Below are 118,854 nucleotides of genomic sequence, written 5' to 3'. Positions count from 1 at the left end.
GAAATTTTCCTCCTCAAAAGGGCAATTGATTATTGTTTATTATGTTGTTTTACTGATGGCGATAACCTCCCAGTGTTATAAAAGTTCAGCCACCAGCTACATCAGTAGCTCCATCGGACACAACTACAGTGTGTTAAATTAGTTTAGGAACTGGCACGGACAGGAAATGGAGTGAGACAGATGTCAGACTTTTGCAAAGTCCATTAAAAGTGCTATTAAATTTGCATATGACCCAGGACGGAAGGTTGTTCAAGCTTCGCAGACCATTTGAACACTGGATAAAGTTGCAGCGCCGTGTTTCCGTTCAAGGCTAAACTCCGCCATCAGCATTCAGACAGGATGAGTTATGGCCTGGTCTCGCCTGAGCCTTGAGTGTTAACTGAATTAAAATTCTGCTCAGAGAGGACGAGAGAAACTTTTCCTGCAAGGTAGAAAGGAAGGAAAGCTTAAAAACAACCACACACACACACAAAAAAAAAAAAAAAGTGGGTGAAGTGTGAGAGGAAAACAATGAAAAGCCCCTGCAGCAGGTTCTGGATGATTTTTCGGTGACACCAGTGGGTGGGAGATGGCATCAGAGATCAGGTGTGAGGCTTTGGGAGAGGAAGGCGGCAGAAAGTTGGTTGAAGTGAGGACAGGGCTGCCGAGGCTCCTACAGAGATCCTCATTACTTTGGTGTTATCACTCTCCCAAAATGTGTTCCGGTGCCGACCGTCCGGATCGTCTCTCCTCCAGTCGCGCTGATACGCGAGTGACGGCGAGAGCAGATAGCCTCCTGTGCTCTCCATCTGGCTACCGTCGCACACTTTATGTTTACCAATGAGCTCTTCGGGGAGACGGCGTCGTTCGGGGCGACAGGTGAGGCCGATGCGCGCCGCGAGCCTGCCAGTCCGAGTCTGTTCCTCCAGCTTCACCTCGATGAGTCGGGAGGAGATTTTTTTTTTTTTTTTTTTTTTGGGGGGGGGGGGGGGGGGGGGGGTGTGTGTTTATGAACGATGACTGTTCCCGTTGCACCTGACCTGTCGTGTTAGTCTGACTTCAAAGTGGCCTTGGCATCAGTGCAGTTAAAAGGGGGGCGAGTTCTGCTAATTTCTGTTCCGATACCGTTTGCATCTGCAATGCGAGTAGTTTACGATGAGCATTCAATTTCATATTTACACAAATTATTGTATTTTTTTTTTTTTATCGTACTTACATAAGCTGAATGTTTCTTATTTGCTGCTACTTTTAAAAAATCCACAAGTTTTGCTGCTACTACCAGGGTTACGCCGACTTTCACTCCTTCGTCAGTTAAACATTTATTATTATTTTAATATTGATTAGAAAGGGGTTTCTTGTAGCGATGACCCCAAGCAGACTAATCACCCAACTCCACAGTTACCCTTAGCTCTCCGAAGCTTTTTTGTTATTTTATCGCCTTTTAGCTCATTGTTTTGGTTTTCTGGCCCGCCAGCGTCTTGCTTTCGTAGACTCTCACCGGCGTCGTTTTCAGCAGTCGCAGGCAGCTGCGTAAAGTTGACAAATTTAGCAAATCAAAGCAAAGCGGCTAGCAGCTTCACGGCCTCGACACACGTGAAGCGTGTTTTTTTTTTTTCCCCGTGCAATTATTGGCACGTCAATCTATTTTTTCGAACGGCTATTTTTGTTATGAAGCACATTGTATTTCTTTGGAAGGAGGTCGATTTTTTTTTTTAACTTTCGCAAAAGGAAAAAAATGCCATCAACCAATCGCTTTACGCATTTCTTGTGGCATCACTAGTTAGACGCTGTGGAGAGTTTCCATTCAGATGCTGCACTTGAAGCACACATGCAGATGGACTTCTGGGGCCGCGCTCAGATTTCCAAAGAATGTCCCGGATCTATTTGAACTTTGCAAATCTTTACATCGCTGCCGCTCCGAATAGTTTTGATCCTAAATACTTGCCTCGTCAGGATTTTGCGGAGAGCAACACAGAATCACACACATGGTGAATATTGGACTTACAGTCATGCTGATGTTGTTCTGCAGGGTGTGTGAACAGGCAGCTGTTTGCAAGCGATTTTGCCATAGAAAATGAAAATAAGAGGATACTGTGTCAGTGTGGTGTTTGCAGCTTGTTTTTACTGCCTGCAAGAGTCCAAATAATCAGTTTATGAAGATGAAAGATTTGGAGGAATTATAATAACAGTTTCCAGCTTTTTTTTTTTCTCGGTGAAGCTGTTAATTGATTTTTGGGTAAAAGAAGAACTTTTAATCAGGCTAAAAAAGAAACAGCAACATTATTATCATTCCAATGGATGAATTCATCAGAGAAATGCAAGTCCACCAGCCGCTCCGCTCTGTTTACTTTTCATCAGCTGCTGAGGAAAATGTTTTAAGCTGCTGGATGTTTGGCGTCCTTCACCAGATTTATATTTGCTAACCTGTGCTGTTTGGAGCTGGGCTGCCAGAATGGACAGCTATTGACGGATTAGGACGGAGGCACTGTAATGTCCAAGTTTTATGGGTAAATAAATTGAACCTTGAGTTTACTGGAGTTTTTTTTTTTTTGCTGGAAGTAATAACCTGCTGCTGGTGGAAATAACAGGATGTGACTGAGTGGTACAGTAAATGTTGACTGTTAGCACCAGAACAATAAGTTTAAAAGAGGCCATAAAGCGTCGAAGAGCTCGGAGTTGGTGATTCTCCGAGTGGCCCGTTTTCACAGAGTCATGAGACTTAAAACTGAAAACAAAAATCAGGCAGCAGCTTAAAGTGACTCCATAATACTGTTAGAAAGCATAAATTGAAATGTTTCATTGCATGCAAGTTATCCTTAAAACAGTAAATTCATCCTGATGTTTGAAGCAGCAGAGCAACAAGAATTTCATTTTATATTCAGGCTCTGTTCACCTGAACTGGACTTACAGCCAGGTGCTCACATCCTCGGCTCCTCTGGGTGCCACACTACTGATTAAGCTCCGATCCAGCTCATAACCGCCCGGCCTAATTCCAGGAGCTCCGATATGACACCTTAGGGGGGGTCTTTGTGTCTTATCTGAAAGCGAGGTCCAACCATTTAGGGACACAGAACAGAATTGTTCTGTCGAATAAAGAAAAGAAGAATTACGGGCTAAATGGCGGCGATCCAGTGAACGACGGCGGTTCTTATCAGAGGGAGGCAGGTCACTGGAGGTTTTACCTCAGCCGAGGCTCAAATGCAGTTGGGAAGGGAACAAACGCAGATGGCGAGCCGTCTGTTTGAACCAAAAGTCTTTTCAAAGGATGAAGCCGACACAAATTGAAATTGTTTTCATTGATCCCGCTATGGTTTATATATAATAAATATGTAAAAGGCTTTCATTTTCTTATGTTGTGTATTTATATCTGTTTCATAGAGACATAATACTCCCTCTCTGTTCATCTCTCTCCTCCCTCTTTGTGTCCATAAAAGAATACAGATCGTACTGCAGTCTCGGTTATGAGTGAAATATCCCCTCCTAATACCATGCTGACAGATTGCTTTTCCGCACCAGCAGCGGTGCTTCCTCAAAGCTCCATCACTAATTCTATCAGACATCACACACTTGTGGAAACACTACCCTCCGCCCCCCCGTCCCCTCCCTCAGCCACCTCCAAAATGACATGAAAAGCCTCATAGACTGACAGATGAACTGAAACTGATGCCTGTCAGCAAGATAGGCAGCAAAAGCCAAACAGCGAAATGCACAGAAACACACACACACACACACACACACACACACACACACGCACACACACACACGCACGCACACAGGGTCATTGCCCAGTGAGAGCCACGAGTGATGCACACACTCCTCATCATCACCAAGAAGCCACAGATCATCACAAGTCACAGATCAGACAGCAGACTTTCCACTGAAGTCGGATGACTCGGACCGAGCGTAACAAACTGAGACTTAATGCAATTAAGCGCGTGACTTCGTATGAGGCCATAATAAATATAAATGGAGAAAAAAATAAAATAAATATGTGACACGAAAACAGCCGAGGCTCCGCCGTCACCTTAATGTCACTTCTACCTTCTTTTTTTTTTTGATTGCAATGATGTCGACGGAAAATCTGAACACGTTTAAACTTTAAGACCTCGAGTAATCAGCAGAAGTTTTAAATTAGAGAAAGAAAGATGACGCATGAGTGAGGCACAAGGTAAATGATCCATAGACTGTATGTTACAATGTAGATTGCATTGTATTTAAAAAAAAAAAAAAAGGTGGACAGCAAAAGTATGACAAGAAATGAGAAGACGGCAATATTAAGAACGTGATAATGACCTATAATGAAGGAAATCTGGATATATGGTCCAAGACTAAAGCAACCTATTGTTACCGTAATGAAAATATCAAATAAGGTACATGGGTTTATAGCATCCTTCCATCCATTTTCTGCACACAATGTGAGGTTAACATATGCTTTTATAAAACATCAAGCCATTTTGCAGCAGAAATGTCAGAGGTATATTTGGCCTTCAGAATACGACGATGCTTTATTTCTTCTGAAATTACAAGTATTAAATCACATTAGCTGTCGAAAACGTTGCGGGTTCATTTTTAACAAAGAATCCAGAACAAAATGCAAAAATAAAGGTTAAAAATAACTTCTGCAGTTGTATTATAACGTGAAAGTGCACACTCAGGACTAATTATAGAGCAACACAGAAGTACAGAAAAGTAATTTTGTGCCAAGTTCTCCCCCATGGCACTCAAAGCAGGAAACAGATGAGAGGGATTTTGAATGGATTATGAGCATTAGCACCCCACAACCCTCCACCCTGGTGGGCCTTATTAGTTGGCTGAATAGATCATTATGAAAACGTCTGTGTCTGACTTTCTGTGTGCAACGCCGAATTGCATGTTCAATGAAATAGGAGCTCGAATAATGGCAATTTGGATCTGCAGAGAATAAGATAGATGGATGCAGACAACCGAAAAGAAGATGCAACAAGTCACCATCTTGGAGACGGACACTTTCATGAACATACATGCGAGCGACTACGTCCTCTTACGACGGCCTTATTTTTTATTATACAAGTTATTATAGAAGTGTGTTATTTTAAGTGACCTTGAAAATGCATGAATGACATCTTGTGTGAAGCGGAGACATGGAACACAGGTAGTGAAATCCAATTTTCCTCTCTTATCTCTCGGGGTGTATACAGTATATTGACTCGTGCTGGATCTTTTTGATTTTATTTTTACTTTGTTCCAGATATTTTCCACTACAGGTGGTCATTTTTTTTCCCTTACAACTTTTCCCAGAAGATAGACTCTCGCTTCTAAAAATAGGTTTCAATGATGTGGTTTTGCTGGTCCTGTTGTCGACAGAAGAAACTGATACAACACACAAACACAGAAAGAAGCGCAAACTTGGATAGATGACGACTAGCTCTTGTTTCTCAGTGTGCTGGAGTTCAATTCGTATCAACAGTGCTATTGCAGCGGAGCAGCTCGTTGAGCAAACATGATGAATAATTGAATTGGGTCTGGACAAACATGGTTCATGATTAAAAACAGACTGTGACAACAGTAGGAGCTCGACAAACACAAATCAGCAGTCATGGAAGAAAACGCAGGGCACAGACAGGAAATGGCGGGGTCCAACGATCGCACCCTGGGGCACAACTTTCTGGCCCGACCTGGTGATGATTTAAAATGGAATAAAAAAAAAAAAAATAAATAAAAATGAATGAAAGGAATTGTGGCTGCAGTTGATTGAGGTGAGCTCCGTTGCTGTTTTGTTGGGAGTGTGAAGGGACACAGTCTGGCTCTCCAGGGGGAATAAGCTTTTACTTTTTCTTCAGACTGCAGATCAGGAATACCAATGAGAAATTCATAACCAGGACCGCAGCCAAAATAAGCTCTCAAAGCCTCCGTTCTAGATGAGCTCGGATGTCCCTGCTTAGCGCGGTAATAAGAAGCTGAAATTAAGCGCTGAAGCCGAGAGACGCGTCTGCAGTGCAGGAATGCCTCTTTACATTTCTCACTCTGTACTGTAGATACGGAGGTTAAGTGGGTATAATACTGTAGGCTCAGATCAAAAAGATGATTATGATGTGCTGTGAAGTTGCACTTGAGTCTAAATGCGCTTCTTGGCAATGTGTCATTATTATAAAACAGGCGTTCCAGCTGCACAGGGCGAGGTCTGATCGGGATGTTTTAAGCCCTCCAATTATTGACGGCTAAATCGCAGCGTTGCTTCACTTTCTTTTCTCATCATAATCAAGAGTATTTATTTGCATGACAAGCGTGGATGTTGTGCCGAAGAATAACATAGCATAACATAAAAAAGCTATCGCATGCATTTTTTTTAATCATATTCTAACCGACTCTATTTAAAGAATTCCTCAACTTCCTGTTTGATATATTCTTCATGTCAACTGCACGTTCTTAATATTTTACAGCCAACAAATCCCAAGATGCGCTGAATTTCCTGTCCACAGATTTGTTCAGTTTCGGGTTAAATTAGGTTCCTTTGAGACAGAGCGCATTTATGTTTCTCTTTGCATATTCGATTGCTCGCATTTTTGTCATGAATCAATGGGTGAGTTTACTTGAAAAGCCTCGGGATGGGAGCAAAGTTTGTCCGAGTGTTTTCAACATTCCCCGAAGTTATCACGTTCAATATTTAAAAAAAAACCCAATGGAAAACATTTCTGTTTACATTTACGGGGAGATTTAAGGACCCGAGGAAGTTGAAAATCAAACTGTAGTGTATATATACCTCCCTCCAGAGGGCAAGGGGCCTGACACGTTATAAAGACGTGATGATGACGTCAACCCTGCTCCACTGGACTTGTCCCTGACTGCAGGCACAACTGTTTTTCCCTCCTCGTCATGCACATTATTTGTCTCGCCTGTCACTAATGCCGGTTCTGGAAGCAGTGAAGTGCACTTTGCCGCTCTCTAGTCAAGCATCAGGAACGAGGTGTTTTCCAGGCGAACGCCGCCCTCGCTGTTTTTGTGTCGCCGCAAAGACCCACAGAAAGAGAACGGCGAGTGTGTGTGCGAAAATACATTCATTATCGAGGAAATGTTGAAGGACTTTGTTTGTCCTTTCACCTGCTTCTCACTTGAATGGAGCCACATCGCCTCCCACAGAACATTCACCGCTCCCACTTCGTTTTACGCCTCGCTCGACCCCTCGTGCACTTTCTCCGTCTCCCTCCTACAGAGCTTTTTTTTTTTTTTTTTTTCACCTCTTCACCTTTATACTTTATACTCGTCTCTCCTCGTGGCTATGTGCTTATCAGTGTGGCAAGATAAGACTGTAACAGCAGCAGAGCTTCTGGATCGTCTGAAGTGGTGCAGTACCTGAGGTGATTTGGACTTTCCAACTCCTACGTGCCTGTGAAGCTTCTCGGTCATCTGGGTCACGGTCTATCTGACTGTTCTCCGACTGCTCGGAAATCGTAACCAGTTAATCACTTTTTGGAGGAGCGGCTGTGGATCTCCTTGGGCAACAACACTAACCCCCGCAGCCGCTCCCCACGGGCAGGCCGGGGCCTCGCTCTGCTGCCTTTGGTGCACACAAGATGCAAATATTGTAAAGTGAGGAGCTATGCAAGGGCAAACTTTTAAAAAATCGGACCCAACGTTCCTCGTAATCACCTTCCATTTCTCACAAAGAAATACGTTTTTCTAGGCCGAGGTAATGAAGATTAAGGTGCTTTTTTTTAAAGTTACGCAGCTGCTTTTTAATTTTTAATTCTGTTGCTCATTTGTGTTGTTTTCTCATTAATTTCAATAAATTACAATGATAGCACAGTACTTTGCAAGCTGAGGTGTGCGAGCAAAGCAAAATTACCAAAAAGGAAGTCCAATCAGGCAAGAAACATGGACGGGAGGAAAGTTTTCACAATCCCCCAGGTTAGATGAACTTAATTGGGCGAACTGTAAAAGCATTAATAAAACTTTGAGTTTACCAAGCGGTAACCTACAGGGGCGTCACTCGTTACTTTGTGAACTGCGGTTTAAAAGCTCCGACTCCGGCATTTTGTCTGTCGACGGGTGGATCTGACAGAGAGCCCGAGGACACTAAGCCCCGCCCACCCGTTCTGTCAACCTAACTGAGCCCCGGGCATGTCACTCAAACCAGGCACGCCCCCCAAACACACCTCTGTTTGAGGCGTGATATCTAATTCATTATCCAATTCGAGGTTGTAACGTTCCCACTTCCCAGTTGCTCATCATTACTACTATACCTTAACCTTATATAACTGTGGTGAGATCAGTGTCATCACAGGATACTCAAGTTTAATAAACCAGAAACAATCTAGTTCGGCTGACAATGATTCAACGTTATCACAGAAGCGCTCGGTAGAGTAAACTCAAGACGAGGCGGCGGTGTTCGAAATCTTCAAGCAAAAGAGTGTGTGTTTTCCACAGTGTCAAGTATTCCTTTCGCCTGCCGACGGCGTGATGTATTCACAAGCGCGTACCCATCTGTGCCCCTTACTTTCCACAGTGTCTGGATTCCCAATAGCTCCTGTGCGTAGCCACAGTTGATCCTCTGCTACAAAAGGCCTGGAAACAAATTCACCAGTGGGAAATAGCGAGGATCCCGTAAGCCCCGTCACCAGCCTGCAAAAGGTCAACCAGGCCGCTGATCGTAAGAGGACGCGTCACATGACACCAGGCTCGCAGCCCGGCTGCAATTTGTGCGCCCGATCCTCTGGCTCTTCGTCGAGTGCCGTCTTCGCTCTCCTCCAGAGCAGAGAGAGAGTCGGCGAACGCAGCAGCACGGGCGTGCGTAAAAGACGAATCACGAAATAATGTGAAAGTGCCGATGAATGAGTGCATGTCTGTGAGTCTGCGCGTTTGTTGCAAAGACGGGACGGAGTGATTCTTTTTTTTCTGCTCTTTTTGTCATTCTTACTCCTTTTTTTTTTTTTTTCCTCCTTTCTCCATTTCAAGGCGATAAAAGAACAAAACAAAAGGCGATACATCGAACTGCTTCCTGTCTCGATCTGGCAGTTTTCAAAAGGCGGAGCGGATCTGCGGGGGCTCCAATAAAGACCAACGATTTGTTTGTAAGACACGGCGAGTGAAAGGGCAGCGGTTCACTGCAGCTTTTCTGGAGTTTGTTCTTCAGAGGGAGCTCGAGGTGAAAGTACAGACAAGGTGAAGAACAGATGAGATATGGCCACCGCAGAAGAACAGCAGAAAGACTGTGCATGTACACACACACACACACACACACACACACACACACACACACACACACACACACAGGACTGTCCTCTGTAAGTGTGTGTGTGTGTGTGTGTGTGTGTGTGTGTGTGTGTGTGTGTGTGTGTGTGTGTGCAGAGGATTGTGCATCTCCCTGAACCACAGAGGAGAGGATGACAGATTTCTCTCCCCTTGACTGTCAGTGCTTCCGGTCTCTGTGTGGGCTGATAACACAGGAGCTCGCTAATTAATAACCTATTGATGCATTTATCGTCCAGCGTGAGCATTCATAAGAGTCAAACAGCCGTGGCCTTCAGGGTGTGTGTGTGTGGGGGGGGGGGGGGGGGGGTCTGACACCCTGGAGACGCTACGTACCGTAGAAAAGATAAAGTCTGCTTTGTCCTGCAACACTGGCCATGCACTAAAATAGCTACAACTCCCTATAAACCCATTAATAATACATGATTTATAGCTTCTGAAGTGCTCAACAAAAAGACATTAAGGTGCTACATGTAACATTTCAACATCAATGACTTACTTTTTAAAGCTGGACTTATCAACATGTTTATATGAACTGCTGATGTTAAATATTAAAGGAATTGTTGAACCCACAAACAATCATCAGACAGTTCTTCTCAGCTCCACTAAATGTGGTCTTTTCTTTGGTTTTGCTTGAGTCACTCTAACTGTTCTTGTCATTATTTGTCAAAAGGAAAGACAAAATGGGGCCTGCTGGACACGAAGAGGACGTCTCCCGAGGCCAAACATCGGAGGAAATCACACACTTACACATTTTAGAGGCAAGTTTGTAAAAACAGCCTTATTTAAGAATGAGTGACATACGCTGCCAAATGGAAAAATTCTAAAATGACCTATTTTGTATTCGTGGGACAAAAATGTTTGAAATTTGATTGCCAGGTGTTGTTGTTGAAAAAAATTCCAAAACACATGAAAAGGATTTTTCTGCACTCAAACGTGCTTTTCATAATAATGCCAGTGCACCAGTCGGCCTTAACCACGTTCTTTCAAGGTACTCCGATGTTTTTGAAAAATTTCTGACAAAATGAAACATGACCCCAAATAATTCAATTTGCTGAAGAGGTAACATTGACAGCACCCAAAACATTAAAATAGCAGAAGTTTGTCAAAGCAGTAGAGGCACGTGTATTTACTAATATTAGCAATGACCTTCTTGGCTCGGAGGCATTGCTTACTGAGACGCCTCATTAGTCTGCTTAACCTGCCATGACGCGTTAAGTAGCTCTGAAAAGGTAGGCCTGTCACCGTTATGACAATTAATCATCAACTAAAATATCATGACGGAGACAGACCCAAAAAAAAAAATCTGTCTGCTGGAAAAGCAAAACCAGAGCTGAGGCTCCATGTTCGCTGTTATCTTAGAAGGAAGAGAAATGCTGTGCATAACGAGGGCGAACTGTAATTAAAGCAAATAAAATAAACACAATATGAAAGGCTTTGGAATTTTAGACACTAATGAAGACAAAGATCAAAGCTAAAAGCTGAAATGAGTATTTGGAAGAAAATCGTGTCATAAAAAGTTACTTATAGTGTCTGGTGTCTCCGTGTGAGTTTCCATCTCCGCAGCTCTTCTGCCTCCACATTATAATTAATGTGACAAAACTAGACCATTACAGAGAGGACCGGCAGCCTCGGTGGGCCGCTGCATTACATTTCTACTTGCGTAGCAACGTGGTTGGCTTTCATGGGAAATGTGCTGATACGCCTTATCTATCTCTAACAGTTTCAGCTTCATTGTTTTTGCAGATGGAAACAGGAAGAAGAAAAAAAAACCTCAGGAAATATGGATTTAATTTAGAGATACACAAACAGCCTCTTTTAGAGTCACAGTCCAACAACCCTGATGTTTAAAACAGTCAGACAGCTTTGGCTTGTGTTCATGTGAAACTCCACCTGAACCTTCAGTAATATCTATATAATTTGAACTCTAACTTATCGCTGCACCTGGTTGGCACAGTAAAAGACAATAACACCAAGCAGTTCAAATGCTAAACTACCGAATTCTGGATATACGAGAACATCTTCGAAAGCTGTGAGGGGAGGGGAGTTTAAAGATGAAATAAAAGCATCAATAACCTTCGTTAAACCTGAGGAAGACGATGTTTTGAAGTTCGAAATGCTGTTCAAAGTGGATTATTGCGTCTATCTCCTGAAGTCACCTCAGCATCTCAATCCACTCTTTAAATTTCCAGGCTTCTGGTTTGAAGCTGAAGGACAGACCTCCAAGATCACCTCAAATTAAATTTCTATCATCATCATACAGTTTGTCATGAACGGCTTTAAAAGAGAATTATTGCCGTTTTCTCCCAGTCTTGTGACACTGTTTGATGTTTCATGGTGATTGGGTTTGCACCCCCCCACCCCTTCCCACACACACACACACACACACACACACACCCTCCCAACCCACCTACTGCGCATCTCTTTGCTAAATCTGCCACGTTTTCACTAGTAGTGACGTTGACGTGGTTTCTTTCGTTCCTGCCAGACGCTCTGAGCACAATTTTCATTCTTGCATTAACCTCAATGAATATTCCTGCCAATGCAATCAAATTTTGAATTCCTTTTTATTTTTATTTTTTACTGATTTGGAATTTACCAGGTAGGCGAGGGGAAAATTAAAACGTGGCTTGTTCTTGAAGGAGAACACGGATGAATTGAATGTGTTTTACACTGACAAGCAACCAGCCAACTGACAGCAGACAAATTGGGTGAGTATCTGTGTCAGAGCAGCAGTCATCTGTCAGTTTGTGTCTGTCGGGGTTAATCACGCATGAAATTATTGTTTGTTTTTTTAACATTATCTCCTAAAAAAAATATTACGTTGCGCTAAACTGTTTTGTTTCTTTTCCACATATTTGTGTTTTAACAGAGCGTTTTAGCCATTAAAGGTTTTGTGTGAAACGGCAGGACAGTTTCCCATTATGTTGATAGAAACGTAATCCAGGCAGAATTATGTTTTCTTCTAAATGTGCTTCACATCATTTCTTGGAGACAGGTGGCCTGCTATTACCAGACCCAAATTCATCGTGGAAATATGTCTGGTCACGCTCCATTGAGGATTGTTTCCAGTTGTGTTTCATCCTAATGAGCGTACACCTCGAGTTGACTTCTGGAGCAGCGTTCAACCGATCCAAATTCACAATCACGTGAAGTATGTTGGGCCCTGAAATTGAAGCTCCAAACAGCAGATACCCTCCCTCAATATGAGTAGTGTGCAACGCCATGTTGGTAAATGACTTGCAGATGTAGGCATTGTTCTTGCATGAATTTGTCCAGATTTGTGAGCTTCGCGACAAGTTTTCGTAGCACTTCTTCGAGCTTCTGCCACCGAAGCCTTTGTAAAAAAAAAAAAAAAACTGCATTTAGAAACACACGCTTGACTTTAAAGAACGTCGTCCCTCTTCATCACCCCCACTGGTTGATGATTGGTCCGCCCTTCAGACAAACTGAGCTGACCCCCATGCCAACGGGGTTTTTCAGACTATAATCACAGCAAAGACTGAAGCTGTGAGCAACAGGCGGACAGAGCCGGGTTACGAAACAGGGCTGGAAAGACGCTCGCGATGAATCAATCAAAGTCTGTAAACAGGGTAGAAACAAACACAAAAACAAAGAGAACAACAATTCAAACAGTTTTACAGCCACTACGTGGACTTGTCTGGATGATTTAACATCATCCTTCAAATTACTGTGACGGTACAAGTTTCTGTTTGAGAAGAGGTGAAACAGCCCTGGTGGAAATCAGGGAAATATAATAAATTGCCTTCAGTCTAGTCATCAGCTTCAAATCCAACCAACATTTTTACATCAAAAATGGATTTACAAATGAATTACTATGTGAGGTGTGAAGGAGAGATTAATTATTGAGAAGAACCCGCCGAAAATCATCACTCAAATCTGCAGTTCCCCTCAGCTGTACCGAGCGCATACCGAGTTTCAACTACTCAACAAGCTCTTTCCAGCCTAATGATGGACATTTCAAGTAAAAATGCTATTCAACATTCGCTGCGAACTATTTGAGTGTTATTATTCCATCTTCTGGAGGTAGTAACGAATTCCGACGAAGTCATGACACGGGGTCGCATGAACTATTCAATGTCTTTTTTTTCTTTCTTTTTTTAATGACTATTCAAAAATCATGAGCCATTCCTCGCCCAGCTCTGATAAAAAAAAAAAAACAAAAAAAAAACACTGTGTGTTAGCAGCTAAGCAGCCGACAGACACGGTGAATGATTCATAGAGGAAGACAGTGGAGCGTTAAACAAGCCGGAGACGCGTGTATTCTTATCATGAGCAGGAGGAGATCAAAGCAAAGTTAAAAAAGGACAACTTATATTGGACAAAAAAAAAAATGACTCTAAACTAATGCTTGTGTTGTATTTGTGCTGCAACAACTTGTAAAAGGTGATAATATTATAATGGTCAGCCGCTTTTGTTGCCCGAAAAACTGAATGCGGCTTTAAACAAAACCAAAACTATTGAAAATCTGTAGCATAAACGTTAATTATAATAAAAAAAAAAGACACACGTGTTCAACTGATGTGAAGAGAATGACACTGGGACAAGAGGAAATGCACAATGTTTATAAGATCCCAGGAGCCTGTGTGTAAGAACACACACACACACACACACACACACACACAGACACACACACACACACACACACACACAGACACACACACACACACCAGACGCAGACTATTAGACCCACAGTCCCCTTTTCTTGGTTCTGCAGCAGAAGCAGACAGCTCATGTTAGCGAGTCATGACGCAATAATCCACAGAGATTACGGAGAATCATATAAGGAATCAGTATCAGAGGCGAGGCTCGGTCCGACTCCGGAGCGGTCCCGACCAGTCGGGGATGGATAAATGATCCTCATCTCAGGCGCTCTAACAGGTCAAAGTTAGCACACTGATGCCCATATATTCATTCTCTTCTATCTTCCACCTCATTCACCTACTTTTTTCTTTTTTTTTTTTTTAAACTCTTTGTCCCTGTGTGAAATCCATTACAGATCGTTATCGTGATCACCCGTCAGTCTCGCTGCCGGTGACTGCAGCTCACACTGAGCTTATTCTTCCACTGGAAGATTAGATGAGCCGTTATTTTCATAGCAAGGTGCAGGAGGAAAGAGACTTCAGGTTTAGCAGAGGCATATTTTACTTACACTTAGATGATGTTGTACATGCATATTGTATGACATTTTTCTTTAAATATATTCGCACTGTGGCGATCTACAGCAGGGAGACCGGGTTCAAAGCTTGACACTGTGTACCCACCCTCAGGCATAACTGAGGCCAAATGAATTCGTTAAATTTACTCCATCTGATCGGAGTTCCGTTGGTTCTTCTGAAAATGATTCCATAACTAATCAGACATTAGGCCTCAAAGAGGGGTTTGTTTGGAGGCGTGCCTGGTTGGATTGACATGCCTGCGGTGCAGTCAGGTTTCCGATATGGGCTTAGTGTCCTCTGGTTTCCAGTCAGATCCACCCCTCCGTCTTCCCCACTTGGTCCAAATATGGTCACTTCTGGCTCCAAAAAAACAAGATGGCGACGGCCAAGACGCCAGTCACGGTGGGTTGCCACTTGGCTACAACTTCCGCCACTAAAGCACCATTCAAAATGTCGAATTAGCCATGAGCAGTTTGGGTTTGCAACACGACAACTTTCACTGGATTACTTTGGTACCGAAGGAAACTTTAATCTGACCATTTTCAGGAAAGTTCTGAAGTTAGAAGGAGCGACTTCTTAATGACTTCACCCGTGGGTGTTCGCTCACATTGACGTCAGAGACAATGATCTCATGTGGAAGTGTGAGCCCAGCCGAACCTAACAATGCGTGTATCATGTCCGTGTGTTCCGATTTTACAGAGTGATGACAAAACTCGTGACGCGTGCCGGCACTAAGGGTTCAAAATTGCTTCCAATAGTCTGAATTGAGCCGTGTCACAGCCACCGCTGCCGCCGGAGTTTCTAACCGCGCTGACGAATGATCCAAATTAACGGGCCAAGTTTCAACATCGAACAAAGTTGGAGCTGTTTCCACAACAGCAGCGCGCACCTGTCTCGATCGACTCTCACGCGGCCTCCCGGCAACGCGTGCCTCACAGTTTGACGAACCTTTTTCTCGAAGGTTCCAGCGGGCCACTTATCAGGAGCCGTTTTGAGGTTGCGATCTTCTACCTGTGCGAGGACGGTTATTCATTCCTGAACATTCACTCCTGGCATTCAAAGTGGCAGCCACCGCATTAGTTGGCACAGGTGGGGCAGTGGAGGCACTGCAGTGTATAAATTGCTGAATTGCTGAAGGGCAATTCATATTGTTTGCACAAGTTACTCCTGCTCATCAAAGAGTCATGACGGCCTGGGGCGGGTTACAACATCGAGCCGTGCCCCCGAACAACGACCACGTGTGAAGAGCAACACACTGGTCTCGCGGTGCAACGCTGTGAGTTTGAAATGGCAATGACTGCTGATGCTGCTGCTGTTTTGTGTGTGTGTGTGTGTGTGTGTGTGTGTGTGTGTGTGTGTGTGTGTGTGTGTGTGGGAGATAGTGAGTTCCTCCAATGAGAAGAATGCGTGTTCTTCTCACGCTCCGCTAAAGCGTGAAAAACTGTCGACAAGCAGGCCGGCAGCCAAATCAACACACACACTGCCGGTCAGACAAAGACTTTAACCTTTTTCTTTCCTAAGACGTGACCTCGGAGGACTGCAGAAAACTCAGAGGAAATCAATTCACTAATCCTCCGTAGCTTTTTTTTTGTTTCACGAAAAGATTCCTGTTGAGACATTAGGGGTTTGCCGATATGTTATTACCGCAACATGAATAAATGAGAATATTTTCCAACTCCTGATTTTTTTGGCTCCCTTCAATATAAGATGGTAATGATGGTAAACACATTTTTTGATGTACCTTTACTGTATACACAACAACAATCAACAACCTGATGAACAGTTTCTCCAATTCAAAACAAGTTCAAAAGCTCAAATGTAGATAACGGAAATGTTTTATTATTAAGAATACGGTAACTCAAGAACACACTATTATTAATTTGTTCTTTGGGCAAAAAGTGACACAATTTGGAAAATGACTGTCATCATCACAGCTTTTAACTCGTGTAAAAACAAAGACAACAAGCTGTAAGACTAACAGAGATGACCAATCAGGAGAGGTGTGGTAAGATGCAAAATATGTTCATCTAATAAAAACTCATCTAATAAAACAATCATGCTCATTACATAAAAACTTTAGTGGTTGTTTACTTTATTTGTTTGAACCTGTGCACCAGCATCTCTATTTGAAACTCACTCATGTCCTTAAACTCCCCTTCAAAGCTCAAAATGAACGATTCAATAACCAATAAGAGGACATTTGAGGTGACTGAGTCCAGTGTTGTTTATACAGCAGGAAAAAAAAAAAAAAAAAAAAAAAGAAGAATCCCACTGGGAGCTCCGGTGGAGTGAAGCTGCCATGCTGCCATCTGCTGGTGACAAAAAGAACAGCAAGAAACTGGATATGCTTTTGTAATCTGTTGCATTGGGAGGTTCATTTAGGGAGAAGCAATAAGCCAGAGTTGAGTGGGTAAAAATCACAACGCGTGCGCACACACACACGAACTCAACTTCGAGTACACGTGGTTGTGGCCTCGGTCGTGATGAGCTCCTGCAGGACTAAATCCACTCTTATTATCTGGGTAGGTGGGCCGTAACGGAGTAACTCCACCGTATCCCGGAGCTTTGTGGGGCCTGTGAGTCATCCAGTGGAAAGAGGACTCTTTGTGTTATGAGTCAACTTCTGCTCCACCAACAAAAAGTTTCCAAGCGCACAGAAAACACACTGCGGTGCGCGCCGAGCTTTTGTCCGTCGGCCCGGCGGACGGCCCGGAGCCGCGGCCGGGCGACCGTCGCATCGATTCGGCGGCGATTCAACCCTTAGTTAAGTTTCTGCAATTGATCTCGGTCGTCTCGCAGCGGCAGCGGTGATCGACCCATCAGCCCGATGATTGAAGATGCATTTCACAGCCGTATCACCCCGGGCTGCCAACAGCTTAATCCACTTGTGCTTCCCTAATTACTGGAGTGTGTCAGAAAAATGGAACACGGCATAATTTAATTTGCATGTTCTCCGATGTGCCGGGCCCGTTGAAACGACTAATAGTATGGGCTCCACACCACCAGCCCGGGCTATCGCCCGTGGGGCATCGCCTCCCCTGCGATGAGACTTCCAATGAGTTCCTCTGTCTCGTCAGAGCCAAAGACGATCGTCCTGCCAGTTTGGAAAGATGTGCAACCGCGGGCTCGATCCCCTCTGTGGGCAAACGATGGGGTGTTGCTTCTGAGGCACGATCGCATCAGCAGGGGAGGGAGTGGGTGCAGCGACACAAACACACCCCACGGCACACAAATCGATGGCTCGTGCCGCGGCTTCTCTGACACACACACACACACACACACACGCAGGCGGCAAGAAGTCGCCGGCAAACTCTTATTTGACACTCACTTATGTCGGTCTTTCAGGCTCACTATCTGGCGCATAAATTCATTCCCCTTCTTGTGGGAATGGAGACGCGCTTTTCTGCACGCTGCGATGAAAGCAGCAGATGACATATTGATTGCTGAACAGTGACTTTCTGATTTAGGTAAATGGGACAGCACCGCTTTTCATTAGGCCGTAGGCCAGCAGCAAAACGGCTGATTTTAGACACGGGGAACCCTCCATTAAACTTTATCCAAACCATCTTCTCACTGGAGGGAGGATCGAAAGGGGAAGGGGGAGGGTGGAGAGGGGCATCCGGCAAACAAGAACTAAACGGTCGAAGATCAAAAACAATGCTGCACTTCAAGGGGACATCTGTTGTTTTTCTCTGCTTCCCGTCTCCGCTGAAAAAAACCTCAACAACAACAACAACAACAACAAAAATAAACCCGACCGACCGGGGCCTGGTTCTTTCCTGTGATGAAATGATGCTTGTGAAGCAGGTGCGGGGTGGGCTCGACACAGAGACGCGTCGTCTGAAGGATGCCAACCACGCGTGTCCTCGGTTGATGAGCCGTTTCCACGGCAACACGGGGTCTTCGTCGTCATCACGCGGAGAGCTGGGTTACGAGCTGCTGATTAGCAGAGAAAATTTGCTAATTGGAAGAAAAAAAAAAATAACAGGTCAAATTCATTCGGCGGAGGACGTGAACGTCTGCGTGAAATCTTTTGTGAATCTTCTGGAGTCCCCTGCAGAAGGAGTCGTTAAAAACCTTGAATATCTGCACAAAGTTTCACGACAATCCACCCGGGAGATGGTGAGATTTTGGCGGACATCCATCCAAAGAGTCGTGCAGTCAGCACGGCTAAGACACGTGAACGCACACGTGTGTTAAAAATAAAAACTGTGCTTTTTTTTTTTAATGAGAAAATGGAGACCGAGTGGACATTAGTTTACCTGAAGTACTCGTTGAATGTGATGCGAGTTTAATGATCCCTTCATGATTGGCGAACTGTAGCCATTTAATCTTGGTGATTTACTGCAGGTCTGTTTTCTACATAGCTTTTACTCTGAATCCTTAAATTTGTATGCAGGGTTTGGTTGAGTCACCTCCCGGTGTGTGTGTGTGTGTGTGTGTGTGTGTGTGTGTGTGTGTGTGTGTGTGTGTGTGTGTGTGTGTGTCCTCCCTCCTTCACCAGACAAAGCAACACCACAGGTTAATCGTAGGTTACGGTGCCCACAAGGAGATCTCAGAGCTGCCGGATCGTGTTTTGCATGGCAGAGGGCTCATTTGTGCTCAAACAGACTTGCCTAAAGTATATTTAAGGTGATAACAATGTTTTACGAATAAATTAGTTCCTCTTCAAATGCAACAAAACAGCAAATTATTCAAAGCACGGTGGCACAACAGCTCCAGCGGTCAAATAACAAAACGCACACTCGGACTATTTATCCGCCACAATCAGAAGTTTGATTGGATGATCTTCAAATCGCTTTTTCTGGATTCTGACCTGTAACATTTGACACTTAATAGTTATTGTTTTAATAGTTTTTAGGGCCCGAGCACCGATGGTGCGGAAGCCCTTTTGTTATTCAAATGATTATTATTATTCTCCGTAAACAACTGCATTTTTGGAGGCTTTATCATATTCAAAAACTCATGAAAGTTGGTACAGCCGTCTCTCCCGGTGAAAAAGTTTGTATTTTAGCGGAGTCGCGAGTGGGCGTGGCCAAATGGCTCGCTAGCGCCCCCTAAAGAGATGCCCCGGCGGCCACATTTACCTACATGCACAAAATTCGGTCGACACGTGTATCACGCCGAGACGTTTGCCGGTTTCGGGTTTGTGTTGTAAATGCAGTCCTACTAATACCAAACCAAAGGTCAACAACAATACAAAACAAAACCTCGAACAAAATTAAAAATCAACAACAAAAAATAAAGGGCGTGTCTTCTTGGATGTCTGTCCGAACTACCACAAAATCCCATTAATACATTTCAATGCTATAGTATGACTTTTTTTTTTTCATAATTTGGACGACACAGTATGACTTTTCTTTTTATATTTGACATGCTGTAGTAAGACTGCGAAGGCCCGCATATCACTGCTTGCAGTTTTAATTTCTCTTCTGTTTTGACTCCGCTTCGTGTTTGATTACCGAAAATTTTAAATCTGATTTATAGCTTTCACAAATCTAAAACCCGTGTCAGTGAGCTGCTGCGGGTGACAGCTCAGTTTTGGAGGAACTTTTTCAAGGTAAAATGACCAACTCACATCCACACCAAGTACACACTGCTTCAGTTTAAGAGGTCACGATGGGAGAACTGCGGAGAACGCTCAAAAAGACAAAACCAGGGAAACGGACTGGATGGTTAATAAAAAAGGAACTAATTAACGCAAAAAAAAACCAACAACAATTCTCTTTCTCGCAAATACACAAAAACAATGTCCATAAACAATCAAAAAATTAAAATCAAGTGTAATAAAATTATTATATTTTGGTTGTTCAAAACTTGCAGTATTACATAATAGAGCTCTGAAACTGCAAAAAGGCAGCGAGGGGTTTTCAAACAGTAAAAAACAAATAACTGAATGCATCAATAAATAATTCTGGGAGTTGAATAATTCAAATGGAGCCAAACAAGGTGATTTAATAAATATAAATGTCTACATTTTATTGGATGCGTCTTTAATTTCTCCCTTTTATTTTCCAGCCCTCGAGTCGTCGTTTTCGGAGGTCGCACGGCAAATATTTGATTATTTATCATGATTTGTTTTGTGTTTGTTGTAAAAAAAAAAAAAAAAAAGTACTTTTGTGTCCAAAATATTCTTCATCCCACATCTTTAAATATATTACTTTAAATCCAGTTCATATGTTCCATGTTTAAATTTCAGAATCAGACGAAAATGTTATCTATTATAATATTACTCATAGAAATTGTATTTTAAGACTCAAAAATGAATTTCTTTTGAATGCATCCTCATCTGAACATTTAAATTAACATCTATAGAAGCATATATGATTTTTCTATCACACACACACGCACACATACACACACACACACACACACACACACACACACACACACACACACACACACACAGCGCTCAGTCACAGATGATGCGATCAGCATGTAGAGGCTGACTCATGCGGAAAACATCAGTCAGAGCTGATGTCAACATCAGGGTGTTGTGACATCAGCTGCATCTTCACGACCGATGGTGTAGGAAGTGACGACGCTCTAATCCGATCGGAGCATCGCGCCTCCGTGATGCGGCCGCAGTTATGACATTACAGGTCAGGAAATGTGCTCTAAGTGGGACCCACGGTGCGAGGTATCACTTCACCACACACAGACGCAGTGCTGCCGAATGATCTCTAGAGGGAGCTACGAGAAAGGAAGCCGGGGAGGCCGGTGCAGGAAATGTAATACTTGGTTCAATATGAAGCTATTTTGACACATTTTAGCATAAAATAATGGGACAAAACAATAAAAATAAATAAACAAATTAAAGAATTACGTTTTTCTTTCCATGTGCTCTTAAAAATGTCCCAAATTTAATTAAAAAAAAAAAAAAAGTGTAATGATTTCCTCTTGACGAGTGTAAAAAGTGAGAGGATTGCATTTCTCTTTGGTGCTGTCTCGTCGAAACGCTGTACAGTGAAATAAATCGTGTTTAGTAACAAAAGAAATACATGTTTCCCAAAGTAGGTTGTGGAAAAAAACGGTATTTTACTTTGGAAATGGGTTAAATCACCAAGGCAAAAAAAAAAAAAAAAAAAAAAAAACAGAGTTCGATGAAATGACATTAAATTAAATTGGATGATGTTGCAGTGCAGCAGCCCGCTAATGTGACACCACATAAAGCCATTAAGTGGATGCCGATCGTGGTGAATCTACTCTGACACTGTTTACTGCTGACAGTCAACTCCTCCTCCTCCTCCTCCGGTGGCTCAACCACACTGACGGAAATTTCCGGATACAAACACGAGGCAGTCATTTTTATAAATGTGCGTGTGTGTGTGTGTGTGTGTGTGTGTGTGTATATGTAAGTGTGTTCGTGGACATGCGGGTGATAAATAATTAAAGCCGGTTTCATAGCAATAAAAACATGTGGGGAACAGAAATGATTTAAAAAACACAGATGCAGAGGGGCTGGTAATTAGGGCTCCTATTGATTATAGTGCTTTGTCTCTCTGAGAGTTTTTCCTCTTTGTAATTAGGCATCGGATTCCACTGGAAGTGCCTCTAAATGACCATTAACGGGATTAAAGATAGATGAGTGCCGGTCTGAACCCAGAGAACCCCTCTCCCTCTTCCATTAACAGCTATATCTCTTTATGCGTCGCGTCATCAGCTGATGAATACAGATGAAAAACTTGCATCCAGCGGAAAGCAGGCCATTTACTATGCGCGGACACATTTGAAGCTTTCGTGAGGAGGAAGCTGAAAAAGCTCTTCCTGGGACTGAAGAGGCAGCTACGTCAGGAGAAGATTGCTCCTACACTGGGATGACACAATAAAATGCAAGTGTGTTTGTCTAAATTGCATAAAAGTGGGACAAAACATTAATTGCGTGCCAGGACGGTACGAATAAGGAGTGATTCATTCACAGCGAGAGCAGCAGAAGGCTGCTGCCCACGTACATGCTGACTGGGGGGGGGGGTGTCAGTGAGTAGAACCACACAAGAGTCTACCAACTTTCTTATATCTTTTATCTGATTTCTTTTTGATTACACTCAAATTTTGCACGGCATCCTCGCATTAAACTCCTGATTCTGTGAATTCATATTATTCCTGATCATCACCCAGTTCGACTAAAATAACTCAGTATGCGTGACCATATCAGCGGCGGCGGTGTTTGCACTTCTTCAAACACAATCGGCCTCTGTTCACTGTGACTTGACGATTGAAACTGCTGCGTCATTCACGTCCAGTCGGATTTATCCTTCAGCATGACAGCGGCGACGAGTTACTTTTCAGACCGTTTGGAAAGTTGTTGGCTGGTGGCGTCCACGGTTGAAGTTAAAACAAAAAAATTCAAATTAAAAAGCGCTCATGTGACTGCCGCTGGAACTTCACTGTTCCTCAGCAGTGGGCGCGCAGGAATGTTAAGAGGGTGGAAATGCACTGTTTAATCCCAAACATCCTCATCAAAGCCTACCGGGCTGCTCTCACTGGACCATTGTTCCGACTGGAGGGAGGGAGCGAGTGCGAGGGCGGGCGAGCCGACACCCAGCGCGCCCTTCACTCCTTAATAAACCACGGATTATCTGGAAACAGGCTTCACTGTAAATAAATACACATGTAAAGCCGGACTTACAGCATGAACCCAGACGTGCGGACCAGCGGTTCTGAACCGTCTTGACCTCCTTGAAAAGACGCCCAATCCTCTCGTGTTGCCTTTGTGTTGAGATTTTGTTCTTCATAGATCGTGTCACCTGAACTACTTCGAGATAATATGACTAAATTTGGATTGACATCATGTTCATGACTGCAATGTTCTTCAGAGGGGGTGCCGGGGTTTTGCCCTGACCATTCGGTTGTGACTTGACATATCCATACTGTCTTTGTCATTTTCAGTCTACACAGAAGATGCTCTGCTGGTTAAAGAAGCAAGACTTTCTAACTTTTGAATGAAGCAAAAAAAAAAACCAAAAAAAAACGTCGTTCTGACAAATAATTACTAGGCAATAAAACTATATATATATAATGATACATATATATCACTTTAACATTTGCTATGTCGATATAAACATGTTAATTTAAGAGTTGCTATTTTTACATGTTGACTTTAAGGCTGGAGTTTCCCTCTCTGGACTGCATACAAATTGTTATTTTCTTTGGGAGGCGGGTGTGTCAGTTCAGGATGTGTATCTGAAGCACAACAACAACAACAACCCGTTACGTTGATTGATGTCATCCAAAGTAAAAAAGAAAGGCATCCCCATTCATAAGGCTGTCGACAGAGCTCTGATTGGTGCAACTGATTTTGCAACCAGGGAAACAGCAGTCGCTGAGGACGTCAGAGCTATTTGAGTCACTGAAGATTTCGAAGATGTGCCAAGAAACCATCCAGTAATTCATTTAGAAAATAAAAAATAAAAAAAAGGCAAAAATGCAAGAAAAATCGGAGAAAAATAAACTGACCCTCCTCTTTTTTTTCTTTTCTTTTTTTTTTTATCTTGTTACTCAGACACATATCAGACCGCCCGTGCTGAAAACCAACGATACAGACGATAAGACACACATTCACACATCAAAAGTGCAGAAATGCTTTCAGAGACTCCACACCGGGATGAGGCAGAACAAATCAGAGCGCTGGAGGGAATTAAAACTAATCACATGGATACAGAAAGGGAAATGATTGAGGACACGGCGAGCATAAGATTATTATTTTATTAAATAAAAGGCGCGAATGAGGATATCCGTGACAGCCGGGGGCCATTTTTATCCCATTCAACCCTGCTGGCTCCGCCCACCGCAGTGATAAAGCCCTGAAATAACATCCCTATTTCTGAGAAAAAAAAAAAAAAGAGAAAAGTTGGTCCTAAAAGGCCACAGACAGCTCGCGTCACTCCGGGTGGCTCGGAAATTGCCACTTGACAACGACACCATGTTCCCGTCGAAACACCTCAGCCTTGTCGCGAAACCACCGGTCACCTCCTCCCCCTCTCCTCCCCCTCTCCTCCCCCCCCCCCCCATCCACACCTAACCTCGTCGTCGGACACCCAGAGACATCGGGAGTTATTTATAACATCTTCATCCCCTTCATAGGAGAGAATATTTCTCCCGTTTTCCCCATCTCTCTCTCTCTCTCTCTCCCCCACTCTCGCTTCCTCGCTCGCTGTTGCCATGGAGCTCAGAATCAATGACATCACGGGGAAGAATGTGTGTACGCTTGCGTCTACGTGTGTGTGTGTGTGTGTGTGTGTGTGTGTGTGTGTGTGTGTGTGTGTGTGCGTACATGAAAGCTGGAATCTGCGGACTGAATGAACATGGCCGGCAAATATCAGTTGACGGGCAGAAGACAGCAGGCATCCAGCTGGAGCGCACAAAAACACACACACACACACACACACACACACACACACACACACATCCCATAAACACATCAAGCTCATACAGCCATCCACCCGCCCACTCACCAACCCACACACAACCAATTTGTCACGCACGATGTGACACAGCCACATAATTGTGTGAAAAAACCCAGAAAAGCTAATTAGGTTAATGATGATGACTGTACATGTTCTCCACCCCCCCCTCCACCCCTCAAATGGCTCCTCAGTTGTGTCATGACACAAACATCCGTACACAATTTCAAACAGAATTCTGATTGGTAATTACACAGAGCTGCGTTTGTTCCTTTTTAAATGTCTCAGGTCATTAGTTTTTGGCTCAGCTGTGGTATTTTTTTTAAATTTTTTATTGCACCACTTCTTTGACAAAAGAGGAAATTACGCAGATGTGTCTTAAAGGCTCGAGTCACCTATATCGCAAACGATTCACTATTATTTGTATCGCAACTATAACTTGAAATGATTCGTTACACAATGATTCATAATTTACTGCAAAACAGAACGACAGAGGGAAAGCAGAAATTCTTCATCTCTGAAAAGGCGAGGAAAAAAAAAAAGCGTGACGTAACGTTCAAGAATGTCCAGTCAGTCGGCGAACTGCTCGTCAAAGTATCATCTTACAGACGACTTGTTTTCGTACCGCTGCATCAACCCCAGCGGTGTCTTCACTGAGCGTAAAGATCCGACTGCGTGTGCAGATTATCTGAGATTTGTGTTTCTGGAAACGACGTCCCATTTCGCTGTTGACAGTTTGAACCGGATCTACTTTCTACCAAAGAAACAGTCCCGAGAAAAACATCTGACAGTGAAATCTGTGGGTAATGTTGAGGGATACCATCCTCAAAAAATAAAAAAATAAAACACCTACATTTTTTTTGGAGTAGCGGCAGATGTCAGCAGAAGTTTCTCACCTGTAACGACACGATTCGACTCGTGCGACTTTCTGTTCCCCCAAAAACAGACACAAAATTTCACGTGCGCTCTCTGCTCGAGTTTGCGCACATATTTGAGAGGGCGATTGTAAGAGGCCTCTCAAGTCTGCCGGCGGGGAAGGCCGCTTCGCGGCGCGTAACTAAAGCGGCAGAAAATAGAAACCTGCTCGGGAGATAGAAGAGTTACGCAATGAAAGCAGTCGACCATAAATAATCGACATACAATGTTCGGGACGTCTGGTGTACCGTGAAGGATCCAGGGAGTGGAAGAATGTACGCAAACCGGGACCGAGTGCGTATCTAGTTTGGCGTGACGGTGCGTCCTGTCCAACAAGGCTGCAGAGCTGATAAGCCCGTCTTATCTCGGATGCCAACTGCTGCTGCCCCGGGAGAAAGTGAGTGAGGGGAGAGCAGACAGCAGACAAGGCAATGGAACAACACTGAAATAATGCCCCTATTGTTCCATCTATTTACACCCTCCTTTTCCTCTCCCTCTCCCTCTCCCTCACACACACACACACACACACACACACACACACACACACACACACACACCTTTGTTTATTGCCTAGAGAAACCTCAACAGTGTCACTTTTGCTCGGCTACATCACCACCGCCCGCCCTTGTTCGCTCCGTCTTTTCCCCCCTCTCTCGTCTTTAAAGGTGCTATAAATACAGCATATGCACCACCACCACACACACACACACACACACACACACACACACACACACACTTTCAGCTCCTCCAACTGGCAGCACCCATGGGAGCCACCCAGCCACAAACACAAAGCCTCACCTAACACTATTTTCTCTCATTTATCTCTCCCAGACTTGTTCCACCTTTCTGTCAACTCGTAACAGAAACTCAGGAATGCCACACATACACAACAGACAGACACACACACACACACACACACACACACACACACACACACACACACACACAGACAAACAGACACACACATGCAAATCGGCAGTGTTAATACTTGCGCAAAGAAACCTGCACATGCAAAGTATTTGTGGCGCTCAAGTCGCTTCAAGTCCATTTTAATAAGATAGATAGATGATAGATAGATAGTTTATTAATCCCGCAAGGGGAAGTTTTTTTTTTCCCGCTACGGCAGTATTTATAGATACAGGGCAAAGCAATAAAAAATAATAAAAAAAAAGAGGTAGTACAAAATATTAAATGTAAAAATGCACAATATATACAATAAAAATAGAATAATATTAAATGAAACTAAACTAAAAACAGTGCAACGGTGTTGTTGATGTGTGATTGATTTGGCCAAAGGTGAGTTATTGTCTGATTCCAGTGGGCGGGAATGATCTCCTGGATTGTGACAGCGGAGAGCTGCACGAGTCTGGTGGAAAAAGGCAGAGCGCAGCACCACATCGAGGCCAAAAGTCCACGTTTACAATCGTACCGGCGCCAATTCTCCCACACGAGTGCTCCTTGATGATCGCTCGCTCCATCAGGTTTGAGGAAGTACATGAGGAGTACTAGTTTCCAGGTAAAGTCATCAGATTTTTAGAATGGCCTATGTTTTATCACTTTTGAACTTTACTACCATCTAGTGGATTTTGATTTTAATATATATATATATATTTTAGTAGGCCAAACACCACATTGCACAATGTTAATAAAAAAAACTAAAATAATTGAATGACCTGCTACAACATTTAAATGGGTTGTTTACTGACCCATGCTACACCTTTCATGAAAATCAGGCAATCCCTTATTTTTTGTAATCTTGCTGACAAACAAACAAACAAACAAACAAACAAACAAAACACCAAAACCTCCTTCTTAGAGGAAATGACCCACCCGATTGTTCCGTTCAATATACAGATTGGCTCTACTGCTACAGCCTTATGAATAAATATTGTTGAGTCTCTTAATTTTTATTACTTTAATTTTAATTTGTATTAAAGAAGCACAGAAACGCGCCACCATAAACTAACTACACATTCAACACAGCAGGAGGGAACAATTGAACCAGCTCACCTGTGACGACGGCAGGTTTCAGGCTGGCCGGTTGATTCCGAGGTCTTCCGGTTGATTTGGTGTTTATTAGACATTCATTAGACAGTTTCCTAATAATCCGACTGAGTCGGTGTGCACGAGACCAGGACTCTTTGAACTACCTCACGTGAACGGAAGTCGTTTTTTGTTGTTGTTGTTGTTGTTGTTGTTATTTTTTGTTAATCAGCTACACCCGCGCTTTTCACGCAAGACCAAATGTTTTGCTGGTTATCGGCCTAGTGCAGCTTTGGGAACGACTTTTTAATGACATAGCTCAAAGCCACGTGACAAACTTAAACCGTGTTTAAATCGTTTCCGTGTTGACGTTCTTCTTCTTCTTCTACATTTTCCTGTTTTTTTTTTTTTGGGGGGGGGGAGGGTTGGCAGACTAACTTCAAGGCGCATTACCGCCACCTGCTGGACTGGAGTGTGGAACAGAAGATTGGCAAAAAAAAGAGGCTAAAGTCTATTAATTCCACCGGTTTCATTTACAAAATGGATTACATGCTGATATACTTTCCACAACTCTTCTCCCAGCATGTTTTCATATCTCTTTCATACATTGATGTTGTGTTGTGCTGCACCCAGAGGCCAAATTTTTTTTTTTTTTTTTACTTGTCATAGAATACATTAAGAAACATTACGTAAAAGAAGTCTCCTATTTCCTCGTCAGCAGCGGTATTCTTAGGAAGGAGAAGCCATCACTACTGACATCACAGATCATATCACAGCACATTTACAATGCAAAAGACAGTGAGGAAGCTGCTTTATGGCTGTTTTACATCACAGTCAATCTATGTATAGAGCGCACACGCACGTCAACCTGTTTTCGATGTGGGCTCCATGTTCAGGCATCAACAGTTTTCATCCAAACAAGCCTTTGCATTGAACACTACTGCAGTAATGCAGACTTCTCGGGCCGCGGCGGAATACAAATGCGATGGAGTCCGAGGGTAGTACTGACAACATATCCTCTAATTGCCTCTGTGGGAATCCGTGTTTGGAGATAACAAGGTATCTCGGTTTATAAGGAATGCATTGAGGATGTAGAACAGCACCAAGTCACTCATGAGAACGTGGACTGGCTCCAAGTCAAGACTACAGAAAGACTGTGTGAACGAGCCAACGTTGATATAAAAAAAAAAAGAAAAGTATGTACTTCATTAGAAGAATGAAGTACATTTTGCATTTGACATACAAGAAAACTCCTATTTGATCATATTTAAGAGGTATCTTATCTTTTAGGGGAGGATGTGACAGCAGCATGACACAGAGGAAACGATCCAAGAGATTGAAAAAGGGGAGCACAATTAAATGTATTTATCCTGCTTCGTGCTTTGGCGGCGAACTCAAGTAACAGCATCATGCATAATAATACAGCTACTCCACATGGTTTGTAAATGTGTTTTATTAGCAAAATAAGGGAGATGAGTCTACAAAGATTCTCCTTCCATGGAGAACATACACATACATTGACAGTTGTGGCAGTTTTTTAATTTTTTTTTATATATATGAACAAATCCAGGACCATATTAATCATCACTCCTCTTGGCAAAGTAGTGCTGATCTAGAATCGCAGACCAGGCTCCCTCGACCCTTTAAGTTTCCATCGCCCCAAGAAAAAAGGCTTCACGGATCCTCAAGCTGTGCCTCTACTCTCGAATATATCTCAAAACAGGATCCAAGAACGACGTCTGAACCTTAAAACATTTCAGACCTCGTCCTCAACCTCTCCGGCAATCTGCTCTGTGTTTCAGTTTCTCCTCTCTTTAACACCAAGAACTCCATAACCTCTCCTCCAAATACATTAAAATATACAGTAAAATGTGCCCCACTCTGGTCTGTGTAGTTAAAACACGAGCGTATTACGAGCTCTGTGCCTCACTAACCATCTTGTGAATGGTTGGGATGAATGTATATTTCATACACTGTTTAAAAACCAGGACCCCAGATTTGTGGGTGAATATAACAATATACATCTCAGTATTGTACTGTGTGATCGGCCAGCGAGGCCTCCCATTGTCATGGCGGGTGGGGGCAGGGGACTGTGGAGGCTACATGTTGGTCACCACGGAGACCCATGTACCTTTAGACCAGAGGGAAATCCCCCTCCTGATAGCTCAGTGGTGTGCACATAGAAGATAGCGGAGACACTAACATATGAAAACAGTTTACCTCTTTATGTCTAGAACAATTCAGCAGGCAACAGAACAAGCATTGGGACTACGACCGCAGTAAAAGGCATGCGAAGGCACAAGTACCAACAAACTGGACTCAAAGTTGTACCTCTTTTCTTCCCTTTTGGTTGTCGGGAAGGAAGAAAAGAAGCATTTCCACCAACGGCAAAGTTTCCTTTTCCAGAGACAGCGGCAGAAGGAACAGCAAAAAAAACCGAAAAAAAACAACAAAAAAACGTGACCTCCTCCTTCTCCACGAGAATTCAAAACAAAACAAAACAAAAAACCCTTCAAAAGGTTAAAAGAAAAAGAAATGTGCGAAAATCTGACGGTTTTACAATGATACAAACATCCTACACAAATGTTGTAACGCTAGTTCAAAATGTTCCAAGACAAAAAAAAAACATAAATAAAGCTGTTAAAAGTGGCATATAGTACAGCACTGGTCCGTGATTGATCCTCCCGACTCTTCTCGTCCTCCCCACCAAAGATGCACAATAATCTGGCTCCACTGCCTGAGGACAGAAGAGGAGAAATAACGAAACATGAAAGAAGGACATATAGACGAGGGATGGGATTTACAGAGCTCTACTTTAAACATTATCAGCCCACGTACATCAAAAGGGGGAAAAAAAAAAAGAAAAAAAAAAGCCTTTGATAAAAGATGGATTTCAGTGATTAAATCATGATGGATTATCCTGCATCTTTAGGGTCAACGGCAGCTATGATCTCCCATAAATCTGAATAGTTCATCTCTAAAAAAATAAATAAAATAATGTAAGGCCAACTCCCAAAGCTTCACTGCTTTCATAAATTTAAAACCAGGTTCCCTTTGTTTCCTCAGCAACTCCCACTCCACCCTGAGACACAGATTCAGCTCTAACGCCGACATGTGCCTTCATCCATGATGCAGAGACGCACACATGTCCACCACGTGAGCCACGCAACGGGGCGGGAACCCATCGAGGTCCGGCTGTGTGGAGGAACGACGGTGAGGAGTTCCTTACCAAGAAAGAAAAGGTTTGTCGTCTTCCCCGTCGTCATCTTCAGAAGAGACCACAGTCTTTCAGGTTGTTCTTGATGATGACGTCGGTGACGGCGTCAAACACAAACTGCACGTTCTTGGTATCTGTGGCGCAGGTGAAGTGGGTGTAAATCTCCTTGGTGTCCTTCCTCTTGTTCAGGTCCTCGAACTGACACTGGATGTAGGCGGCTGCCTCCTCGTACGTGTTGGAGCCTGGAAAAGACGAGGAGGAAGAGGTAGACAGGAAGTCACCGCATAGGAAGAGACACTGAAAACATATTTGTATGGTCGGAGGTAATGAATAACATGGCTGGGCTTCATCCTGCTCAGCACGCATTACCTAAATGATCTATATGTTGCTTTAAAAGTGATTCTCAACTGGTGGGTCGTGATCCAAAAACTGGGTCGCATGGCCTTTTGGAGTGTGTATGTATGCAAAGAAATAAAAAGTAAAAAAAAAAAAATATATATATATATATATATATATATATATATATATATATATTTTGAAGGGACAATCGTTTCCCATGATGCAGCATGTGTGCAGTAAGCCTTTGCTGCCAGGGTTCGCAGTTAAGACCAAAATCGACGTCATCACATCAGTTGATAGCTTTGATTTGAGGATTTGTAAACAGTTTTAGGATTAGATAAATCTGAATGTTTATTTAATTTGAGATAACTTTGCCTTCATATTTATACTTTATTTTCCTACAGATTAATTTAGATTCTTAAAACTTGAGGAGAATCAGCAGTTTAAACTTGTTTGAAGAGCATATGCACCTGTATATATAGAAAAATGTCCCATTTTATTTATTTATTTTTAACCTAAGTTGCTCAAAACATGACAAAGTATGGCTCACAATTTAAGGTCGAATGTTTTTTCCTGAGGTGAGAGCATTCGTTGTCACATTTGCCATTTTCAATAAAAAGTAACTGAGCACTTCACCTCGTTTCAAATACTAAGATAACAATTACAAGTCGGGTCTCACCAGCGTATTCTGGGTAGCAGATAGTCAGAGGACTCCTCCTGATTTTCTCCTCAAACAGGTCCTTCTTGTTGAGGAAGAGGATGATGGAGGTGTCTGTGAACCACTTGTTGTTGCAGATGCTGTCGAACAGCTTCATACTCTCATGCATTCGGTTCTGACGGGAGGAGGGGGGAGAGAGGGGAGAAAAAACAAAAAAAACATGAAAACTGACGTCTGCCATTGTGCTTTGCTCAGTGATCCACAAACGCGGAGGAATCTTGAGCGGAAGCTGTCCTTTATGTCTACTCCTCTGACCCGCCGCCATTCGAGCGTAGAGCGCCCGCTGTTACGTTATTCTCCCCGAGTCACACGGCTGAACTGCTCACCATCTCCTCGTCCTCAGCCAGCACCAGGTCGTAATCGCTGAGGGCCACGCAGAAGATGATGGCGGTGACGCCCTCGAAGCAATGGATCCACTTCTTCCTCTCGGACCGCTGACCTCCGACGTCAAACATTCTGGAGATGGAAGCACGAACACGTGAAATACAAAGCGTGTATGAAACCTAGAGGCAAAATTTAAAAAAAAAAAAAGTCTGTCCGGATGCTGTCACTGCTCCGGTCTGGCTGCAGCGTTTACTGATGACGCTTGTCAATAAAAGGGAAAGAAAACAGAAACGCTCAAGTACGGCCATCATGTGAGTCAAAGTTCACCAGACGGGCATGACCTGTAATGTTTCTCACGTTCAGGACAATTAGATTTTTTTAATAAGCACATCTAACTACAAAGTACACATTCAAATCAGATTTGAAAGGCACACCTTTGTTTTTTTGCCAGCAAAACAATCATGCAACTGTGGTGCAATGGGAAATGTCAAAATAACAAACAATGGATTCATTTAGTTTTTGTAATTCTCCTGCTGGACTGCACAAGGTTCTTCTGGAAACACTTTGGGTTTTAAGGCGACGACTGGAGGAGGGAAAAGCACAGAAGAATTGACAGAATTGGGACCACAGACTGTATATAAAAGTGGGACATAACTTCCGGCTCTGTAAAATGAGGACGATGCGGAAGTGCCTTAAGCTGCAATTTCACAGAGGGCCACTAGAGGTTGGATCCAAAAAGCCTCCGGCTTCTACTAGTCTCATAAAATTCTAAAATATTTTTACCATGAGTTTTTTTCAGTGTTGTTCGCTAAAGTCAGTCCTTCTTATTAGTTTTCTGGCCGTCCGTCTGAAAATAATCCTGTGATAAATTAGAAAATAAACTTCAATAAGCCGTGGTTTTTGGCGTGTCTGTTTGATTGATAGGCCTGTGGTGCAGTCAGGTTACAGCTATCGGTGGGCGGGACGTAGTATCGTCCAATCGGATCGAGTCAGATCCACCGCTCACTGACCCTCCCAGCTCGTCCAAATATGGTCACTTCCTGCTCCAAACCGCTCCGAACTGTCGGCCAAAATCCAAACTGGAGGCTTCATGACGGCCGTTCACGGACCGGTGGGTGACGTCACTGTTGGTTGCTGCTTGTGTAAAACTCATTCAACTTGCGAACGACAGACTTCCGGCTCAGCAGGTCAGCCCCTTTTCATTCCGTTTACATTCACAGCGACTGTACACTAAAGAAACGCCTTCAGATCGCTGCTCAGCCACTGATGTGTCATTCTTATATTACATAAAGCACCTTCGGCTTAGTAATGTGTGTCCGTTTGTTTCCGTGGAGATAGTTATAAGGAACTTCTGCTCTCATTTCAAAGATGCTGGAATTGACTACAAAAACCTCTGGCACCGTGACATCATCAAGCCAACCGCCTCCACTTCCTGTCTGCGTTTGTTATCGCAAGGCCACAGCTGAGTCACGGCTGATGTGCGCAACACCTTCACAAGCTGTGCCACAACTTACAGCTGCACAAGTACAAAGGGAATTTCTTTGGGAGTGAATGAGTCAGAGACCGGAAGGAAAGCTAATTAAGCCGTTGTGTAAAAACACTTTGAGTCGGAGCCAGTTGTGACAAAGTGAAGGAATTCTCACTTGAAGTGCAGGTCTTTGAACGTGAAGTGCGTCTCCACGATGCCTGTGGTTTTGACTCGGGTCCTCAGGACATCCTGCTGAGTTGGGATGTAGGTGGCCTGGGATATCCTGTCCAAATCGTTCAAGTAGCTGAGGAGGACACAAAGAAAAGAACATAAAGAGGGGAAAAGAAAAGCAGAGAGAGCAAAAGCAAAGAGAGAGCGAGAGAGACGGAGAAAAAGACCGTAGGAGGCGGAAAGTGTATCAAGGTCAAGGGTGTATCAGTTAAACAAATACCTCCCAATACATTCACAGTGATACGTTCTATATTCCCGACTGAAAACAAGTCATATTTGCCGAGTTCAGTGTCGACAGGGTCATTATACGGGTTGTGAAGTTTGAGTTGCAATCAAATCAACCATAATTAGCCAAAAATAAAACCCTGCGCAAGCAGTTAGGCGACAGCACACAAAATTTGCCTTTGTTATATTTAGACACAAAGGCACAGTGGCTTAGCAGTTCGAGCCGCTGCGCCGCAGCAAACAGAGCCGAGGTTTTGGTCTAAGCCCTGGTCTTTTCAGTGGGCAGTGGACATTGTTCTCTCTGTGGTTGGTGGGTTCCCTCTCGGGTGCTGCGCTCCCTCCCGCACCGCAACAATATGATGCAGCTGAACTGGAAACTCCCTACGTGTGAGCGCGCTTGTCTCCGTGTGTGCGTGTCATAGGCCTGTAATGGATGAGCCATCTGTCGAGGGCGCTGTCCCACATTTTAACCAAATGAAGATCCTGCTGGGTTCGACTCTCTCGTGATCCCGTGTGGGAACAGGCAGCTATTTATATTCATTCTGATTCAGTTTTCTTCTTTTATTCCTTTCAGCAAACCTTTGGCACATCAGCCAAACTAAACAATCTCCTGATTGTACTCCCACAGCAACCACGTAAAGATTAAAACTTTTGCCAATAGAATAGAGCTTCTTTTTTTTTTTTTTTTAAGTCCCAAAGATTTCCAACAATTTCACAATACATTGATTCAATTTGTTCAAACTGATGCTGAAACTTTTGAATTATTTCTCAACTTATTTGGATTTTGGTTATTATTGACAGCTGTAACTACACGAGTGCATCTGCAGTGCCCGTACGGAGCATCACCAATTAACCTACTCACTCGGGACATTATTATGACTCCGCTTAATAGCTCAAGGTTGCTGCTGAAACATTACAAGGGAGACAGATTAGTAAGGTCTCGTTGCGAGCAGACAAACACAAGTAATCTCCCCTTCACGCAAAACGAGCCTTTTGTTTGTCTTCCAAGATATTAAAAAAACATACACACGGTTTAGCGATGTTCTTTTTCCTATTCATGAAAAGCCCCTGGACGGCAGGATTAGAGGAACCAATTAGAAACGGTCAACCGCTGCAGCTCCAACAAAACAAGGCGAGTGGCTCCTCCCCAAAAAACAACAACCACAACAACAACAACAACAACAACATCACAGGAGCTGCCTTGTGATGATATAATTTATTTTAGTGCCAAGGGCTCTTGCGCAATACACGCCAGGCTCCAACTGGTAAAGAGAAATAAGCCAGCTCACAGAGAGAGTTTCCTTGTGTGACTTTGGTGAGGTTGCAAATGTTCCTGCGCTAAACTGCGAGGTCAAAGATTAAATAGTCGTTCCGGCCGCCGCTCTCCGAGCTGGTGAGAGCAAGGCAAATATTGACAGTCTAAAAGTCCAGACAGATGCATCAGTTTGTGTGCCCCACATATCTGGAACACACTCCCAGAAACCTGCAGGTCTGCTGAGACCCCTCAGCTCCTTTAAATCAAGATGGAAGACTTTCCTGTTTGCTGCTGCGTGTCATTAAACCAGATTCAAGGATGTTGATTCATTTCTTCCATTTCTGTAGTCTTACTACTGTATTTTATTTCTTAAACTGCACCATAACTTTTATCCTTTTTTTTCCAGCTTGCTTAATAATTGCTGAATAACCGTTTTTAAAGTTTTAATCAGTGTTCTCAATTGTTTTTAAAATGTCCTTTTCTTTTGCCTGATGTTTTTATGCTTTTAATGGTTTTATGTGAAGCACTTTGAGTTGCCTTGTTGTTGAAATGTGCTCGACAAATAAAACTTGCCTTGCAGCTTTCTGAGTGTTTGCAGTGAAATTTCAGTAATTTTGTGCGACCGGTCATCTGATGTGAGCGACGTTGTCATTAGAAGCTGTTGACACAAATTGGTGTGCGCAGGATCGTTCGAGTTCTTCTCTGTGGATGACTCACAACTTTGGCCAACCTAGCAATTGTCGACTCGACCGTTTGTGTGTTTGTTTGTGTGACTCACTATGCCGCCGAGTCGTTGAGCTGATATTCGCGGGAGCGGCTGAAGCAGGCTTGAACGCCTCCGTCTTTCCAGAGACGTTTAATGACACCGGCCAGCTCGGCGGTCATGAAGCCTTCCTCTGCCGAGCCCGCCAGCACAAACAGCTGCCGTGCATCATCCTGGGAGAGGAGACGCGGAGGTGTCAATATCATAACGCAGCCGTTAAAGTTATTACATCACCGTCGTGATAGACATTAACCTGCTAACAAGCTGAAATGCTACTCGCAAGGTTATAAGAGTGATTTCACGATGAAAGACTGCTTCGTTAGTGTCAAATACAAAATGTCCCGTCACCTAATTTCACTTTAAAATCAGTAAAATACGTTTTCGGTTACGTGTAAACAACCTGAAACGGCCTCTGAAATCACGACCACATCCAAACCTGACATTACTTTCCCCGAGAGCGACAATTACAGAATGCATTTTCGAGCGTTTAAGGCTACAACCCGCTTGTTTTCCAACGCCACCAAATGTACCTCAGGTTTGTACTCTAACCCGACCCGATGACACCCCTCTCTTATACTCACGGCTCTTGCGGCGTCACCAAAGTCGATCTTGAGGCGGCCCATGGCTCTGATGATGGCGATGATGGACTGGATGGTGTTGCTGTAGACCACAGCCTTGTACTGCTTACATTCTTCTTCTGAGTAGCCGGCCTCGTGGATGATCCTGCAGAAAGAAAGGGAGGGGAGGAGGGAGGAGGACAACAACGACAACAACTGGTGAGCAGTCGAGCTGTTTACCTTCACAGGCGCAAAAACTCATTTACACTTGACAAACTCTTCCTAAAAAAAAAAAAAAAAAAAAGACAAGGCTTCTTTTTCTCTTCAGCACAGCTCGTAACACTCCCTGCTTCCCTGCTCGTTGTGATGTCCGCACAAACACCGCGCGGCCACGATGGCCCTGATCTCTTTCGCTGCTCATTTCTGGCTGCTGGAATTACCGTCATCCGGGGAAAAGAAGCTTTTTCCGCAGTTGCACTCGGTGTTCGCCGGTCTGGATAGGAGCGGCAGCTGAATGCACACAATGTCCAATTATCATCTTGGGAGTTCAGGCAGTTTACTTTACCGTAACAATTTTGAGCTGAGGCATGATTATGGTGCACACAAAGGGCTGGCGTCACTCTAAACTTCTGTCAGTGTCAACAAATCCAATGAAAGGCACAAAAAAACCCTACATTGTGTTTGTCTTTCAGTCCATTCCAGCTTCCTCTCTGGCTTTCAGGCCCCCCCGAGCTAACGCTAATGTATCGATCAACCCCACCAATGTGAGCAGAGTGCCGCGCCGCGTCCACAACAAACAGGATACAAGGGGGATTGTTCTTTCTCCGGCTTTAATTCCTTGATACTTGCCGGCATTGCGACATCCGTTTGTATCGCTTCATCCAATTCTACCTCGTCGCCTTTGTGGGGACATTTGACTTAAGAAAACCCCTCGACTTCCATGTCCTGTCACCTAGCCACGCCCACTTGTTGCTGATTGGTTGGCCCTTTATGCGAACAGGATTTCCAGACTACTATCACAGAAAGCAATGAAGCTGTAAGCGCCAGGCAGGCAGAGCCAGGCTAGTGCTTCTGAGTGGGCTTACAAATAACAGGTCGATTAATCTGCCCAATATTTTATCCATTTATCAACTCGTTGTTTGGTCTTAAAAAAATGGCACAAAACAATCTAAAAAGCAAGTCATGATTCGCCAAAGCTCATTATCAAACTGCTTGTTTTGCTCGACAGATTAAAGCCTCTCAAACCTTAAATTTACGACCGCAACAGACAAAAGAAATGCAGCAAATCCTCCCAACCGAGAAGCAGGAAGCAGCCATTTGGCCATTTTGCTCGAAAAACGACTTAAAACGAATGTTTGAATAGTTTCAGCTCTGTTGTACATTTTTTTTTCCTGGGATTTGATGAGAACACACAGAATCTCAGCAGTCTTCCAATATTTAGAAAGACAGCGAGTGCATAATGCAAATTAAAAACCAGCTTTCAGCTTTTACTTCCTACCTGTCAGATGTATTGTGCTAACAATTAGCACTTTTCTTCCAATCACACATATCTCCCAGCACCACTTTCCCCACGGGGAGGAAATTAAATCTACAGGAAGGGTGTTCTGCACATCTCATGCAGATCAAGAACCGATAGATAAAACAACATTACAGCACACCAGCTGCTCAAAAGTACCATGCTTCTGACGCGCGAGCGTCTACGGGCTGATGAAGGTTTATGAAAAATGTAATTCACATGCAGGACACACGCGCAGCTTTGCGGATGATGCATAGTCACAGTCTATATTGATGTATTCTTCTGGGTTGTCTTCATGATCCATTATGCACAGTACCTGTTTGTACTGCGTTTCACAGAGCGTAACATTACCCCATAGAGACGCCATAAAAGCATGATTGGTGTTTGACACTGTTTGTGTTGTGGAAAATGAATACTCCTGTGCTGTGTAATCTAGAGCGGCGCCACTACGCATATCCGATCAGGGAAGTCGAAGAAGAAAAAAAGCTGATTTTGATTGTGCAGTGTGCAGGTTAGATGTAAACAGTGGTGAAAGGAACTCACTTCATCTGCTTGACAATTGTACTTTTTCCTGATTCACCAGCACCTGAAAAAGAGAAGAAACGGGGGGTTATTTTTTCGGTTCATACACGAGGCCCAGAGGACATCTGAATCTCAATCTGTCTTTTTCCTCACCAATTCTTAACCCTCATGTCAACCGGCCCACTTTCTTTATCTGGATATTTCAAACAAAATCTCACAAGGTTTTCATGCAAGAATCCGATGTGACCAATTGGGCATGAGAATGAAACCTGAACATAACCTCAACCAAAGAAGAAGTGAGAAACACAAACGTGTGTGTGTGTGTGTGTGTGTGTGTGTGTGTGTGTGTGACTTGAAATCTGTGTATGAACGAGTGTTTAGGTTAAAAGGAGTCTTTTGACTTGGGGTTTGGCCTCAGCTCACGGCAGTTCGAGCCGAATACACTATTTATTCGATGCTCGATCAGATGACTGTTTTGTGATCTATGTTTGTGAGACTGAAGACTCAGCTGAGGCTTCACATCAAGAAGGCTCTTGGCGCCGCGGCCAACAGTAAAGTAGATCATTATTGACAGTTGCTGTGACTTCCTGTGATCTAAAGCGTTACTTCAAGGCGGCGAGTGCACTCGGCGCCGTCCGCTGATCCGATCGAGGGCGGTTTACGCAACTACGGTGAAAAGATTGGGGGGTGGGGGAGGGCGGGGGCTTTTAAACGTCGCAGCGTCACGGCAACTGTTCTCTTAACATCCAACCAAATGTGCCGCGTGTGGCCATAGTCACCTTCGTGGCTGTTGACCATTACGCACCATACACATGCCCCCCCCCCCCCCCCCCCCCCCCTCGACTGTGTTTGATGCTCCATCACCAGCTGCTTGGAAGTGCCCTATTATTGAGATTTCTCCTTCACCAATCAAAGCCATCCTGATAAACCACATTCTGTCCACTCATGCTCTAATGTATTACCATAAACGACATTAGATCTACTAATGTGCAATCGATGTCCTCGCATTACAGCAGCAGAGTCTCTGGTTGGAGCCGGTTGGAGCGGACATCACGCTCCTCTGCCACTAGGGAGGAATTTCCAAACCACTTGAGCGCGTCCATTCCCCGAGTAAACACCCACAACTTCTCTCTCGGCTCGAGAAACGGGGAAAGAAAAAAAAAAAAAGGGGAAGTGGAATCGTGTCACAAAATCTACCGCTATCTGCCACCTCGTGATAATGTCAGCAGAGACGAGATGGTGTGCTCTTGCAAAATAAATCATCCAACTCATCTAGTTCCACTTTCCTTGTGGTTGCAACAGAAACAGAAAAAGAAAAAAAAACCAAAAAAACCCAGACACAATGCATCTCTTACACGTGCCTCTCGTGAAGCCTGCTTCACGCTGTAGCAACAGCTCCTCCAGAGAATTATTTATCATAAGATTTAAAACCCAAAAATCAATTAAAAAAAAAATATATATATTTACGCAGTGTAGAAAGTGTCTTCACTTCCTACAAACTTTCCCCTCGCGGTAACAACAGTGTGCTGACAGCACAGCTCCGGCACAGTATATTCAGTGGATGAGATTCACCTGAGGACACATTATTTTAATTACGTGTCACCACACAGGCGCCCCAGAGAGGGGGGGGGGGGGGGGGGGGGGGGGGGGGTGTAGTACAGTGGCAGCTCCCTGTGCTCGGAGGCCAAACACTCGGCTGTGTGAATCCCTCTGGGACTCGCACACAGACGCTGCATGCGCCGCTCGACTGGGCTCGGCCCGGCTGGTGAGCTGGCACAGTCGCAGTCCTCGGCGTGCCCGAGAGCCATTTTCACAATGCCAGAGACACTTCACATACCGACACAGAGTGTGGGGCGCGTGAAAATCCACTTATGGGCAGGCTACGAGTTCACACCGGAGTTCAAAGTGGCCTCCTTACAAAGGACAGTTAACTGCTAGGGATGTGACATCCGAAGAAAGTGTACTTTTTTTTCGGGCCCGAGCATCGGTGCGAAAGCCCTATTGTATTTCCTTAAAAAAAAAATTATTGTTCTTGGTCGTTCTTCTCCTTACGTAAAGTGATTTGCCTTTTTGGAGGCTTTATCATGTTCAAAAACTCATGAAAGTGGATACGCGTATGTCTCCCGGTGAAAAATTTCATATTCCAGTGGAGTCGCGAGTGGGCGCGGCCAAACGGCTCGAGAGCGCCCCCTAAAGAGATGCCCCGGCGGCCACATTTACCTAAATTCACGAAATCCGGTGGACACGTGTATCACACCTAGACGCACAAAAAAGTTACATTGCACCGTTACGTCAACTGGACGGGAAGTCCACCATTTTGAATTTAGTCGCCATTTTGGGCGATTCTGACACGTTGTACTTTGTCGAACTAGTCCTAGGGATTTTGTCGGACCGACTTAAATTTAGGTTCTATGGATAGAAAACATGTTTGGGATTAAAAGTTATCAAAATAATTTGTTTTCATCGATGTGTGTGCCCGTGTGAGGCGGCCATTTTGAGCGTCTCGCCATGAAACTACGAGTTGCTTTAAATCTTATGTACATGGACCGACCTTCTCCAAACATCACAGGTACGATAACAGCCCCGCCCTGAATACCCCTGTGGGGTAATATTCGCTCATAGTCATAGCGCCCCCTGTTGGCCACTGGAAATTACACTTTTCATACTTTCACATTCTACGTCGAGCTGGTTGAGCCCATGAACGTAAAGTCGGGTCACAATAACCTAAACATGTAGTTGATGATATATTGAGACATTTGTTCGACTTTGTCAATGGGCGTGATGATGCTGCAAAGTTTGATGCTTGAAACCTCACGAAACGTGGCACATACATCCGGCGTGGTGAGATGATACATCTGATGCGTTTTGCAAGTTGATGTGGACATACGGCTCGTCATTGCCCCCTGCTGGAGACAGGAAACGAGACAAAAATAGCAACTTTAAGCGGGTATACGCGGCCCCTCGTGCGCTGCACGTCGGGGAGACGGCTTCGGCGGGACGGCTTCGGGGAGGCGGCTTTGGCGGGACGGCTTCGGCGGGACGGCTTCGGGGAGGCAGCGGTGCCGGAGTGCGAGGGCCCGTACATCACTGCTTGCAGTTTTTATTTGTTTTTGTTTTTTTTGACAGGGTGCTCCGAGCACAAAATACAGACACCTCCCATTCAGAGCTGCAACTCTATTGATGATTTAGGACTGAGTCCCTCTCTTTAAATATAAAACACTTAATAACCGAGCTCCATCATATCTTAAAGAACTCATCGCAACATATTATCCTAACAGAAGACTTGCTCTCAGAGTAAAGGCTTACTAGTGAGTCCCAGAGTTTCCAAAAGTAGAATAGGAAGTAGAGCTTTTAGCTTTTCAGGCTCCTCTCAGAATCAGAATCAGAATCAGCTTTATTGGCCTGGTTTGTGAACACATACAAAGAATTTGTCACTTTTCTCTCAACGTGCAAAAGACAAAAACAGACAGACACAAATAAACGTATAAAACATAAATAGACATATATACTGCTACGGTTAGGTTAGGTTTCTACTGGGGTTGTTTATTATTTTGTTTGCTTGCTGTGTCCCTTTGTCAATAGTGTTTTGGGACCATCTTGCATTTTACACACTAAAATAAATAAAATGAATCCAAACCGCTTCAGGTTTTTGTCCTCACTTAAAAAAAAACATTTGTTCTAACTCTGATGACATTTAAGAGAAATGCTGCTTTAATTCTGTGGAAATGATAATGGGACCTCCCGGGTTGCGAAAAACGTGTTATCACTTTGCATCATGCAACCAAAGTAGACGATTACATCGTCATGGGAATCTACCCTAAATGCCAGGTCAGTTTCCACAGAAATTTAAACCAGGCGTACAACTTCTACGGTAGCAAGTACGTGTACTAATTAAAGGACTCCGACGGTTAGAATTGGACAAATCCTATAAATTTTGTGTCTACGTCTTCATTTTAATTAAATGAGACGTGAGCCATGTGTTCATACGAGTGACTTGGAGCTAAGCAGTGATATCATCAGGGTGTGGCTGCAGTCGAAGCCTCAACACAAACCAAAGTCGTACTGATTTTGACACACGCACACACACACACGCACGCACACGCGCACACACGCACACACACAAGTCTTTAAGGGTTGCATGGAACCAGGAGCGTGACCCTTCGTTCTTTGTGCAGAGTCATGTTACACGCCCACAGCTTTGATACGCCCACCCCTAAACAGCTTCAGACTCGCAACCACTGGAGCAGCTGGTTTCTGCTTCCAGTGGTTCAAAACTATTTTGGGAAAATTCAGGCTTGCAGTAAAAATGGTGGGTCGTCCCTTCCACCCTCCCCCTCCCTCCCTCCCCGCTCTCGCTTCTTCTCCCACAGAGAACAGAGACGTTCCTATCTACCGACCGCAAACACATCGTTCCACTTGGAACTCCCCCCCACCCCCCCCCGGTTGATCTTCCCCTATGTAAGAAGTCGGCGAGGACGAGGGCTGTTTCATAACAATGGCGTGCGTGCCTGGGCCTTCTCCATTTATAGATAAACCATACCGTGGCTGATAAATGCCTCGGAGAATTACTAATCCGGCCAGAATTAAAGCTAGTAAAAGCTATTTTCATTCATGCTGCTTTTGGGTTCGGATCACTGGCATGAAGTTAAATTTGTGTGGCTCAGGAGGTTTACAGCGGCCAGACTGCCAGTTCAACACGTCCACTTTTAGGTGAGTACTCCAAAAAGCCCAAGAGGGGTCTAATGAAGGTTGGCACAATGTGCTAAACACATTAGTAATGCCACATTAGGAGCCTGAGCCCAAACGCCATCGACCTCCTCTCTCTCTCTTGGTTTTCCACTCCTCTTCAGCAGCACACATCCCTCTTCCTCTTTTACACTCTCCCCGTCTCCTACAGTCATTTTCCCGTTATGATTTATTGTTCCTCTCGCTCACTATCCAATTCCTCTTTTTTTTCTTCTTTTTTTTTCTTGCTGCACCCCTGAGGAGGAAGAGGAGGGGGGAGATTTAAGTATGAGTCACTCATGAAGGATTCCAGGAGCCTCCGAGCAGTGCTACTGCCCACCGTGGTGGTGGTGGTGGTGGTGGTGGTGGTGGGGGGGGGTGACCGCGCTAAATCACACGGATCGATCCGGCAAAAATGCAAATCGACAGCTGACAGATTGCTTCCTGCGCAGGCTGCCACACGCTGAACTCTTCACTGTGTTGTCTAATGAGGCTTAAAGCAATAAGGGAACACGAAACAATTGAACTACTTTGTCGTTTACTGTGAAGGGGTCCTCTGTCTCGAGGAGGAGTCGCACAGCCATGTTGCACTACATATCTGCCGATGCCGGTTACATAATTTCAAAAATATAGGAAAACATTAAAAGAAATTTTTTAAAAAAGAGACCAAAGACAGAAAGTCAGAAGAAGCCTAAGGATTATTAATTAAAATCTTCCCACTGTTGCATGACGGCTCTAGAAAGAGTAATTAGGCTGGGGAGATTTTAATCTATTTTAGCATGCAGATATGAATAGTAGGATAATTGGGTCCTGGAGATAATGGAAATAAAATGGAGAGCCAAATAAAGACTCGCAGTTTAATGAGAAATATGTTCGTTTTTTTTAACGGGGAGGATCACATTTCCTCTCTCGGTAACGGAAACCTGAGCCTGCCAGCTGGTTTGGACCCGACGGTGTGCGCATCGTCTCACAAAAGACTCATCATTTTTTTTCATGCAAATGTCGTTTTTTTTTTTTTTTTTTTTTTTTTAACGTCAGTGAGTTGATATCATGCCAGCGACAGCGGGAGAGAGAGAGAAAGAGAGAACATTAGCCTGTGATGAACATTTAGGACAGCGCCGGATAACCAGGTGGTCCACATTACCAATCTGCTGCGGTGACACACACACAAACATCTACACACATTTGGTCGGGGTCACCAGCGCAAGACGCACAAAAGATGTTATGTTCTCCGAGGGCATTAAAAAACATCAACGGAGCCTTGCCAGCTATTTACTCTCAAACCACACTGTCGACAGGGTGCGTTTAGAGAAAAGTATACTCCTGAATTGCTTGCGACTCGACAACCTCAAAAAGAAAGTATCATTTCAGCAGGCTGTTTATCCGCGAGGTAAACAACTCCAAAGCCGAACTCGGGCTCCCCTTTGCTTCACCGCAGCGGAGCTTTTTCATTTTTAATGCTCCCGTCTAGTCATTCGCCGTGTTCTCATCTTACAGCCCCTCTTTTCCTTTCTCCTCGCATCCCAGCCTGCCCTGCGTGTCCCTTCAGGCAGTAACCCGAAGAAGAAGCCGCGTGGGTTACCTGGGCTACCACGGCGAACGGATCAAAAGGAGATAAGGGGGTGGGTGTGTGTGTGTGGGGGGGGATTTGCCGTCACGGCAAAAAAAACCGGTCACTATCGGACGTGGAAAAGGTTAAGGCGACGCCACATGGTTTGTGTCAGAGCAAACGGCCCGACGGAAACCCGTAATCCGCCCCAGCAGGAACTTGACCCAACTTGCTCGCCTTCGATCGGCAAGCCCCGTCTGGCCTCCCGAGCAGCCGAGGAATGTATCCTACCTTTAAACGAGAAAGTATGCACATTCCTGTTCAAACAAAACTCCACTGACACGTGATTAAACGGCGTCTTCGTCCCAAGAGACAAAAAAAAAAAAAAAAAAAAAGATATGAGTGCGTTTGATGTGTGCGATTCAATGAACACCAAGTTGGTACAAAGTGTGTTTCAGAGCCGTCCAAAAACAACAACCCACGAGGAGATGTTGTTTCATCTCGCTCTGGCTCACAACCATGTCCCACAAAAGATGCAAATGCAGCTCTTATTATGTGCCTTCTGTCAGGTGTTTTTGCCTGCTCCTGCCATTGGCCTCAAGACTTTGTGTCCTGGTAACCCACATACGGAGTGTGTGCATGTCAACATTTCCCAAAGCAAGCCACCTCGGGGGGAGGGGGGTGGGGGGTGGGGGGGCTGATGGAAAAGTTTGTCACCTACAGTCTTTGTTTACAAGGACAACAGCGGTTCTCCACATGAAAGCAACGCCGCGAGTTTACAACGCGACTGGCTCCGGGACGCGAGCGCTTCACACGAGCGTGGCGTACGGGGCTGTCCGAGGGAGATGGGGGGGGGGGTGACAAGACGCCCTCGCGCCAATGAACACGACGAATAGTAATAATAATAATAATAATAATAACACGTAGAGAGGCTCCAGCGGGTGTACGGCGCCGTTTTAAGTTTCATCCGCGAGGTCGATTTTAGAGGGACGTGTCAATTCGCCAACGCGATCGGCGCTTTCTCAGGCACCGCTCAAAACACGAGGATTTGAAAATTGTTTAGGTAAACAAAGGTCAGTCACAACTGGCCACCGCTGAGAGGAATGAAGGAGTCACGAGGCAGCTATTGCTGCATCAGCAACTAATGCCCTGCAACTGCTCAGTTGCTTAAGCTTATCAATGACAATTTAGTTTGAATGGATATTATTGTCCACTCGTGTCTTCGTGCCTTTTACTAACCGGGACTCGATTTTGACCAATTTGTTTTTGTAATTTCCTTTATTTTGTTGCGCAAGACTCTTGCCGTTTTCAAGTCTGTCTTCGTGAGGAGAATCGTTGAACTTGAGATGACAAAACAACACGGAAACTTGCGGCTTAATGTGTCTTTATACACAGGAAATCTGGAAATTATAATGCTACCAGAGGGTATATATATATAAAAACAACAACAACAACGTTATCCATCGGAGGTAGCGGTGGGGAGAACAAATCGATCAAGTTTAGTATCGTGATATTTTGCGTGGGAATATTTTATCGATGCGTAGAGTTGAAATTTTATTCTATAATTAAATAAATACATTTGTCAGGTTTTCAGGAGAGTGTTGGTCAATCCCCACCTGCTGCCACAAAAATGACTTTAAGTTAACTTTAAGTTCAGTTGTTGACTAAGTGTCATGGCTAATAATCTGAGGATCGTTTTCTCAATAAACCAATGTATTGGTCAGTCTTTAAAATGTCCCGAATTTTTTGAAAAACGTTGACGAGCATTTCCAAAAGCCTAAATTGCAGTCTTGTTTTGTCCCAACCGACATGTCCACAACAACAACAACAACAACAACAACAACAACAAAAATCCATTTATTGTCACGGAGTGCTAAAGGGACCAGAAAACATTCACATATAAGAAGCTGTTTGAAATGTCTCATTGAAAAGAAAAGAGTCAAACCATTTGAATCATAGTATTGCAAGTTTAAAACTACAATAATATCGTAGTTGACCCAAGTATCGCGATAACGTCGTATCGCGATTCCCACCCGTGCCAGGAGGTTCAACTTTGGCTTGGAGCTTTAACCATCCCCAAAAATGAGTGGACTCATACGGTTGTATGAGCCACGGGCCTGTTTTCACGGCACGGGACCAGACGAGAGGAAATGTGCCATTGTTGAGAGGATTTAGAGAATACAAATGGTCTGCAGAGATGGCTGAATGGGTGTCAGACTAACAGCAGTGTGTGTGTGTGTGTGTGTGTGTGTGTGTGTGTGTGTGTGTGTGGTGGTGGTGGGGGGGGATTAAGAAAAAACTACAAGAAAATTTAACTAATTTGCTTTAAAAAAAAAAAAACTAAAAAAAAACACAAACTTTCACTGTGTAGTTCACGTTTGGGCTCGTGTTGTGTTGTTGTTGTTGTTGTTGTTGTTTGTTTTTTTACCGTTGGAAATGCGGTGTTGCGTTCAGTGGCCAGAGTTCACGGTTAACTTAAACTAGTAAGTAAGAAGAAAGAGCTGAAGATGCAGAATCGGAACTCGGCAACACTTCAACGTCGGACACAGACTCTATCCGACTCTGGCGCGGTGTTCGCCGGCAGGGTGTGTTCCCCCCCTCCCGTATCCTCTTTGCTGTGGGCAAACCCATAGCGAAGCACACACACACACACATATATTCCCTTACCGAGCAGAAGCAGCTTCACCTCCCTGGCCGCCTTCTCTCCGTCGTCCCGCAGATTCCTGTCGATCATCTTGCTGCGCTCCACCGCCGCCTTGTCCTCGGTACTCAGCGTGCATCCCATCCTCGACTGTGTCCTTCAAACCCCCCAGATGGTGTAAAAAAAAAAAAAAAAAAAAAAAAAAAAAAAAAAAAAAAAAAAAATCTAAAACACCATATATCCCCACATTAATTGTTTAAAACTGCCGTCACCCCGCACACACGCCCTTTTTTTTTGTTGTTGTTGCTTTTCTTGTTTTTTTTTTTAAATGACAGGCAATCGATCTGTTCGCGGGAGAGAGGACACACACACACACACACACACACACACACAAATAAAAGGAAGCTATTTCAATGAAACTCTGGCGTTTCTTCGCCCGGCTGAAGATGTCTACGAAGGGGAGAGGGGGGTGTTTAAAATCCTCGTTTCATCCGACGGAAAAGCTATTTCAATAGCGAAAGAATTCCTTGGTGATGTCTCTGCCGTCCGTTCGCCTCCATTCGTTGCAGCAGCGACTGTTAGGACTGAATGTGCAGCCCGGACTGGAGACCGAGCTGCGCCGTGTTCCGATAGCAGCAACAACAGAGACACTTCCGGTCAAACTCTTCACAATAAAAGGCGAGACTTCCACTAACCCCCCCCCCCCCCCCCCAAAAAAAAAAAAAAAATGAAACGGCAAACCGATTGGTGGTAACCAATGGTAACCAATTTATTCAAAAACCCCAAAATCGCAGCCTTAAATTTATTGTTTTGTCCAGAGGTGTAGTCAACTGCTACAAGATAATCAGATCATTATCATGGAGGACTTCAGGAACCAGAAAATATTAACATTATTTATTAGATTATTTATTAGATAATTTTTTTATTTATTTAAATTTTATTTTTCCATCAAAAAATTACTTCAAACATTTCGTCATTGGGTAGTTGGCAATAAAAAAATGTTGTCGATCAAGTATTAGATTATTTAACTAATTGTCACAGCACTAAAGAACAGTAAAGCTTAACCCATTTATTCTCGAGAACAAAACAATTTTTTGTGTATTGAGTGTAACATTTCTATATTTGTATATTTTCCTCTGTTTTCTCGTTGAAAAGGATTAACCAAACCCTACATTATAGTGTTCTCGCGCTTTTATTTTGAAGGTAGACGCCCAACCGGAAACATCTTGCAAACAGGACGCATTTCAAACCATCAAACCTAATGCTTTGCTGACTGACCTAATAACAGCTCATCATTTTCAGATTATAAGCCACATCATGTTGTAATTTTGATACAGAATAATCATCATATTCACAACAATCATTATATAGGAGTTTGACTAAAATGATTAAAGGTAAGCCCACATATAATATATTTTACATTACTAAAGGCTACTGTGTGTATACAGTATAGTAATGTTTCTCTGATCATAATACTTACATCCCACTGTTTACATCTGTTTGGGCTAAACTGTAACCGAGTAGCCTACATTTCTTTGTTCCCATGGGAACCACACCTCTAACCAGTGTCCGCCCCATCCCCTACCCGTTCAGGTGTACACAGCCATTGTTTGTGGTTTAAATAATTTAGCCTGTGAGACAAAGTCAAGTGTGAGTCTTCAAAGTCAACAGTCCGGCTTGAGGCGTTTGCTGCTTGCTTCAAAAATTTTCCACACAAATCCCTGTGGCGTAAATATGATCTCTGTCTTTCCCTGCAATTTTACCATTTCAAATGTGTCTTTTTTAGGAGTTAATGCAAGTATGCAGTGTTGACCTTTCCGTTCTACTATGCGGGCTGGATGTTTCCCATTTTTGTCATACAGATCCTCTCCAGGTTTGAAATAACAAGAAACAAAAAAAGGTTAAGTCATTTTATCTAACCCAGAAAAATACCACAGACACGGAGTGCATTCGTATTCTTTGAAAAGGACAATTTTTCATGTCATGAATTATTTATGTCCATGTATGTGTCTGCTACTGTTTTCAGGTTTCTAATTCCAGCTGCAGGTCGCGCATGTATTTCTTAAGTGTGTCCCAGAAATAACTCACATTTCTTGATGGTTATGTGTTTCTTTTGTAGTTTACAGTGTCACACTGTCTTTCGTGAACACGATCGTTCCAGATTGATTAGAAAAACACACACTTCACATGTAGGTGCAGCAAGAAAAGGACTTGGTTGAATTTGGTCAAATATGATCAATTAAAACAAGTCTAAAAATGACAATAACAGCTTTTAAAACCCTAAAGAATACATACATAACATACAAAACATTTTGTTGTAAAAGAAGCTGCGGGTCTCTTTTAATTCATGGGAGAAGGTCATGAAAAAGCTGACCTCTGGGCGATGTAAATAGTTTGAGGATATATTTATTACACTTTTTTCAAATGTTGCTTGCTGTTTTGTTCCACACAAAAGGTGCATCGTCTACGCTTAAAAAAAAAAGAGGCAAAAACACTGCATGATATGTCAGCACAGCCCTTAGAAAGGTGCAACTTTTTAGGAAATGCAGTCCAACCATCTGGACTGTTCCCTGATCTGAGGCTGCTCACAAGGTTTGACTTTCGTTACTTTCAGATAATTGTAAAATAAAAAAAATGAAGAGGCACAAGCTATGTTTAGGAAAGAACAGATTCATTTCTGATGACGAGTTTTAAATCAGATATTAACACAACAGCTGGCGGGGGAAAGAGAAAGGCGGCAGGCCTTGTGTGTACCCACACAAACTGAAATCCTGAAGTTACACCTGCAAGATAAACAGAGAAGTCTGTCAGGTGAGATTCGTAGTGTTTGACAAGCATGTTTGTTTAAACAGACAGAGACCGCTATTTGGCACACAAAATTAAAGGGATGCTGTATAAAGCGGGCCATCCGTACATAGCAGGTGACGAGGGAATGGTGGTGCTGCCCCCCTGTGGCAACAACATGTAACTTCACAGAGCTTAACCTGGAAACAGTGACAGTTCAACCCTGCAGCACAGCACCATACAGTGATGTATAGATTTAAAAATAAATAAATAAATAAATAAATAAAAAGTGGCCGTGTTAAAGGGACAGTCCACCACTTTTAGCCATTATGGGAAGTGTAGGATTCTGTGTTTTGGAGTTTGACCCATAATGAGGAATAGGTTCACCCAAAATAATCTGGAAATGATATGCGACACATGCACAGACATGCACATGATAACTGTTTTATTTATTTATTTATTAATTTTTTTTTTGACCTTTATTTAACCAGGTAAAATCAATTGAGAACCAATTCTCATTTACAATGATGACCTGTCAGCACAGTCCAAAGTATTGCTGCTGATCAAGTTAAAATAAATCCTTTATCAATATGAAGAGTCACGATAAGCATATCTTTGTCTCTGAGAGATAAACAGAAATTCACTTCAGTCTGATCCATGAACTTATATAAGCACAAACACAGATAAGGCTTTCTAACTCTGCCTTCACAATGAGAATACATGTCATCATTTGTGTGCCCCTTCTCTTGTCTTTCTAAGCTTGTGTGTTATTGAATGAGCAGAAGTTGTCAAGGAGACATGAGATGATGAGAGTAAATAAGGAGCAGAACAGGGACAGTGTCTATAAAGGTTCCTAACAACCACCTGATTGGATATCTGAAACTCATATCCCACAGCCTCATAAATCTATTCGTCGCAGGATTCAAGACGTTAAGGCTTCATTGCACTGCTGAGAGGCACTAGAAAAATCAAATTAAACAAAACAAAATTTCACAACAATCTGACTTTATACATGTCTCCACCCTTTTCTTTCAACCAATCTCCTCAGCCTGTTATCACCTAGTCAGGGAAAGTTTACTGATACCTCTCTGCAGAACCTTCAACCCCGCTCCTCATTATATAACGTCAGTTATAAGAGGGTGCCTGGGCACCTGCCAGAGTTTGTGTGTACCTTTACCTGGCCTCTGCAGCTCCATCAGCTCCTCTGATGATACAGCCTGCCTGCTGCCGCCGCTGCCGCTGCTGCTGAGCCACAAACACAGACGAGCTGCATGTACGAGCACACGCCACAAAACACACAGAGCCAGAAGGAGAGCAGGCAGCCCGGCAGACGAGACAGACGCACGGCTTGAAAGGAGGGAAACGCACACCAACCATGGGACGCTGCAACAGAAGGTGCTGTTTGATAGCCGGAGCCGTGTCCGGGGCGGTTTTGGCCATCCTCGGAGGCATCCTCATCCCGCTGGGGAGCAGCATCATTGAGGGGACAGTGAAGAAGGTATGGTGTCTCAGTTTCACCCTGGGTTGGAGGATAAGGGAGTGACAGAGCGCGTTAATATGTGTCATGAGCGCATATGCAGAGATCAAGGTGAATCAGGAGAAACGAGAGGGAAGAGGCGTATGTTTTTTTGGAAAGCTGCTTGAAATGGTAAACAAGAAGCTGTGCAAAGTGCCAAGTGTGCCTTGCTTTCATCCATTAAAAGATCTGCGATTCTTGTCAGACACTGTGGAGAAGAATTTAACGATTGAGAGCTTCTTTTTTTTGTTGTAATAACAGAGGATCCACCTCTTTTTTTTTTTTTTTTCTTCATATATCAGTGGAGCTGCTGGCCTGCTGACAGTCTTGAGGCATGTTAAAAATAGCCCTTCTGTGTGTCTGCGGGGTTTCAGGAATCCGTCATTGAGCCTGGAACGACAGCGTATGGAAACTGGGTGTCTGCAGGGGCACAGGTGTACAGGCAGTTCTGGTTCTTTGACTTGAAAAACTCACAGGAGGTGTTGCAATCTGGCGCAACTCCAGTCGTGGTGGAAAAAGGACCTTACACATACCTGTAAGACGGATTCATTTATCTCCGTTAAATCGTTTGGACACTATTTTCCACTTTATAAACGAGCCCGTTATCACTTGTATCTGCTGTCATACGGTGTAACATACGACTCCTCTCCTCTGTTAAAATTTCACACCCGAGTACGACCCTCTCCCACTTCAGGACAAGATATCTCCCCAAGATGAACGTCACATTCAACCCAAATGAAACGGTCTCCTTCCTGGTGCCTTACGGTGCCATCTTCCAGCCGTCCATGTCGGTGGGACCAGAGGAAGACAAACTTACATCTCTCAACCTGGCAGTGGCTGTAAGTGTCAGTGATCAGTGCCAAATGTGCTGTGATTTCTGAGTTGACTCAGCTCGTATTTGCATTTACTATTTCCTCTGTATAAGCAATGTGTTTAATGTTAAATGTTAAATGTTCAGTGCCAAAACAAGCTGCGCTGGTTTCCCCCGGCTTGCTTTTGTCATTTAACGGCGACATCCAACCATTTCAGCTGATGACCTTCTGTGACATTTTGTTTTAGAGTGATTTTATCCTCCCGGGTCGATCGTTTGAACACTTTTAAAGGCTAAAAACTATTAAAAAAAAAAGAAGAAAAAAAGCAAAGATTAGTGAAAAAGAATCCTGTGATGCAGGCCGCTGCAGAAATGTGGTGTTTTTTTCTCGTTCTTATTCGGTTGATTGACACTTTATTTACTTTGCGACACCACTGAGAGTCCAGACCGCCACAGTTATTTTCTTCGCCGACTCGAAATAACCTGAAAATTTGGTTACAACAAATTAAGCGTTGCGGTCACTCGGTGTCAGAACCTGAGCGTCTGTACTCGTACAAATCGTTTTATTTGAATACCTTTCTCAGATGAACAGGCAGCGAGCTCGGTTAGCCAGAAAGATGCCCTGGAACTTGTACGCAGTTACAGAGCTTCGATGTCCGACGTTTTCACGCATATTTTCAAGTAGCTGGCTTGGTTAGGTGTCAGGTTTCCCTGCAGGCGGCTTTCTTTTAGCTACAAATGCTAACGTGGCGGGATAACCTCTGTGTTGACCTTGACAAAGTTGAAGGAGAAGTGTGAGGAAACCTGGAGCCAGCGTTTGGTTTGTCCCCTCTGGGCCACTGTAGAAACATGGCGAGCTCGGTGGAAGGGAGCCCGCTCTCTGTGTAGATATGAAGGGCTCTTTCTAAAATAACAAAAACAATTATTTTTAGTTTCAGGTCATTAAACATAATTACGAATGTAATATTCCATTTCTGCCATTAATGCGACACACCGCTCCTTTCAGCAGGTTTTTTTTATGAAGCTATTTGGTAGCTGGCAAGTTAGTTCATGATGTTAGTTCAAGGTCGTTTAATCATTTAAAGTCTCAAGTTGAAAAACTTTGGAATTTTCCTTGATTTGCCGTCTCAACTCAATTAGGAACTGAGTCAAGTAAAATTGTAAAATTTAAAAAATGATGATTTAGATTAGGAACTGTCTGATCGCAAGTAAAAGAAGTATAAATCTGAGCAAGTACTCTGAAAAGGAGCCTCCTGGGAACTGAACTGGGGAACTTAGGACCCTGAGGACCTCATATGCTCCTTCTTCAAATATTAATTTATGTTGGGTATCAAGCTGTATGGTGACATTAACATTGACAAAAAAAAACAACTCCTGCTATGTGGCAGTCTGGAAATGATCAACAACTGGGAGGTCAACATTTAACGATGGCAACCTTTCTTTTCTTTTTTTATGAGCACAGTTAATATAATTTCTCTCCCGACTTTTATAACACTCAAATGATGAGAGTAAGCAATACCAATGTGCTTGTATAATTATGGAGTATCACAGTCATAAAAGATGGTTTTCTGGCTTATCTTCTGAGGCAAGCACTGCATTTGTGTGCACAGCATTTTTTCTTATTTTCCATGTGCATCTTTATGCCTTTCATAATGTGCTTGTATAATTATGGAGTATCACAGTCATAAAAGATGATTTTCTGGCTTATCTTCTGAGGCAAGCGCTGCATTTGTGTGCACAGCATTTTTTCTTATTTTCCATGTGCATCTTTATGCCTTTCATAACTGACACCTTTACTGATGACTACATTTGCCAAATGTAAGAAAGGTATATGATTTTTTTTTTTTTTTTTGCAGGGAGCTTATTCATTGATTGCAAAACCGCTTCATCCGGTTGTACAGGGTATGATAAAATCAAGCAACTCCTCGTTGTTCCAGCACCGTACAGTCAAGGAACTGCTGTGGGGTTACAAAGACCCCATGTTGAAAACAACTATGGGCCTCTTTTCACCTGTAAGTAACCACATAATAAACATAGAGCATCTACCCAGGGACACGTATGACATCAATGTACTAACTGAAATATCTTTTCAATAGTACAATGGTACTTACGATGGCTTCTACAATGTCTTCAGTGGAAAGACGGACATCTCAAAAGTGGGACTAATTGACAGGTGGAGAGGACAGAGGTGAGTCCAATAATGAATAAAGTGAAGGAGCTACCGAGTCTGGATTTGAAACCTCTATCTTTTAATCAGGGTGTACAGATTTTGACAAGCGAGAACATTATTATTATTTTTTTTAGTTTGTGGTATTTCAGGCTGTTTAATCAAATCAGGGTAATCAGTTTGTACACAAAATGACAAATGAAAATCCTGTTTCTCCTCGTATCAAATATTTTTGCCTGTTAAATCAAATTCTGAAAGCTTGACTGACAAATTTGATTTCATTCCGCAGGAACTTAACTTTTTGGAATGACAGTTATTGTGACATGATCAACGGGACAGGTGCGGCACATATGGCAATGTGTACTATGAAAAAGCCAAAAGACTAAAAATCTAAACCCCACTTGTGTCACATCTCCACAACTCCTAATGCTCCTAATCTCTCTCTCAGATGCTTCCTCCTTCCCTCCCTTCGTGGACAAGAAGAAGCCTCTCTATTTCTTCTCATCAGACATCTGCAGGTAATAAAGGATTTCATTCACAATCAGCAGTTTCATCTGATCTAGTCTGACTGTGATTCGTGAACTGGGTCAGCAAGTGTTACATCTTTATTTTGAGAGCTGCAACCTTTTGACTCCCCCCCCCTTCTCGGTGACCACTAGAGGTCAGAGCTCTCCAGTCGAGTTGTGTCCCAATGAAGTTGCACGACAAAGAAGCCGAAGATTACCAGGAACATAGAAGTGAACTAACCTCTGGGCTGTTTTGGTCTTCAGGTCCGTGTCAGCCAGCTACGAGGGGACCGTGGATCTGAAAGGGATCGACGTGTACCGCTTCTCCCTCCTCCAATCCACCCTGGCGTCCCCTTTGAACAACCCGGACAATCACTGTTTCTGCAAGAATGCACTAACCACCAAGAACTGCACCTTGGCCGGAGTGCTGGACATCAGCTCCTGTCAGGACGGTCAGTTTTGCATTTGTGCTGGTGTTTTGCATTCTTCACAGCTGCTGTGCCGTTTTGAATTGCAATTGTGTAATCGCCCTCTGAACAGGGAAACCCATCTACATCTCTCTGCCCCACTTCCTCCACGGCAGTCCGTCCCTGCTGAAGGCCGTGGTCGGCCTCTCCCCCAGCGAGGAGCACCACAAGACCTTCATGGATGTGGAACCTGTATGACTGATTCTTATTTTTTTTTTACTTTTCCCTGGCGACAGCAGTTAAGCACACGCTAAAACTTGACTTTTTGTTGTACTTTCCTCCACCAGATCACCGGGTTCACACTGAATTTTGCCAAGAGAATTCAAGTGAATATGATGTACGGGCCGTCAGACGTCATCACGTAAGTTGTGCAAGTTGTACGAACAGTACAGGAAAGCGGTATCTACAGAAAACGTGTAAATTCTAAAAGTCAAAGAAAAAAAAAAAAAAAGTCATGCACTGGATTTGTAATGAACTCTTTCCCTGCAGGGTGCTCAAGAAAGTCAAAGATTACACCATATTCCCTCTCCTTTGGATGAATGAGGTAAGATTTAAAAGGAAAAAAAAAGAAGAAGCAGCCCCGAAGTCATGAGGTGTACTCAGTCGGTTAGGTCAGGATGCTTGTAAATGAGTCACTGTCATTCTCCGTCTCCTCTGTGTAACCAGACGGCAATGCTTGACAACGAAACGGCGGACACGCTGAAGTCGGAGCTCGTCTCCAGTATCAAGATGTTGGAGGTCATCCAGATGAGCCTGCTCGGCTTCGGTTCGGCCATCTTCGGCCTCTGCGTCATCTCCTACTGCGTGTTGAGGATGAGAAACCAAAGCAAGACCGTGTGAATGAATCGCGAAGTCAAAGCGTCTGATGTACATAAGAGCACAATGCATTCAAGCTGCTGCTGGACATCGAAACCTTTTGATATAGACTTGCACTTTTTTTGTAATTTCAGTGTTATTTATAAAGTCATGCGTCCTTTGACACCAGGGAGGGAAAACTGTGATTTTGTAAAAGCTCAAGAGCTGGATTTCTTTGCCAACTATTATTTTAATTGCAATCACTGTAACATGAACTTAATCAGGGATTTCTGGAGGGAGAGCAAGTGGAAACTCCTCTTAACTGTCAGGTAATCCTTTGGCTCTCCGGGAAGAGAGAACTGGTTTTGTTAGACGTCCTATGAAAGAAATGTACGTGAATCTAATATTGCGCAAAATGTCCATATCCGTTGCTGAACTAGTCTGTTCAAAATGAATAAAAGCTGAAAAGGTGACTTTTTCATTGTATGTCCTCGCTATTCTGATAGTACTGGATTGTTCTTACTGAACGCGAGGCTATCGGAACCGGTCTACATCCCCCCTTCGACCAAACACACAGCTCACACGGTGAAACAAATCTCTGCATTTTGCACACTTCCCTGTTTACCGTGAGTGGCCCATAAATCAAAAAGAGTAATGAAACTGAGCTGGGGGGATGATTATACAGCGGTCATGAACGGTGCTTGGGTTTGTTTGGTGAGAAAGCAGAATGTCTGCTCAGCAAGAGGCCACTCTCTGGTTTTATGGGTTTTAAATGACCCTGAGCAGCTTCCTCCGAGTGTCTTTGATTCTTCTGAATTTTACATCTCGCACACGTTCGGGGTTAGTTTCATTAAGATTCAGTCTCGGGATACTTTTCTTTTTTTTCTGAAGAGGTGCTATTCGCTACCTTCTCGCAGGTGCTGGTAAATAGCAGAAATTTAGGGTGCAAGTTCTTGTTTGAAAACTTGAATCCGGTTAGCTTCGACATAACATCACAGCCGAGCCGAAGGGTGTAATGCGGGTGTCGGTCCACTAGGGGAGATTGAAAGGAAAAGTCCACATTTTCAGGCATTGTGCAAATACAACTTGCTAATTAATTCATAAACTCTTATGATCTTTCTGCAAAATTGAGATTCATCTGAACAAATTTATTCAGTCTATCAGGACATCAATAAATAGAAATACAGTATGTTTGAAGTATGAAGTTGACATGACGCTGTTCACACAGTTTTATTAAACGTGGAGCAGAGATCCGTACGAGGGGAAGGTACACGCTGGAAAGTCTTTTTCTCAAAATGAAAAATAATACTGCCCTGTATGTCTCTGCAATTTGCAGATACAGTCGTAGGTGGTGAAATACGTCGACACTATGTACACAATGGAAACACATTTTCACAAAACCTTCACAAAAATTAAATTAAAAGAATGAAACAAAAATACTCTGTACACAAGCAACAAATCATCTCTATCTCCATTAACTACGCTTCGGGGAAAAAAAAAAAAAAGTCTATTCACATACTCACAGACTACCTCACCGACGGTTACTACTTCTGAGTTAAAAAGCATGTTTACATTGCCGAGCGTTGCAGATGTGGATCCAAAGAAGGATACCGTCATGTTTCAGCATCTATGATGACGTCACGGACTAAAAATGTGCGTATCTGCTAGTTTGGTTGCTAAAATCTAATCTGGGCATGGATTAAGAGACTTCTACGTTACCGATGAGATTTTATAAACATGCTTCTGTGCTGGAAACGAGGGGAAGTGTTATACAGTTAATATGCAGCTGGATTACAGTGAGCCACATTCTCTTACGGTACACTCGAGTAATAGGAATAAATAGGAGATGTCGTGTAAAAATGTCCGCAAACACTCGCGTGGAATTTCATATTCAACTCAGTTTTAGTGTTTTGTATTTGGGTTGACGTTGGCAGCGGACGTAGAGTTCGGGACCACTTACCGTCAGCGCCTCATGTGGCCGCAGACAGTATGACAACTTTTTTTTTTTTATTACCCTACATGTACCCACGAAGCCCTGTAATAGAGACATTTTGGTTAGTTCAAAAGTAAACATTCAAATGTGAGTAGAATCTAATAAACTACTAGTGTAGTACTCAGCGTAGAGAGCGAGGACACTCACTGTCAAACATGCATCTATCTCCATTTTGTCCCATTTCAATCACCTCTGTGTAATATCTGGATTTTAAATGACCCTCCACCTTTTCTTTTTCTTTTTTTTTTTTTTTTCTTTAAAAGAAGGAACAAATCCACAGTGAGCAGCTTTCCGGCTGCTTCCGCAGAAAATGAGTGGCAGTCCAGTCAGTTTGTGTCGCGACCGTGACGGCTCGCGGTTGAGTGTGTGAGAGTGTGTATGTCACAGCCACCTGGTCACAGTACCTCATGCAAGGGAAAAAAAAAGAAAAAGAGCCGAGCGACGACGTTCCCGCACCCACCTCCTCGTTTTACCGTGCGTCCGCAGAGCAGCTCTGCAGCTCAGATGAGACTCGGGGGGAAAATGATGTTTGCTTTGTAGGATCAGAGGAAAAGTGTGCGTGTCATTTTGTGCAGCTGCCAGCCTCCCCTCCCCCTCCCCCTCCCCCCGTCCTCCCCCGTCAGTCCTCTGGGAGGTGATTGCGTCGATTGCGGCTCTTCCTGCGGTCCAGCAGGGGCTTCAGTTTGGCCAGGTCCCCCCTGAGGGGTCCGGGCGGCGGCGGATGCTGCCGCTGCTGCCTCTGCTGGAGGTGCTGGAGCTCCTTCCTCTCTTTGCAGTACTGTTGCACAGCCAGGCTCTCCGCAGGGCTGAAGGCTGACAACAGGGCCTTCGGGTGCAGAGAGCTGGCCCAGGCCCACGGCGACTGCTGCTTGTCCGTCAGCACGTTCACCATGGCTTCGCTCAGCACTCGCAGGCGGATTTTGGCGACGGTGCGTTTGAAGCCGTTCTCGGTGGTCAGGCAGTAGTAGAGGCCCTGGTCGGACAGCTGGACGGTGCGGATGAGGAGGCCGTGCTCGGTGGACAGGACGCGCTCACTCAGCTTGACCTGCACAAATCCAAATGTACGATACTGAATGCAGATTGAGGGAATTATTCAATGATTTGATAAATATCATGCATTATGCCATTTCCTCCCACCACCAACATCAAAACACCTAAATGAGGGAACATGATTTTGAAGAACGGCGTCCGTCCCTCCAGTATAGTGACGCTTCATCCTTTTTTCTTTTAATTTGTTAAATATACGGCTTTGAATCAGACCGTATGTTGCATGATACATTAGAAAGAATAATCGTACATCCTACAGTGACTTAAGATGGTCAATTTTTTATGAGAAATGACCAAAAGTGTACTTTTCTAAAAGCTTGACTGTTTACTCAGGTTTTTCTTGTAGGATAAAGTTACATATGCTCAACCATGAAAGGCTAAATACAGAAATTTGACATCTGCTTGCTACAGAAAAAAAATGAAATGGCAGTTAAAGCGAAAGTGCTGAAATAAGCCGAGGTGTGACTTTAAATAACGGATAAGAGTTGAAGTGTTAAGTGGAAAGTTCGGAGTGAAGCGTCAGCTGTAGTTCAGGCAGTAAAACGTGAATGCTTACACAGTTGAAATGTTTCACTTCTGGTCTTTATGAAGTATAATTTGAAAATGTGTGCGCCGTATTCTGGATTTGACTTTTCGGTGTCTCGTAAGCTCAATGCAGCCGGTGCACATTCACATGTGGGATAAAGTTAAAAAAAACAAAAACAAGCCTTCATCTTCATGAATTTAAATTGAAACTGTTTACTCTTTTTTCTACTCAAAAAGCAGCCAGGCCTGACTCTGGAGAACGCTCCAGTGATTACACACCATGAGACTAAAGGGATTTATTTCAAGGCCTACTTCTATTTTCATGAGGAAACGGCGCTTTAAAGGTCCGAACCCCTCCGAACGCCTCTCCACGGAGGTGAGAGCTAAATCCGTAAAAGATGTGTCTTTATCATGCTTTATTTAATCTTTCCTTGCCTTTTCAAAGTGCTCCCACCGTTTAAAGGTTGTCAAATATTTGTGTCCCCCCCTCACCCCCACCCCGCTGACAATCTAGTCATTAGTCGAGGTCCACATCACGTTTGATCCGTATCACTGCTCATTACGATGCTCCCCTGCCATTAAGCGTTCCCTTTGTCACTCCTCGGGCGATACGAGTCCTGATGTGAGCTCATCGCATCTCTACGACGCGTTTGATGTAATGTTTCACCGAACACCCCTATGGATCCGAGAAAGGACATTCAATCACTTGCATCTTGAGGGATTTCCGTCGTGTCCCCGGCTCCCCATTAGATCGTCGTATATGTAACAGCTAAAGCGGGCAGCGACGTCGCCCTTCGACCTCTTTAACTGTCAAACTGACCTCTTTCCTCCTGTCGTTGTCCCTCTGAATCAGCCAGCGAATAGACGCCTGAGGAGACTTGGGAATGCACTCCAGGAAGGTGGTGTTGTTTTTCACGCCGTACTGCGTCATCTCCACTGCGTTCCTGTAGGCTAGTGTACACAAACACACCAACACACAAACACACGCACACATGCACACGCACAAGAGTCAAGGGGGACGCATCAGACGTCACTGGGTGACAGACAAGAAGCCCACAGATGGGCTCCAATCTGTTGATGTTGACACAAAGCTCAGACTGCAGCACGACCGAGCCCCACCCAGACTCCAGCTTCTCCCAACAACAAAGCCTTCGACGCTTCGCGACAGCTCCTCGTTCCTCTCATGTCAGATTTTGTTGCATCTAAACGGTTCGCCGCTCGGCTGGACGTATGACAGGGATGCGACTAATTAGTGGTAATGACCATATGGTTGGTTCCCCAGAGCTCGTGTTAATTTAGAGATGTAAACTGTTCACGGAAATGGAAACACTCTGGGGAGCGAATGCACTGCGCTCGTTAGACTGCGGCCTGCCAGTTCGACCGGGTACGTTTTGGTGAGGAGTACCTGGACTCACAACAAAGAACACACACAGAAACAGCTTTAGTCTCCGTGTAACCCTGTGATAGTTGTAATTAATTTACAGCCATCGAACGTGGACATAATATGACTGGCAAATTTGTCTGTTGTATAATTAATAAAGCTGTAAGCAAAATGACACGAGTAGTGCTCCTTTACAACTGTATATCTTATATCACAGGTCACGTGACAGAAGTCATGCGATGCGAGGTAATCTGACGAAGTACAAAAGTGCTAAAGTCTCGAGCGGCGGGTTGGGGATGGGTGGACGGATCCAACTCCGGAGTTTCACCCGGGACACCGTGATTCAAGTTCGTAACAAATCAATGTTAATTTCTTTAAAGAAACCCAAACCACCTGATTTTGTTTTCCTAAATGTAACCGTTTTGTTTCCCTCCCCGAACCTAACCACGTTGTTTTTAACGTCTTGGCGAAGTAAAACGGTGACACTGACACGCTGCCCTCTTGTGGACCGGTGGCTGTATTACACATTCTGATTTGATACCAGTCTCAAAACAATATTTAGTAAGAGTTGAGTCTTCGGCCACCTGAAGAATCTTACTCCAATATTCACTCCCTCTTTAGCTCTTTTAGTCATTTGACCCATTGTTAGTCTCAATTAGTTTTTATCCAAGAAGCTTTAATTACCTTTTAAATTGAATCCCCTGCACTGAGTGAGTGGATTTCCGTGCATAATATCCTGCCTCCTGCTCCTCCTGAAATAAAACAGAATGTACCGTAAATGCACTAAATACAGACGAAAAGACACAATCATAACAGCCTTCATCCTGTCACACTAAAAGTGTGGAAGGAGCGGTCGCTGCCAAAACAACAGGAGGAAAATCTGACCATGTTATTCCACTCGGTGGAGCGCGCTCGTATATAACAGCTCGAGGAAAAGAGCATGTAAACAGCTCGACACATTTCAGACACATTTTCTGCAGAGAAACAAGAGACAAGGCTTTTTGTTCTGCGACCAAACTCAACTTGACCTGACTGGAATGTCAGGAGACATGAGGAGGTATGAGTTTGGAGGCGAGGTGTCGCTCATACCTCCTGGTCTGCGTTATGTCTAGACACAGAGAGGGCAACAACAAAAAGCCCAATCTAATTGTGACGTGGCTCCCACTTAAGTGTGTACTGAAGGACTCCAGTCCTGTGATCTTTTAACCCTCACCAGCCGTGAACTCTTCGTTCTATTCTTCTTCAACATATTGTATCAGCTGTTTCCCACATTCGGCTCCTCTGACTGATGTCTTTGCTTTGCGACTGATTAAAATACGACACCGGTCGTCTATTGGAAGTCCAAACTTCACTATATTCTCTTTGCGAGTTGAGGAAAAAGCTGAACAGAAGTGGACAGAAATACTGCGTAGTATTCAAAAACCTGCACTATGCTAATGTTTATCTAACACTTGTGAAAGTTTTGAATGGCTGCCTTCATGAATGGACTAAACTAATCAACACCTGTCAGCACTTATTAACACACAAACATTTCTTTTTTGGGGGGGCTTAAGAGCTCCCTGCACTGCTGAGAGAGCAGTCCTCGGTGGACCACTAAATCTAAAGACACCGAGCGTTGGCACAAAACTGGAGCCGTGATCACAAAGACTGGAAACCTTTGTGTACCTTTTGCCGCTGGGATAGAAGCGGGAGCAGCTCAGGCCGTCCCACGCGCAGTAGGGGTCTCTGGCGAGGCAACAGTCAGCGCAAGCCGAGCCGTACGCGTGACAGCGGTGCAGGGAGACCTGCGAGACCCCGAACTCGGAGCTGACGTAGAGCTGTTGCTGCAAAGTAAACAGTTCAAATGTCAGACGCCCTGTTTGTCTTAATAAGTGGCCGGCTGACAGGAAAATGAGACGCAGTGCCGGAACAATTATGGCTTATTATTTCCTCGCCTTTGGGAGGCTTATGGCGCACGGGTGAGTTCTGTTTCATGCATTACAGAGCGGCCACAGACAATGAACAACGTATTAAAACAATAAAGCTGCACTTTGCATGTGAGGGGAGCATTTTCAGGGTACTTACTTTTTTAGGGGAAATTCTTAAGTTTGTAACAGGAGCTTGGTTCTGGAAAATAGCACAGACGAGATCAGAGATTAATGAGTTATTTCTAACAATATAGTAAAGGAATAGTTTGGGACATTTGGGGAAATGTGCAAGTTCGTGTTCTGGTGAGAAGTATACGAGAAAACTGATGCCACTGTCGTGTCTTTATGGTCATTCTTTTGGCTACAGCAGCAACTTTAACTGAGAATAAAAACAAGAAACAGGCCTATAAAGCTGGCTTAGCTAACGGCACACTAAAGCTCAGCGATGATCACATCAGTTCGAATTTTGTTTCATACACACAAAACCGAAGTGTAAAAATGTCACGTTGTGGTTTTACAGGACGTTCTGTAAGCTAGGCTAACTGGTGGCATCACATTTTCTGTACAGACATTATCAGTGGTACATGTATCGTCTTCTATCTCTTGGCAACAGGGTGTCCCAAAATGTTGATCTATTCCTCAAAAAAACCAAACAATGTTTTTATTACAGAGAAGAGAGAATCAGACTCGGATAAGTTTCGCCAGATTTCTTTAACCTTTCTAGATGAAATATGTTCCATCCTTTGATAAATAAATCTGGGGGCAGGACGGCTTCGGTCCAGGTGGAGTTTTAAGTGGATCAGAGCGGTCACGGTCTTAACGTCTGATCACAGGTTGATCACACTTTCAGTGATCGGAGATAAGATAAAACAACATGTGTGAAGGTTCACTCGGGGCAACATCCAGACTCCACGCTGCACTACGGGGCAGAACATCCATCTCCTTGAATGCCACCCTGCCTTTTGTCTGTCTGCCTCTGGCCTTTGTGTCGTGGCCAAGCGCACCCTCCTCCTCCTCCTCTTCCCTGCCTTTGATTTTAGGAAAAGAGAAATGGTTCAAGTCAAAAAGAAAAAAAACAGAAAAAAAAAAACAGACCTTAAACACTTCCAGCTCCTCCAGGATCAGATCTTCATGCAGGGAGTGATTGCTCGGCAGCACAATCACCTTCTGTATTGTACCTTTGTCTGGGGGGGGGGGGGCAGAAATCCGACATGTCAGGAGTTGTAAGCACACATGCATTTAACAACCGTGTGAAACAGAAACGGCTACACGCACTCTGAACAGCGAACGCCCAGAACTGCAGAGCAGTCAGTGAGACTGGGACACAACTGATGGTGGAGGAAAATAAACTCCAAGTCTGTTTTCCTTTGCCCATGTTTTCTTTTGAATTAGACACGATAGCCATGGCCAGTTTCCACAGCGACAAAAACAGCCGCGGCAGGAATGGGAATGGAAGCTCTTAAGCCGCTCACAGGGGAGGTCAAGGACCACAAAGGAGGGCCAATCGCAGCCGCACCATCTTCCAATATGGACTGGTTTTTTTTGTCGTGGGAGTTGGAGCACCTGGAAATGCCCGATAAGAGCGTCTCCCTCGTCCCCCTGAGACAAAACACCAGCTCAGGACCAGATATGGTGAGACGGCACTGGCTTCTCTTCAAGCATTCAGACAGGAGAAACAGAACGGAGACTCTGCTTGATAAACACAAGCAGCTGTGAGAGAGAGAGAGAGAGAGTCCCAGAGAGGTCTGATGAACGCCAACGTGCACACGTAGACGCAAAAAAAAACCTATTTTATCATTTAACTACAGTACTATAAGCATAGAAATCGACAGGTAAGTAGGATGTTGCACAGGATGTATACACTTTGCACGTGCAAAGGGAAATGTTTTTGCCCACATTTAATCTCACAATCAGTCTGTGGAAACATGATAAGATAATGACTGTGGCAATACTTTTAATTATTAATTTGTTTGCAGCTTCTTTCGCCTGATTACTGAAAATTAAAGGCCAAAGCTCATTTTTAAAGGACCTGTTCTTTGTTAATGACCTATTTAAGACATAATTCATGCTGCAATCTGTCATGTTTTCAGTTTAGCTGCAACAGCGATGGTGCGCTGTCGCCTCGGTTATCTGTTTTTCATCTGATAACCAGCTGTTGCAACCTAACCCTGCTAAGCAATAATTAACTTATGAACCACCTCTGACGTTTTTGTTGTTGTTGCATGTCCCTGCACATTAGTTTGCATGTTGTTTACCTGCCTAGAAACAAGACTGGTTATATTTTTGTATATTTATGCCACAATGCAGACCTAATGGCAAAATACACAGTATACATTCATCATATATCTGGTATTCATTTGGTATTTTTCCCTCAAGAATTGAAAAAATCAGGTTGTGTTAGTTCATTTCACGTGTTGCTCAGTTATTATTGTATTTGGAGGAATGGATAAGATCAATATATTGTAACTCTGATGTGTGATCTATCTGACTTTAGACTCTTCGACAAATCAAACCCACGAAGAGTCAAATTCATTTTTTGACCCCACTGACAAAAATTCTCTCTAATAATATATAAATAGTACATACATCACAGAATAGCATTAGGCATGTTTTGCAGGTGAAATATTTTGACTTTCTGGTGCAGGTTTTTGAAATTTTTTGACCTAACCAGTTATCTTTGCGAATCATGTAGAAATTAAGATGCAATAAAGGCTCAAAACCTGGAAAGATTTACATCTAATGTGAATCTTTTCACTGGAAGAAAGACAAAATGATATAGTGAAAATCACATCATCCTCTCTGGTATGTTTTTAATAGATAAAGCCGGTTAGCAGTGATGTTGCGTCATAAACCTGAAAGCCATAAATACACCTGTATGAATCTGCTTTCTGAGAGCCTGCAGAACCTGTTCACCTCCATACCTGTGCCGAGGAAGAGCACCTGGTAGTTGCCGTCGGCAGCCGTGACCTGGTCCACAGCCACGGATGTGTATTTGTAGTCAGCGTTGGTCCGAACCACCAGGGGTCTCCTCCCCACCGGGTAGATGGGGTTGAACATGACCGGATGGTTGCGTACGAAGGTCACCACGTCGTCTGGGAACTCTTTTGTTGTCTGAATGTCAGGTGTAAAGGCTCCGCCGGGACACTGGAGAAACAGAGGGAGGGAAGGCATGCGTAAAAAAAAAATCTTATTCATGTATTCACACAGGTTTTAATCTCTCATTTAGTTCACAATATGAAAAAAAAATTAAATTGTATTGAGAACCTTATCACTGACAAAACACAGTGCATATAGCTTTTAGATGGTTTCGTTACTTATTTACACAATACAAACCAATATTTTGTTGATAATGAATCCAAATATACTCAGATTAAACACAGGGATAAGTATTGGGGGAAGTGTATTCATTTATCTTATACATCAGTTCATAGGGTTAACAATACTGCAGTTTATTTTATTTGCAGATGACAAAAATGTTTTTATTTAACAATTATTTGAGATTTACGGTTTAAGATTTGAATGTCTAAATGGTATTTTAGTTATTTTTTTTTAGTTATTTGCCGTCTTAAAATTTTTGAATATATTCTGTCCAAAAATCTGAATTAATCATGTGTACATATATAATTAATTCCTTTCTGGTAGGAAATCGCCCCAAATTTTCCTCCCTGCCACCACTTGACCTCAGTCATTGTTAGCTGTGAGAGAAGAGAATCTGATGATAATTTTGAAGTATAATAATAATAGAGCACAAGACTTCTTGTATTGACATAAACAAAGAACATTGCAGTTTTGAGAACACCGCTTGAGGCACTTCAAAATGTTTATTCAGTGTTAAATTAGTGTTAATTGCTGAATTAAAAACAGATTATTTCAGAGCGTAACTGGAATTCTTGAGGAGATTTTCAATTTTCTTTGTACCGTCATGCTCTGTTTATACATTGATGTAATTTATTAATTTTTTTAAGAAAGCTGCTGGTAATAAGATTTCCCTTCTCCCCCCACTGCCTTTTGTCTTTGAAATGTGTAAGTGGGTAAGTTTAACATTAATATTTGATGTATTTTTTTTTTTTTTTTTTTAAATCAAGCATTGAATTAACCTAAAAAACATTGACTGAATGGCCGAGAGATGAACTCACAGTTCCGGGCCTTGGATAGGGGATGCGGCCCTGGAACGCCACCCACTGAAAGTTGGGTCCGTCTCTGTGAGCGAAGGGCCCGTTGAAGACGGTGAGGATGTCCGCCATGTTGTACGAACACACTGCCGAGCCTTTAAAGACGGAGCTGAGAGAAGGAGATGCATATATTATATGAAACACCACAGTGGGAAACTTTCCTCGCAACTCGAGAGACCCACCCAGCAAAAACATTCTGCTTTCTTAAGATCACAATTTCTGAGGATGTGCGAGTTAAATTCTGGGTGGAACCTCTATCACACTCCATTGAGGACGGGCCACCTATTTCCTTCGCCATGATCTGATGTGGTTTGGCTGAGTCATTTAAAACCACACTGCTTAACACATAAAAGAGGCTTTGTTAAGAAGTGAGGAACAGAAGCACATTGTGGGGGACGAAGAAAGAAATACAGTGTGAAAATAGGAATAACATTGAGCTCAGAGACCTCGAGGACCTCTCTGTTTGGTTTGGCTGTGTTCTTTGAGCCCGGATACACTACTGCCGACTCTCTATGATCCCGAGGTAACAAGTGAGCCGAGGGCCTGTTGCAGTGTCGCTCAGGGTTAAATGGACAAACTCAATTAAAGATCAGAAGAGACGGATCAAGTGGCTGTTCCTTTAAAACCTCAGCGACCCGGTTGACTCGGACTTTCTGCTGAATGAGAGCAGTTTCATTAATTTGTTTAGTGTGGGTTTCTACAGAGGTTTCTACAATATGTGGTCAACTCTTCTTTCCTTCATTTGCAAATAATTACTGTATATTTAAATTTGGTTTTTCATATTCTGACTGTACAGATTCTATGATGTCATCATATTTTAATGCTCTGGGATTCACTCAAGAGGACAGAAGAGTTTGTATCTGCTTTTCCTCACACACACAAAAAAAACTTATGACATACTGTCCTCATTAGACTTCATTCAGTCTTGGGAAAATTTCACTTTAACTTTGTACTTCAACTTTCACTTGTACCAGTTTTCTCAAATTGGGTCGAAAATATTAATTTTAGTACCGCAGGTCTTTTGAAGTAATACAGTACTGTGTAAGCAGCCTGAAATATTAAACATAAAAAAATAGTACACAGTTAGCAACTGGTTTTATAATATTTGTTCATGAAATGAAAAAAAAAAAGAAAAAAAGTTGAACAAAAAGATCCAGAATAGAATAAAAAATTACATTAAAATTGCACATTTTTCCCTACACTTCCATTTATAGGTTTATTTATTTTAGTGTTTAAAGATAAATATGTCATCTTTTGGTTTCAAATTTACCTTTTTAATTTACATTCAAACTGACAAATATTTAACCCAAATTTGTCTCCGTAAGTGTTTATGTAGGTGCAGAAACTGGGCTGGACTCCATCTATTTGAAAAATGCAATAATAAATCTCTCTGCACTTAAAAGTCCTGCTGAGTACTCTTATTTCATGCTTGAGGAAGACCTCCAACAACAGATCCCATGTCACAGAGTATTCTGTATCAACGTGTACTATAAATGTGTCTTTGCACTCAGTCAGCAAAATGGCGCAACGTGGCTAGAGAGCTTAAGGGAAGGACATCAGAACGAAGGGCATATGGTGAAGCCACCACCACGCTGGAATCGATAGTTCAACATGTGAACGAGCTGTTCTGCAACACGACACATGATTTCTCTATGTAGCAGGCCCTTTGACAAGCACGACCCCTCCTGCTGATATCCAGTCAGTGATTAACATAACCGCCGAGGCCTGCAGGAATGTTGGCCTCGTCCGTCTCACCTTGTGGACGTGAAGACTCCGAACACCAACAGGCCCTTGGGCTGATCGGTTTCCAGCAAAAACACACTTTCTGTAGGGGAAAACACACGTGCACACAGAGACAAAGGCATATTTAATACCTTCAACAAATTCCCCAAACCCCATATCTCTTCATACGGCAGGTGAGAGGGCCAAAGAGTGATGGATGCATGAATTAGTAAATGTTCACATTGAAAGATGGGAGTCTGATGACCTGAATAGAAAAGCAGGTCTAAAACATTGCGCACAATGAATGAATACGAAGGAACCAAAAGCAACAGAAGAATTATGACACTCGACGAAAAGCTACAGTCCCGATCCAGACCAAACATTGGAAGTTTCAAGGATTGTTGGTGGAAAAAGCAATCATAGGGACAATAATAGCAAGGTTTCAAAAAATGGTAATATTTTTTTTTAAACCACAAAATTGGTTTAAACTTGTTTCATGGTCCATTAAAAATATGGAGCTTGGAAGTGATGCAACAAGTTGGATAAGGTATGTAAAGTGTACACGTCCTCTTCTGTTCTACTCACCGAGTTCATCAAAGTGTGTTTCGGTGCCGTCCTCCTCCAGAACCGAACACACCATCCTGGCTTTGAGGAACGTGGTCCATTTGTTCACCAGGCTGCGCTGCCCTCCGATGTCATTCTGCAGACGACAAAGCTTCGCATAGCAACTCGAAACCACAAAACACACGGTAGTGATTAATTTGGGCGCAGACGGAGGGCACACTCACCGGACACACTCTGGCCACCATGGTGTGGATATTTTTAGTGTTTCCACTGTTGTCTGTCAGCCTCTCGCGGAAGAAGAAATACAGTTTGGCGTCGTTGGGGTCGGTTCCGTCTGGGATCAGTTGGGCGTCGATGAAAATTGGCTCTGAAAGAAGCAGAGAAGGGGAACAAATGGCGGCTTTTTAACGGTCCACAACTCTAGATAAAAGATAAAGAAACAACTTCTTTCCGTAAATGAATTTATATTTAGATATAAATATATATTCTACATATGTGTGCTCACCACTGAGCCACTTAGAGTTGTGCTGATCCGTCCGCACTGCATTCCTCTTGGTCAGGCTCCTGAAGATGGCAGCATCTGTCCCCATGAAGTCAATGTACATCCCTGAGAACAGCTCCTGATCTGGGAGCGGAAAGACAGACACACACACACACACACACACACACACACACACACACACACCAACAATACTCTTTTTATAAAGCCTAAAAAGATAGATATCAGTCAATGAAAATACCAAGAAAATAGATACAGCACAAATGAATGGATAAAAAAGAAAAAAAAAACCAGCACAATTTTATTCCATGACTGATAAAGCACGTTAATGTGATTGAAAATGACCGTTACAGAAGTCAAAACAGATTTCCAGTCTGTACGTGTCACGCTGCTAATAAGCAGCCTTGAGCTCTCCACAGGCGCCTCGTGCTTTTATATCCTTCCTTTACTCTGTCTCACTTCACCATCTATCAGTTCCAGACCATGTGTTTTGAAGGATGCAGGGGCAAGTCGGTGGGAGGACTGAGGGTATGTGGCCCACATCCAGGCCGGCTTGCTAAGGAGTGGGTGTTGACAGCACTCAGACGGCCACGCGGGGTCCAGAACACGAGGACGGAAGACGTAGTGCAGATTTTATTGAGCACAGACACTCTTGATTGTCCTCGGAGGCTCGCAGTGCTGCATCACTGCTTCCACGGCGTTGCCTTTGACCTCGACTGTATTTGGCAGACTACCTCCCTTCCTTCCCTTCAGGTTATTCCACCCTCCTCTCTGGGCTCCCTTCCAGGGGATCTCTGACGAAGCCCGCTGGCTGGCAAAGCCGCTGCTGCTGACACAAGCGATGCTCAGGTGTCAGAAAGCAGAGCTGATGGTGCAATGTGTCGCCTTTAGCCGTGTCAACAGCAACCCAACACGCCTCGACCAATCGGAGATCAAAAGGAAGAGAGTTGGAGAGAGGGAGAGGCTCGAAGGAGATATAAACCTCCGTTTGGTTAAAGTTCAAGTTAAACTGAAATTTTGAATTCTCCTTTCTTCATATGTGAGAAAATGTTGTTGCTTTTATATGTTTTTATACCTTTCTAATTCACAATGTTCTTCTCAGTGTTCTTAGATGTATTTGTGCTAATTGTGTCTCGAACACTCACACCTTCAGAATGTTCTCGATGGCACACTGACATTTGACGACCGGCGTATTAGGAAGCGCGGTGCCAAGTTTTATGGTGCACCACTGACCCGGGCGTGTAATAGCCCCGTATATACAAATGGTGTCACGACACTTTTTTTGTTTTACTTCTTTTAAAAAAAGGCCACATAGCATTAGTTAGGTACAGACCAATATTTTCAATACCTGATCTGCCGTTAGTAGATCCTGCTCACTCTTTGTTGTGGGTGCCCAACATTATAGAAAAGGACTGCGGTGTCGCAGAGTGGTAACCCACCGTGATGTCACCAGTTGGTTTGTGAACCGTTTTAAAGCCTCAGATTGGCATTTTGGCCGTCACCATCTTGTTTTTTTGGAGCTAGAAGTGACCATATTTGGATGGGCTGGGGAGGAGTGAGGGGTGGACCTGACTGAGAACCTGAGGACACTATGCCCATCCTCATATACCGGAAACTTCTCTGCACCTAAGGCATGTCAATCAAACCAGACACGCCCCCGAACATATGTCTCTCTGAGGCCTAATATCTAATTAATGATGGAATTATTTTTAGATGGACCACCAGAACTCTGATCAGAAGGAGTGAATTTAGCCAGTGACACCACAATGACTTCAGGAAAACATATATTGACTTTGTAATTCATGAGAGAAGTTGATGCGTTTTTAATAGGAGTCTATTGGAGGAAGATGTTTTTTGGAGCCAGTCCCTAGTGGCCCTCAGTAGTATTGCACGTCTGCTTCGACTTTATTTTTCCGACCTGGAGACTATGTCCATTTTTTTTATGGGTCTTGCTAGTCTTAGCCTTCTAGCTTTCATGAGCGAACTGTATGGAGTAACGTCTCAACTGCTGAAATCCCATAAGGGACAAATCCTCACACTGACGTCTGATATCCGACTTGGCGATTATGGAAGTCCCTGAAAACCATCCAAAGTATTTTTAACCCTATGTGACTAAGTCCGGAGTCATAGATCAGCCTCTCTCCCATCCATACCATATGGCGTGAGTGCAGCAAAAGCGATTCCTAACAATGCCTAGCAACGCCCACCCCCAGCTGGTTTACTGCCTGTATGTCTGTTAGAAGTGATGTAATATTTTATTATCAGGAAAAAACAAAAATTCACTGAAAAACAAACAAAAATAACCCTTATTGCAAATAAACTTTAGAGATTGTTTTAGGGGTTTAAAAAAAAAAAATGCAGAAACAAGGTAGGAAGAGATGGAGGCACCTACTGAGCATGACAGAGACTGTATTCACTCGAGGATTGAAGGAACACCTTCCTTTTCCTGAGTCGGTCCTGGAGTCAAGGTGAAATACTTGTTCCTGTCAAAGAGACAAAGAAGACGTAAGACAGTCTGGAGACAGTTTTATATGACACATTGTTCCATCCGCTGGCCTCTGCTACAATAAAACTGCATGTATGAGCGAAACAAACGTCCCACAGCATAGACCCGCTCAGGTTCTCCTTCCTTTTGGTTTTAAGGAGGCACAGAGGCAGTCCTGCCCCAGACCACCTTAACTGGTCCACATGGGGCAGTAAAAAGGAGGAATTTTCCCTGCTAATGTGGTAGATAACCTTTTCTCCATCTCAGGTGGAAATGCTGCCAAGTTTCAACCGCCTCCTTATGGCAGACTGGATAATCCAAGTGCCTCTGACAAGCAAGCTGGGTGTATTATAGCACTTCCTGTCCCATCCTATTTAGATCTAACCCACGACGGTGGGGCAGCTTCTTTGAATGGGACTGACGTCACCTCGGCAGAATTTTTCTAGGAAAATGTGTGCGTTCGCCCAAGAGATTCTGGAGTAGGATCGACTCCATCTGGCAGGTTGCCATCAACCTCTACACTGCAAAAAATATCCGTCGTTTAATGTTAAAGCTCGTCTCCACTCAGACCATTTAAGTTACTGTGACTTCAACTGGGGGTTTGACCTTCACAGTGCAGACTGAAGCTCAAAATGGACTTTTGCTGCGTAACAATGTTAACATCACAGCTACTTTATATCTCGTGTGTCCGTCATATTTATCCATTATTATCTATTTTTGTCATCGTTATCATTTATCCCTGTACAATAACACTGTATTTTTTTTTTAAAGCAATGCCACACACTGTGTGCATTATTCTATGTTTGTGTTTATTTGAGAAGTTTTTGGGGAATTTGCATTTATATTTTTTTTAATAACTTTGTCCCTAGTGGGCATCAATAAAAGCTAGTGTAATCATTTCATGTCTATCCTATCTTGTGCTATATCATTTGAGTGAGGAAACATCTTGTTTCAAACTTTTTAAACAAAACATATCCATAGATTCAATTTGAGGGAGAAAAGATATTGATGCTTTTAACAGTTTGTAAGATGTCAACAGAGGTTTCAGCACAGAGAATTTTTATATATCTTGTAAAACACTTTAAGGGAATCGTTAAAATTCTGCTTTTCTTTCAACAAATAACAAATAATAAATGTTCTAAAAACAAGCAGTTATGACACGTTATGAAGATTTAAAGACTGAATGAAAGACCAATGGACTTAGTAACACATTTACTGCAGTTTATAATTCACATCACGAAAACATTGACACATGCAAATAACATGTCGCATCCATCATATCGAGTTTCAAAACACCACAACAACCCTGTTAACATCACGGTGCAGCAGCTTCTTATCCGTAACAGATCTCTTTTCTTGAGGCATGTGTAAGTTCAGAAGTTGCAAACAGAGCAGTCTGCCTTTCAAACAAAACCCCTAAATGACAAAAGGCACTGCGGCGAGGAGAGAGTCTGGTTTGGAGCTCTCTCCCTCGCTCTGCCTATTAGCGTTTGGCAGCAGTCGGCAGAGTGTGGCCACATGCTGTTCACTCGGTGAGCACTTTTCTCCTAGAGGGCTGATACTAGACCTCCCTTTCCTCCCCTCTTATCCTCAGCATCTCCTCTTACGTGGCATCAAACTGACTATACAAAAATGTATGAAGTTATGAAACACTTTTTCTCCCCATATGCTGTCACGTCTGAAGTCTGAGCTGATCAGTAGAAAATATGCTGGGATGCATTGGTTGTCGGTGATTATGAATGATGTTGTTCTCATTCCAGCAGAGTGGTGTGAAGACAATTCAGTTTATTGCAGCAATCAATCACAAACCTTTTGGTTTGAAATAATCACATAAAAACTGGTTAATCTGAAAAAAATGCTGCTTACACACACTCCTCGAGTCATTTTTAATGACTCCTTAATCTCTCACACGGTAAATTTGCTTACTTGCTCGGGGGTGACAGCATTCACACTAGTTTTATTTCAACACAGGGGCCACATGAGCAGTCTATTAAAGGTGTTTTTACAGAATATCAAAGAGGAGAAGGAATTATGAGTGAATTTCTTTCCCTAATGAGTAGTTACATTTACTCAGTGTTCATACAATCAGGCCTGTTTTTTTTTTTTTAAATAATCATGAAGGAAGTAAAACGGGTGTCTTCAACAAACCACCGTCAGATTATTCTAATTTTAATTATACCATATCCTCACTTAATCGCACATGTTTTGAGATCATGTTCATGTGGTATGATATTGTTCCATTGCTGGTGTATCCCAAAGTATTTTAAAATGGACACCCAGAACGGATAATCTACCTCAACACAGTGGAGTTACGGCGGTGGCTGTGGTGTTCACCATCGAGCCAAAACGGTTTATTTCCCCCCACCGACTTTGTTTCTTTAATCTGTCATCGTGCACCCACCTCCGGTCTGCGGCCCCTGTTGATGTACACACAGACGGGACTGTACGCTCCGCTGCCGCACATGAACAGATGAGTTCTGTTGTACGGCTGCACCACCCGGATGAAGTTCCCGCAGCCATGCTGGAAAAACACAAACAAACAGAGAGAGACATGCGAAAAGTTAACAAGGTGAGAAACAACAAGAAAACAATTCTGAGGAACCTTCACTATTTCTATTACTTCACTTTAAAGCATAATCTTTCTCTTACAAATGATATGTGATCAGAGTTTTTTGGTGTTACACCCTTGGTTGGACCACTACCTTGTAATAGCTAAAGTGACCAAACTTAAGGTAAATATTGATGGAAAATGCACATTTGTGAGTTTGTTTGCCAACTTTATGACTCTTCTTCACTTGTGCTGTTACAATAGCTTTACTTTTTAGCCAAAAACTAGTCCCACTTTTCCCTTTCAGCAAATGTTTCCTCGAGCCATTTTAATATTATTTAACCCTCGCTTTATCAAAATAAAATAACAAAATGAATAGCAGGTGGTAAAAATGCTCCAATTTTCAATCCCAGCTGTGAGATATTGCAATGAAAACAGACACAACAGAGTAAAGGTCTATTTCCTGGTACACAGCCAAGGTGAACTACACGTCGCTCCTGAAAGTATCCTATTCCGTCTGAGGGAGTAATTCAAACTTATCTCACTTGTTATGTCGGTTATACAATCACATGCTGTACAACAACGATCCCACAGCTCACTGGTCTGGTATTAAGGCCAGCGGAAAAAGAGCGTCAGTGGTATGTGTGATATATCGAGGTGAGACCGACTTCTGTTCTCGCTCCATCTCTGCTTCCACTTTCCCAAAATCCCGGCAGCAGCGGGAGGGCTGGACTTTGTGGCTAATTAAGCCTGAGTTTGCAGGAAAAAAGAGGAGAAACGAGGAGAGACGAAGGAAGCAGCAGGGAGGAGAGGAACCCTTATCCAGGGAGCCTTCAGGAACTTGGCCACGGCTGCAGGAATGGCAGCTGCAGCTCACGGTCGGAGCGCACGGCTCCACCGAGAGCCATCAACGAACAGCAACTGAATTTTTTACTGTCACACGCCCATCTGTTATTCCTCTTCCTCTTCTTTATATCTTGTCTCTCTGTCTTGACTTCTCCGTATTCATTTCATCACACCCTCGTGGAGCCTGCGCCCATATCCGATGTCACTTTTAAAGAGCCTCACATAGATGTGTGGCCCCATGCTGTTTTATTTTCCTCTCGCGTGTTTCCTATCCACACACACACACACATGCAGCCTTTGTGAGCAGACAAACAGCATCCAGCTTCGTGGCCTCAAGTGTAAATGGGGATCACGCTGAGTTTAAAGTGGAGGCTTTTGAGGAAGCAGCAAACCTATATATTTCTCCTTCAAAGCCACCCTTCGGCCCAAACAATGGGCGGCCGCTTTCTGGAGCCCCTCTTGACCACAGATTCTCTCGGAGAAGGGGAACTGAATATATACACATGAAGAGGGTAACCATAACAGATGTACAGGGGGGCCTGTGATTCAAGAAAAAAAAGCTGAGGAGAAAGGAGACTATGGATGAGAGAAAATGAAATATTCTGTGGTAAAAAAAAAAAAAAAAAGGAGAGACATGTTGAAAGAGTTGGAAAAATTGACCAAGGAAAGTAGGAAAAACAGAAACTTCAATTTTTAAATGGAGAAAGTGGCAGGGCTGCAAATAAGAGAAGGGATGGCTGAAGGAGAGGAGGGGCCATCGAGTGGCTCCACACAGAGATGGTTCACCCAAATATTTGCGGGAGCCTGTCTGCAGCAGGCGTGCGATGACTCAGAGCAGCACAAATCCCTCAGTGACTGGAAACAGCCTCCTCTCTATTTCTGCAACAGCATGTTGCACAAAACCCCCGGCTGTACTACCCCAGCTGCTGTCGGAGGATGGAGTGGATGGCGGATATTGTTGGACCGACAGGCAGCTCCGGATGCTTTTTATTGAAAACGTGGGCTGTTGACTTTCAAAATTGGGCCATCAATTTATGTAAAAAATTACTGAAGAAGGTTTTCTTCATTAAAAAGTAAACCCTTGTCCCCCCCCTCCTCTCCCCTCTGCACTGCACTGCAGGATCTATAGGCAACTTGTTTCCAAACAACCCAATTAGAGGAAGAAAGAGGCGGAGGAGGAATCAGCCCTCTGAGTCTTGCTGTATGTCTTCATTAAATCTCTTTGCAGCTCTCCACCTTAGCTCAGAACCAGCACGGCTTATGAAATGTGCGACGGTGAGCTGTGCTGCGTTTGACTCTGGCTTGTTGTTGTTACAGCGGCCCGTGGCCTTCCATCCTCCCACACCGCTGCTCTTGTAACTGTCTAACCGTGGCGATGCCAGGGGGACTCTGGGCCGGTCGGCGGTGACCCTGTACACATCTGCTGCTCGATGCGAATACGGCTGGACTTGACGTGAGCTCACAGATGCGAGAGGGAAATCCCGGGAGGCAACTTCCGCTGTAGACCCACTTGGAGGAAAAGATTTGGGACCAGCTGAGAAAACCTGGAACATCATGGCAGAAAAGCTTGAGGGTTTTCTGACCAGTGTTGTGTACTTCATTAGTTTACCATTAACCATAATTAATGACATATTAGCAAATATTTATAGGTCCAAAGCACGGCTGGAGCTTTTCATAACATCCAGCTGCAGGCGAGCGCTGGACGGGTGGGTGGAGAAAGACGCAGGGACTATGTGCATATTCATAGGTCTGCACCTACTAAATGAAGACAAAGTATAAAGTCACATCTTTGCCATTTTAAGGCATTCTGAGATATTTTTTCATGGGAAAAAAACCTTCTAAATATGTAATTTTGATGAACAGAGATGAGTTTTTCAGGGTTTAATCAATGCCAAAAGATGGACTGTAGTAACTCTCCTTATTGCTGGACACAGATAGATTTTATGTTATATGATCTTATGTGGTCTTTTTAGTGATTTCTAAATCAGGACTATGTAATTTTTGTTGGACAGAGATAATTTAGTGTTTTGCTAAAGCAGTTTAACATTAACAAACATTTTAAGCTACTGTACAAGTGGAGGACGTCCATAAAGTCAGCAAACTGTATTATTTGTTAACGCCATGTATTCAATATGTTCTCAACCCAAAACGGTCAAATGGCTCATTTGCTGAATCTTTGAAAAGTACCAGCAGCCGGCATACTCAACCTTCGTTGCCATGTCAACAATAATAAACACATTTATTTAGGTAATGGTACCAAATCTACATGGTCAGGTTTCGAAAAAGATCACGGTTTGGGTTGAAATTAGTATGTCAGTTCTGTTAGTAAAATAAGTCAACGATGGCTTTTGTTACCGAACGGGACGCGAACACGGGTCTCCGGGGACTTCTCACTCTTTATACTACGTCACCTGACTTCCTCCTTTGCTCCCATCATGACTATTTCAACCACAAAATGTTGCAATAGACGTTAATATGCGTCGTATTAAGCGACACACGCTGATGACCTCCGTGGATGTTTTTGTTTTAGGGGATATCTGTCAGCAGGGGAAGCCAAAAAAGGCCCCAGGAGATCCAAGCACGAGGGTTTTGAAAGGTTTACTGTCCTTACCGTGGGGTCTTTGCCTGCCATTTGGCACTCTTCTATTTTGCTGGTAGATGCAGGCCAGAACACCTGGTGGTGAAAGCAGCACAGAATATAAATGAGCGACTGAGCGCCCCCGTCAGTAACAGGTTGAGAGACACGACATGAATATGCTCATGAGGTTTGATCACATCCTGTTTATACACACACACACACACACACACACACACACACACACACACACACACACACACACACACACACACACACACACACACAGGGAAATGTTGGTGCAGAATGAACCCAACAAACGTGCTGGAGGTTTGGGTTTCCATTAGAAGTTCCTGCGTCGGTGATTACGGCTCGCTATCATCCGTGTGTGTTTTCAAACCCGGGAGAGGTGCTTAAAAGGTCCACTTCAATGCATATATCAAGCAATTTACTCGGGGAAAAAAATGGATGCGGTGCAGCTCTCCCTGGGGGAACCTAAATGCTTTCCCATCTGTTTATGCACCTCATGCCTGTCAATTACACAGAAGATAATTCCTTCACTGCATGCAGAATTGGTTAGAAGAGAGCTCGAGCGTTTTTTTGGGCTCTTTTGAACAACCTTAAAATTGCACTGATCATGGCAAATGTGTGGTGCTTTGCATATCATTGCACAGACTATAATAATATCCACAGAGGCGGTTTTATGATGTGTCGTACACGCTGCTTTTACGCAACGTTTTAATTTTTCTTCTTTGTTGACGTGAGAAAAAAAGAACATGCGCCGTTCTCGGACCGAAACAGTGAGTATCTGCTGACCTTCAGTGTGCCATAGGTGATGTTGTTGATGTCCATGGAGAGGACGTGGTCCTTGCAGCCCACATACATCCTGTCCTGGTCCTCGTCCATCTGCAGGATCCTGTAGTCCATGGCCTTGTCTGATATACTGTAGTGTTCAAAGGACTGGGAGGCCTGCAGGTCTGAGAGGCGCACAGAGAAAACAAAATGCAAAGGAAAATATACAAATAAGCTGGCTTCCACACCGAGATAAGAAACCTTTTTTCTCCTCTGTCTACTAAATTAAACTCAAGGAAAACAGATAGATACAAGCCCACATGACTCTCTCTGATAAAAACACGAACTCTCTAAATTATGTCCCTGCTTGAGCCCAAAAGCTCTGAAAAGAAAACTCAGTAACTTGTAGGATTTGCTGGTTGTTTATTCAATATCCTCAGTTCTCATATGGGAGGACCGCTGCTGACATTATATATTTACACAGCGTGGAAGGCGATTTGCAACTATAGTGCAAGACTGTATATACAATATATAGTATAACATTTCAAAGTAACACTAGAAACATAAAATAAACATTTCCGTTCAGTCAAGTTTAAATAACTTAATCTCTCCAAGGACAACCACTGAAGACGATTCAAAGAAAAGTTCAAGTGAAAGCAGTTTGCAGATTAAAGTCAAGACCAAAGAAACAGAACAACGCATTTTATATTTCTAGTCACTCAGTACAGATCTCAGGATTTAGACAAGGAAAAGGAAACAGAAACACTCGTGGTGTCACCTGATTTACATCTTATGTCCATTAAATGACCGTTATCAGTGATCATCTCTACTTTAATTATTCCTCAGACAAGACAAACTGCTTCTATAATTTGACCTCTAAGCGAATGTGGTAATTATGACAGGAGCAAAGCAGGAAGTCAAGTGATGGTGATGGTACTAACTCGACTCTGCTCGTGGTACTAGGTACTTTTTCCGGATTTTGTTTTCCACCACAGCAGGTAGAGTAGACTCACGAGTCTCCTCACATGTCGTGGTGGTCGGATGGTTCAAACGCAGGACTTTCAGGAGACTCCCAAAACTGTCAAACCCTGGTGCCTTCTATGACCTAAAAATAGTTTTAAATTTGAAGAGTCAAAGGGAAATCACTTTTGTTTCGAGTGAGATATCGGCAGCACAATCTGAACGTTACAGACCGAGACTTAATGACCCACTTCTGAAGTCGTTTTCAGAATAAATTCTTGGTAAATATACATCCGCATTCACTCAACTTTCCTCCATTCAGCGAGAGAGAGGCTGTGATTACAGAGCACATGTTCGTTATGTGTGCATACTGTATATAGAGAGTGTATGAAAAAGTCCTCCCACTGAGTCTTTTCTGCTCATTAAAAGCGCACATTGTTTACTTTGTATGTGTGAACATCAGTTATTTTCAGCCTATTTGCTCCTGAGATAGAAAATTCTCAACCATACCATCAAAGGCCTTCACTGTCAAAGCCAAACTCATGCATATTTATCACTTTTTCAATCTGCACTGAGAGCAGGGCGAGAGTGGGAGAGGGGGAGGGTGGGGGGCAATGTAGATGTACACCCTCCATTTCCTCCCCTGTATTGACCCTTACTGAGCTCTCTTTGTGTTCCCTTCTCTAATCAACAAACAGGTTGCCCATGCTTTGCTTCAATGCCTCTGGCTGAAGTCACATTTTCATTATTGTGCGACATACGCTTTTGAGGTCGGAGCCTTTTATCTTGCAGGAAAGTGGCTCTGCTGCGGCAAACCCTCACTCCCATCACAGGCGGTCACTTGGCTCGTTCGCCACGTAAAGCCTGAAGTATTTAACTTTAAATAAAGACAAGTTAACCACTTCAGTCTCAGGCGAGTTTCCCACGACTCTTCACTCTCCACTTTAACCGTGTTTAGGTAAATTGCCCGACATGGTTCATGTTTTGAAGCGAGAGCGGGCTATTTCTGAATACTGTATCATCTTGAGCCTCGTCTGGTGCCTTAATGAAGAACATGCTACACAAACACGACTCTGTTTTCTACTTGGCTCGCTGGGGAACGATATTAAAAGCGAAAGTGTCCTGTCAAGAAGATTTGAGTTCAATAAAACGAGAAGCTTGGAAAGGGAGAGATTGCATCAGCCTCATGCTTCAAAGCAGCCGGGAGGAGAGCGGTGCAGATAGCATCACGGAGCGCTCTGTGCCGAGGCAATATTATCCAAACGCTGAAAAGGCTTAAGATGTTACCTGCATTGCTGTGCGAGACAACGAGACACCTTCGTTTTAGAGGTTGAGTTAAACCTCAGCAGGTAGAAGCCAAAGAGTCAGAAATGTTAATTATATAACATGAGCCTGAAACAGCGCTGAAAAAAATAACAAGAAGTGAAGAGGAATAAGTTACACCACAAAGTTCAGTTTCTACTAACTGCAATGCTGGGTTTTTCTGTTCGCCCGATAGTTACCGAAACCAAGTTTTAGTTACTGGATAAGCCAGTTAATTAATTAGTTAAATGTAACTGATGTCACAAAAATAGATGCCCAAAATGGACATTCTCTGTAAAAGCTGATACAGAACTTCCTCAAAGTGCAGTACCACTGAGGGCCACTAGGGGCTGTCTCCAAAAACCCTCTGCCTCATTGTGAAAATAATCCCATCATCAATTAGATATAAGACCTCAAGCAGAGGTACGTTTGGGTTGCTTGTGTGGTTTTTCAGGAGCATTTAACTTTTCACATTGTCTTCATCAGCATTGATTTAACTGAACTGGCTCAGCAGTACACTTTTGAAAAATATTTGCATAGAGATTCTGGATTTTTCAGTGGGGAGGATTTTAAGATTTTCTCACCAAATAATTGAACTTTGATTTATGGAAAATTAAGTACTTTAAAAAAAAAAAAAACCTATATTCAAACATCTCTGAAGGATATATTTAAAACAACAATTTAAGTTTTAAAAATCTGTAAAAAAAACCAACAACACGTTGCTCATATAGAAGTGAATTGACTGGTCTCCACTTAAAATTCCCACTTTTAAATTTATAGACAGCTTCCTTTCACGTGTATTTCCCAAGTGTATATAAATATTTTTTTTGCAATCCAAGTTTGTTTAATCATCAACTTGTGACATCCCCCCACTGTTAATCCACTTCAACACGAAGAAGGAAAGAAGTCCTATTCTTCCTGCCAGCATCCCTCCAGAACATTCCACGAGGGGAACAAATTGTTCGGAGGGGTGTGGTGAGGGTGAAATAACCGTTTAATATTTTGGTGAACTCTGTATTGTTTTCTCAGTGGGGGGAAACGGGAGACCTTTATGTTTCCCCCCGGTGAGGGTTGAAGGCCGGTTGAGCGCGGTGCCTGAGCCGCGGACGCGGCAGGGGTGTGTCACGCGGATCTGGCTTACTCGGAGCGAGAAACACGGAAAACCCTCCGGAGCTCCGCATACCGCTGGATCCGGTATCTTCTCGGCACTCTGCTTTCAATCGCACATGAGCCACGCCTGCGCTGCAGCAGCATTGTGCACCAGCATTAAAAGTTCAAACTGCCAGATGGTGCACCTGCTCTATCGGAGGGGAAGGGGGGGGGGGGGGGGGGGGTGGATGGGTGAGGCTGCTGTGAATCAAGGTTTTTCAGAGTCAGTCAGTATCCACGGGGACCCGAGTGTTTACAGAATCAATGCCTGCTCATAACCTTCGCATGACGTCTGAACTGATGCTGCTAGAGGTGTCGATCCCTTGTTGCATCTCATTAAGCTTTTTTTTTCTTTTCTTTTTGACCGCACGACCTCGCAGCTGTCACAAATTTTCTAAATGCGACTGTTATTTTATGAAAACAGAAAACAACAGTTTTGTTTCCAACTCTGCGATGAAGAAATCCTCTGCACCACATGTGGTTTGTTAGTAGTTGGTTTATGTGCATTCCTCGATGTTGAGATCACGCACAACCCCTCGGAGGGAAGAGTGTCAACAACGAGTGTGCACATGATTATGTTCAGAATCTTGTTGTGGTTTCGAGGTACACATTGTTGTATTGTGTTTACGCTGCAGGACATAATGATGACTACAGAATAACTGCAGTTTTGAAGGATGATATTTTCTTGCAGAGGAGGTGGGGCCCAAATGTTGGAGTAACGCGAGTGATGAAATGTTTTGTCCTGTTATTTTGCGTTTGCTTGCTGTTGTCTTCGTTGCAGGTGGACGGAGACGGAGAGAAAACGACAGAGGAAGCCGGGTTTGAGCCCCGACAGCTGGTGGGTTTTCTATTATAAATGTGGGCAGGTGGGCCTAGCGCTCCCCTGTGGATCTCCCAGCAGTCCCCTGTGTCCTGCCTTTGACTTTGAGCTTTGACCCATGGTGCCCCGTCAGTCGGCTGGCAGACCAATTGTGAACCAATCCACCCTGATCCATGCGATGGACAGTGGGGTTTGGTGGAAAGGGCTAAGGCGGCGGCCGCGGGAGCCGAGACTTTCTCTCTTTGATGTGCTTTTTCTTTTTTTCTTATGTGAAGTGGCCAAGCGGAAGCGGCACAAAAGCCCTTTGTTGGGCCAAGCAAGGACAGAGGTCATTCAATATTAAACAGCGGATTGCTTTCTCTTCTGCAGACTAGATCATATCGGCGAGAAAACATTCTTCATACAGTGTGTTCGGGGCTGTGATGCATTCGAATAAAAGGGTGCAAGTGGATCAAAGGTTTCTGATTAAGAATTTAATGATTTAAATTTTTTTTTTAATAGTTGATTCATTGTTTATAGCGGTAATTTCGTGTTGAAAAAAATTTGATCCTACATTTCAATGATCCTGCAATTCAATAATGTCTTCTGTAAGAGCCTGGCTGCGTGGTACACACGCCTCACCTCCAGTTTGTAAAGCTATCAGTTTACAAGCCAGGATACAATTATTCAATATCTCTGCATGTCCTCTTTTGGTTGAGCAGGATATTTTTTCCCTCCAGAGATATTGCCCTCCTCGGTCCACTCTGGCATAATTACATACAGTTATTATACACAGCAAACAACCAATCAGATTGCTTGATTTGCTTTCAAAAAATACATTATATGACTGTTGTTACAGGCTGGACTGAACTTTTTCTATAAAACTGATGGAGTGCTTCTAAAATTGCAGCAAAGCTTTTTTCAGTTTCACAAATTTGAGGAGTTTCTGCTTTTATACCCTGAATTAAATATTCTTTCTTCTTTGTTCCTTTCTTTCGTCTTCTTCCTCAAGCAGATGGAGTTTTGGGCTATCGGTCAGACAAAAATAAAAAAATGTTTTCACAATTTTTTTGACATTTTATGGATTGAATTAAAGGATTAATCAAGAATGAAACTAGTTGCAGCCCTCAAAAATCAGAGGCAGCGTGGTGCTGTGTTGAATGTGCATTCATCATGTCGGTTGGCCACGTCAACTGATCTCTGACTGATATCCTTGCTGGAGTTTCAAAATGAAACGCAGCACTTTGGTTTATGACAGCAGATCATAGTTTTTGTTTTTGCAGCTCGACAGAAAACATCTCTGAAGCAGCATCAAGCTGTGATCGTTGTAGCGGTTAATTCAGTCTTCTGTACACCGAAAGAGAATTGATTGTTCGTGGGGGCAGTGCAACAACCTCGGAGAGGGCGACGATCCGGAGGCATCCCGCAGGGTAAAAAAAGAACATCCTCTTTTATGTGACTGCGGCGAAAACCCGAGTAGAAATAGAAAGAAAATGAAAAAATGTGGGCAACAGGAAGGGACGTATCATTGTGCCCCTGTTTGTATGGCAGCAATTAAAAGCGCGGAGGAGACTGCGGAGCTCGCTTCTCTGCTTTTTTTTTTTTTACTGTTGTGATTATATACCCAGGAGAGGAAATGCAACAGCCACAAGGAGGCTTCTCTCAGGTTTTCCAATTCAGAAGAATTGTGACAGACTTGGCTTTCAAAGTTGTTTGCGTGATTAAATAACTGAGTTTTACAGCTGTAAACAACGCTTCCATGGTTCTGGTTTGGGACGACCAAACAAGGAGCTGTTTGTTGTGATGCGGCACTGTAAAAATTAGAGATTCACAGTGGCTGGAAACTATGTAGGATCTTCATGAGAGAGGCGACTGTAGTTCTGGACAGTCTGAGCTTGTTTTTTTTTTTAGCAGCGGGGGCCAACAGACCGAGCTGGTGTCACTCCAGCAGCCTTACAGGGTTTTCTTCTGTTTTGAAGGGAGATGGCAAGAGGAGGTGGCAGAGCACGCAAGGAATCAGTGTGGTATCACGGTTTATTTTGAGGGCAAATGGGGCGGCAAGAAAGCGGCTAACGCTGAGAAACACGGTACAGAGTTACCAGAAAGTAACCCGCTGCCAGATACTTTTCTTTCCCCATGAAAAGGTGACAAAATCAACATGAAGCGACATTACGGGGTTATTTTGTCAGAACATTAGTTTGGTCTTTGTAGAGCCGGGATGAACGGCGTTAATCAAACTGACTGTGTGTTTGGAGTGTTGGGTTTTCTTGATTAATACCAGCGTCTGAACACAAGCCAAAAGATCCTCGTCTAATTAAAAACACTTCAGGTTTGGACAATTACAAACCAACCTCAGTGTGTCTCACATACAAATCCAACCCTCATCTATTGGCTTTCTACCTGAAAGGCCAGCATGAATCCATTAACTCCATGGTAATGCAGCTCCTTCACCATTTAGGTCCAGAGGAACCGGTTCTGTGGTTGTCAGGGGCAGCTGGTGGGAGGACTCCAGTCACCCGTCTTGATAAATATTGAAGCAGGAGCTTAAACCGCCCCCTTTGCAATTCATCTCTTCCTCACAAGATGGAGTGGGTTTCATCACGGAGGCCTGACTTCGAACCCGGTGCCAAATACCATCGCTCTTTGTCCGGACAATGCCAAGAGCTCTCGGGTCCACTTCTGGATGGCTGCACTTATCCGACACGTCGCTGACCCACTCACGCATTCTGAGCCAGGAAAATGAAACAACAACTTCGTCCTGGCAACCGACAATCTCCCTCTAAAAGATAAAAAAAAAAAAAAAAAGGCTGCTGCTGGACGGCCGACCGTTCTCCGCATCGGCCACATTAATGACAGGTAGCGTATAAATATGGCAGCTAAGGGGGAGGTTGAGGTGTCGATCCAGCGCGAGAAGACCACCCAAGACGTCTGGCGCTGGCTGACAGAGTCGTCCGATTGTCTGTCCAACAGACATAGTCCGCATTCCCAGGCACTCCAAATGCAAACAGCATGCACACACGTACTACTGTAACTACTTGTCATGGACGGGGGCCAGCGTTGGCTCAGACAGGGAAGACTATATATCTGCTTCGTCTCATTAATTTCCTGATTGTTGTCTGTCGCCAATTATCTATATCCAGACGTTTGTAATGGGAATCACATGGCTGCACAGACTGCCTGAGTTCTCCTGTGAGCCTCCTCTCGCTTCCTCAAGCAGACACCTTCTAAATATGACACGTAAGACCGGAGTGTATTTTCTCCCTCGGTTATCCGTGTATGTGTGTGTTTGCGCAAGAGGGATGTTACCCGGCACCGATGTCGCCTGCTGGTTTCACTGCACGTCTGACCCGCTAAAGTGACGGCTAATATTCCCTGCGAGAGCTGAAACTCGAGACGCCAAACTGTCCATCACGCCGCAACCGCCGGCCGGTTAGTTTGCGCCCCTGGTGCCCCAGTTAGCACCTGGCCTCCCCTTCACACGTCACCGGCAGCCGATCCTTCGCACAGGACCGATGCGTACTGTCAGCCACCGTGGCCTTTTAGCCCGTGACCTCTCACCCGCCGACATCAGGAGCCTCTCGTTACCGCTCACCTCCAGCAGACAGTAAATCTCCGTGATTTTACGGTCAGGGAGGAGACTCTCCGAGGGAGGAGGGGCTCACTAGACATGTGGGTCAGAGGACTCTCAGAGATGATGTGTTTACTAGTCATGGTGGACAACCAAAAGGAAAAAGAAAAATGCTCTACCAGGTGGAGCTCTTCTTTTCTTTCATCTTTTATGACCGATATATGCCATGTTTAAAAAAAAAAAAAAAAAAAATAGTTCCGTTTTCCCTTTGACATCGCTTGTCACGGAGGGTCAACAGGTTGCTTCTTCGGTGTTGAGTGAAGGTAAAGATTTGCCGTGACACACGCAGATGTTGAAACTATTGCAGTCGGAAATGGACTCGAGGTAAGACAGTGTTTAGACCTTCTTTTGATCCAGGTGCTTCAAGGAAACCCATTCAAAATGTAAAATATTTCTAATAATGATCAAGGAATCTTTCCTCGGACTTAATCCAAGGATAGCGAAGCCTTTTTACGTGTCAAGTACGGCTCGGCCGATGAAAAAAAACTCAAATTGTGAAAGTAGCTATTGTATAATTTGAGACCTTTCAGGACAGTAAAAATCATAGTTTTGCAAGAATCGATCTTTGCGGCAATTCCAACCCCTGACTCAAAGATCGCCCAGTGACCTTGGCTCTCCTTGACGAGACATCGTCTTTGTTCGTATTGATGGCGAACGATTACCTTCCAACATGTCGCGGAGGAAGACTGATAAAACATTCAACAGGGTTTGGAGGTCAGACACGGGAACGGCTAAACAAGGCAGGCTGACAGAGGAGCTGTCAAACATCTGGCAGCCCCCGAAGCCGAAGCTCAACACACTCGCTGATCCTCCTGCAGAAAATGCCCACGCTGCAACTCAACAATCAGTTAGATGAACATCCTAGGACATGAGCGCGTGTATAGAAAATGCTCACGGACACCGAGCTACCATTCAAGCTCGGGGAACACACACGCACCGCTAAACTTATAGCTATTCGTAGCATGTTTCTGCTGACGGCTCTGACAGGCCTATTATTTGCCCCGCCACAAATCTCCCCCGTAATAACAGAGCATCACTGATTTCACTTCACAGGCTTCATTATGTTCACCGCTGGAGAGCGAAGATGCCGATGTGCAGGTCTAATGTAAAACAGAGGCAGGAAGCTGCCCCACGTTAGAAAAAGACTTAACCGGGTGGCACAGACAAAGACGTCCTTGGTACACTTCGGGCCGCTTCAACGTGCTGCCCTTTGACCTTTTGGTCTCATGTTGACCCCTACAGATCCCACATGCCGTTAAGAGTCCGTTTAAAGAAGTGCTCATAAAAAGGAGTTCAGGAAAAAGTCGACCCGGCGCATGAAATTATTCACATAATTGTTTTGAATCTAGGACATCATCAAAAAAAGAGGTGAATGAAACATCACTGAAGCAGATCTCAGAAAACACAGACAGTACTGGAGTTTTTCAGACCGATTTAAGTCTTAAAATAGTCCTGCTTGTCTTGGGATTCAAGTATTTGAGGTGCTCGTAGATTACGGAGCTGGAAAACCGCAAAGTTTTAACGGTGATTCAGCGGAAAAGTTTGCCACCGAAATGCAATCAAATCCAGGAATGCACACACACACACGCACACTCTCAGACTTACTGACGTGCACACGGTCCTGCATGCAAACGATCACCAAGTCAACACACTGACATCCATCTATACAGTGTGTGAGCAGCATCATTCCCGTATGAATAATGGGGGCGAGTGGAGGTAGTAATGAGTCATGGAAGGGAGCGGGTGTATCCGCTCTCTCTTACGCCTGGTTCTGTTCATGCTGTGGCCCATGGGGTTATAGCAGTGTGAGGTGGGGGGGGTGAGGTGGGTGCACTCATTAAACAGCAGACATCGTCCCAATCAACCCTCTCCAACGTCTCTGCCAAACACGTGTTCTTACAATCTACATTAACCACACTTTCAAATAAACATCTTTCATAGTTTGACATACAGACTGTATACTGTATATTTCTAAGTGTATTGAATGGGGAGGTTTGCCAGACCAGGGTGAGACCGTTGATGAGGTTAAATGATCCTGATCATAAACACAGACCTCAGTCAGCCAATCAGAGCAATAAATGAGGCTGATTCTTTGATCCCACCATTCGCATTCAGAGTGGCGTCTTAGCAACAGCTGCGACGACCTCTGATCCAGCAGCAGGACCGAGAAGCAGCATACTACAGTAAATGCGCTGTTCTCAGAAGCTGGTTTCCAACTACACTGCTCTCACTGTTAACAGCAAATTAAATCAGTGTGTTACGCAGCATGGTAATGCCTACAGGTCTGTAACGTTATTAAATATGTACAATCACAGCATAATTTTTTAAACAGGAGTATTTTAATATTTTAACTTTTTGGAGTCAACCTCTAGTGACCTTCGGTGGTATTGCAACTTAAGGCACTCGCGCATCGGCCTCATTTTTGAGAGCCGAAAGCCACGTTCACTTTTATATACAGTCTATGGTTTAGTGCTTTTAGTATTGATCAAAATAAGACAGTTGAGGAAAGCAAGCACATTTTTCTGGATTTAAATTTACAAAAGAAGCTGAATGTATATATATATATATATATATATATATATATATATATATATATATATATATATATATATATATATATATATATATATATAAAAAGTCCAAATGTAAACTGTACAAGAGTTCTGAGTTAAATTGTTTAATATTTGCAAATTTTGATTTACGACAAGATTACAAATCTCATCAAAAATTTGATAAGAGCTTTCTGTGCTTTTTGGTTGGTACCAAAAAAGGCTGTTGTTGCAGTTTTCTATACAAACACAAAATAGAGGAAGCTGCTGTGCTGAAAAGACACCAGACTGTTTGAAAAGTAATGTGTGGAAGTGTTTTGAATTTATCACCATAGATGGAAAAGCTGTGAGTAAAGGCTGCATGCTGACTGAAGTACAAGTGCTTTGAGGTATCGTGAAGTGAGGCAGTGGAGACACCCAGAATGAACTAAGCATTATCTTTAATTTTCTTCTTTATGAGAAGGAATGCAATTTCATTTAATGGAAGAAAAGCTTCCACTTTTACGTTTGGTGTGATGAGATTAAATCCATTATAAGAACGCTGCAGACGCTGATCTTAAAGTCAGTGGATTTCTTTGACATCTGTACATTGTTTGCATTTCAGCCTCATTCTGACACAGCAAATATATCAAATCATAAAAACGGGCCAAAATAAATGTTGAGAGAACAAATGATATTTAAAGAAAGTGAAGGGGAGTAATTACCTTTTATCACACTCCCTAAAAAGGTTTGCTGTGAGGAGAGGGGGGAGCAAGGGGGCCTGTGTTTATTATCCGAGGCACGGAAGAGAAAGCCACCACTTGAGAGTTTATTATTTGGGTTAGCTGCATTTTTCACTGTTTATTATGCGGTTTTAATTGCGGTCTGGTCTGCATTCGCCTACAGAATACAAGAGTGAGCAGAAGCGAGCGAGCGAGGAATGTCAGAGGCAGCAACTTCTCTGCAGGACGCGAGGCTATACGCCGGGAGTCCCGTGAACCTGCCTTACCCCCCAGATCAAGTTTCAGCCGTGACACTTTGAGGAAAAGGATGAGGATATCCAAGTGTTCTGTGATCTACAGTGTGTGTTTCTGTCTCACTGGTTTATTTTCTCGGTTTAGCTCATTCAAGCTCGCAATTCACAAACAGGTCTTCACATCTGGGAGCAACCGAATCCAGACTGGACACCCAGCAGGTGTCACACTACCTGCACCTCCTGGGACGCCGCTCTCCTCTTCTACGACTCTTCATCTATCTCTCCGACTGCTTTGGACCGAGCCCAAACTCCCAGAATTCTTCCCCTGGCGAAAGCCCTCCTGTGTTTATGTAAGGAGTGACCCTCCACCTTTCGTCCTTAAGAGTCTCTCTACATCTGGTGCTCAATCATGCCAAAACGTTTTCCTGCAACCGAGAGTTTAAAGTGATTTCGAAATCGAACAAACAAAACTTGCATCCACTCGGAGCTCCCCGATGTTCTGAAGCAAAGCTGGAACATAAACTCGCACCTGATGTTGGCTGCTCAGCCTCGAACAAACATCATTCTCACAACTGGCAGCTGCCCTTCAACTCGTAAACGTGTCAGTTTCAGCGCAGTAAAATACGCACATTTACCTCATCGGGAAGATTAAAACTCATTAAGAATAAAGTCCAGACCGTGTTGAAGGATTAACGTGCTTCAGGTACCAAAGTCACACTCTCCATTTATGGCCCTCCCTGTAGCAAAACACACTTACAGAGAGGGAAATTGTATCTAATCCACACTCAGAAAGGAAATCGAGGGTTCAGAGATTATGACTCATTTTCAGCCTGGCCACCTTTTTTTCTTTTTTGACATTTTAAGACGGCTATTTGGAAACAGCGAGGAGCAACCAGTGAGTGAATAATGTGAGTTGAATGGTCAAAACCAAAGATAGTGATGGTGTTGGTTTTTCCTTGGATTCAGTCATTAGTCCGGCTGCAGAGCTGAGACAGGCTTCACTTCGACTACAGACCGCTTCATATAATGTGGAATGAAACAATAATCAGAAAAGCATGAAAGCCTGAAAGGGAAAAGAAAAACAGAAGGGACGAGAATGAAAAATATTAGATTCAGACCAAAATAGGAAAATTCATGGCGCAAGTAAGAAAACACAGAAGAGCAGTTTTAACCTCAGACTGCAGGGCTTCACGGACAGAGTGCAGAGACGTTACTGACGGACAGCCTCAGCTGCTTTCTGCTGTCTAATCCACAGCGAGGCGTAGTGAAAGGTGATCAAACGTCTCCCACGCGATCCAGCCACCACTAAAAGGTTACCGCACCGCTCGCAGCAGAGGGGGCCCGAGCGACCGACCGGCGCCATCTGCACCGATTCACACAAACACAAGTGAAAACTGCCCCTTACAGTACGCTCTCATTTCAAGGGAGCATCAAAAATTCATAAAATAATCTGTGCCAAAAAAACCTGAAAAATAGAAGAGAAACAGCAACAACACCCACAGGGCCGCAGCACAGAGTGGTGTGATTAAAGTTTAACCGGGAACAGATTCAGGGTTGTTCGAGACAGGCAGTGCCACCTCCTGCAGAGGTCTGACTCCTAGCTCACAGACAGCAGGACAGTGGATGGATCAGGACTGTCCAGGAATGAAGCTTCAAGGCCTTTGTGTGTCTAACGGAATCAAACAAATAAAACAACAAAACACTCCAGCATAGGTCTGCAGAGTCTACGTAAGCCGTATACAACTCCATAATGATGTAGCCCCCAGCTACGCCTGATTACCAACCATTTGTTTGGCATTAGTGCTCTAATTGCATGACATCAGCGCGGCCCCATCTTATCTTCCAGAAACACTAAAATTACGCTGATGATTTACAAGCGGGTTTTTTTTTTTCTCTTTTTTTTCTTACCTTGAAAGGAGAGGAAGACTCTGGGCTGAGGCTGTGGGAGGCTGGAGACCCCGCTGCAGAGCAGACAGAGAGCCAGGAGGGAGAACGCCATAGCTGACACCAGAGGTGGCCTGGCCAACCCCTCCGGCCTGCCCATAGCTGCACCACTCAGGAACCGCGACCGGTCACCGCTGCCTGGTGGAGAGAAAATCAGGGAGTCTGAGTAAATGTTTCCATTATTAGTGTGTAATTGACCAGCACATAGAAACCCTACTTGTTGGTTTCGTTTAGTCTCCATTAATTCCTGACAGAAATATCTGTCTCTACAGTAGTTTAATGCATCGCTGAGGTCGGGGAAGTTGGACGGATTAAACAGGACTGTCACTCAGGAAGCTGCAGTTTGTGTCTCATGTAAAAACTAAAGTCAAGGTTGGCTTATTTTCACTTATGTTACAAACATAGTTGTTTTAACCCGAAACCCTGATCTTTTCCTCAGCTTTCACAAAAGCAATCACGTGTTCATGATTGTTACCACGACTACAAAGGTGTAGTCATCCTGTCAAATGAGCGATTTCGGTTCGGGTCTTAGAACGTGTCGGTCCAGTAGAGGGCGCTGCAAACACTTTGTCGTTAAAATCATTTTGTCGTTTCTGTTGGAGGACATGTTGGGCAATTTTCTGCACGTTTCTCATTTCAAACAACAAATTTCACACTATACTTGGTCATTTCATCTGATAATGATATGAAAATAAGAATTTTTGTGCAGTTTTAAACTTGTTATCATTGAAGACATCATTATATGTTTTAGTCATTCATAAATGTCATCCCTTTTCAATCAGGTTATGTCACTATGTTTGGCAATTCAAGATTTCTGATTGCTGCCTCACTAACACAACAAATGTATCATTAAAATACTTTAAAATAGGCTTAAACACATAAAAGTTCCACAAATTGCAGCTTTAATCTCAGCCTGCAAACATATTTGATCTTATCACTTTAAATATGGCGAAGTATTTGCTAAAAGGATACTTAACTTTGCAAAAGGAAAGAACTAGAATCTGGAGAATGCAACACATTATCGGTATTTAAAGATAAATCATCAGTCTGAGACGCCCGGAAATGCTGACTTATAAAGAAAAAAAACGATGCACAAGTCTCACTGAATGAAGACACAGATGCAAACACAACATGTCAGTTAAATCCCATCACTTACTATATCCCTGCAAATGTACCTCTCTTAAATATGGATGAGTTAAATCTGCACAAAAGAGCTGCTGAACAAACACTCCCCTTGTTCCTTTTTCTATAACAGGACAAGAGCAGCTCAATAATTGATAGAGGCAGGTACTGTACTGCCTGTGGGGCGCCAACTCCTGCACTGCAAAACTCCACTGCTGGAGGAAGACTCGGTGCCGTTCGAACCACTCAAACCGGCTGCTGCACCACCTGTGTCGTGCAAAAAACACATCGCGCTAGATGTAAAAACGTTCACATGCACAAAGGAAAATAACGTTTTTACATGAGGCTGGATCTCTGATCTCATGGCTTATAGATGTGTGATGAAAAATTGATGGCCGAGAGATAAAGAAAGCGGCGTGATTGCTATGAAAATTTCAGTTTGGGGTTGTAGTTTACAAATAGGTTGAAATGTGTGTATGTGTGTGTGTGTGTGTGTGTGTGTGTATGGTGGAGTGAAGCATGAGTTATATACAGCTGAAGTGGAATTCTCCTGTTCAGGTGCATGAGGTTAACATATGGGGGACTGCGGAGGAATGAGATCCCTTTTGGCCGCAATCGAGAGAAATAAAACAGCATGAGGTTGAAGCGGACGGCCCCGGCCGCTGCACTGCAGCCCCTCTCCTGCTGCATTATCTGCACGCCCTCTCTCTCTCACACACACACACACACACACACACACACACACACACACACACACACACACACACACACACACACTCCACAGTTTTCAGTCCTGTGCCAAAGCTGCAGCCTCTGTCCTTAAAAAGAAGATCCGTTCACCCAAAGACTTGGTGTGTCGATAGCTTTGGTTTGAGACCGTCCTCGTCCATCCCAATACAGTAGAGGTGACTGGAGGTGCGGTCAAATCAAAGCCAAGACTCAAAACTTGCCTTAAAGTTTGACTTGAGTCTTTCTGTGAGTATAGAAACTCACCGTTTCTTTGGCACAAATCCCTTTCAGTGTAAACTGCTGAGGTCTGTGGATCCAAATAAAGTATGTTCATATTAGTCACAATCCTCACTTTGTTTTTTTTTTATTGTCTAATCTTACCAACTTTATCCATGCAGGCTATTTATATCATCACCAGTCATCATGATCTCTCCCTCACCTAACTTTGGAATTAAGGTTGAGCTACCTCTGAGTTTCTTTTTATGTTTTAGGTGAGGCTACCCTTTGAACTGTTGAGCATCCACACCCACCACTCCCTGCTCGCTCTCGGAGAGATGGTGATCTCCCAGTGAGAGGCTCTGGCACGGAAACATTGGTCTCACAGCTGCTGAACTCATCGTCGGGGGAGTTATTCTCCCGAGCTTTTCTGCGACATCCCCTGAGGTCGGGCTGAGACACTCTGCTTTGCCAAATTAAGGACACGAATGAGCTCATTACCAACACTCCCTCACACTCCTGGAGCACCGTAACGCTCCCCTGGATCACCCATTGAAAAAAAAAAAAGGTGCTGTACAATCTCTTTTTGTTGCCATGAACAAAAATAATAAATACTCCAATTAATTTTGCTGGGCTCGTCAGCCCAGAAATTCCAGCTCCGAGCCTGCCAGGAATCTCTGCAACAGCAATTAAATGTCTCTGCACAAAGGAGGTCAGTGGAGTGAGTGAGTGGAGAGTTACATTTCCAGTGGGGTGTAATGATAATTGTGTTTATTATGCTCATTCCTTGGCTGGCAGCCTAATTAATTTTCCGTCTCACCATTTCATAGGCTGAAAAACTAATATTGATGAAAGTAAATGCATAGCTGTACAAGCAAATCGGATTTCCCCCCCAAAACTGGGTCTGTGATTGTTGGGCTCCCATGTGCTCCTCTTAACGCCTCAAACACAATTCAGCTACAAAAACAACAAGAAGGAGAGTCTTTCCATCTCGATTTAAATATAATTAGATATTTTTTTCCCTTCTGATTCTTCAGAATTAAAGTCACGCTGGTAAACAAGTTGCCGAGTGTCCCATCTCTAATAGGAAAGTGTGTGTTCATACCACACCCTGTCATTCAGTTGTCAGCAGCTCTATTACAGCCACACGCTCCCTCACACACATAGCTACCAGGCAGAGCTCACAGTCTACATTTCAGCTACTTCAACTTGTGAATCATGTGAATGATTGCAGCATTCAAACCTTGTGATCGGACACAACTTCCTTAAAAGTCACACACAAAAACCGAAGAGGATCAACAAGGAAAATAATAAACAAACAACTGGTTAAAAAATAAATAAATAAATCACATTTTCTGTTTCATTCGCTTCTTGAAGTGTCACAAAAGTCATGAGTCCTCTTTTGGAAAATTCAAACTGTATTTAAAACCCAAAGCGCGAGAGGGAAGCAAAGCATGACACAGTTGGGTGATGCAATATTACACTTGATTTTCAAGTAATCTGGCAGACTCCTTTATAGTTCGACTGAGTTTACTTCCAGCTATTCTCACCAATTGTCACTGCTGGGACTCTGCACCTGTCAGCCGACCAACTCCTCTCTGCATCCGCCGTGAGATCTGCTCCCCTACAGGGAAGTACAGTACAGTGCAGCAGGTAAACCCTCTCTCGTAAAACCTCCACAGACTGGATCATATCAGACTCCAGGACTCACCTCTCAGGAGCTTCTTTCAGTGCTGGTCCCAGTATAGGAAGGCAGGCACCAAACCAGACCTGGAGCTCTGATTATCCCGTGTTTCCAGTCTCCTCTGGTGACACCGCAGAGGGGAAAAAAAAAACGCTGCTATTCCATCTAAGTGCTCACAGAGCAGGCTGGACTGAGAGAGAGCACCAGAGAGAGGAGAGGAGAGGAGAGGAGAGAGGGAGGAGGACGAAAAGACAGAGAGAGAGCCGGTGTCCTATTACACCCTCTCCAATGAAGTCCCCCCCCACCTCCTTCTCCTCCTCCTCCTCCTCCTCACCCCTCCCTTCCACCAGCGTCCTCCCTCCCTCTGTTAACTAGACAGCAAACAGATCACTTTAACATGTACAGCTCAAAACATCAGAGAGGTGGAGGACGCCCGCCGCACACAGTGAGCGGGTGAACCCCAGAAAGGTCAGACACAATCATGACTTGCACTGCTTTTAATCTGCGGATGATTAAATAGTCAGCGTAAAGATATTCAGTTTGGCTTCCAGGATATGAATGAATCAGACGTTCTTTGATATTCTTACACAACTATGAAGTTTTCCAGGATGACGAATTGTCTTTTAAGTACATCATAAAGCTTTGAAATCAAATCAAATTAAAGTTCCGTTAAATAGATTCTTGCCGAAAATGTTTGAAATGGGAACTACAGTCATTGTTGCGGTGGTGCTTTGAATGTTTATCACGTTCACCACTTCAGAGACAAACTCCATCAACGTCTGTTGCAGGTTTTGTTAAGGAGAACTGATCATGTTAAAGGAAGTACTACGAGGTGTTTTGTGGCTCCAGAGGGAGGAAATAAAGTGAGAAACTGCCGCCTCTCTGATGTCACTCGAGTAAGCACTGGTTCGGACCGACGACGACAAATTTGAAAACAGCAGCACGCCAAAGTGTGTGTTACACCCATCAGTCCACTAGAGGATATCGTAACAGCGAAAAAGTACACGCATGTATGACCAGGTTCAAAGAAGAAAGTCATTTGACGAAGTCCAACTCCAAGTAGGCGGGCAGGTTGCGATGGATCAAACCGAGGACTTTCACAGAGGAGATTTGAGTCCACGGAAAAACCAATGTGGATTTCTTTCAAGGAAACTTGTCCTAACCCTAACCAAATAGTTTTGGTCTGATCATGTGGCTACGTTTTCTGTAACCTAACCGTATGGTTTTTCACACCTTGGCGAGACAAAACATGTCTGACACAGTAAGCTGTCGGACCGACGTATTGTACGCTTTGGTGTGTTACCGGATTTCTGCTTGAGGCTACATTTGGTTGCTAATAACATGACACCCAAATCACCCAACGAGTGGGTGAAATAAAGCAAACTTCATAGTTTTCCATCCAAAAGTTGTCACGGTGTCACAACAGTAGAATTCAGGGGATCACCACAGTCAACTCATGTTGATTGCTGTCAAATTGTCCAACCTTACACCCCTACAAAAGATAAAGTCAGTAGGTTTCATCCTTCCTATAAAGGGGGGAATGGGCCAACAGACATTAACATAGACATTCCACTATCTTGGCCAAAAACAGCCTTTTCCCCCGTGATGATGTTTTCTTTCTTAAACCAGAAAACTCAAATGTCCTCTATTGAGACGTCCTGCTTCAGAAGTGATGGATTTAATCACTAGGATTTGGTAGTAAAGTAATAACACAGGACATTCTTCATCCAGTGTGGTCAGCCTTTGAAAGATAAGTGGATATACTTTTGGTATTGAGATATTATGTTCCATCCTTTTAAAACATTGACGACATTTTTGAGACGAGTTCAGTGAGGTGAGCTTGTTCAGCCCGGGGAGCTACAAAAACTAATGCCAGACCTGCAACATCAGAAATCATTCTAATAGAGATTTTGGAGCTTCAACACAAACCTGGAAGTCAGGAGTCCAGAAAGACTTGGCTGCATTCATGAATGCCACAGTATGTATTATTATGTGCCACTATATAGCAACAAGACTATTTCCATACTAAGGTCCACGACCATATTATGCTCAGTTTTCTTTTTCCATGAATGGATGCTTTTGTATTCCCCCTGAGGTGTCACATGTCACTTCACTGCAAGTATGAGCCTGGATGGGAAGGACTTCACACTTTAGCACTTTAAGGGGAAAAAAAAAAAATTAACTTTTTGCTGAAATCCTCCACACAGGAAAGAAAGGAAGCGAGGAAAGAGAGTGTGTGAGCCAGGTTTCTGACGAGAGCGTCTGAGAGAGGGGGTCACTGATGGCTCAGACAGGAGGAAATAATTACCCCTCTCCTTCACAATGGAGCCTGATTTACGCTCTCCATTTAAAGTGTCAGGATGGCCCACTAGAGCAATGTGCGTGTTTCATAGGCCCGTGAAGGCTCGATTTCACAGTTCTTATAGGTGGAGAAGAAGAATAGAAAGAGGCGGGTGAGAGTGAGATTGAAACGAGGCATATCCTTTACAATCCCCACTACAGAGCCAGCAGTAAATTAACTTAATGAGGACGCGATGCCAAAGAGGAGTTGGGGACAAACACCAGACAGGTGTAACGTCTGACATGAGACGTGATTACAGGGACTAGGTCTGACAGCAAGGGATCATAACAGAGATACATGTGCGGGAAATATTTTAGGTCGACTCCAGAAATGATGATTTTTTTTTTTTGTGCAGTGCTGCAGTTGTTGGGTTTTTTTGGGCATGAAATTGTCTTCTCACTTAATCACACACCTTTGAGCAACCTGTCCCTCGTTAGCACCACAGATGTTACGCATTTGTCACGCGCAGACCAAGGTCAGGGGAGGACCTCCCGTGATGCGCGCCGCATCACGTGCACATGTATGCACTTGATGAGATTGTCTAGTCACAGGGTCAACACTAACGCACTAATACACCGTCACCACTGTTATAATATATTATTGCTGTGCTCTTTCCTGTCATTCTGCCTGTGAGAAACACGTTCAGCCCACCGAGAGAAATCCACCTGATGTTTTTTTTATCCAAGAAAACAGCGACATGTTTCTTAGCTTTCATATGATTGGTTTTCTCTCTATATCTCCACATAATTGTTAAACTGCAACCAATTATTATTTTATCTAATCGATCAATCTGCCGTTATGTTTTGTTGATTAAACCTTTAGTCTGTCAAATCTAGAGGAAAAATGTATTAACGCTATAGATACTCTATACTATATACTCTATACTATTTACAAAAATGGGTCACTTTTTGGACGACATGCCTTTTGGATGACTTTTTTTGAATATTTCGGAAGACATAGTACAGTATTATAGTTTTTTTTTTTAATCATATTTTGGACAACATACTTTGGATATTTTGGATGACTTTTTTTTTTTTTTTTTCATCACTTTTTGGAATACTTTTTTCTGATGCATGCGTCAAGTTACTTCTCACTGTGAGAAGTGATAACTGCTCTAACCAGTGGAAGAAAAAGTCTCTTTTGGACTTTTTTTGTTTGTTTGAGTTTTGTATTGTTGTTGACCTTGTTGACTGCACGTACAAACATGAACACCTGAGTGGCTTACCCTTAGAGGGATTGGCCTTAGGAGGTCTCGCCCCCTGTGAACCATGTGGCTTACCCTTACAGGGATTTGCTCTCTGTGGACCGTGTTGGCTTATTAAGTGGACTCACCCTCCATAAACCATGAACCAGTGTGTGATACCTGACCGGGCTTCGAACCCGTGTCTTCATGAGGTCGTTTCCAGCTCAGAGTGTCTGCTCTGAGTTTACACATGTTCCCTCCATCTGTGCAGTCACTGCACACTTTTACGGCTGACACTTCTGCGAGCTTGTGAAAGTGAGGAAAAACAAAAGGCAGGGAGAGATGTGAATAATGGGGTCGCTAATTAGCTGTCAGTCACCAAAGGGCAGATCTGATAAATGCAAAACAGGCATAGGCAGTGTCCTTCACTTCCAGCAGCTCACTCAGAGATTAATGGAGAGGTCTAGGCACCCATCGCAAAGAAAAAAAAAAAGGTGAGGAATTCTGCCGGAGTCACGCTCCATGTCAGAACGGCTCGAGAGAAATATCCTCGCGCCCCTTTCTCAGTGTCTGAAGCCATCAGCTAGAATCCATACATCACTGTACAGAGCTGTATGACTTTCCTCTGCGAGAGGGTCATTTCCATAATTAAAGGACATCAGCGGCGCATGATCTCACACTGCAGATGAAGCAGAATCTCCGACACAGAGAGGAGGGAGGCAGGAAAGGTGAACACGGCGGACAGATAGACTGATGATGAGATAAAGAACGGAAACAATTAATGAGCTCATTAAAGTGACTCAACCGTCCTTTGACCAATTCATTTTTGTTCCAAATGATCGCAAATCTATTTACGTGTTGTCACGCTGTTGAATCTAACTTTAGTTTATGAAGATGTAAAAGAGAACAGTTTAAAGGGTTGTTTTATCTAAAACAAACAAAAAAATAACCTCACATGTATCTCAAACCTAATTTTAAAGCTCTCGCTTTCTAAGAAATCAACACATGGCAACATTTCTACATGGCTTCATGTACTGCCATTCACCACACATGCTGCCACGTCAAGTGATATTGAACCTCCCTCTTTCCTTGAGAAATATTTTCCATTCGACAGGTGTTCTGGTGTATTTTCCCTCTCTGAGATGGAAGCTTCCTCACCACTCAGTTGCTCATAAACACACCACTTAATACACACAGTTTAAAGTAGCAGTTGTTCAAAGAAAAGAAAAACTCACAAATAAAAAAAAAACTCCCCCCCCCAAACACCACTCTAAATTAAAATCCAGCTTCAAATACCACACGAATCACATACACACAAAAGGATGAGACACAACAATAACTGCAAATTGACATTGAGGCAGAAGTTATTCCTACTGGGAATGGCAGGAAACACAGAGTAGAAAGAGAACAGCAGTTGGCTTCCTACCTCCCACAATCCCACCTGTCATGTGGTGACTGCCAGCACCTGGCAATCTGGAAACACTGCTAGCACCTGGTGGCACATGGTGCATTCAGGGGCGCATGTTCGTGTGGGAATAACCAACAAACAAACAAATACAAAAAAAAATACCTCATTCACTCTCCACCACAATAACAGCTACTCTGTTCTATATTTTCTAATGTGACACAGCTGACTACGCTCAGAACCATGCAGAACAATGCCACTGTGTTTAGCAGAAATAAAGAGACAATTTGTGGGCTATTTTTAAAAATGGAAATAGCGTGCCACGGTTGTAAAGTATCTGACATGGAGCCCATCTGTCCCTGTTTTACCTGACACACTATACTGGTTGTTTTTTCTCTTTTCCCATCTCTGTACATCATTTCCTGTCCATCAACGCTCCCATCCTAGTGGGTGGGGGAAACAACAAATCATTAAAAAGTTCCCCAGTCGAAGGCATTAACTTCCACAAAGGGAACTAATAGAATCTGGTGATGATTTATGCCACTTCCTTCTCGCTGCTGCTGTGTGATACTCAGCTCTGTGGTAGGATGAAGTGAAAGCCTGAGATCTTTATAGAGCACACTGTCCACATCCACAGCTTTATTAGTCTAATAAACTTAATTAACATACATATTAAACAGCCACTGTTACAGTAGCTGTGGTTTTCCGTTGCAGCTTTTAACGAGCTTCAAGTTGGATTCATACATTCCAGATTTTGAAAGTTGTGCATCGGGACAAGAAGTCGATTTCTGACTCAGACATTGTCATGCTATAAATCATATTAAACTGTTTTAAGGGATCGGCAAGATCATTTCCTAAGGATTACATCAAATCTTATGAATTTAGGATTTCCCCTAAAGTAGCTTCCAAGTAGAAACATTTTTTTTTTTCATACAGAATGACAAATACGTATCTCACATCTGTTTGTTCTGAGGCTTGATTTGAGCCATGTTATGTCCTTTATGGAATAAAATTATGCAAATTCAAGATGCCCCATGTTCACAGCTGCATCACCTAAAAAAAAGTCCCCTACATCATTTCATATGAATTTTCCCCAGGTTCAGCCTTGACATATTTGGCTTTGAGTGAAATTGAAACTTAAGTTCCTGCAGTGGAAACGATGGATTCACTGCTGGTTTCAGAGGCTGAGATTCATTTACTCTTTGGCAGACCTTCTTTATGTAATATTATGTCAAAAACAATATGATGGTGCTAAATTAAATCCCAGTGTGTACGAGGCAACATTAACTAAAACAGCTAGCGTGGCAGCATTTCGCCATAATGAATTCAAGGCTGGACAATGTTCAAGTAAACAACAGAGCCCGCCTGAGTAGAAGGGATTTTTTTTTTTTTTTAAACTGTAACACTGTTAAGTGTTGTTCGGATATTTTGGCTCCCAGTCTGGATGAGGCTGCTCACTTAGGGATTAGACATGATGAAACAACCGGCCCAAGAGACTCTGAGTTTGGAAGGAGCGGCTGGACTCGGGCGGGTGACAGCTGCTGGGAGGAAAATCCTGGAAACGGATCCGGGAATAATGGAGTTGCTGGAGAGTGGAGAGGTTTCCAAGTAAGAGAGGTTTTTGGGGAGGGCTATTTGCCACCGAGCTATGGGACGTAGTGGTGGCAGTGCCAGCGGCGATGAAATGGCCAAAGAAATGTGATATTTGGAAGGCTGATTGTGTTGGATAGCAATTCAGGCGGTGAAGGGTATTGGATGTCTGATACCTACTGAGACTGAGTCCCTGAAGTGAAGAGCGGATTTCAGGATGAGGGCTGACATAAAGAGCTTGGAAGGGACGGAGTGCAGAGAGGAGTTTTAAGGAGAAGACAGAGACATCTTCAATTAAAGCCGAGAGGAAAGTCGGCGCCAGGAAGTACAATTCACAGGGCTTGTGGACAAAGCGGAGATCGTGACAGGGCAGTCCAGATTTTCACTTGAAGAAGCTTGGAGATAATGGGGCTGGCACACGTAGTGGAAGATGTATTTAGAAGCATGTATGCAGAGGAGAATGGCGCTTTAAAGGTTAGGATGAGAATAAGGTGGGTGGAGGACAGTTTGGGTTTAGAGGATCGGGAGGTTTGCAGAAGAAATGTTCTCGATTGAAGAAGACACAAAGACACGGTCCAAGCTGTCGTGCAACAAGAGAAGTTACCCAACTGGGACCAAAGGATGATTGATGTGACTCGAAAAGAAGACGCAGTAGAGCTCTGACTGTACGAGACATCCTGGCAATTTGCTTGAACAAGCCTTGAAGCCATGTGTGCAGTAAAGAAGTTGTACTGTAGGTCGTAAGGTCGGTAACCCCAATTTCGAACACCTGGGGAAGATGCGAGACTAAAGCTTTTAGAAACATGTACAGAACATATTTCATACAGATTTATACAGACCTAGGTGCACGTGCATGCTCGCTCTGTTACCCGCAAACCGTGGGACGCTGTTTCCATATTAATACTTGATATATGTTATTGAAATGAAAGTGCAGAGTCACAGATTGTGGCGCATCAGCAGCTGCCATCAAAGCATGACAGTCACGCATGGCTGTGGCTATTTATCTCATGTAGACCATATGTAAATCATCATCCATGGTAATATCTCAGTCATTACCTGACATGAAAAACATGATCATCCATTTAGAGCTCTCACTGAAAGAGAGAAACAAAGTGCTTCACAGCTCAGGATTACAAGAAAAAAAAAAAACAGGAGTAGTTGGCTTGAAAGTAAATAAAAATAAGTAAAATGTAATTAAATATTTCAGAATTAAGTTTATAGATGTGACTTTGACTGGAAAAAAATGATTGCTGTCAAATGAGGTATATTGGAAGCACATCTGTACTTTGTGTGTTCAAAATTGAGCAGAGTTGAGCTTGTGAGGGTTGTCAGTATTGAAAGACAAAAATGTATCACCTTTATTGTCACGGCTCATTAAACAGAGCTAAAATACACAACTCAGAGACTCGGGTAAAAACAAGCGAAGGGGGATCGAAAGGGGCCTAACAAAGGCAGCCATCATGTATCACAAACAAACAAGGCAAAAAGTAGCAGACTAAAGACAAGAGTCCAAAAACATCCAAGAGGAAAGCCGCAAAAGATGCCACTCAATTAGTGCTAATAAAGCATGTTTGGTTTCTATATACTTTAAAATAGTACTTCAGGAACACAGTGTGCTTGTTTCTGCTTACACATCAGTCTTGGCTCGAGCCTGCATAAGAGCAATCATCAACCCGACTGAAGTCTGACTAGAAGTGAGTGCTCGAGCAGGAAGAGAGGGTAAAGGCAATGCAGTCTTCAAAATTAATTATAATTATTAAAAAAATGATCAAGCATCACCTCGTTGCAAATGTTGTATCTGGCAGTTATTTTTGAACAAAGAGTGAAAGCGAGTATAATTTTCTGAATCTGTCTCTTCTCAGTCTTGAAGAGGCGCCATGAGGTTCAGTCAGTGACAAGATGATTCATCTATTTAAAGAGGGAGGTCATGTTCCTGTCTGTAGCCCAGGGCCAGAACAAACACTGCTTCATTCAAAGATAAAAGTGCCATATTTTACACTTTTCCAGTGTTTTATTTACATAAATATTTGCATTGAGTATCTCCACGGTCTGAGACTTCTGACAATTACCCAGTATTCATACAGCACCTAGACCTGCTTCATAAACCGAAAAGACATGTAAATCTGAATTTATATGGGACCTTTAAGAAAACATATAGCCTATTGATTATAAATATCTCGAGCCCATTGCTTCATGTCCGGATATGTGTAAGAATAAGGTGCACTTATCTCCAAATCTCTGAACTCTTCTAATTGTGTATATGTTCTTCAAAGTGAAAGACCCCTCATTCACGGTGCAAACACAGCGCCACTCAGCAGATGCTATCAGCTAAATAAGTTATTTTAATGATGAATAATGCCAGTGAGACAAAGATAGACTTGAAGATTGAGCAGAATAAGAAGGTACATTATGCCACCGACCCCGGCTTCGCTCTCGTTCGACATCATAATCCATTCTGGCCTGTCAGCCACAGCTCATTAACTTGCCACACCAGCTCCCGTCTCGTTGCTGTGCTTTCGGCTGTGTTTTATTGAATTTCACCGCTCATTTCCCTGAACTGTCACTGTGTCCATCTTCCCCCTTTTTGGTAAATGGAAAATACTATTAGCTGCACAGCCCACAACAGCGAATTCTTTGGGATGCAGGCAGTAGCAGAAAATCAGTGATACAAAATAAACAGCACGGGAGTATTAAAGACATCGCTTGGAAACTTAACAACAACTAAATATTCTCTTAATCATTTGCAAAAACAAACAAAGTAAAAAAAAAAAAAAAAAAAATCCCAAAATTGGCAAGATTAGTTCATGGGAAAATCAGTTTTTCTTCTTAGCTGATTTTACATTCCTTCATGCCAGGAAAATGTTTGTTTGACCTCCAGTTAAACTCTCAGAGCGGCTGATTTAGCCAGTAAATACAAACTTTGATAAGATCTGCAGAGTTTAGTTTGTGTAGTTAACACCCTCCGTCACTGATGCTGGTGAAGTACAACAAACTATTTGGAGAAAATCTCCTAAAGGTAAAGACAAAACCTGTTGCAGCAAGCACCTCTGAAGCATTTATCATATTTCACACAGCTTAAGCAGATCTAGCTTAAGATGGAGACAGAGATAAACTTCTGCTTGAGGGAGAGCTGATTTTTGTTATCCTTTTTTATCTGAATTCCTGTAATTTGACTGTCACCTCGGATCACTGCTGTGACTTCAGAGCTCCATGGTGACCCTCCAAAGGAATTTCAATCAGGCAGAGAGGGGACGACTATTGAGCACCAAGGTCACTCAATGGCTGTGTTCAATGTGGTTGATGGTATTATATATTCTGTGGGCGTTTCCCAGCTTTAAAAGATCATGTCAGCGTGAGCAGTCATGATTGTCAGATTGAGCCTTCATTAATGGTCAGGGGTCAGCTGTCTATCACTGACCCGGTGTCAATCACAGGTTGACCTCTCTGACCGAGTCGTGAAATGGAGAAGATGCAGATTTTCTGCTGTCGCTGCAAGTCTCTACACAAGTTAAAAGGCAGAAAGAGTGACTGCTTTTAATTAAAAACACAATTGGTGTGCAAAGAAAAATGCAAAGGCCAAGCGTCACATCAGAATCATCAAGTCTCCTCAAAGAGCCGATAGTTTAAGAAAGTATCAAAGTTGACTCAGCAGAAATAGAAAAATTGAAACACAGACATTTTTTCCAAAAGTAATTATTGTAGTCTTCAGCCCCAACTGGAGTCACCTCAAGTGACATTCATCAGACTTTGTGCAGCTCAGTCCTTTTCATTTTTAGCTGAACTAATATCTCCAAACCCTTACACATCACCGTGACTATAAACCATTAAAATCCTGTCTAATATTCGTGCATGTTGGTTAAATGCAGACTGGTTTCATTCTCAGAGGCTTCATCACCGAAAAAGCTGGTGAGTTGAAAGCAGTCAGTGCTTTGACCAATATGTTCAGCTGCAGTAAATAAAAGCAGCTACTCGTCATGTTCTTCTTCCTAAGAGCCCTTGAAGAATGTTTTCTGCTCTGTGCCCACCACTCTGAGGATATATAAAGGTCTGTCGTCACGGAAAGCCACACAAAAAGTAACATGTACACAAAGTGTTGAAGCTATAGCGTCATCCATCTTAGACAATGTAAACAACTCCCTTAAACGCCTCTTTTCACAACCATTTGAAGCACCAGCGGACAGCTAAATGGGACATTTTGCAACAATCGCGAGTTGTTTGAAGTGTGAAGATGGATGGAGCCTTTGGGTGTCAACAAGAACTGGTAGTTTAAACTATCTCTCAAGACATTTTTATCGAGAATATTTTTGATTTTTCAAAGTTCAAAGGTGAGCAACTGTCTGCCTCGGTGTGGATGAAACTTGAAGGATATACAACCTCATTAAACTGAGAGCCCGGGTCTCTCTACAAGCACATGGCTCAACTGCCGTCAATTTATATACATCAGCAGATTGGTTTGGATTCACGGAAGCTGCAGCCCCCACACGCTACCTGCATTATGAACAGATGTGCCAGGAGCCGGAGCCCCTGATCCAGCGACGCATGACGAATGGCTGAATTTCACCAAAGGCCAAAGGGTCAAGTCGTATCCCTTACCCGACCCTGGCATTAGACACAGATGCATGATGTCAGTTCCCATGTGTCGGGACAGGAAGGTGACTGCAAAACCCTTTGACACGCCAAAGACTTCCCCATGGAGCCACAGTCCTGGCAACCACGCACCGTGAACCGTGAACCGTTCAGTTCCCAGATACCCACCTCAAATTATCCGGCCCCAGAGGATGTGCACACTTTCTTCCTTTTACCTTCACCCTCCGTTCCCCTCTGCTGACCGCCGCCCCCAGACACCCGCCAAAGCCGTTCACCTGTGGAGGGAAGCGCACGGTCCAAAACGAGCTTCAAATTATTTCTCAGCTTGTAGGTCACGGTTTCAGTATGTCCTGGCCTTGCAACTCCTGGTGCATAGCAGCTCCTTTTTTTTTTTAAATGATTATTTATTGAACACTACACAGGCACACCACTTAGTGAATACTCAAAAAAAAAAATAGGCACTGCTGCCCTTCAACCAAAACCTTTTCAGTGATGTCAACATTTACCTTCTTTCCACAGTGAAAAAGGAATCCACTGTGTTTCAGAATTTAAGCATGAGCACCATTTTGTATTGAGCAGATGTTGAATTTAACAGTGTGTTGTCTGAATCATTAACAGATAAAAGCTTATTTCATTTGGCTGTTAAAGTGGAAGTTCTATGAGGTTTCCCGTGTTGGCAACACCAAAACATTTTAATAATGTCTCTCGGTCGTGTTCTCTTTCTAGGATTTCAATGATTATTAACTCATTTATTTTTTCTTTATCTTATAACCTAAGGACTGTTCGCAATAAAAACACAGTCTCAGTGGAGATACCCATCATTTTTTGCACACCTACATCCATGTGGTGTATAAATTCATGTGAAACAAAGGTCCATTTGTCAGATTAGAGTGCCTGGATGGCAGGAACCTGGCGGACACATCACTTCTAAATTGGGGCTTGTGTAAACTTCCTGCTGTTTTATATGCTTCCTGAGGTTAGAGGTGACCTGACGAGCATGACTAATCTCAAAATGATTCAACGTCTGAAAGCATTTTGTCGTCAGCATACGAGAATTCAACTCGCTTGAATTCATTGTGTAAGGCCTCAATTGTTCCAGTTGTTAATCATCTTGATGGATGATGTTTTTGAACGGTGAGTTTTCATTAACCCTCTCCAAACGCTGCATTAGCTGAAGGTGCTGGAACGTAACGCTCGCTTAGAGTCATTTACAACTTTCTGTAGAATATAATGTTCATTTAGTTTCTTCTTGTGTTGACCCCCCCCCCCCCGGTTTTAAGTGTGCAATGATCACCATACAAATTTCATAAGGTGACAATAGGTCAAATGTTGTATTTCCAGACTGTTTCTCTGCCTACAAGCAGAAGAAAAATCCATGATGACTTCCTCTTCCACCGATATTTGAGGGTTAGAGTAAAAAACTGTTTAATGGATTACCATGAAATTGAGTTAAAAATACTTAACTTCTGAAATCGTGTTTATTTTTAGATATATTTATTTATGATCAAATACTTGCGAACCTCACCCGTTGTCATCTCTGGTGCTAATTAGCATATATGAGCACGAAGTTGATTATTGTAGTGAACATTATACCTGCTAACTATCAGCATGTTCACATGATCTTTATGGGAATGTTCGCACGCTTACGTTGGCATTTAGCTCAACCCCCTCCATGCTCATGGGTGAAGACTTTGTCTCGAAGTTCTGTCTTGTTTGCTAACTTAACATTTTAGCTGAACTAAAGCAGCTTAATGATTTTTCCCCCCCTCTCTTTTAGTCTGATGTTTTCGCCTTTATTTCCTGATGAATCTGGACCGATTTAAATAAAGCAACATAAACTACAGCAGGTGTCATTTTCACTAAATGAAGTCCTGCAGGTGGCTAACTTTCTCCACATGGCTCACTGCTTCAGTACCTGCTATGTATTTGTGCCTTCCTTTCAGCCTGAGGGCCAATTAAACCCTGAGTGAAACACTGATTGAGGCCGAGGCACTTTAATCAATACGCCCAGGATTAGTAAGGATGGTGTTATCTGAATAACTGCTAGCTTTAATTAGCATTAGTGCTTTGCTTGCTGGTGGTGCATTTAAACAACCACCTTGGGCATAAAAGGAAAGAAGACACATTTTCCAAGTGTAGTTTTCCCTTCAGTCACATCCTATCAGTTTATATAAGAAAGATGTTTTCATAAAATATTGAAGATTATCTGGTGCTCGTAATGCTTTCCGGGAGAAGATCCCACTATGAGTTGTAACAAATTTTCTCATTAGACCCCAGGAGAGGCACTGCAGCGTGAAGGTAATGCAGGGATGTCAGTTTAACCATTGGAAATCAAATTTTCCACTTTCCTCATCAATTCTGATTTGAACCACTCATACCGCTGAGGATAAGTCCTTCTAAGCTTTAAACTGGAAGTGCATGGGGAGGAGATTACACCTGAGAGGGAGGATATAGCTTCAGAATGACTTCATTTCATACGAGGAGCTGCTGCTGCGTTCAAGGTCGGTTTTTGCTCCGTCGCAAGGAAGAGACTCATTATGGCATCTGGCCATCATAAGGATTGTAAACATGCGTGATATTCAAGGGGCAAAATTAGGGCAACATTTTCAAATGTGGAAGCTTTTCAAAATTTGGAACAAGCAAACACACCCAGACCTCAGCACGCCCATCATCTGTCAACCGGCAGTTTTAACATTTTTGGGACAGATCGTTGCACGCTGACAAATCCTGAAAGGAATTCACGAGTCCTCACTACGACCGGCCCATCCCTCTCCACCCGCCCCCCCCCTCACTATATCACTCTGAGTTGTTTGTCGTTCTGTCCGCCTCACAACAATTCAATTACAATGAGCTCTGTGACCCGTCACTCCCCATTTTCTTGATTACTTCTGCAGGGTGATTACCCCCACAGACTTCTAAAACATTCAAGATGAGATGACTTCAGGTCCAGATCAATAATCAAACCCAGTGCACATCTAAAACCAAAAGAATCGTCCCCGCCCAGCCACCACAGAGTTGCCCAGGCTTTGAGGAAATGAGTAGCAGGAGGGCAGTAAGCAGCAAGAAGCCGAGATGTTTAATTAGTTCGACCCTGTGAGTGCCATGGGACCACCTCCACCCTGAACAGATGAATAGTCATAATTGGCTGAGTGAAGGATCGGGAACACTCACAGGTAATTCCATTCAAGGCTCGGATTGATTGGGCCAGCATTAACCTGTGGACCCAGCCTCCCATGGGGGGGTGTGGTGGACATCTTTGTCTCGACTCCAGATTGGGATGGGCATCCATCTGCCACGTTAGTCCGTCCCTGCAGAAGGAGAGCAGTTACTTTAGTCTATTACCACATTTAAGACCGGACACTGTTGTATCGATGCAAATCAGTCTGCAAGAGGTTTGTAGTTTGACTAATAAAAATCTCTGATTCAAATACTTCTACCACACAGCTTCCTTTCACCATGAAATTATTATGATACATAGGATGAGTGAAGAAAAAGGTCCGGGGGCTGGAGGAGTACAAGACAAAAAGACATGCAGTAAAAATGAACCTTTAGGGAGTATTTCAGTTTGACAGTGGCTCGGCTGCAGCAGCTGGTCTGCATTTACATTAAAGAGCATTTACCAGTCAAGCATAATCACAAAAGTGACAGCTGCCTGCTGCGTGTTGTTTATAAAGACGCAAATGCAACTTGAACAACAGCGATAATCAGAAAATACGTGTGCTCACTGGCATATACGATTGAAACATGATCAAATAAGACGAGCCAAATTACTGGAGGTTCTGGTTTTTTTTTTTTAATGTTGTTATTGTTTTTCTTGATGAATAAATACATATTAATTTTTGTAAAACAATTTCATTTCAAAGAAAGTAATTTTTTTGGCCACAATTTCAATCATATTTACTGTTGCATAAGACAGCTGCCCGCAAGCATAACTGTGGGAGACAATAACGTTTCCAGCAGCCTCATAGCTGACACTGACATTTGCCAAGTGCAGAAATACCAACCAAAAAAGTGCCAAGATTGAGACTCATGATATACAAATTAGCTGCAGTGGTCTGAAGCTGCAGACAGCGGGACTGAAAACGCTGGCTTGCTTTTGGTGCTGGAAGAGGCAGGAGGGAATGTAGGGCAAATATGATTTGTTTTTCTAGAAAGCCAACTTGTAGCTTATTTTTGTGTTCTAGTAATGTTCCTTGGGTTGGTTTAGATAATTTATATAAAGGTAATATCTATTTTTTAATTCATAATGCATTTGTGTGAGAGGAAACTACTAATCCTGTTCAGATTTGCTGAGTCACAGGCCATAAAACTGTGAGGTCATGTATTCTAACAAAGCACGTAAGAGTAAGCAGCTTTACAGCGGCGGTATTAATGACTCAGTATAAATATATTTAATTAACTAAAATGGATTGCAGCATTATTTTTAAAAGGGCACTGCATTCAGGCCAAGATTCATCAACGTATAGAAGCTATATTGACAGATTAGTATTGACAGCATTTTTCTCCATAAACATTGCTCTTGGCATATACTGGGCCAACCATATTGGATAACATTGAAAAAGAATGTAAATGAGGCATATTGTTTATGGGGTCAGTACTGAAAACAAACATTGAATGTATGTTAGTTATCCAGTCAGCTAAGCAGTTCTGATTTTGTTGTTTATGTTTGATTATATGCAAAGTTTTCAAGGCCATTAAAACCCACGTGGAAAGCATGTGTCTCTGTTTCGAGTGTTGTGGTCTAAGCAGATTCTTTAAAAACCTGCTATGTGACTTTTTTTGGGCAGCCCTGGCACCGCAACCAGACACGGATTTCCTGGGTAAAGTTGGTTGGATTTTTTTTTGGTGCGAGTGCAGACGACAGACAACACCGGAGGAATGCGACGCTATGCGCTTGTATTTTGTTTTTTTAAAGAAATGCCCACAAGCAAAGCATTCCGTGCGCTCTTCAAACATCAATCACAGATTTTTCTGGAAGAAAAGATTTGACCGCTCCTGTCACTGTGACACCGAAGTTAAAAGTTCAGTGGAGCTCACTTAGAAAAAAAAAAAGGTAGAATGAAGTGGAATTATTCTAAAGAAAAAGCAATGAACGGACTTGTGTGAGTGTCTGTGTGCAGAGCGGAGTTTTGCTGTCGGACTTCGAAACTGAAAGCATCTGCTGGGCCACGTTGTGACTCCACACATCTGTTTCTGTAAATTGTAAAAATGCAACCGGAGGCCAGTCAATCTTTGTTGTCTTTGTTTTCTATCATTTGTTACTCATAAACATGTTCCCTCTCTGTAGAGGAAAACAACACGTCTTCTAAAAGTCGGGATGATGTCGGGGCTGGAAGCAACACCTCATCTTGACACTGTCAGATCGGGGTGAGCACGGGCACATTTACCAGCACAGTTTGTTATACATTAGGAGTGTATACAGATGATATACAAATCAGATTGTGTGGAGAAATGAGAGTGTAAGCAAAGTGCGAGTCAACGGTTGGTATACGACTCCCAGGGGCCCCGTACACTTATTCACAGTCAGTTTGACACCAAACACATAATGGGGCAGGCAGGCAGCATCTGGCGAGTTGACTGGGGGTTGAATTCCCCCCCCCCCGCCCACACACACACATACAATTTGCACTGTAAGAAACCAACTCTGCTATATCTGACACTGCGGTTCCTGAGCATGTTTATGCAAAAACACAACATACATTAGAAGCAAACTGAGATGGATACGGTTAAAACAAAACGGGCAGACAAGCGATCGTCTGAGTCACTTCATAATTAACTCTTCTCTAAACAGGAAAATGTTCCAGAAAGTCGTGTTGAGCTGAATTAATTTACAGTGAAGTGTTTTGAGTCCCGGCCACCTGCCGTCGGCGTATCCCTTACTGCGTTCAACGGAAACGAGTTTGACTAACAACAATCGTTCATTTTCCAAAAACTAAAAGGAAATCAAATGTTTAGCTTTGTTTACATGATGGATTACTACACAATGAGTCCGCTTCTCAAAGCTTGGTTGTTCACTCATTACTCAGACAGGCAGGATCTGGTTCCACGGAGTCCCGCCAGGATCTATGTTTGTCCCACTGCTGGTTCAAAAATCATTGCGAGGATAAGTTTGCAAATTTGCAAAAGGAGGAATTTTGGCAATGTCTTTCCTGTGGCGGACAATTCTAACTATCAGAGAACTATGAAACGTTTTTTATGAGACTTTATATCAAAAGTATGCTGGATAATGTGTCTATATGGAGTGCACACAAGAATTCATTACAGGGGAATTGGGAAAAAAAAAATGGCTTCGTGGTTATGGGGCGCAGTATAGAGGTTTTTTGAGATTTCAATTACAGGGTAGACGGGGTCTAAGAAGGCTTTGAACCCCAGTGATTTTGAGTCTCACTTTCTTTCCCTTTCACCATAACATTTCATTAGCGGGGCTGTGGTTTTGAGCATGACAATAGACCTTCGTCAGAATCAGCAGACCGTCATTACAGGGGCAACTCCAGATAATACACATTGTAACACATCTGAAACAGATTACAATCAGAATGTTGTCCTCTTGTTGTTGTTTTTTTGTTGTTACTGCTACAAAGAAGAGGGCAAAGACATGTGTGGAGGAGATGAGATGGGAAAATGCCATGTGTCACGGCAGACATTTCAAGCAAGGGTGTGGATTTGCTGCTATTTTTGAGCTCTGCCAAGAGGTTTATACTGAAACAAGACGAGATGGACGCAGATTGAAATCTGATGAGCACAGCTGTAGCGTATTTTTTGGCGACAATAACAGATGGAACTACATGTGAACACAACATTGACATATTGTCACCTTAAAGTTGTTGTGAAGTCATGTAGCTATATTCGAAGCAGTATTGACATTTATTTGAAGTTGTGTTTCTGGCCGCCCGATGAGTGTATATACACTTTAGCTCTGTTTTGGTCTCCACAGACAACTGCAGGAATTATATGGATCTTGAGTCGCTAAGTCTTTCAATTGTTTGGTGTTTGCTACATAGTGTTCAGAGGGTTCATGAGAGTTTTTTTTTTTCATAGAAAACATCTGCCTGCTGCAGCTGACCAAACTAAAACAGTAAAACTCAGTAAAGTCCCTCCAACAGAGCCTTACAAGAGAGGAACCCTACAATTCAACAACGCCCACATAAGCAACAGCTGGAAGGAAAGAAAACGTCCTTTTAACAGGAAAAAACCTCCAACAGAACCAGACTCAGAGGTGGGTGGACGTCTGCCTCGACCGACCAGTTGGGGTGAAGGGAGAGCGGAGAGAGAAAAGAACAGCATAGAAAGACAGCAAAGTTGTTGGCTGTAAAACCAAAACAATGAGCTGAAGGATTCAAAACTGCACCATTAAAATGAGGGGGAAGGTGGGGTTGGGTAATTGGTCTTCACATCACAGATTATCATTTGACCCACTGCTAATGTGAAAATATTGATCATCTTTAAAACCATCTCCATGTCGACTGATGAGTCAAAGACATCATCCTCACACAGCAGCATTATCAGTCTTTTATGTTCCAGCTGAAGCTTCCCTTTGAGACTTCACCGATCCAAATCGAATTAGGAGCCCGGGGAGCTGTGTTGAAACACGGCACACCACAACTCCCACGTGAATCCAGCACCGCTTCGTTACAGTGCCCGACAAGAGTTTGGGAGGATAAGAGAGCTTCAGCCTGCATCCCACGGCCTGCCAACTTTCTCCCGTCCCCTTATCAAAATTCTACCCTGGAAACATTTGTTGGGAAAGCTGCAAAAGTAACTACAAAAGGCTGTGAGAACTGCATTATCTCAACTTCAATGATTTATATGAGATAACAAGACAAAACATAAGGAGCGGAGTATTGGGAACAACAGCGATAATTTTCGAAGAATGTGAAGTTTAAATCCAACTGTATCAGGACGGTGATTATTCACACCACATTGTCTCCTCCTAATGGTGTCCCAGCTGTTGTGATGTTTTTGTGAAAAACCGAGCGGATTCCTGGAAGCCCGAGAGAGCAGGAGGCTGTTTTGAGCAAGCTGTCTGCTCTCGCTCACCCTGTGTAATTGGCTCTCCTACTCAGTGAGGTATCCCACTCCCTGCCTAACGCATCCCACCTCCATCCATCCATCCATCTTTCTATCTAACATCCGTCCATCTAACCCGTCTGCAGCCTCCCCCGCCCCCATGCAAATGTGACCACCTGTTTCCAGAGTCGTGGACGAACTGCTATAATACTAAATACCTGGAAGCTGCACAATCACAACCTTGAACAGTAGCTGATGGGCAGATGTTGATGACCTCACCCCGTTTATGGCCGCAGCTCATAACCTCCCAACGTGCAAACGTACATCTGGATGCTCAGTCGCGTGTTTTATTCACTTGGGATGGCAGTGATTTGCCTAATAAAAGGAAGAAAAAAAACTGCGTGCTTATAAAAGATACGTTTACCTCATGAACCTATTGTGCAAAAAAGATCTTCAAAGAGACTGACTGTTTTCACTGGTGCAGCCGTGTGTTTGATCAAAGTCTTGAATTATTTTCTCAATAACCGCCAAGTTATACCGAAAGTCATCTGACTAGCAGACAGGGCAAAAAAAACCAACGAGTTTTTTCAGTTTAGGTTTTTTTGTTTTTACTTTGGCAGGTTGCCTTGCACTCTTTTATAACCCACATGTGAAAGGTATCGAGCTATAAAAGCACAATATGTGACACATCGTGACGTGTCATCCCTCTCTGCCGGCGGAGCGAGAGCTGAAGCATGAAAATATGCCCGACAGCTGTGCGGGAAAACATATGCGGCTGATAAGCTTGAGTTAAAACAACTGGGTGTTCAAGCTGGAGGTGATCAGAGGATATTTCTACCGGCAAAGGCACATTCCACGTTTGACGTGATTCAGCTCTAATTAAGCCACCTCAAATGCAAACACGGCCACAAAAGAAAGAGAAATCAAATTAGAAATGACACATTGTTGGGTTTTTTTTGTCTCCTCTCGCGGCCCACACTCTGTCAGGATAAAAGGATGTATTGTAATGTGCTCAAGAGCTCGTCAAGACGTCTTACAGCGTGCACGAATACAAACGCAGACAGGAGGAGAGCGGGACGTGTAAGGCTTGAGATTTTACTTTCATTATTAGGCTCAGTTGTCCTTTTTGACCAATTACCCCTCAGAAGATCAACACAAATCAATAAGGCTCAATCATGCATGACAACATGAGAGAGGATGAGGGGGTGGATCAGGTTGGAAATGCTGCCATCTAGTGAGCATGGTGAGCCCATAATTTATCTGATTTAAAAATAGCTTCAAGCTATAGATTTTATGTCCCATGGATTTGGCTTTATTTTGGAAAAAAAAAAAAATGTCGATGAGATGTAATAGTTCATATAAAATTTAACATACGCTCCAGTCTTGCCTTTAAATATTTACATGCTATTATTGAATATATGTCAGAAATAAGGCAGATATCGAATAGAAAAATGCTGCATTTGAAAATATGAATATGAACAACAGCTTGGAAAATCTTTTTTAATACTTTTGACAAGAACATAATCTCTTTTTAAAGTCAATGGTGTTCGCTTAATCAACCTATTCATTCTTCAGGTTGGGATACAGTTATGATCAGAATGTATAAAGGGGAAATGGTAAAAAAAAAAGACATTTGCAATTTTTAATCGGATCTCAGAATAATATAGAAATATCACAAATGAGCAAAAATGAAGATGACTCTTCTGCATCAAGTGTGATGAAGGCAGCAGTTCTGTCTGCAGCCACTTGGTGCTGCTCTCTCTACATGCATCGTGCTGCAGAGGCACATGGCAGACTGAATAACACTCCAAATGGATAAAATATTACACACTCATTTTTCATGAAGCACACCGGTGAGTCAAATAATCCACGTAAAAAGCCCAACTTTTCCTATTAAATCTACCCCACGACCACAGAGGAGGAGACGGAGATGAAGAGAACGCAGTGCAGTTAGTGAGATCATTATAAAGCTTTATGATGTCTAAGGAGCAGATTGTGCTAAAAAATAAATAAATTAAAAAAAACATAAAGTATCTTGTAAAAAGCAAAGTTTAATTGCTGGCTCAGCAAATGTTCTGCACCATCACGATTATTGTCTTTTTCAGCAGTCCAGCATGTGTTTACAAAGTGCAACTGACCCTTCAAAGACACTCAAGCAAACATCTGCTTTCAGCCTACAACATCTGCAGAGAGCAACTTATATTCTTGAAGCAAAACGACAATGTTACACGTAGTTTATAAGGATTTAGTAAGATTTATTTTTACTTCACCTGAGAATGATCATATATATGAAATGTGGAGGTTTTAAAGATAGGTTATGCTTCAATGAAACTCAGTGCTGTAAAATGAAGTCCTGAGCCGCACTGTTTGCTTCAATATCCCAGCTTCTTTATGTCAAGTCGTAGCCAGAAACATCCCAAAACTCCTCATCATCATCATCGTTAGAGCGGCGCACAGGATAAAGGATGAGCTTCTGTCTAGAGAGGAAATTCCAAACTGCATTTTTCCTCACTTCCTCATCAATCAGTGCCAGTATAGCTCGGGCACCGGATAACTGCCGACAGCCTGAGAGTGATGCTAAACACGCAGTGATCGACGGATCCATTTTCGGAAACCGCCGCTGGGATTATGGCAGCAGGAAATGACGAAGGCTGGATGAAAGAGCGAATTGAAGGAAAATGTAAGCAAATGTAAAAACGAATTGACTCAAAGAGGGAAAACAACACAAACCAGATATATACTTTCTAACCACTCCAAGATGAGTGAAATGGCACAAAAGCCTATTAGGACAAGTACCTATTTCTCAAAATGAGTGGGGGAAATGGGTATCTACGCAGCAAACATCTATCGAACATTTTAGCTTTCTC

The 118,854-nt window shown here is 43.3% G+C and overlaps 3 protein-coding genes across 4 annotated transcripts; 1 reads left to right on the top strand and 2 right to left on the bottom strand.

Annotated features, from left to right (window-relative positions):
- Positions 1-29,120: 29,120 nt before the first annotated feature.
- Positions 29,121-48,347, bottom strand: gnai1 (guanine nucleotide binding protein (G protein), alpha inhibiting activity polypeptide 1). The gene is made up of 9 exons (XM_069164805.1): positions 47,762-48,347; positions 38,842-38,884; positions 36,807-36,948; positions 36,241-36,398; positions 33,927-34,055; positions 32,286-32,415; positions 31,921-32,074; positions 30,915-31,144; positions 29,121-30,422 (listed from the first exon to the last, which is right to left on the bottom strand). Exons 1-8 carry the CDS (start codon positions 47,877-47,879, stop codon positions 30,954-30,956), a joined length of 1,065 nt encoding a protein of 354 aa, XP_069020906.1. The 5' UTR covers positions 47,880-48,347; the 3' UTR covers positions 29,121-30,422; positions 30,915-30,953.
- A 3,461-nt stretch (positions 48,348-51,808) lies between these two features.
- cd36 (CD36 molecule (CD36 blood group)) lies at positions 51,809-57,254 on the top strand. The gene is made up of 12 exons (XM_069164767.1): positions 51,809-52,017; positions 52,410-52,570; positions 52,730-52,874; positions 54,703-54,858; positions 54,943-55,034; positions 55,303-55,352; positions 55,462-55,531; positions 55,784-55,971; positions 56,060-56,178; positions 56,274-56,347; positions 56,476-56,530; positions 56,653-57,254. The coding sequence occupies exons 1-12, from the start codon at positions 51,895-51,897 to the stop codon at positions 56,824-56,826; spliced, it is 1,407 nt and encodes a 468-aa protein (XP_069020868.1). The 5' UTR covers positions 51,809-51,894; the 3' UTR covers positions 56,827-57,254.
- Positions 57,255-57,995: 741 nt separating this feature from the next.
- sema3c (sema domain, immunoglobulin domain (Ig), short basic domain, secreted, (semaphorin) 3C) lies at positions 57,996-97,113 on the bottom strand. 2 transcript variants are annotated; one of them, XM_069164766.1, is made up of 19 exons: positions 96,902-97,113; positions 96,741-96,814; positions 93,088-93,261; positions 79,862-80,022; positions 79,082-79,144; positions 75,478-75,597; positions 72,984-73,074; positions 70,598-70,717; positions 70,317-70,459; positions 70,114-70,228; positions 69,562-69,631; positions 67,771-67,915; positions 66,556-66,778; positions 64,730-64,818; positions 63,792-63,833; positions 63,393-63,550; positions 62,412-62,479; positions 61,167-61,297; positions 57,996-59,819 (listed from the first exon to the last, which is right to left on the bottom strand). In XM_069164766.1, exons 3-19 carry the CDS (start codon positions 93,221-93,223, stop codon positions 59,394-59,396), a joined length of 2,301 nt encoding a protein of 766 aa, XP_069020867.1. In that variant the 5' UTR covers positions 93,224-93,261; positions 96,741-96,814; positions 96,902-97,113; the 3' UTR covers positions 57,996-59,393. The 2 variants fall into 2 exon arrangements, with proteins under 2 accessions (XP_069020867.1, XP_069020866.1); XM_069164765.1 differs by lacking the exon at positions 96,741-96,814.
- Between the last annotated feature and the right edge of the window lie 21,741 nt (positions 97,114-118,854).

Source organism: Embiotoca jacksoni, unplaced genomic scaffold, assembly GCF_022577435.1.
Source record: "Embiotoca jacksoni isolate LCO1_2020_lvr unplaced genomic scaffold, fEmbJac1.0.p SCAF_32, whole genome shotgun sequence".
NCBI classification, from domain to species: domain Eukaryota; kingdom Metazoa; phylum Chordata; class Actinopteri; family Embiotocidae; genus Embiotoca; species Embiotoca jacksoni.
Note: the sequence above shows the minus strand (reverse complement) of the source record. Positions and strands in the feature narration are given on the sequence as shown.

Coding starts and splice junctions, on each gene's coding strand:
- cd36 (XM_069164767.1), top strand. CDS start 51,895: ATGGGACGCTGCAACAGAAGGTGCTGTTTGATAGCCGGAGCCGTGTCC. Junction 52,018..52,409: donor TTGAGGGGACAGTGAAGAAG/GTATGGTGTCTC, acceptor GCGGGGTTTCAG/GAATCCGTCATTGAGCCTGG. Junction 55,353..55,461: donor TGACATGATCAACGGGACAG/GTGCGGCACATA, acceptor TCTCTCTCTCAG/ATGCTTCCTCCTTCCCTCCC.
- gnai1 (XM_069164805.1), bottom strand. CDS start 47,879: ATGGGATGCACGCTGAGTACCGAGGACAAGGCGGCGGTGGAGCGCAGC. Junction 34,056..36,240: donor CTCAACGACTCGGCGGCATA/GTGAGTCACACA, acceptor TGTCCTCCTCAG/CTACTTGAACGATTTGGACA. Junction 32,075..32,285: donor TGGCTGAGGACGAGGAGATG/GTGAGCAGTTCA, acceptor TCCTCCCGTCAG/AACCGAATGCATGAGAGTAT.
- sema3c (XM_069164766.1), bottom strand. CDS start 93,223: ATGGGCAGGCCGGAGGGGTTGGCCAGGCCACCTCTGGTGTCAGCTATG. Junction 70,718..72,983: donor TACAGTCTCTGTCATGCTCA/GTAGGTGCCTCC, acceptor TTCCGCTCCCAG/ATCAGGAGCTGTTCTCAGGG. Junction 70,460..70,597: donor CAACTCTAAGTGGCTCAGTG/GTGAGCACACAT, acceptor TGCTTCTTTCAG/AGCCAATTTTCATCGACGCC.